Below are 119,738 nucleotides of genomic sequence, written 5' to 3'. Positions count from 1 at the left end.
GCCTCCATCCCCCGGCCCTGCCCTTGTCCCTGGGCCCACAAGGCAGGGGCGAGCAGGTACCTGCCGGGGGTTCACACCAGGCCCTGCCTGCTGCGTGGCGCAAACTTCTTCAGACTGGCCCCGTTAGCGTGACTGAGGCGGGGAGTAAGGCGGGATAGCAGGGGCAGCAGTGCCAGCACCGATAAAAAGTGGGGCCAGCGAGGAGACGTGGAAATGGGTTGCCTTGTCTAAATAAACAGCCACTTGTTTCCTGGGGGGGGGGGGGCGTTAAGTGCTGGCAGTGCTTCAGGAAGGGTTATTGACATTTCCTCTTGAGTTTGAATGGAAAAAAGGGAAAATCAACAAAGCAAGTACAGAAGGAGTTGGTAAAAGAGACTACAATGAAAAACACATCCCCAAATATAGACAGATTTTTTATTACTTCTTTAGTCTTCCCTTTGCCCTATTTTATGTATATGTGCGGCTTCTCTCTTTAACTACTCTAAATTCCTTTTCCACAGTTAAAAACATTCTTTGGGTAGCTCTGCCCTAGTTTTTATTTCATTAGAATCAAACTGTCCTTTACCATATCTGTACCCCTAAATATACAGCTATACTTTACTTTTTCCCTTGAACTTATCTTGCTGCTCTTGGAGTTAGATAAGAAACCACAGCTTGGGAAATCTGAGTTTCCTATTATTCATTACTATCTGCCAGATAATAATTCTATGGTCTTGAGAGAGACATTGCAGTTCCTCTGTGCCTCAGTTTCCCATGTGCAAATGGAGATGTTACTATGCCCCTTTCTTTTTCATTTCATTTTAGACACTAAATTCTTCAGAATAGGGAATTTGACATCTATGCAGCATGTCAGCAGACACCTGTAAAAACATAAAGCCACCTGTAGAAATCTAAATTTATGTGTTTTCATGTCATTCTGGATCCCCTGTAAATTAGCTTTTATCTGTAAATTAACTCTTAGAACCCCTGAACTTTCTTAAGTAGGATCCAGTTTCTGACTACTTCAAACACTAGAATGAATAACTAGAGTAAATGACTGAAGTAATGGCTATCAACTTAAACAATTGTATAAACAATGCTACAATGCCCTGGATTCTAAAATTATACAGGCCAGTCTCCTGTGTGTAGGCTTGTCACAGTAGGCCCCTGTGTATTGCTGAAGAAGCCAAAAACCTATCTATAATAAGCCATTAGATGTGCCCCTTTCTTAGACTGAAATATGTTCAGTCATATATTTTGCTACTTGACTCTTCATTTTGCAAAGACAGCTCTTCCTTTTTGTGGGCACAGTTTCCAGATGAGTTCAAAATAAACACACTGAAATAATCTTTAAAAAGGAGTAGGAGCTGCTAGTTGACTGTTTAATCAGTCCCTACTTTGACTATTCATTTTCAGCCACTGGTTCTGGAAAGTCATCTTAATAGGAGGGAGATAGCACAGCATCTTTCTGCTGTGGACCCCAGTCAGAGGCCTATATCTTCCCCACTGTGTTAGTAGCTACAAAATATGTAAGTGGTCACCCAGAAAGATATTCTTTCTTTAAAAATTCCTGGGTTTGAAATTTTATAGTCTTATAGTGTCTTTTTCATCTGTAAGGTATATGGCAAATGTTTTCTCATCAAAAAGTGTCATCTAAATAAACAACAAATAACTTCACAATTCGAAAGAACATTTAGAGACAGTCCCAGGAATGACATTTTGTCATAGGGAGCTAAAGTTATTCCTACAGACAGTCCACCTGGACGCCCCTCAGTATCTAGTGACGGGGGCTGTTTCTATTGATCAGTCTCCAAGCTGACTGACAGAAGACTAGAAGAGTGGCTCAGGCTGGAGACGACTGACCTCACAACCAGCTCTGCACGGATCTCCTAACTGGGAGGAATATGCACAACTGGGAAAGGATTAGCATCAGCTTCACCATCTTATGGCAAGCATGTGTGACCTCTCACACGTCTCAGAGGCACACTACATGTTACTGCACCTGTCAGTTATAAATTACTAAATGGTATTGCATCTTTGTCAACATGTCTCCAGAAAGTGTTCCCTACAGCGGCACTACTGTGTCACAGGAAAGCACCATTTCCAGAAGGGATGACATTATCTCTAAACAGTAGCAGCTGTTTAAGTTTATTAAGAGCCATATCAAGTATCTACATTTAATTTCTCTGGACAGGGCATGGACAAGTCCTCAGAGAGTATTTTATGCTCCTTGCAAATGATGCTTAAGGATTTAAATAGTGCTGAAAGTTCCTCAAATTCTACATAGGCTTACCTGAAGATCACAAAAAATGAACACAGGTCTGGGAGATGCTGAGTGTCCTTCAATACCCAAACAAAACACTCCCAGCAGGTATTTAACAGCTAGTCTGATAAGGCCTGAAATCAGTGTCTGAAACTTAATTTTACAGAAAATTAAGATATTTGGTTACCATTCAGAGGTTGTGTTATCATGGGAATGTTGATGAAAGAGCTAAACCCAAACTGATTTCTCTTTTCTTAGCAAAGCAATCTAATTTTCTACCAATAAGCCAGAAGTGATACTGATTTAAAACTCTTTACCTTGAAACCTCCATAGCAGTCTTTAGTTTTAGAACAATTTTATGTAATTAATATGGCCTTTAAGTTCAGTGCATGCAGTGAAGCAGATAAAGACATAAATTTGGGGGCTGCATTCAAGAAATGATGCATCTGCAAAGTAAAATCGAAGAGGAGGAAGAGTATTGTATTCTGAAATAAAATCCCATTTATTATCTAACAGTTCTGTAACTGTCAAATCTCTTTCATATGATCTACTGATAGGAATTCCTGTTTAGTCTCTAGCTTGTTGAAACTGCAATTGAAATAAATGTTATGTTTCCTCTGAATTTTATACTCTTCCTTTTCATAATTTATTATGGATCTCAGCATAGCAGTCATTTTTATATGTCTATGGACTGATGTCATATATAGCTATGGTTGATGTTATAGTACTGGGGTAAAGTCAATACAGTTATGTGACACTGCAACTTTGAAAATTTTAAAGTTAAATTTAACTTTTCAGTAGTAAAATTGAGAAAATGTTTTATTTTATTAAAAAGTGAATCGCTAGCTTATTTGAAATGATAGATCAGCTACAGTAAATTATTTTGTTATAATCCAAACATAAATGAAAAAGGTCAGTACAATATCTGTTGTATTAAATAGTCATTATATTCTGTTTTTACAGTGTTGCTCATATACTTCACAAGTATATCTGCTGCCCAGACTACTGACTGTGAGCATTTGAGGGAACAATGTATAAATGCTGCAAATGGATGTGAGGGTGTCTGGAATGTCATGGAAGATGTCTGCAATATTTCAGGTAATTCTTTATGGTGCACATGAAATTATTTTGAGTTGGTTAATGATTGCATATTCATAGAGTATCATAATATTGCTGGGGTGACTGAATGAAGTCGGTGAGATTTCAAAGAGCAAATGGCAGCAGCAGGCAGCCAACTTCTGAAATCCTTGACAGCAGCCAATGCTACCTTCAGTAGCAGTCACAATGTCCAATCTTTAATGCAATAAATTGCATTTCTGGAATGTAACTGAAGTCAAAATCTGAACCAACTCAACAAGTGGAATTCAGTGAAAATTATGCTGTTTTGTGATCCTGTTATGCAAAGCCAGCATTTAGCACTGTATGTTCTGAACAAGGAAATCCTGCCCCCACCCAAAAAACCCCAGAACATCAGAGGAGCTGATTTTGTATCATACCTGAGGCAGTGTAGTAGTTACTTAGAATATTTTTTAAAAATAACATTAGAATAAGAAACAAATCAAATAAAACATGCCTCAAAGAAAGCTGCAGAGAGGCATATTGTATTTGTTCAGTGAGTAGTACATACATGTCAAAGTGATCCACATCCACAGAATGCTGGTACAATAAATTGCAAGTTATGAATATTATTAATCCTCCTTCAGTTGTTAAAAGATTCTCACATAAATGAAAGCAGAAAATCAGTCTCTCCATCTTTTCATTGCTATGTCAGTAAAGTATGATTATATTTTAAGTGGGAGGAGACCAGATACTATTAGTTTGGCCTGAAACTCATCCTAATCCCTACTGTAGTCACATGAAAATGTTCTTTTCTCCAGCAGCCTATTGCCTTCTTGAACCCAGCACATAAAATTCCTTGGGTATTAGTCATCATCTCTCCCTTTCTTTAAATCTCCCCAAGACCTTGCTATTAAATTTTGAGTATTCACTCTCCCAGTACTGTGAATGCGGAAAGGCAAAGAGTGGCTGGGTAGAGCAGGGAGGGTAGAGCTGTGTCATTAGAAGGAGCCTGTAATGACTCCTTTACTGACTGAGAAATGTCAAGGGCTACATCAGTACTAGTAAATAAAAAGAGCTGGAGACTCTTTTCTGGCCCCGGGACAGCACATACACGTACAACTAACCTTTCCTACCTGCAGGACTGCACAAAACTGCTTTCTGGGAATGGTACCAGGCCCAAGCTGTCTTCTCAACCATGACAAAGCAATAACTGGAGAGTGCTAGTTTGCTCAGTCCAGACCAGGTACCACACAAAAATGCAGCAGTATAAACAGTCACTTGCCATTGGCCTAGCCCAGGCTTTATTCGTAAATGTAGCCAAAGGGATTTAGATATATCACTGCCATTTCTAGCAACTTAATTCCAAAATGTAGATTCTCAGCTGCTGAGAATCACTGAGTTATCTACATTTCCTGAACATCTAAACGTCCATGGAAACCTCCCTTCTCCTTATATTGGCACTACCTGAACAAAACCATCCGTGTCCTGATGTCATAATCTGTTCTCAGCTGCAGCAGAGTTCATAAAATGAACTGTCTAGCTTGACTTCTGGGCCCAGTCTCACATTTGGTCTGTGTGGAGAATCCAGGCAGGAGAAGATACTGCTTGACTCCATGCTCAGTAGCCCATCTACAAGAACATGCACCTGCAGTGTGAACTACCTGAACTCCTCTCTGTCACATTTGTTGCAGGGGGTTGAGCCCAGGTCTCTCAGGTCACAAGAGAGCATTCAAAATACAGCAGAAAATTCTCTGCATGTTCTTTCTTAGTTTCTGCTGTTCTGGATACATATATGTTTTTCACAGAATGTCTGAAAACTCTTAAAAGCATTGAGAGTAAATGGAAAAAAAAAACCCTATATTCTAATGATTATGACAGTCCCCAAAGGAACTAGGTTTCAGCACATGTTCTATTGAGTCTTTAAATATTTTATATAAAGTAGACCAGTTTCAAAAGATATGGTTGCTATTGAAAGAAAAGTACTGGAATATCCAGTACTTTCAAGGTCAAGACACTCACCTAAAGATGAAATCTCCAGACACAACCCTCTTCTCCACATCAGAGGAAGAAGTTGAATCTGCATCTCTCACATCCTTCACAAAGGCATTAGTTCCAAGACTGTTTGGCATAATGGGCTGTGACCAGGTGAAGTGATCCAGCATGATGAGTGCTGTGGATTCCCTTCTGGATTTTTTGCATTGTCCCTTTTTATTTGTGTGTGTGGTTAAAACACTCCATTTTCCTTACATGTTGTCCTATGTGCTTGTTCACTGCTATGAATGGTATTTGTAACTGGGTCAGAGAAACTTTCTGAAAATAAATTCTTGTGACTGGTTGGCAGTTTTTTGCATCTGTATATTTCCTTAGGATAACAGCCTTTGGCAAGGATTGTCCAACTTTGCAGGACAGTCAGATATTCTCTTAGGTCTGGAACAAAGTATTACAGATGTAGTTACTATGTGCCATGGCCCCAGAGGGTATGAACCCACAGTCAGACAGCTGATGGTATTTCTCAGCGAACCCACTGGTACAGAAACAGAAAAATATTTTTAAGAACAAAGTTATACCATCAGTCAAGAGTACTCTACATGTACAAGATGAAAAGCTTCATGGATGAGCTGTATGAATGGAAGAAGCCCCCTGAGTGTGCAGCATGAGCTTATAGGTTGGTGGAAAGCAGGGCAAATATTCCTTTTGCTATGTTCTTTACAAAAAACTAAGTATGGATTACAATTATTCTCCTACTCCATGGTACAAGTTTGACAGCTCAGTCCCTCAGATTGTAACCTCAGTGTTGAATGTATGCACCTGTCTTTTATTCTTCAAAGCAGGTCTGGGGACATTCCCTGGAGTACCTCCTAAGTTACTCCTTTCTCAGTCAAACTGGTTACCAATGCTCCCCTAATGCAGCAGCTTTTTCAGAATCTCAATTTATAGTTTTCTAAGACCTTCCTCTACATCCCTTTCTGTTCCATGATATAGTGAAAAAAAGAGGTCAACATGTCTCTGAGTCAACTTCCACATCAGGATTGGAAAAGGCTAAAATATTTAATTTTGACAGAATCAAAATTTTTMATTCTGTAAATGAATTCAGCATTCAAATTTCCAGCATTGCTTAATGAAGGATTTTAGGCTGGATTTGAGGGTTGTTTTTTGCTGGTTTTCTTTTTCTTTTCTTTTCTTTTTTTTTTCACGAGAAGGAGAAAAAACTGAGGCCTGGTGCAACCCCAGTAATACATTTTCTTAATTTTTCAGAACTGGCACATCTTCATCCCCCAAAAAATCTCAGGTTCCTATCAAATATTAAGGAATCACATTGTGAATTATATTTGAAAGTAGAGTTTACTTTTCATAGAATAACAGAATGAGGTTGGAAGGGGCCACTGGAGATTTCTAGTCCAACCTCCCTGCTCACAGCAGGCTCAACTAGAGCAGGTGGTCCAAGACCATGTCCAGTTGGGTTGGAGGCTCCACAACATCTCTGGGAAAAATCTGTTCCAGTGTTCGATCACCCTCACAGTAAAAAAGTCTTTTCTCATGTTTAAACCGAATTTTTGTATTTCAGTTTGTGCCCATTGTCCTGTCACTGGGCAACACTGAGGAGAGTCTGGCTCCACTTTTTTTATCCCCCCCCATCAGGTATTTATACACACTGATAAGACCTCCCTGAACCTTCCCAAGTCTCTCAGCCTCTCCTCGCATGTCAGATGCTCCAGTCCCTTCATCAACTTTTTGGCCCTTTGCTGGACTCGCTCCCATATGTCCATGTCTTTCTTGTACTGGAGAGCCCAGAATTGGATCCAGCACTCCAGATGTGGTCTCACCAGGGCTGGGTGGAGAGAAAAAAACAGTACTTTCATCTGCAGTCTTCAGATGCAATTCCCACTGAGACGATTGAAGAGCTGACTATGCAAGAAGAAAGATTATCACCCTGGAAGTGTCAGCATCTACTCTGTCGTGCATCTGTTTGTGGTCATATGTGCACAAATTATGTACATATAAATAAATCAAATAATGAATAATGGCTGCCAAGCATTAAGTCAGAGGGTATTTTTCATAAATGCCTTGGTAGCATATGTATTAGCTAAAATATATTACCTAGAACTAATCAATGATAAAGCAACAATAATTGAAAACCAGCAATAAAATATTTTCTGCTGTTCATCACAGCTGAATCAACACAATGTACAAACAGACCAATACTGATAATAGGTTATTTCCACACTGCTTTTAAGAGGCCAGGCAAGGGAACTCTATAAGCCTGATGTGCTTCCTGATTCTGTCTATGTCCTTTGAATGTTCATAGCCCCACAACCTTTATGTCTCAACCTCTGCTTGTCGCATGCTGTAATTCAGCGTAGCATGTTCACAATGCGTAAGGGCATTCTGAACACAGACAGTGTAGCTGACTAATGAATGCAAAATATTAGTGCCATAAAGGTGGGTGAGTTAAGTGGGGCTGGWCTGAGTAAAAGATACTAGGATCTCCGTTTCTTTTCCTGCCACCTCTACCAATTTCTACCTTTGAAATGTCCTGAAGCCCATGAGAGAGACACTCATATATTTGGTAAATTAGCTAATCTTTATGCAAGCCCTTTCTGGCTTTTTTGCTCTTTCTACTCCTGAAAGTCCCCCCTCTGAAGTTCTCTCCCCAAATTAATTTGTTATCCCTTACTCATTGGATAAAATATAAGGTAGAATACTCACCCACCTACCTCCATGGACCTCTACAGTTCTCATAGTTGCCATGTCATGACATACTTTCAGTCCTGTTTTTACCATCAAGGAGTCTTCCACATCTGTGATCTTCAGTAGCTCCTATTAGACCTCCTGAGCTTCTTGGCTACTGGAAGGAAAAGAAATGTGAGGGATAAGGTCAGGATCATGATTCTTTTCTACAGATGCAGATGGCAAGTCAGAGATGGAGTTGGAGAGAGACAAGAAAGCCCAGGCATCATGACTTCCTCCTGTTGCTGATATAAGACATGATGTGGGAGCAGACACTGGGAGTTGTAATTCTTGCTGGGCTGGGACACCCCCCTGTAGCAGTTCCCCTTTTTAATACATGCCAAACCCTCCTTAGCTAGCAACAGCAACTGGAGCAAGGGCAATGCAGACACCAGTTGAAAATGGAATTTGGGGTGGTAGAATGGGGACATGCACATTCAAATAGTTAATCTTCATTCCTTCAGGCATAAGTAACATACACTATTTCCTCTTGCAGAGCTTTTCCTAGACTGCCTTCCACTGCTATTCATGTCAATATTGCATAAATGATATTAAAATAATGGCAGGTCACATTAAAGCCTGTCAATGGCAATGATGACACATGGCTGTTGATTTTGAGTTTTACTAGAGCGCACAATCTCTGCTGCTCCACACTGGTCACCTGAGAAGCAGCAAGGTAGGAAGCCAGACATCACCTTTGATGGGGCAGAAAGAATAGCATATGCATTTAGTTGATTAAAACAGATCCTCATGCTGCCTCATGAACAACCTGGATCTTTTGAGCTACATATTCCTATAGCTATGTATTTTAACATAATTAATACTCATGAGGCAAAGAGAGAAATATGCTGATTTGGGGAACTGCACACTTGTTTTGATGAGGTAGACTATGCCTTTCACAAAATAAAAGTTTCTTAAATGGTAATAAACTACTTAAGTAACTTTCTTAACTAACTAGTAAGTTCAAGCAATGGTAGATAGCAAAATACTTCTAAAACTATTTAGTCCATAAAGTGCCAGGTTGATCTATTTATCTGCTTGCACCACAAAGTAGTACATGCTCTTTATTTTTTACTATTCATGACAGTCTGCCTGAGTGTCTCTGTCCCTGATTCCAAGTGCACATGCAAGCAGCTGGCTTGAAGCTGGAGTGGCAAACTAAGGTTCTGCATTTTTTGTGTTAACGTTCTAGGTTAACTTTGCCATTATTTTTATAAAAATATAAAAATTAAAAATCAGAATGTCCACTTCTGGGTCTGCTTCAAATTTGTTATTAGTCAAACTTAGGCAGTGAAGTTGTTCTACAGGAAAAATCATTAGAGCTCTAAGAGCATATCTAAATGACCAGACATTTGTAGGCTTGCACCATCCTCAAATGAGCTAGGAGTCTGAACCAAAGGTGCTTTGTCTTAGCATGGAGTTAGCATTATCGTTATCATGGGACTGCGTGTGCGCTCCTACGTCCCGTCTCTTACCCCATTATGTGGAGGTACCTCATTCAGCATTGTGATTTCCAGCCTCAGAGCCAGGCACCTAATTTCTAGGCCAGCCCGAGATGAGTGTTTCAGTGCCTCAGTCCAGGATATGCCCATAGAATCTGATGCATCATTTTTAGCTTGATCTCTGTGCCTCACCTACCTAGAAAAAAGGTGTGGTTACAGTTCAACACTAGCTGTTCTCTTATATGCTTCACTGCTGTGTAGTGCTGGTTTTATCTGCGCAACCAGAAACCCACTGAGGGGGAATACTGATTTCTCTCATCGCAAGGCTGTCCTGCCTATTTCTGATTGTCCATTTGCAGCAAGCAACTAGTCTCTCACATGTTCAGCTAAAGCAGTCTCAAAATGCAGCTGTATTGCTCCCCGGTCCTCTTTCCCTGGCAGGTATTTCTGTCAGTGAGATTCAGCACAACAGTGTATGCTGGCTTACCTCACTGTAGACCCCAGTGAATACGGCCCCTTAAATGAACTCTCTTATAAGCCAAAAGTACACTAATTCTGTTTAATTCCTGTCAAAAGTAATTATTTTAAGGTTTTATGTACTTTAGAAATGTGAGCTGAGACAGACATCCTGGCAAGGGGTCAGCTTGAATGAAAGAAGGCAATGTTGTACTCAGATCTTTATTATATCACTCTGAATACTATTTTAAAATTGTGAATTATGACACATTTTCAAATAAAACTAAATCCAGACCATGTGCTCTTGGCAAAGCATATTATTTTTGTGCTCAGATTAAATTGTTTTATGTAACCTTATCCCCTAAGCATCCATAAACATTATTATATTCTTAATTGTGAGTTCTAGGTAATAGATGCAAGGCTGAAGATGCCGTTGGCTGTAATAGAATCATCCAGGTCCTGGCTGACGAATATCCAGTATTTAAAAACTGTGTCTGCACTACAGATGGTTTCTGTAGCATCACAACGTTGCTTGAGAAACAATGTAGCATTAATAAAGGTAATTAATTAAATATGATGCTTTAATTATGCAGAACAAAAAAATATATAACTTTTTAACTCTCATTTTAACTGAACTGGTTTCTTTACATATTTCTCAAACCTGATAGTTTCCTGAAAGAATTGCAAAATTCTTTTTCGTCTTTTCTATGACATCCACATTCCAATATACATATGAAAGCAATGCCATATTTGTTTTAAAATAAAATCAAGGGAAAACAGAAGGCGTGTGAGAAATTTAAATCGTTTACAAAGCTCTTGCTCAATTCAATGGAAAGCAAGAGTGAAAATATTATGAGTGTTAAGGGCTACTTGCCCAAGGAAACGTAAGCACCTTTGAGTATATGCTGTGTATAGAGACATGCACAGTCTTCACCTTGTGAATGAGAGTGTGAGTAAATGGGGCTGTACAGCTCTGTAACTGTGTCACACTGTGTTACAGGAGCATATTCGCTATATCTACTAAAGGTTAATGAATGTGGGAAATACTATTACTGCCTTTATACAGCTGTACTTACTACATAAAATACAGTCTTTTTTTTTTTAATTCCATTATAGTCACTGGGCCCAGACCCCTTTCTTATTTAATTATGAGAACTTTTTTCTCTTGAGAAAGCTTATTTCTACAAATAAGTACTACTCAGAAAGGCTTTTAGTTTCTGATCCAGTGTCTCCTTGAGTAATGATTAGAGAATATGACATAAGAGAGGTAAAATCAGCCAGTGAATGAGAGTCTGAAAAGTGAGCACAGAGACTGATTCTCCACTCTGAGCCATCTTTCCACGCAGGCATCAGTCAGTGTATGTCGTCAAGTAGTAAAATATATGGCTTTATTGCAGAGGAAATAATAGCATCCTCTTCTGAAACTCCTTGCCCCAGACAAGAATAATGGGTATCTAAAGCCTGATGTCAATGTCATCAAACCGGTTGCTTTTGCTTCTAGCAAATGGAAGTAATTTTATATTTTTGTTGATTAAGCATGATTGCCTTTCTTGCCAGTATAACAAAAATGTTGAATTAAATTGCACCATTACTGGGTTTGCCTATGAATGAAGAATATTTCATAGCTTGTAGTGTTGGTAGATACTTTCAGGAGTAATTCTCCCTGTCCATATTAAGCATGTATTTTAAGTAATGAACCATCCTCTGGAATTGCYTTTTTCTCCTTGAAGATTATAGATTGAATCTAGAAGATAGTCCATGATACGTCCAATTTGTAGGTGGCTAGAATTATGTGAGATGAATCTCTTTATGCAGTAATTTCAGTAAGGGTTTCTCATTTTATGGTTAGCAGCTGAATTGCTAAGCTAGACGGTATGATGCAGACACTAGGGCACAGTAAGCATGAGAAAGATTCATTACTCTGCAAGAATCTGAAATAATGATGTATGTGCATAACACTGAATTTAGTCATGGCATAGTTATGGCTGTTTAATTAATTTTATTGCATTAAGACAGTTATTCTTTTCCTAAATTTGTTTCGCGGTGACCAGGAGAGAGTGATGACGTTTAGTCTTCCATTTTACTTTTATCTCTGTTTACGCCTATTTGTACAGAATATTTGGATACTTCCTCAAGATCAGATACTGAACTGAGTTTCAGGCAACACAGAACTCCCAAAGACCAAAAACACCCAGATGAATTAGAGACTGACTGCAGTACTGCAAAGCAAAGCTGCCGGGAGGACCCTTACTGTTTTTTAGCGTTTAAGAACTTCCAGCGAGTTTGCCAGGCAGAAGTGGCGAAATGCAGGCTCCAGATGGCCACACAGCAGTGTTTGTCAGCATGGAAAGAGCTGAGGAAAACAGTGCTGGGAAAGTGCAAGTGCTCAGAGCCACTTCAAAAGAGATGTGTTAAAATATGGAAGGGAATATTTAACAACCCTTGTTTACAATACTCTCAAGAGAATCAAGCTTCAGCATCTAGTGAAGAAGAAGAAGATGATGATGATAATGATGATTATGAGGAGGAGGAGGAGGAGGGGGAGGAAAGTCAGGACACTGACACAGGTTAGTGTGATTCCAGGATTCTGAACCCCTTCATACATACAATGCAATCCACATATCTGTGAAAAAGCTTTTTAGATCATTTGCAGTTTGACATTGGAAATAGAATTGTTTTATTTAGATACAAATGAATAATCTGATAGTGAAATGACAACCTGAGTGCAAATAATATTTTCCTTCGAAGTGTTAATTTGAGGCAACCTGGTCCCAATCAGTGCCTCTTAGTATTATGCTATAACTGGAAATAATAATAATAAAAACAATAACAACTATTTGTTAATAATAGTAATTGTCTGCCTGCATTGACTTTAAATCATGACATGTGGTTGAAATTTAAAAACTGGATATATTGATGAACATATTAAGGTCTCTGGCCTTTATTTATTCACAAGAAATCTGATTTTATACTATGCTGAGCATCTCTAGAAACTTCTTGAGATCATAGGATGTATAATTATGTAAAGAATGTTATTAACATCCATTGGGAAATTGTGTGCATTCACCTCAAAATCTATGAATATATGTAACAACACTTTTAGAGTTTATGAACAAGCTGACAGTTTCTACCTGTCAAGCTAATTTGTTTTATTCTTGTTTATTTTTACTACTGACTCTATGCCAGCATCACAGCCAGTACTTTAAAGTTCAGAACTAAGGTAAGACATGATTTATCATTGCTGCTTATGCCTATACCCATATTTTTTTTTTCTAGATAATGTTAGTATGGAAGCAAAATTACAGTGGAATTTATCTGCCCTCTCCAAGCAAGGTAATTCTGAATTTATTTATGAATCCTAATAACTTATTTTAGCTCTGTTTTAAGATAATGAAAAATGTATCTCCATCCAGATTAAAGTGAATAGTTTTAAGTCAAATTACTAAAGAACAGGGAATCAACAGATCCCAAAATATTTTCAGTTAAGCTTCTGCATATATAAGAATCCTAGAACTGATAGGTAACGGTCCTGATCCTGGTAGATTTAGAGAGGCAAAACTTTACCCCAGTTTAAGGTCCAAATTACCTAGGTCTTTCTGGAAGGTTTACAGCATAGAAGTACCTGAACTAGCTTTAAGAACACAGAAATGTCATTTATGTTATCTTCTTTGTTAGTTATTGTGGAGCGTAATTTAAGATTGAATTTTGGAGATTTCAGCAGTTAAAAGTATCCACTAGCCACTAGCATTCCAGAAATCATTACAACAAAGGAACCTTCTCCTTGTCACTTTTCACTTTCTTCTCTCCATTTACCTGTCAAAGACAGAAACCTGCAGGAGGGTTGTTTATGAGGCCCAAGAAGGGAGAATTTTGAAGAATGTGCAGCGGGCTTTAACGGGCAATGTTGGAAAAGGTGGATCAGAGTTTTGGGGAATCAAATTTATCTTTAATGGGAATATTGAAGGCAAAACAACTACCTGTCATCACTTGAGATAGGCTTTCTTACGATTACATTTTAAAAATCATTATTCTTTTTAGAATACAGAGCAAACAGAACCTGTTTGGATGTGAACAAAGAGTGTGTTGAAGACGAAGTATGTAACAAACAGTTGTCCCTATACCTAAAGGTTTGCTCGGTAAATAAAAAATGCAACATAAAAGAATGTCAAGCAGCCATAAGGTTCTTCTATCAAAACATGCCTTCTGAAGTTGCCCAAACCATGACCTTTTGTGATTGTATCCAGCCTGATGAATCTTGCCACAGAGCTAAAGAACTTCTTCATGGCAAGTCCTGTGCAGTGACAGCAGTTCCTACCCCATCATGTCTAAATGTAATTCACATGTGTGAAGAGAACGAATTGTGCAGGTAAGTGGAAGAAAGTTTACTTTTCCTACATTTTGTCCTGTAATGTGCATGAGAAAAAAGATTTGATCAAAGTTATATATGCCGTATATATGCCATATATCTCATCTATAGCAAAATATTTTTCTGTGCTGCATCTATTCTATATTATTACTTGTATCTGACATGTGCAAAAAACATATTTTATGGTTGCAAACAGTGGAAGGTTTGTTATCTTTACACTTCAAACATGATATCCCAGTTAACTGAGAGTCTTGGAGCCCAGTTCTAGGCACATCTTAGCGTTTAGTGTTGCCATTTATTTTTTGGACAAGACCTGATAATCATCTTGTAACAGTGCTCCAAACTATTCAGATTTCCAAGGTATGTTCTAAAATTCTAAAAGTCTTTGTTGTAAATTCCTTTTTCTCTGATAGGGGATAAAGTCAAGAGGAGACAGATCACAACCGATATTTCTAGAACGCCTTCTATTCATTATGCTGTTGTTATTAATAGAATCCAGATGTTATTAACAGCAAAATGCTAATCACACAACACATTCACTTGTTCTCCCACACAGCTTTTTCACACACTGACACATCCCCTCATTACCCATTAAAGCAACAGTTGGGAGGCCAGCTCCAACTGTGAGCTCATAGAAGTAGGGTTGTAGTGGTGGGCCAGTGGCTTCCAGATAGATAAGAAAATATCTCAGAGGGTCCTGTGTTTCCTCAAGTGTGTATATAATCCTGTAGCCACCGGCCACATGCAGCAGCCACAGCCGTTGAGGGTGCGGTCCAAGCTTCACAAGCCTCTGTGGATGCCAGAGTGCACACGTGTTTCTTGCAGGCTCAACAACTCTCCAGCACTTATCCGCCCTTAGGAAACTGTCACATGTTACCCTCCTACTTTTCCTCCCTTTGCCTTGTTGTTTGCTGGTAACGTTTTCTCCATTCAAACCCATAGACACCTACATAACCCATTCACAGACTCACCCAGAAGGAACCTCTGTGGCACCTTGCCCAAGAGACGTAATGACCACACTGAATGCTTACATGAACTTGTTCTCCACCCAAATGTGCTTAGATTTTATTAGGTTAACTTACCTAGTTTTAACAATCAAAAAGCTAGGTTATTTATCACTTGGCACAGACATTAGCAATTCCTTAAACCCTGTTCTCATCTGAAAAGTGACTACAGAATGGCAGTTTCACCTACACATCTATCATAACTGTCTGTATCAACTGTGGTAATTTTCCAAATAAAATAAAAAAGGTTCTTTTTCAACCAAGGTCTGTAATTTAATACGGGCTTTTCTTCTGCCTGTGTTTGATGACTCTTAACACCATTTTTGCTGGACACAGTATGTTGTTAGGTATTTTCATTACCACTTTCTTCAGATAACACCTGCCAGTCTGCACCTTTGCCCTCTAGCAGTTTACACAAATTATGCAGCAGACTGGGCAAAGTTTGTTGGGTTAAAGTAATTACCTGCTCCACCTGACAATCTGACCTTTTGTATCTAAGTGTTGTACATCCAGCTTGGCCTTTTTGTAAAACTTTCTTTTTATTCTTTTCTACTCAGACTGACTGGCATGTCAAAAACTCTCTTGCTAGCCTGAAACATGCATAGACCATCAAAGTCATGTAGAATAACATAGGTTTCAGATTTTATTTTATTTTAGAAAACATGCAATAGGATTGGTCCATACTCATGGTTCTACTTAATTACGGACATTTGAGGATGGTCAGTTGGCCACTTAAGTTTTCAGTGCAGTCATTGGATCCCATGTGGATTAGACCTGAAGTCTACCTCATAACTGTGCTTAAATTAATCTTCAGTAAACAAACCGAGAGGCCAAGAGACACTTTCAGTACTGTGCAAGCTGTTCAGATTGACGTCAGTGGGAATTGCCCCCTTTTATATCAAGAAGATTTGGGCTACAAATGTATGTCTGTGCATGTGTGCACATGTAATATCATAATGGAGACTTGCTGAATTGCCCGTTATTTTGGGAGCATTAATGTTGCCTGGCATTGACAATAAGTGGACGTAATTAGCAAAATTACTCTGTGAATTATGGCTACCTATATCTATAAATTAGGGGGTGAACAAAAATGATTCCATTAACACAGAGGTGGCATCTGCTTTGAACCCTTTGCCTGTGTAATGAAAATACTTATAAATAAGGTCCTAGCTGGTATCGTAACAGTTCACATTTTTCAACATGACTTGCTTTATAACAGCTACACAGCAGCAGCACTAAGTTAACAGACTAATCTTTATGTCCAGAGAAAGAATATTTTAATACATTAATGTCCAATATCCAACAACAATTTATTTCTATTGTCCTTGAATATTTAATGTAAGTGATAAATTAGTTTCTAATCAATATCTTTGGTTTTCTTAGTTAACTTTTAATAGATGTTTTCTATTGTCATACATAGTGTATTAAAGGCTAATTTTGTCCTACCACAAGAGCAAATAAACTGAAACCATTAAGATTATTGAGCTGATAATGAAATTAATCCTTCTTGTAATGCATCTCCATTATCAATTATTTTTTAAAGTCTAGTATGTGTAGCTGAATTCCTTCTAATTTATCCGGAATTTTGGACATTTTGCATTTTGTTAGTATTCTGTTTTTTTAGCACTGGATGTAGATTATTTTATGTCAAATAAATATTCATTCTTCCTGTCACACTACCCAACAAACTTATCCAGTAGAAAGCACCTGTTTTGGTTTCATTGTGATGATCGGTTTTATTCCTTTACTGACATTCCTTCTCTGAGTGTCTGAGATTGCCAGTACTCACACTGATTTTTACTGGACCCTGGGAAAATCTCCATAGGTGCTGATTTGGAGTACAGTTGTTTTTTCTCAAAAACCTTTTGAATAAAACTCTCATTTTCCTCAAACTGTAATTTTGCAGTTTCACTGAAATCAGTCGGGGTAAATCGGAACAGAATTTAGGTCAGCTGCCATTGTATATCATGATTATTAAAGTTTAAATGGCACCTTTGGAGAAATTCTCTTTTTCTGATTATCTCTGAATGTCTTTTTGCAAAATCACAAAGCTTTTAAACTGTCGTTGTATATTTCTTTTTTTTCCCACTAGGAAAAAATACAAAACTTTTCTGTCAAAGTGCTGGAGACATGTGACAAAAAAATGCTATGATGATGAAGCTTGTCTTGAAACTTTAATCAAGGATGACATACCCTGTTCTGCAAATACTGATTGCAAAGCAGCTTACATTAGCACCTGGGGCACGATGCTGCGTGTGGAGTGTACCTGCCATAATTCACCTTCCCTCGAGCAGTCTTTATGCAAGCTCTTCCATCACATGCTTCATAGTAAATCCTGCTTCAGCGAGTTACGTGAGTAACACATAATACTTAAGGAAGAGTTGGTTTAAAGGATTATTAAAATGCTTGTTCGCACCAAATTATCTTAGCAGTAACCCCATTGATTTCAGCAAGGTTTATATCTGGAGTTTTTAATCCAATTTGAAACACAAATTGTACGTGCAGTTTTTTCTCTGGTATTGGGAAATATTTTGTATTAGTAGTAAATCAGTAAAACTGCCTACATGACTCATTACATGTATTTGCTGGAATGACCATAAAAGAATAGTTTCTGGGGCCTATAATATTATGTAGATTAAAAAAGTTCCAAAGCATTTCTGCCTTTGGCTTAATGTTGTACTTTGGTGCAGTATTTTTACAAATAACATGCTAAATGATGTTATTTTTTCTTTCTTTTCTTACTGGAGTCTAAATATTAGTACACCTTATTCTGTAGGTTAGCTAACATATATTTAGGAAATTATTTAATAAATGTTAACCTTAAAAATACCTGGCATTGTATGAACAGTTCAGTTCTGTTGTGAAACATAATAAAAAACAGGAGAATTAATGGTCTTTTGTCTCCAGACAGTTTCTTAACAGAAATGAGGAAGAATACTAAACTGAACCAAGAGTTTTCTAGCTTTAACTTCTGAATACAGATCTTGTTTGCAATAGAAATCAGGGCATACATAACAATGCATTAACTGTCATTTTTTGAAAGTAATTTATTTTTTTTTGTTTGCTTTACATATGGTGGTACAGTATGTTGCAGGCCTACACATTTAATAGCAAATAGTTTAAACTTCTTGTGTTCAGAATATTATCTTTTAGTTTCATTCACGTTGAATTCATATCTATGTATCTACCATCTATCACCAACTGTATTTCTGAGACACCATTCTAATATCACAGAAATGATGCAATTTGCTACCAAAATGCATTAACTCTGTGTTGAATGCAAGACATAAAATAAGGAATGAGAGGGGCAGAAAAGTGCTTTACCAGGACCTGCATTTATATCTGCACTAGTAAATAAAACAGACCAGGGACTTGCTTCCTCCACTGAGGGCCGCTGGCATAGCACAGCTTGCAGTCGTACCACCCAGGTTCCCTCCTGCCTCTTCTTCCTCAACGACCCCCAAACAGAGATGGCTGCATCCAAAATAACTATTGGGAACTGGGAAGGGAGTCAGGGCCGTGCAAACGCCGGAAACATGCCTGGGGTCCAGCTGCCTGGGAAAGCGCTGGCTGTCCCCAGCCATAACCCCAGCCTGCTGGTAGTATAATGGCAAATTTTTAGATAATTTAATAACTATTACTAATTAATAGATAGTTAGCTAATGAAAACTTAATTAATGTGAACTGATGAACTGATAAACTGTTAAAGTTGGACTGGGAAGCCCTACACACATTTAGCGATGGCCTTCATTCTGCTGAAAGTAACTTCAATGATTTAAATAAGGCCTCTGGAAGAAAAAGCTGCTACGCACAATGAATAGAGGCTTCAGGATTTGACCTTCAGTAAAAACCCTGGGATTAACTCAGAGGAGCTATACTTTCTCAGAACCATTCAAGCCTTTTATGTGCTAAACCAGCTATTTATTTTTGTTAAATATAAAAGTCGTTGCCAAATCCTACTTTAACAGGGAATTATTAGTGCAATGAATGGCAATATGGGTGCATTTATTAATGTTTTAGTGTGGATCAGGAATGTGCCTTTGAAGCAAATCCCCTCTTTCTCCCCACTTCCTGCACTGTGGTTCAAACCGCAGGGTGGTTCCCGGGCAGATGATCCCTTTGGAAAAAATTTAGCTGGAAGGTTCATCTGCCGCACCTGCAACCCTCCAGTTACTACCAGTCCCTGGGACCAGATTAAAGACCAAAGTACCCCCTTCTCCCCAAATCCATACAGTGTGGAACTCAGGTCTATACACCAGCTCTTTAGCTGTATAAATCCCTTCAGAGGACACTCTTTGCTAATATACCATACCCGATGTTAGTCATCTTCTATATTCTCAACCTAGCTTGGGAAAAGCAACCTTTCAAAATGATTTCAATGAAAAACAATGTCAGCAATGACTATTTCATAGTTCCAGCTAAAGGACTGCCATTTAAAAATACATCGTAGTTGCATATATGCATTTCATTGAATTAAGTAGCTATTTTTTGACTTTTAGCAGCCAGAATATTGTCACTGATAACTGCTTAACTTTTGCTTGTCACTCATAGAATTCAAAGGCTACCCAGAAATGAAAATTAAGTTGTTGAAACACTGCCCTCAAGCTTATACAGTCAGTACTAAATTTCAGACTCTGGCAAGAGTTTACAAATTAAATATAAACTCCCCTGGAAAAATGATACCATAACACTTTTAGATTTGAGACTGTATTAGCTGTGGTGTTGCTGATGAGCATTATTTATTTGTTATGGCTGCATTTAACGATCCAAATGAGTGATCATATAATGGGGCTAGTTATTCTTTACCTATAAAGCAAAAAGATGACCCACATATCATAATAATCAAATAATTGCTCATCAGCTGTTGCCATTCCCTGAAGCAGTATCAAGATAAAATGTTTTTCATGATGGAACCTTCTCTAACCCAATTGGGAATGAAGAAAAAACACTTTGCTTGCTCCTGTGGTGCAATGAAGTTCCTGCTAGTTAAACAAAAATACTTTGGGGGTCTGAGGCCTTGGCTAAGTATAGGGTTGGCACCTACTTCACTGAACATTTGTGTGGTGTTGTGAATCTTGCTTCTGTTTTTTTTTCTAAATGCCCAGCCATGATACAACTAAACTAAGAGAGATATGATTATGTTGTTCTTCGTAAGGCTGCCATGTTCAGTGCCAGTACCGTAGTTAATTAATGGTAATTATGAGACATGAAGTGAGTGCTCTGCTGTAGAACTCATCCAAGCTCTTCTGAAAACTTGCTTGTGTGGCCTGGGTGTGAACTTTGGAAAACTTCCACTGTCACAGTGATGATGACTTTTTAACATCGAAGTCTCTCTGAATAGGCAAATGCCCAGGACTGGCAAAAGGGATCTTTGTCTCTAGAAGTGGTGAGAACAGAGCTGAACCTAGACAGCTCTACCTTCCTGTAATTGGCATTTACACCATCATGCCTTCCTACTATCACACGGGACTGCCTTGCTGCAAATGTTTGCTCTTGGGGCTCTGCTTACAAGATTAAAGCTTGCAGCATGCTCAGGAAAAGGCAAGAACTGCAGATGGCTGGCTGCTATAGGAGACAGGAGCAGAGTGTAAACTGCTATCAGTGTAGGATCTGTGTCACAAAAGGAATAAAAAATACCAGTGACAGAAAGTAAAAGGTTACTTTTCCAAACTATTTTAACTTTGGGTTGTACTACTGGATCTCACAGAAATAATCTGTTACAAGGAGATTTAGTTCAGGGCTATTTAGATGCTGTTCCAGACTGCACACATGATTCTTTATGTCTTATTGTTTTCATTCCTCAAGGGAATAAAAAATTGTCAGCTTGTTCCTGTTCATGTGAGTGATTGTGCATATTCTTGCATATTTTAGTCTCTTACTCTGTAAACTATTATACTCAGGTAGACCTTTTGTTGGGCCATTTTACTATAAGATACATATTTTCAGATACATTCATGAAATTATTCCCTCTGAGAGGAGTAAGGCTTTGTGAAAGAGTCAAGGTCTAGAAATTCATTTGGAGAATCAGCTTTTTGAAACTACTTCAAACTACTACTCATTCCTCATCATTTCAATATTTGTTTTCCTTTTGATGGACCTATTTCTAAACTTGTTATTTTTGTTTCTGTGAAAAGAGAATTTAATCAGTTCTGAGGCAGAGAATTTTTTCTTTAAAACACACTTCTTTCATAAAACAAACTACAGTGGAGATACAACTGAGATAAAAAAGGAAGAACCTGTATTTACTCATTCATTTGGTTCACTGAGTATCTGTAAACAACACTTTTAAATAGCTGCTTTTGTAAAATTCTGTGACTTCTATCAAAACAACAAAAAATAATATTCACTTAAGTCATCATTTAAAAATTAATTTTTGAATAAGTATTTTCTTTTCAATATTCAGGTCAAATCTCAATTAAGAAAAAAGATTTCCATTGGGTAAATACAGAAATACCAGGAGAAAAGCTTTCCAGAGCACAGCTGCATTTTTCTTCAATTAACGGTGAGTTAGAACGAATCGCTTCACGATTTTAATAGAAGTACTCTTGAAATTTCTCTTGTGTATGACAGGGAAGACTAAAGATTGGGGCCCTTGGATGGGTTCAGGAAAGTGAACTAACTCTATCTGTGACTGCCCCATTCAACATAATGTGGACAAGTCTTTCTAGCCGTTTGTCTTAGCTTATATAACTACAGAATAAAGATAATGAGACTGACCCCGTTTTGCTGATAAGTGGTTTTGAAATAGATGGCTCAAAATCACTATATTGTAATTGGGGAAAATTAAGCTATTAAGCCTGCCAGAGCCTGACTTTCCATACAGTCATTAGAGAGCAGTAGTCATAATGTGTAGTATCAGTGATTAACTTTGATGTCACACCTGCTTGTCTCTTAGTTCTCTTGATGTTTTGTGCCATAGAAGTTGCAACAACTAAATTAGGAAGCACCAGTAAGCGGCCTGAGAAAGGTATTGTGTCACTCTCCATCTGACATTACCTCCTCGCGCAATGGAAGGGCATGACGTTGTGGATCATGATATCCCACAGGTTGAATGGCTGCATCTAGTTTTATTTTCAAGCATTTACAACACACTATTGACATAAAGCTAAAGGATATTGAATTAACATGAAAATTTTCTTATAGTTGGAAGAATATTAATTTTATATTTCCTTTTGAAGGACTCCATTACAGACTGAGAACTCTGGAGAGCTAATGCGTAAATATTGACTGTAATGAGAATGACTTGTTCTCCCTTATGTGGAGCAGATTACAATACTCTAGACATTACTATGAATTAGATCCCAGAAATGTCCATACTGAACATCTTTTACAGTGAAAAAGTAATTCAAGCTCTGTGCACAGTACAAAATAAAGGTTATTCTGTTATCTCTATCCTTCAGCTATCCCTGAAGTGGGCAGCCTGGGAAGTATAAAAATAGATTGTCATGACTGGGATTCCTGAGACCTGCATGTGAATAATTAAGCATTCATTTGTAACTTTGGCATTAATATTGCTTACTCAAGAATCACACATGTCATCTGAGTGTTCTGTGCAGTTAATGAAGAAAGTCAGGGGCTGTCAGAGGAGGCTTGATCCCATTTTAGGCTGTCTTGGCTGTTATCCACGGTGTCCTGGAAGTGTCGCCTGCTCTTTGCTGACTACAGGGGGAGCCTGAATCTCCAGCTGGAACTCGACTCTAATGTTTAAATAATTAAAGTTAAGGGGGAGAAATCCTACTCTTAACTGAGAAAATGTAAGATGTGAGGTATTTCACACCAGTGGCTTCTATTAACTGCATATCCTTTCAGTGGGTAAAATGTATTATGCATTTTCCTCAGAGATCCAGATAAATGTTTGCAACAGGCAGGCTGCACCTAGTTAATTCTGCTCCCACTGAAGTCTGAATACTTTCCAAAAACCCATCCTTGAACTCCAACAGAATTTTGGATGGCCTTAGAAAAATAAAAAGAATGCTGACCAGCCTTAACCGTACAATAAAATATTCCTCCTATTGGAGCTGTCATGTGTGCTAGCTGGGAACTCTCTTAGCTATAAATGTCTGATAGGAAGCCAGGTCAAGGAGAAGAATCTGATTCAGAATATCTACGTGATGATAAAAACCATATTGTAAATTGTTTCATAAATCCCATTGCCAAAAATATAACCTAGTATCCTAGATACATATGCTAGTAAATGTGCATTACTCCAGCAGCAAAGGGGATTACCATCTTTACAAAACACTTATCTGTACTAAAATTAAATCCCAAGCAGAATCCCAGGGTGCAGAGGTAAACAGTTCAGTGGTCAACCATGGCCTTTTGTGTGTGCAAAGATATTTGCCGAACTTGGAAGGCAGGAGATAAAATTTGCAGATATCTTGCCCCTACATCAAAATTTCAGAAGGGTCCTTTATCAGCTTGCCTTTGAAAGACAGAAGGATCTCTTTCGCAAAATCAAATTGATGACCAGCTGCAGATGAACATGCTAGGAAAGAAACTCCATATTTCTTCAACTGTCTTTTAAATTATAAAATTCAAAAAGCATTAAGATTTCTGTCTTCTGTTCAGTGGCACTGGAAACCATGCCATTGGAAAGGATTGTTTCTAAGTAAATAAGTGTTCATACTAAGTAATAAATATATATTTATATATTTACAAATAAATATAACCTTGTTCGGTGGAAAGAATATTATTCCAGTTTTTGATGGAACCAAAGACACTTTGGTGTGAATGTAGTAGCCAAATAGTTTGGGTCAAAAGTATGGGATATTCTGTTTGGATGAACAAATATGTTATCATGATTCAACCAGTTACTGTGGATTGATTGATCCACAGTGACTGTGCAGAGGCACATTCTTAGCCTGTAATAAAACTCAAGTTATTCCATTTCTTGATGAGAAAGGGGAAAGAATAGGCACAAAAAGTTACTGCAGAGAAGCTGATCCCTGGTAACTTTATGCACTCTAGTATGTCATATATCAAGGGCGTTAGTCTCCTAAATATAGTTGTGATGCTTGAAAATGGGATTATTTAAAAAAAGCACTTAGGTGTTTTGGGAAACCTTGGCGCAGTTTGCATAAGCAGCAAGGCCGGACACGGCCTCTGATGTGCCAGTGTGAAACGACTCCCTTTCGCTCAGTGAGACCGATCAAACAGGTACCCGGCTCGTACTCAGAGGCATTGGCGGGAATGTTGAATGCAATACCACAGATTATTCTGAAACAAAGGTGTCGGAGATGGAGTCCTCTGTCTCTGGCCCTCTGGTTTTCCAGGTGATAACAGGATCTTTCAAAAAACATAACTGTATTTACACTCATTTGGATACCCAGGAGGGTACATGGAAACTTAGTCATCTGTGGGTTAATATAACCCAGGTACCGAGATGTGATGTGAGCAGAGTCCTGATCTTACAGAAGTTAATGGAACTTTCGTTGTAGGTTTAGATGGGGCTGGAATTTTATATCATTGTGAAAACAACAACAGAAAATGATAAAGCCAACAAAAACTCTCCAAAATTTAAAAATGTTGTTATTGCATTTTCAGCCTGCTTTTGACTTTATCCTATGCAAATTATACCCCATGATTTTAAAGATTCACATCATTTAAAAGATTACTGCCTACACTTTAATTTGAAAAATGATTCATGTGTGAAGATAAGCATTTACTTTCATCAGTGTAGAGCTTTGGAACTAAAGTATTTTTTGGCTGGAAAAGGAAGTTGAGAATACAGAACTCTTATCTGCTTCTTGTGACATAAAATAAAATTGGGCTTAACCCAAAACTAATGAAATTAATCTTGTTTTCCTCTTAAAGTATAGAGTTATCAGATATTTTCTATTGTGGAGTGTTGCTGTACTGAGAATCTAGATAAACAAGTAATTGGCAGGGTTTATCTATAATTATACCAGCTGCTGTGGGAACTGAGATTAGTTCAGGTCCAGCGACTTTAATTTGTAAAGTATGAAACATTGTCAGTCTCATTGTTTTATAAACGTGGAATAAAAAGCCTGTGACAACCTGCAGGTAGCCTCTGAGCATCCACTGGAATTAATCTGCCCAATGAATATTCACAGTATGTATACATAAACAGGTAGATTTACAGATGAGACTAATCCCAGTAATTTTTCCACCTGCTGAGCCCACAGCTATGCTTTCCCGAACTTTATCATCAGAAATGTCCCTATGTCTACTATAGAGAGTGCCAGCTACTGCCTCAGAGGTACCTACCCCCCCGGCTTCGTGTCCCTGAGTGTTTGCAGCCTGTCCTGGGAAGAGCAAGACATTTGTCACAAGTCGCACTAGCCCGCCCCGGGACCCTATAGAGCTGCCCCTATAGCTGCCCTAGCCTGCGTCACCCAGGGCTGAGGCTGCTCTGGGCCTGGGCAGGTTCATGCTCTGCAGAAAGGAGCAGAAAACATGTCACATTTTACCCACTGTTACCGGGCTTGAGACACCAGGTGTGCATCTCTCATTTTCCTCCGTACCTACAAAATATTTGTACCCCTTTCTTCATAAAGTCCAAGAAGCCAAGCCAGATTTGCAATTTTGCAATTCTATCAGTTGAAGAGAAGCTTAATACATATAAAAACAGAAACAGCTATTTCTCAGGAGAATAATGAAATAAGCATGTGGGTACACTACACTTTTTACCATTTCTGCTAATAATATGAAAGTATTCCAACTTTTAATGGTGTTTTTAATTCTTAATGATGGATTTGTCTGCTTTCTAGTGAGCTGTGAATGAGGACACAGCATGAGCACTAAGGTTGTTTACAGAACCACACCCACAACTGTACTTAATTGCAGTTAGTGTTCTTATTATTTATTTCATGCACTGTTTTTTAAGCCTTATGTCATAGTTATGTTAGTTGTGTGATACACAGTATATAGAGATACAGATGTAGGCAGATATGCATATATACATATATATGTGTGTGTGTGCAGATATGTGTGTATGTATGAATAAATATATATGTATGCATATTTAGATGATCAATATACAGTGATCAAAATGGGATGATGCAAACTGTTATGTCATACTGCAAATGAAATGTGTATTGTGATAGTTTTCATGGAGAGGATTTGGGATGAACAGAGCCAAAATTTCATATCTATATTTCTAAACTTCCATAGCACTATTCTGCATTTCAGCAACTGAATGGATGTAGATGACAAGTGAAAATGAATGCAATTATTCCTCTGAATTTTTAAAAAAGAGGAGAGTGTCTATCAAGAAACACTCACCCCTACCAAGGTTTTCAACAGAAGATGAATAAGCAGATTCACGTAGCTCAGCCACAACAAATATAAAAAATGAAGAATTAGCTCTTCTCCCACAAAAGTGTGCTCTCCTACCTGCTTTACAAACTCCCTCCCTTCTCAGAAGTCAGGAGAAAATACATGGCCTCTAGCATGATCTCATCATTAACATCTTTTCTGTGTTTCCCATAAAACCGATAATATTTATTCAAGTCTCTTTTACCAGAAACTACATCACCAAAAACATAGTATTATATAAAGTTTTGACAGAAAATAGAACATTTTGGTTTCATTTGATCATTTTATTTGAGCATTTCATTTGATCAAAATGCAACAATTTTTCCAACTTTTTAAAGAAAAAAATTACTTCAAAATATTATGATGAAACAATATTTTTGACCATCCATGGCTGCTACTGCTTAAAATTTTTCCTAATCTTTGTGGTGATTAAAGTGATTTTAAAAACTTCCACTTGTCTTAAATATGTGTGAACCTTGCATTCCACTTTAAAAATAATCACAAAATCTTGTAGCCCTTTCAGCAGTAGAAAGTTTTAAAAATTGACCGTGTGTACAGTTAAGATTCAGAAAACACAAAAAAGCTTCAACATTGTTATTTTCCTAAATACCATCATTTTAAATAAATATCATAACTTGAGAGGAGGAGCGATTTCTAATCTGTTTTTAAATGTATGATATTAGCAGTCCTGCCATTGGACAAAAATAGATCCCTCTTCATTCAAAGATTCACTACATTAAATATCTTTCAGTAGCTTGTTGCTTGAAATGCTATGTTCATTCTACATAACTTGTGATAGTTTAATCATTGTTTTCATTTTTTCTTTTATCTGAGACCTTGACTTTTGGCTAACTTCTGGAGAAAAAGTGAGTGCCATCCTGGAATAGAAAACAGGCAGGTCCAACTCCCTGCTCAGCTCTTCTCCCATTGGTTACCTCGTAGTAGAATATATATTCACTCTCTCTTACTGTTTCATTATTAATACTCCCTTATTTGTATTATACAATAGACTATATTCATTGCATGTATGTAGTGTATACAGAAATATCTTATTTAAGGTCTATACAGCCACACAACCCCCCACACACTATAAATATAATAACTGATAACTGATCCATACACCAGAATTTGGCCTTCTCACAGCTTCTTGCAGGCCCAGTGATGGGGCTACAGAGTCAGTCTCTTCATCAGTGATTATTTAATTGTCTGTATAAAGTGGAACAGCTTAGGAATGGCTTAAGTCATATTTTGCCATTCTAAGTTTGGGCTTCGGTATCAATAAATATTTAAATATTTATTTAATTGTGTATACATAATAGAACCAGTGGCATAGGAAAGTAATAGAAGAGTCTCATGTTTTATGATTGTAGATCTGGATTGGAATCCTGTTGTCAGGTAGTCTAACCCCTGCCTTTCTCATTCCCAGATTCTGGGTTATTATTGCATTCTGAACTGAAAATTTTCCTCAGAATATTTTATCAAAACTGATGTATTCCTCCAGGAAAAATCAATTTCCCCTCATTTTCTGGAAGGCAAAAGTTGAAACAATTCCCAGTTTTTCTTCAATAGTTGGATTTTTTAGCGCATAAGGTATGTAAGTGATTTGTTGGTCAGAAGCCCAAAAGAAAGAGGAAATTCTATGGGCACAAGGCCCAGAAACATAATGTTAGGTCCCATTTTACATTAGTTTGATCAGGTATTGCTGCACACTGCAATTATGGTAATATATCAAAAAGAAAAAGAGAGTGTAGAAGATAATTAAGATCCAGATCTCTTGTAATACACAGAATAAAACTAACACCTTAAAGTCAGCCAGGAAAATACTCCAAAATGCAAATCAGAGTAACAAGCTGGTGCAATTCCCCTGGAGCACTAAAAAGTAGTGCCACACATAAAAAGTGCTATTGGAGTGGGTATTTACTAAGAGGAGTCCAAAAATTATTTTGCATCAGCTGGAGAAGGAAGAGTAATTCCTACTGTTGGCATACAGGTCTGTTTTCTCCTTTTAATGATATCAGAATTGGTTGTTAATTTAGCTTGCATTTGTATGTATTCAGATCCCAAACCTGATTCTTATTACTAAAGAAATGAATGTTTCACGTCTGCTTTCTGGTTTTGGCTTATAGGTGAAGCAGTCTACATTATTGCCTATTCCTCCTGCATAGTTCTCATCCTAGGAATAGTCCTGTTGACTCTTCTAAAGATCAGGTAATTTGATAGGAATATTAATCTTTTGTTCTAGGAAACTGGAAGAGCAGAAAATAAACCGTGTCAATGTAGTTAAGAGGTTGGCACTGCAATTGTCTTTAGAAAAAGTCCAGCATGTCCCAGAGATGGAAGGAGCCGACATTGCAGGTGTCAGCAGGAAGAAGTGAAATATGAGGCGTACCTACAGTGCCCTCCATTCATACAGAGATCCCGGGCTTTCGAAGGTTTCATTTCCTGTCCCATGGCAGGGGAAGATAAAATCTGAATTCAAAATTCTGGGAGGCTACCTTCTTAGCCTTGTAGCAGGCAAGGGCAATGCAGAAAGGAAATGAGAATATTCAGCATTATAGCATATTTAGAAATCGAACTGTGAATGCTGCTATTGTAGTTAATACTGTTGCCAAATACTATTATTGCTGATAGGATTCTGTAAACATTCCCACACGCAGTATGAAAAGTTGCACATTCGCCAGTGCTTGGTAAGAAAACAGAAATGTGCATTCACTTAGTCAAATGAACATGGTCTTTTCTTAAATGATACATTTTCTTGGACCAAATTAAATGGCCAGATTTCAAGAAATACACTGTCAGATGATAGGTAACAGAACATGATGTAGCAGGAGCTATATATAGTGGGAGGGATGTTGAGTCAAATTTCACTATTAAATTCAGAGGCAGATCAAAGAGGAATCACACAGAAAAATGCAAAAGAAAAGCCAGGATATATGGGAAAAGAGGCTTTCTCCTTAGGTTAGCAGTTACAGGAATATCAGAATATAAATAAAACTCAGATTTAAAGAATACAGGGGATGGAAGAAAGAACAGCACATTAATAATGGTGCAGGGAATTATTTTATACCACAATGTTTATCATAAATAGAGGGGAATTTTGCCACTGATTTCAATTAAGCCAAAGTTCAACCAAAAACTGTATAGTTTATTGTTAAATATATGCACATTCTTTGTTTTCAGAGCCTGCAGAACAAAATATGAGTCAAGAAGTCCCTCACCAGACCATTCTTCTGAAACATTTATGGTCCATTATAAAAGTCACAGATGAACTACTCTGTTGCCTATGCTTTTTAAGGCTATTCTTGAAAGCCAGCCTGTTGTACATATGTGATAATAAAATATATATTAGAAAACCTACTATAAATTATGGAATTTTGTAGCTGAGCATACAAAAGAGTTTTATATTTATTAACACATATTAAACCTTTCACAAGCTGAAAAAAAAATAGAACTGTATCCTTTTTCATTTGTGTAGATTCACAGATCTGTCCCAGTTTGCACATTTACTTCATCTTTAGATTCACACAACAATGGTATAAATGCTGTATTAGCATGAATCTGGCCTTGCAACACACCTAGGAGTGGCAAAATTTGAAACCCACCCTTCGGATCTGAACTCATCTGGTGGAAAAGAAAAGACTCTGCTCAGAAACAACTTTGGAGAATTTTGAAAAAACACATATTTGGTAGTTTTGTACATTAGGTTTCCTTAACACAGGGAGACCAAATATCTAATGAGATATTTGTGTGGAAGCACTCACAGGTAGGCTGTCTGTAGTTTCATGGTAGAGCACTTTCTGGGATAGGAGAAGATCAGGTTTTAACCCCATTCAGTATGAAGAGGAATTAAACTCTGACTATTGGGGCTAATGCTTTGACCACTATGTTGTTGCTGGAAAGATAAGCCATTATCATCACTGGTTATTCTTTCTCCTCCAATATGTTGCAATAAAGAAAAAGATGAGCATTGCCAATATGAAAATGATAATTTTAGAAAACATTGTAGTGTCTGAATCCCCAGTGGACAGAGCTGCTTGTTTGGGGCCTTAAGTGAAGTGCCTATTTCTCTAGAAAGAGAGAAGTTAAGACCCATTCATCATCTGTGTTTCCTATTCATTGTCTCTAGGCAACACCCAAAGTGCCTAATTGCACATGCCATGAACTGTACTTGGAGTCACGGTCCCTAACACACCATTCTGGATCCCACATTGTGGCTTTGAATTCTGGATTTCACTCTGTAGCGAAGTTATTTTGGGAGGGCTAAACTCTTATTTATTATCAACTGGTTGCCTTTGTTATAGCTTTGTTCTGGTTCTGGCCAGCACAGAATAATGGATTGGCATTCCTTGTGTTACTATGTTACCAGAAGTAGCATATGTATTATCTTGTTATGATAACATGTGATGAATTCATTTGATTTTGAATTTGATAAATTTCAATTTTGTGCAAATCCCCACTAAATGTAACTCACACAACAAATTGTATATCAAGAATGAAATACTGATTCAGTTCCAAGTTTAACCATGATTGACTCAGATCTAAGCCTAGAAATTCAAAATTTCTGACATGATCAAAAGAGCAGGAATCTCTACTCCTTATATTAACTTTTGTTTCTGGCTTTCATAGCTTGTGAAACAATTTACTGTAAGAGCAAAATATTAGGTGTGCAATCCTATGGTGGAAAGTTTTAGAGATTTTAACAATTATTATACCATACCTTTCCTCCTTCTTTGGGACATGCATAAAATCAAAAGTTCCTTCTTGTTTTGCAATCAAATGCTATCTTATTACTAAATCAGCATTTCTACAAAAATGCAACATATATAAACAATGGAATATTGGGTAGTTTGCTAATCAAAAAAATCTCCTACATCAGCCCACCAAGTAGCAACATTTAGTATATCTCACACCACGTAGGTATTCTGGGATTTAACAGAGATTAATACTCTGGGACTTAATAGAGATTAATCTTCAAACCATAAATAGGAAAACTTATGAGAATACTGTTGAGAATACATTCTCAGTGTTGAATAAAAACATTTCTTTATTATAGGAAATACACATATGAAATGAATCTTTGGGTGGTTTTCAGTCTGACTTTAAAAAACAATGATGCAACGCTGAACAATCTGTGTTGTGAAATTTGCAGAAGTCCATTTATATTCAGATTTAAATAGATCTCTTTATTCAACTAAAAGAACCATAAAAACTTTTCTTGTAACTTTTATCTTAAACCTTTCATTTTCTAATAGTTTTATATTTACATGTTAGGAGCTCTCTGCATGTATGCACTTACACACACACATGTATACACATACATAAAATGTATTTGAAACTGCAGCTAGGTATGTGACTTATTAAGAAAAAACAGAAAAGTATTTAGTGAATATTATATTACTTTTGAATTTTATGGGCTCTCTTAATTAGGGTTGACTTTAATGTTTAATGAAGAAGTATATTTTCTCCACAATATATGTAAAATGTATCTATATCACAATTCTTTTGATTTATATTTCAGACCGATACTGTATTTTGTCAATTGCACCTAGGCGCTAATTATTAAATAAAGGAATTTCTGCTGTGATGATCTGTATTCAGGTGACTCAACAATTAGAATCTAAATTCTAACTGCTTCTTGAACAAAGAATAAGGAATGCTACGCAATGTATGCCACTTATATAGCACTAGCTACATAAGTCCAGTTATAATTCAGTCAATAACATTTTCCAAAGAGCAAGATCCTCCAGTTTGGCCATTTTAGTCTGACCTCCTAGACACTTTAGGAAGTACCTAACAATATCATACGCCATGCAAAGCAATTTCAGCCATGAGTGACAGAAGTCATCTTTCTTATAACAGCCTCACAATTAAAATATTTTCCTATGAAGTGAAACATCTGCACCTAATTCCCAGCTGAGGAGAATTAAGGTCACATTGATGTCACTGGGAGAATGACTTGGGATTCCCAGGATATAGGTCATTTTGGGTAGGGATACTGCTTGCCTCTCTTCCATTGGAGCTGGGACACTGCACAGTGAAGAAATGAAGACTGATTGGACTAGAGGGAGAAAATATGAATCTTAATCTTAAAACACTCTCATTTGAAAGGGGGATACTGGGTTCCAGTGTTTGCTTTCAAGATTGTTTATACAGTTTATCTAAGAATTTTTTTTCATATTAAATGAGTAAACAGTTTGGGGGACAAATATACAGGACTATCTGTTCCTTATGCAGTATCCACGATACAAAGCTGTAAAGTCAAGTCTCCACTTCTTCTCTTGTCTTGCCTCAGTGAGTCTTGAATTCTTCGAAAGGAGAATTTTCCTTAGCCATATCACTTGTTTGTGAGGTGAAAGAACACACTTCTTGGAGAGAGACAAAGTCTCAGCCTTTTCAGGCTGTAGAGAGAATTATACCCTGGTATTTGGTACTAGATGTCAGATCAAGCCACTAATACAGAAGATGGATGGAAGCAGGACCACCACCATCCCCATGGCAATGCCCTAAAAGGGGGGACACCATTCAGTTCTTTCAAAAATGACTGTGAGTGTCGCTCCATCAGAGAAAACTTCTAGCCATTGGATTCAAGCTGGTGAAGACAACTGAATGCAGCTCAGCTTGAGGCACTGCAACACTTGCATGGGGTGGGGAATTTTACTACTGACTTTCCCAAGATATTTCCCTGAGTGACATGCTGTTTCAGACCACATGCTAAAGTAATTCAGTCTCCCATGAAGTGTGTAGGGGGTCTTGGACACCACTTACAGGGCACTGAATTCTACTTTGCAGTGGAACATCTAAAGTTAGATAATGCCTCATTGAATTTTCAGACTCTCAACTCCATTATTTGATGTAGTTTTTAACGTCTAGTTAATGGAAGGAAGAAATATGTTTCCCTAGTTACTTAGAAGAGATTTGTCAGCTATAAAAGCACACAGGAACAACTGATAAAAAGGTAATCCTAAGAAAATGCACTCAGAATGGATTACGAGGTAACAAAGTCAACACAGGCGTACATGTCAGAGTGACAGCTTATATTTACTAATGCCATGAATGTGAGCTGGTTAGTCAGAGCTGCTGAATCTGGCATATTACATGAGCATATCAGTTTCAATAAACACTGAAATACATTTTATTTCATCTTTAACATCACACACTGCAAAATCACAAATGTATTTAACCAAGAGGGTAGGTGAGAATTTCTTAACAAATATGTCATTGCTTTGACATCTGATTTGAAGGACTAAGTTGACTTTGGCTTTAGGCCTTCTGCCTGCTGTGATATGGTAGCAATGAAGACCAAAACTGTGTTAGAGGAGAACTGCAGAGAAAAATAATCTTCAAAAATGAAACATGACCAAAAAAAGCATTTATCAGCAAGACAAGAATTGGAAAGCAAGTGTCTTTCATTCAGTTTTCCACACTGATTTTTCTATTTATTCAGGTCTCTAAACATTTCAGGTACCTTCCCTAATACTAACTAATTATCCTGATAATGTTATGTGAACAAGACAAATATTATTCTTTTTTTAAAGAGAACTTAAGGCAGTCTGAGAAATCATACAAAAATAGAGTGACAGAGAATCCTCATTTTCAGATATTTAACATAGAAACTAAACAATATTTCTGCCCCTTAAAAATAACTCTGTGAAAATAATAGGCAGATCTTATACATTCACACTCACTCTTTGGACAAGTATTACTCCATTTCAACAGCATTGATCCCAAACATAGGAATTTACCTCACAGTCTTGCAGTCTTCATTCAGTGACTCCTTATTACAATAATAAAATTTTTATGAACTCAAATGATGCTATTAAGAAAGGAAAATTAGCCAAAGTCTCTCTGGACTTATTCACAAGACCAGAATATTCACTTCTTATTCCCATAAACCCTGGTTATACATGAAAATGAAACATTAAAGTGCTGGTCCAGAGCCAAGTTGCCCTAATATAAAAGTTTAAACTACAAAGCAAGCTGCTGCTGGAAGACATTAGCGCTATCCATGTAAAGGATCTGTGTCACTGCTGTCCTGTGAAAGGCACTGAAGAACAATTATGCCCATTGCTAATGGAACTAATCAACTTCTCCTCCAAAAAAGCCTTTTGAAAACTATAATATCTTGCCCAGCCAAAGCAGCCAGTATTTGAGCTTCTAACTATTGCCAACAGCATGGGAAAAAACTATTGTGAAAGTATTAGAGAAAGTTCCAGTAATACATGACATTGGCCAGTTGTTGTGGATGCTTCACAGGTTCAGACCAGGGCACAGACCAAAGTCTGCTCTGGCAAGTCCAGTTTACTTTCCCACGGCCATGGCACAAGTAAGATGATCTCCATGCTGTTCTGTTAGACCTCTGCAGTGACTTCGATACAGTGAACTACAGAAAAAAACAGTCTTCAAAGCACTGAAGTAAATATCTTCTTGCATCTAATAATTTCTCACCAATAAGACTCACAGAAGGCAATCTCTCTTCTCTGCAGGCTCTTAGAGTCTATGCTATCCCCTTTTCAGCATTTATATAGGACCAACAGTAAAATAAACAGGGAGGCATCATGTCCCCCCATTTCCATAGTGTGATCATGACATTCAGCTCTCTATTAATTTTTCTTGACACCTTTCAACATATATATGTAATTTTTATAATGACATAGTAATAAGAACACCCGCTTATGGAAGTGAAACACCTAGATGCAAGTCTTCTGCTTCCAGAGGAAATTAAAGCTCGCCTTCAGGGTGAAGTAACAACAATGTACTCACTGGGGGACACTGAGAGGGACTAAGAGAACAGGAACCATTGACTGTGGTTCATGCTGAAGATAAACATAAAGATTTAAAAGGTCAGAAGCACTGGAGAGCAGTGGCACCATCACATCACTTATTGTTCTGGCCACGCTTTTGAACAGATGCAGTCTCAACTGCTTTACCATGTGCTTAGCTCACTGCTGCCTATGTGTATAATGCATGCTTATGGCATAACTACTGGATTAGGCCCTGAGCTAAAGGGCAATATATGTCTATTTTGTGAAGCCAAAAATTAGGCGTTAAAATGCTTAGTATAGACAAAACAACATCGCCCCAGGAAGGCAGAGCAGTATAACTTTATGTGCCTAACAAACTTTAGTAGTGAGAACATGAGACATCTAACGATTCTTAGCCACATTACAAGTAAAGAAGGCTTTTGTGGAGATTGCTCATCTGGACCCGCAGACCTAAATTCATCCCAGGTGGCACTTCAGGCACATAAATGTTTTTTTGAATCTGGATCTATGTTTCATCTTCCTTTATAATGATCCTGACAAACTATCTGTGACCTCCACCCTGGATTACTGTAGCTCACTATGTGGCTGAAGCTGAATGTGAGCGTAAAGTACGGGATCCAGATGTGGCTGCTCATCTTTTCCACTGCTCACATCGTTATAGAATAACAGACTTGAACCTAAGTCTCTCCACAAGCTCCCAAGTAGTTTTTAGAATAGACTCAATAAAGAACTGAGGCATTTTAAGTTGTTCATCTCAGTGATGAAGCAGGCATCCGGTTTCAGAGCATATGGAGAGTCAAGACCCTTAGAATCGTAAACTGGACAGCCCAGACATTGAGAAGCCTATGATATGGTATTCACAGAGATACATCTGAAAGCTTCTCTAGAGTTTAAGGGTCCCCTAGAGCCAAAGTCAGGAATCCTTCGTGGTACATTAGGACACAGATATCTAAAACTCCTCTCTCAAAGAACTGAGCAGAGTTAATTCTCTCATTTCAAAGCAAAAGTTGGGTGGTAGTGCAACATTCACTTTTACTAAAAATATTGCAGTTAGAATACTTACTAAAAAAAGCAGACAATATAAGTTCAGTTCACCACCATCTTCCAGGACAAAACCTTTATCTGTTACAGAGATGCTTTTTCTCATGATCTTTCTGGTCTCAGGAATTTTTAATTCTGTCCTACACAGGGGCACAACTTCATCCAGATTTACTAGAACGTGGTTTTTGTTTTTGTTTTTTTCAGTTCTGTATATAACTTAGTGGTTAGATCCATTAATTAACAATATCAAAAAAATGTGTGTTTAAACCCCTTCTGGCTGAGTAGCAAGCTGATCTCAGATCTTCAATTGTTTAGTCCAACAGTCAGGCTAATATTTACAAAGTGGGTTGCACCACAACTACTTTTTTCTAAGAAAAACTTACATTGTTTGAGAAGCTCAATCCTGCTCATGTGGGTTAAACATGCTCACAAGATCTTGGATGGAAGAACACTCCTTAGGCCTTACCTGTGCAATGGATACTTCAGCTCAGTATAAACTAATTTTTGCATGTGCAGAAGCAAACTGAAGAGGAAATTGTATGATAAACAGCAGTGTTATAGTGTGGTTAGGCACTTTCAAGGGAAAATGGCATCTGAATTAGAGTGTCTTTAGATGTCAATTCTGGCATCTCAGTTAGGCTTAACTACTAATTACTGGAATAAGTACAGCCTAAGTACTGCTGTGGGTTCCTCACTTTATCAAATTTAATCCATTACAGAATTTTCAAACCTATGGATGGTTCAAGACCCAGTTACATTAAAGTTTACATTTGATATAAGGGCTATAGTGACTGTTAAATCACAAAGCCCCAGTTAAATCTTGGGAAAACAAGGGTGGAGCATTTTCTGTGGGGAACCAGCTATGCATCCAGAGCAGATCAAGCAAATCAGGGTCTCCATGTTTTTAAGAGACCTTGTAAGTCTTCTTACTAGATGCCACAAGAAGGGGTGCAATTTAGTAATTTGGATTGATAGACAAGATATTTCCTGTCTCACCTAAGCAGGATTTCTTTGCTTATTCTTTAACTCTTACCCTGAGAAGAGTGAAATAATGTAGTTTATATTGGTTTTCACCATTATCACAGCATAAACAGGGAATGTATGAAATTTCTAGCTTTAAGTTATGTGGCATGCCAAGTTTGACTTTCTTAAGCTGTGCTAATTCTAAACTACAATACTGGCTAAAAGATCTCAGGAAAGGTTCACTTGTGAATTTCAAAGGCAAGCTAAGACTCAGCTGTAACTTGGCAGAGCTGAGTTCCAGGCAACTATGATTCAGCCTTTTCCTTCTTTACATGTTATCTTTCACTTTCTTTCATCTTACCTTTTCCAGCCTTTCATATTTCAGAGGAAAATGGAGTTATATAGAAAAAGATCATAGTCCAGGGTTTTGGACTTCTATGTTAACAGATTATTTTCAGAAGAACTACAGATTAAGGTTAAGCACACAGAGAATTACTGAAGGATACTGCACAATCAATAACAGTAGCCACACTTCAGGCTGAAAAATGAAAGTATTTTCATGGAGCATTCGAACAGTTTATAGAGATAATAAGACTCTTCTTTGAATTTGTCCATTATTGATCTACAAATGACAATGCAGTTCACCACCATCCAGCCAAACTAAGACATTTAAAAGTACAGTATCTCTACCACAAGACCACAGAGAAAAATTGTAGGTGGTTCTCTCTGTGTCAGCTAGTCCAGCAGAGTATTATCATCCTCAAAAATTCACAATTTATGATGTGAGAATGTCAATTCATAGATTATAAAATGAAAAATCAAAATGTTTGATAAGATTTTGGACAAAAATCTAGCCCATTCTACACTACTACTACGCTGAATAATGGCTGAAAGCCTTGCCATTTTTTAGTTGCTTCATATAATTAGGTTTTAACACAGTTGATGAAAAAGGCAACTACAACAAATTTAACATATGTAATAAATAAGGAAATTTGCATTGGATTTGGAGGATCTGGCAGGCTGCCATTCACCACAAAGTCCTGGAACAAGATAAAGTCATCCATATATTTAACAGATGTTAAACAAAATAAAAATATAAAAGTGTTATGGCTAAAAATTTCTTATGGTGAATTCAGATGTGGCTCCATGTTCATAACATGACTGACTTGACAAACAAAAAGTATAGGGCGTGACAGTCCAGATAAATAAAACACGTAATAGAAAGGCCACACACAATGTGGGATCTCATAAACTACTGCAAATATTTGTACTGTTCTAAAGTCATCTTGATAAAAATTAACTATGTATTCTCTGCTTCTAACCAATTTTTCTGAAAAGAATTTACATTTAATTTAAATACACGGTTAAATGTCCTGGTGTGTATACATTTTCTCCTCTGTAGAAGTACCAAGCTTATGGTTCTGTAGTGCAGTCATTTATTTCTTACTTGCAAATCAGACCATGCTTGACAAGACATTAGAGTACAGCAACCCTTCCCATAATAAGAAATTACATCTGGCTTCTATTTTGGTTCTCTACTGAAATGGTTTCCTTGAATTTGTTTTCTTGATATAAATGTCCTTGGTCAAGGTATATGACAAATGAAATTAATTTGCAAAAATATTTCATTTAATTGCTTGTTCCAATATTGAAGGAAGCTTGTGCAACCTTTGAGTTTGTTTTCTTATTCAAAGCTGTACAGATGAAATTCCCAGCTTCCATCACTGTGTAAAGATTTACTCCCTAAAAAACAGAGGTAAAAAATGTTAAGAATAATAAATACACACACTGAAAATGCTTAAACTGCATGTTGTCTGGGTCTAGATTCTAATTTTTGCAAACAATGGGTACGATATATAGCACAGGGAAATTATGGAGATGAGTAGAGTTCTACTGGCTTACACAATAACCAGTTTCTTAATGTTTGAAGAGTTCTGCCATTCTGAGGGTGATTCCTTGTCCTAACAGCAGTGTGTGGAATACTCTAGTAATATTTTTCAAAGGCAGAAGAAACTGGAATAGACACCTGGAATAACAACTAGAAGAAACTAGAAGAAAAGTGCAGTATCAAAATACGTACTGTACTTATTTATCACTGAAAACTATGAAACTTCATGTTTATAAGTAAAGTATCCCATTCACAGCTCAAGAAAACGGAGGAGACTTACACTTGAATTGGCAACTGACACCAGTGAGAAATGGGATCCTGCATTCTCTTAAATAAATATAATCTTCTTCTTGAAGAAGTTCTCTTCAATTTAAAATTACAATTTACATTACTAACACAAGTGAGCAAAAAAATGTGCAGATGATTGATCGGTCCTGGCTAAAAAAATGTTCCTTGAGCAATCAACTGTTTTTTTTAAATAACATAAGACATTGGTACCTCTTGATTGCTGAAGTGCAATCAGATCACTGATCAAGGCAGAAAAAATACTTTGTTATTAGTCTCCTGAACTACTCATGTAGAGTTAAAGTTTTAGAGTTAGATCACAAAAATGATATAAGTACTTGTTCCAAAGACTGGGATTTAGAAGCCAGTAAAGTTTCTGCAGAAGGGATGCAAAAAAAGGGATTTTGAATTGTCAATACACTGAGCAGACAGTTACATAAAACTGGGGGAAGTGTGTCACTGGCATTAAAGAGTACAAGATGTATTGCATTGGAAATACACTTTCATAACACTTATGGATTTATGCACTACAGTCTAGTAGTGCATAGACCTGATTCAGTTGCTTAAACCCTTTATTGGATCTAGCACTTATTTCCATGTTCTACAATAATCTTTGTCTTTTCCACCCTTGTGGTCAGCTAGAAATGTTAATGAGAATAGAAATTATTTCATGGAAATAGAATCAAAAGCATTTTTAATTCAAAACAAATGTTTCAAAGTTTCTGATCATCTCTAGTACTTAGCACCATTTAAAACATATTGTTCAAATACATCCTTTTATAACTCTGACATCATTACAGAGTTACAACAGGGGTGATTTCAGCTCATTCTGTTTATCCTTTATTGGTCATTACTTAGCTTTAGTTTGTAAAGCACTATTGTTCATAATGTAATCTAAAAAATTCTTAGAGCATCTGTGCTTTTTTACCAGGAAGGAATGAGAAACATGCCACCATAGACATACCTGGTAGTTAGGTAATGGAAGATGCCAAAATAAAAAAAAAAAAACAGCTATAGAAAATTCACATTTTCAGCACTTTAACACTGCATAATGTGATATGTGCTGATAAGAAACATATGTTCACAGTTCACATTCATTAAATGGAATACAAGCATCTCTGCCATTTAAATTTTCTTAAGTGTCATGAACCAAAGAGGATTACCATGAGGGCCCAAAACCCAGCATTTACAAGCATGATTCACAAACGGGGGTGAGAAAAGAGTAGTGACAAAGGTTTGTAAGGTTCTTGTGTCAAAATAACATGTCTTCAGTTAGATGTTCAGAAATGCGCTTGAATGTGTTTGGTAACCACTCCACATACTCAGAATTATTCTCTGATACCATGAAACACAAGCAAACACATACATCTCCAATAGTGTCTCTGATCTTGGACAAGCAACCTAAGTTGGAACCCTGTAAGAAACAGGCAAAATCCTTTAACTCCCATTGACTTCAGTTAATCAGTTCTCATTCAGCATTCATAAATACCAAGTCTATTATCTCTCTGGACTTTGGGTTTGCTGCCTGTAATGTGAGGCTAATAGTTGCTTCTCAGAAAGGCTTATTGTTTGCTAAGCACTTTGAAGGCATCATAACCACAAGTACTATTACTGTAATTACATAGGAACCATATAGAAACTGTCTTCATATAAAGTACATCTCTCTACAAATTTTCAGAAGCATTAATGATCTATTACATAATTGTCTATTCATTTACCATGGTACAACAAATCAGTCTCTTTGTAGATGGACTCTTCTAGAAATTTACTTCACCTTTACCCTGCTAGAGATTAATTTCACATGCTACTTTTTGGTTATACCTTCCAAAGAACGCTATAAAACAAACATTAATTATTATTTTGATGCATCCAGTCAATCTGAACATAATAATGAACACTTAAATATTGTCTATCCTTTTGCTGACACTTGAAGTGACTTTAGTCTTCAGCTGTAAAAAGACCTCAGCTTCTCACCAAATGAGAGCTTTAGTGCATAGCCGAAAGGAACAAGAGAACGAGCTCCTTGGAAATGGACGCCATTAGTAATTATAATTTCAGTATGTGCCATTATACAAAAAGGGACATATAAACAGACTGTTTTGATAATGATTACCAAATTGACCATAGTACCAAGAATCAACACGACAAGACCAAACTTCATATATTAATATAATAATTTTGAGGCTCCACATCTATGTTTGGGAATTTGTCTCTTCTTAATGGGACACAAAAGGGTCAAGAAGCAAAGTCTTGTGTTTTACTATTGCATAATCTAAAAATAAAAAAGGGGGAGAACTAAATATGTTTGACAGTGGGGAAAAGGACACTTATCTTCACAAGATTTTATATCAGCCTTTAGGACCAGTTAGATTCCTGCCTGGAGACCAGTTTGTTCACAATTTAGTAAATCTTATCAACCAACCCGGAACCAGGTACATTGATTTAATCAGGACCATTTTATCTAATTGATTCCTTTTGCTAACAATCAGTTAGAAAAGTCAATGGGTATTTTGTCTAAGAAAAGAGTATACTAAAAGCCTAAGTTTGAAGGGTGCACAGCAACATAAACAGTGTGAAGTGAAATGCATGATTTCTCCTCCTCACTCCAAAGAACTGTGTTATTTTAAAAGAACAAACACATTCTTTGTGAAAAAAGCAACCCCACAGCACCTCCAAACAGTTCAAAACAGAGTCCACTTATATAATGGGCACTTGTGATTAAATTTTTCCTATACAGTTATCTGACATCTAATCAGAACTCCCTAAGAAGCACATGAAAGCAGATAAGCATTACATTGCACTCTGTAAGGTACTGAATATGATTTAAGAGTTCACAGGGGATGTACGATTTGGAGACAAGTTCCATGATCCTTTTATGCTGAGGAAGATTGTTAGCATGCCTGCCACATTGAACTACAAAAACTACAGCTCCGCAATAACTTAGATTTTTGTATGCCAGAAATCGGGCTTTTTAAATTTCTTCCTACAATAATTTAAATACAAACCACACAAGTTCCATTTTTGGCAGCTCTTTACATGTTCTCCTTTGAACTTGACTCTTTCAAAGTCAATGTCTAAGTTAAATGTAAAGTCATTGTATTGCTTGAGTTAGTAAAAACTCATTACGCCGCATTTCTAGAATAATGATGACCAACAGGAAGACCAGAGACCACATCCATTGGAGGAGGCAGTATTACCAGATTCCCAGGAATACTGAATAATTAATGTGCCAGCCCAAGTGGGGATACTAGATGTGTGCTGCTGAAAGGAGGAGGCTTACTGGTAAGGTTCATTAAGTGCAGCTCATGCAGATGAGTTGCCTTGGCCTCTYCTCTAAGAACAGGGCTGGAAATAAAAATGATTTGGAAGCTTGCAGAAGTCAGCCACCACTGTTCGAGGCAATAACAGATTTTGCACAATGGCAAAAAGCACTGTCCTGTGCTTTGGCTCCAAATACCACTATTCTTTTTCTACTTTGAAGACAGAAAATTTTGACAAAATATTAATAAGCACTATGAACCAAATCCAAAGCTCTGTGATCCCCTTTGTCCAAAGCAGAGATCTCCTTTGTCTTTCCACTGAAGAGACGATTAGCCTTCTGGGGCAATGTCTACACTAGTGAATTTTTTGTGGTGATTGAGGCAGAGCATTGACTCAAAGCAATTGCTACTGAATTCATCATATCTCTACCTATGGAGAGAGAGGGTTAATTCAAATTCCTGTCAAATAGTCAAATTAGTTTTGACTATTGCTAGTGTAGAAAACATTAGTCATGTTATATGTCAAGCAATGTTAAAACACTGAGCTGGCAAAACTACCATTTTCTCTCAACATCTTCTTGTATATCATAAGCAATTGTCAGGCATGAATCTTATGTTTGGTAGAAAAATATTTTTTTCTCTTAAAGTTTCAAAAACTAAAAAGTGAGGTTATCTTACTGTATTGATCCCCAAACCATTAAGCATGTATATCACATCCTCTGTGGCCACATTTCCAGTAGCACCTTTTGCATAGGGACAACCGCCCAATCCAGCAACAGATGAATCCACAACAGCAACTCCCATCTGGAAAATAATAGCACAATAATGCAACATCAGCAGAGATTATTATTTATAATTATTCATAAACATTAGACTATGCTAGTTACCATAGATAAAATGGATATTTCTCCATAAATGGACGTCTTCCTCAGTGGAAATTCACTATAATGGCCTCAGTCCTGACATCTTTATAAGGCAAGAGTCTTCAAACACAGGATATGGAACAAAGAACCAACGGCCCATTTCATGTGATTTTTGGCAGATAAGACAATGCTGTTTTAGAGCCAAACACAGTTTCACATTTTCTCTCCACATCTCTACATGTAGTTTTTAAGTAGCCTGCATCTAATCCTGCAAAGGCTTACACACAACCAAACACAATCAATATGTTTATTCAAATGTGTAATTTTAAGCATATATACAAGCATTTGTAAGCTGGAAGTCTTAATATGAGCATCTGACTGTGTCTTCCAAAAGATTTTGGGACATCTATCCTCTAAAATGTATTTTATATTAATGGCTATCCTTCCTTCCATGAAAAATGTCCCTCTTAGCATTTTCTCTTCTGATTTTCTTTGTCTTTCCTCTTTATCAGAGGTCATGAAACCAGTATGTAAATAATTTTGTGGAAGTTTTTTTGTTCTAGTTTTAGGGGAAGACTACAAGGTATTTTCACCCATGTTAAACACTACAGTTTAAGGAAAAATTATATTTTGGCACATCTGTTAAAGAGTTTATGAGTTCAAATTAATTGGAAAAGAATGTTTAAAGAACTTTAATCTGGTGAGTCTGACCCTTTGTTTTTAGTAGCCACCAATCTAGAGGAAACACAGTCCCCCAGAAATAAACTTCCCTCTGCTTTGTCTTGGAGAAGCAGACAAAGGCTCCAATTTTGAAGGTGCTTGGAATAATTGAATAGCTTGGATATCACGGAAGTTCTCCATGGACATAGATTCTAATCTTCACTTTGAATATTTTTTAAGGGAATTCTTCATGTACAGTGTTAAGCTTGCTCATTTAAATTAAGGCTTGGAAAAATAACCGATCAATAAATCAGAGACCTCACTGTACAGCAAGCTGATTTCTGTTGCTCTCATTCTGAGGAACTTAACTGTTCCTGTAAGTTCAACTAGGAGTCTGAGTTTCTTGCTCACAGCCATGAATACGACTAGCTGGCAAGGTAACCAAAAGATTATGCACTACATGTTGCAGTTGATAAGTTCCCTTTCCAAATATACCCGTCAGCCTCACTTTATATTTGGGAGGTTTTTTTTAGTTCTGAAATAATCTTCCCTTAGGCTTTGTTGTATTTGCTTCTTGTTTTAACAGTGCTTTCCATAGTCTTATCATTGGTCTCATAAGGTGTTTAAAGTTCCAGCAGTTCTGGGGGGTGATAGTAAGAGTAACACAAAGGAGCGTTGTCCCAGGTCCTACTCTAGAACAGGGAAAATTACCTTGAGGTAGGTAGCTGCTCACAGCCTCTAATAAAGACCTCAAAGGACACAAAGTGCATAACCGTGACAGGTAAGACAGTATTGTTTCATATTGTTCACACAATGGGGCTCTTTAAGCAGGGATATTGTACTTAAAAGTACACTAATCTGTAAATTATGGAGTGAATCACCAAAGTACATGTTTCACATTTCAGTCACTTGTCACACACTTTGTTTGTATAACTCACTGGTCAGAAAATGTGTTCTACAACACATCTGCATCCAATACACAGAGGATATGAGTTTATGACAGCTTTCAACTAGAAATTCTGTCTCTTTTGCACTAGTTGCTAAGATTCATGCATTTATTCTGTAAGTTATTGCTTTGAGCTCAAAATGGCAGCTGTCAGTCTTGCAAGTGTCTCTGCAGAATCACACCTAAGGCCTCTTACTGAAAAGACTCCAGCTACAGAAAAAGATCCGGCGAAGAAGTAAGGGAAAGTAACACGTAGATGCACCGGTATGAAATGAGCATGCATCCCACTATCAAGTCTTCTCTCTCAATGTGATTTTCAGACTTCCATCAGAAATGACAATTTCCATCAGATATGAGTGTTTCAAAGAGGAAAACGTAGAAGGATTCCATGTCCCCCATGTTCCCTCCAGCTGGCAGATTATGACATAACTGCTAAACAGGGAGCATTCTCCTTGCTGTACTCATTTTCAGTAACTTTTACATGGAGATAAAAGTTATAGATAAATAATGTGCTGAGGTACATCACAGCTGTCAAGCTCCCAAGGCTTATCAACAGACTAAGGAACAGCTTCAGTATCACACAAGCAGTCACTTTCTAATGCTAGTGAATCATCTTGTGAAACACTTGCCTTTGTGCAAAAATGGGGAAAATATCAGCTAAAAGCTGTATTTGGTGACAATTAAACTGGCTTCTGAAAACAGGCAGTAAAGAATGCCAGCTGAAAGCTGGGGAGAATTTGGAATGGAAATCTCATAATATGGAAGTACGTAATGCTTATTAGTATCTACTGAAAGTGTTCATTTATCTGGTGTGGTACTAGGTCTCACAGCAATGTAGGCAACATAAAAGTAACATGAAGTACATGCCTTTGTTGAAGCAAACCTTAATATTCTCAGGCAGCCTCATCTGAGTTAATTCAAACTACCTTCACTGGAAGCTGGCACAAGCTCAGACAATTTTCCCTATGTGGATGCAAGAGCATTAAAGTGATGCCTTCTGCTGGCTAAGCAGTGGGAGCAGTAACCTTCAGATGACAGGCAATGGTTGGTCTGTGGTCAATMAACCATCAACTGTTCTGGCTAAACAAAGAAGAGAAAGCCTGTTCACAGCTTTACATCAGTAACATCTCTGTACAGCTGCTTTCATGTTAGTATGAGACACTTCAAACCATTACTTCCCAGAAGTAGGGTATAAATGTGTTATGCCTCTGTAATTGTATCTACATTAGGATGGATTTATCATTTTAACATTCAGCCAGTTGCAGACAAGGTCTTAATATTCCTGGTGCTATAGACAGCAGCTCAGACTAACTTCCAAGTCTAACACGTCTTCAAATCAGTGCTCTTAATATGTAATGAGTGGATGGCTCTTTACTTTTAAGATATTGTGCTTAGAAGTTCTCTTTAAAACACTTTTGATAAAATGCCTATTCCAATATATGGCTATTTCAGCAGCAGGCTCAGGTGCTTCTTGCGTGAGGTACTTCTTTCAGTGACAAGTGAATACAGTACATTTTCTGATTCATGTGCGGAATCACTGCAGTTCACCTCCAGCACGGCCCCATTCAAAAAGTCCTTAAATAATCCATGCTCCAAGCTTCACTCTTACAGCGCTAAAAACAGATGTTTGAAAACATCCTTCAGCAGCACTACTAACTAATTTTGGGGTTAATATTACAGCCTAGCCTGTCCTAGCACAGAGTCTGAAATCGCACCTAATAAATAACTTCTTTGCAAGTTTGAGCAGCTATGAAGCTGTTTGCTTTTACAGCCCTTGAAAAGCATAATGTGTTCTAAAGGAAGAGCTAAAAATCAAGGTAGAGTGTAAAACAAGGCCTCATACTCCATCACATGTACAATACTTGTCAGGCTTTTAGAGGAGATAATGAGTGGCAAGCCTTTCAGCAGTCTGAGCTCGCAAAACATTCACTGTCAATATGATATCCTTAAAAAGCCCACAGTCTCATTGTCACTTTCTGACAGGCACTAAATTGTACTGCGATTCATGAGAATTTGCACTGCAGCTGTTTCATAGGATATGTTCAAGATGAGCACTCACTGAGCTGCTTATGTATGGAGATGTGTGTGGGTGAACAATGGCTTGGCGTCCTGGACAACTTAAGTGCTCCAGTCTCTTCTGACACTTGTGGAGGTTTGATAATCACTAAATCCCTAATAGTGACTCCTGAACTCCTTCCAAACTTTAGCTTTGGCTGGCTTTAGCTTACTCTCTGRAGAAGGCAGAAGACTTTTTGCTGCTGTCCCATGTTAACTTCCTAGCTCCCCAATGGAAGAGCAAGGAATTAAATTCATCATTTTTGTCAAATGGCCAATTTTAACAGGAAACCCTTATTGCCAGTGAATAATAAATGCTTCATGTTTCTCAGTTTGCTTTACTGCCTCCCTCCCCTTAACTTCTTGTTGGGACAGTCAGACTGCTGCTTTACTCATCTTAAGCCTGTTTTCATCTGATAGAAATGTAACTTTGTCTCTCTCTCAAAAGTGGCCAGTTCAGCATCACTAACTACAGACATGCTTAGCCTATAAATTAGAAACTATAAACCTATAAATCAGAAACTATAAACCAGGTTTCATATAAATTAGGATTTTTTTTTAATTATGAGGTTTTGAAACCTATATTCTGGATTCTTTTTGTCTTTTTCATTTTTTATCATTTGCACTTATGAAGTATCTAGGAGGTCTAGGCAGGAAGCAATATCCCAGGTATGCTACTGTATATGCACAAAATAGGAACAGATCCCAGAAACTTTAGGGACCACAGCATTGTGAAGATCAGTACCACAGTGCCTTGAAGTCAGGTGCATTTAGATACAACAACATACCACTATATTAGTTCAGCATTTGCACAAGAAAGAAAGAGAGGAAGAAGTGCAAGGAAGAGCAGCACACATTAAGTCAAAGATTGTCCACACAGAAGCTGCCACAAGACTAAAAATTCAAATTGCCCAATCTTGCAGCCCTGTCAGTGCCTAACTGGCACTCTTGACATGCTGTGACACTGTCATATATTGTGTCTCAATAGCTTCGGTCTGTTACCCGTCACTACTCAGTATAACTTCAGGGAAAAAATCTCTCTCCTGGCATCTTTCCTGTAGAGGTATAGATTACCATAATATAAATAACTATGCTAGCAAACACTTTGTAAGGTGGCTGTGCCCACAGAGACCCTTCCACGAGTTATATCACCAAGTTATCTAAAATCAAGGTTTGCCATTCCCTTTTATTTCAATAAGACAAAAGCATACAAACAAGTACTATTTTAGTAACTGAGCTGTATTAGTAACTGAATCGAGTATATATTTTTACATGTAAAGCAGGAAAATGGGATAACATCTCTTTTTGTGGAAATACTGCAAGCCAATTACATTTCCTTTTTGCTTCTTTTTCTCTCCGTTCTTGCTAAATGGTATCACAGAAGAAAACAATACTTTTCAAAGACAACTCCATCACTACTGACCACAGGGTGTCACTGTTACATTAAAGTCTATAATTTTCTGTTTCATTTATTTACAAAATTAATTCAGAAAAAAAAAAAAAAAAGCTTTTCTCCTGAAATGTATTGAGATGCAATTTATGGCCAAACATACTGCATATTAATACAGCATTCCTTTAACTTATTGCAGACATCTTTTCACATTGCTACTGACACATTTATTATAAGCAAAGCTGCAAATGACACCTAGAGTTAAAGGTCCCTAACAATTTCCATCATAAGTCCCTACTTTCAGTTGTTCATTATTTTGTCAACCTTTAACTGCTGGATCTTATATTTTCCATGCCTTGTCCAGGCCTCAGGCTGGATTGTTCTGGAAAGTTTCAGCAAAAATGGGTTTGGCCACTTCCAAGAACAAGTTTTGAGGAAGAAAATGCTATCTTATGCTAATATTCAACAATTCTAACAACAACTTCATGGAGACATTCTTGTAGCTTTACACTCTCAAAGTTGGCACAGGAATAGCTTTGTTTTTAAGAGATCACACAGTCTGCGCTAAGTTATAAGCTTATGAAAGTTCCACCTCCCAAGTTAGAAACTGGTCAGTCAGGGAGCTAAAATGCCTGAGGATCCACCTAGAGCAGTGCTGCCCAGCCCAAGACCCAGCTGACCATGCTCTTTCCCTCAACCTCAACAGAGAACTATGGAGCAAATTCTTTGAAATTATCAATTAGGAAATTCTTTGAAATTATTAATTAGGAAAGTCTGCGTCTATGGCCTACACTGCATCACCTGCATAGGAAGTAACAACCTCTCACCAGTTGGATCTAGCGCTTCAGACCTGTGTTGTGGATCCTGTTTTTTCAGAGAGCTCTCGCGGATGTTTTGGGGAAATCAATATCATTAAACATAAGAGTGACTTTGGTTTTGATTTTGAGGTTTTAAAAAACTTAGAAAGTCATAATCAAAATCCTACACCATAACAAAATCAAAATTTGGAAGCAGATGTTTATAAATCACTACTAGCATCACCTGTGCAGGCTTATTTTGCTCCCTTTTGGATTATGTACACTTATTTTTGTCTAAAAGACATCATGGTTTGCTAATCCAGCAGCATACACAATTAAAGCTGCTTCCCTGCTAAAGTTCACGGAACCTGCAGGGGGAGCAGGAGACACATTTCAATGCTGCGAAGATGAGATGACCATCAGAGTACAGAATGACTTTCCATTCTCCCTTTCTCCCTCCTCCCCCCTCAAAAGCAACACAGGGCATTGCCAGACTTCCTAGCTCAGCTGCCGCTGATCTGAAGTAAGTAGTTACTGCCCCAGATGCTCCTCAGCAGAAGTTGCTTCTCTGCATAAACCTCTGGTGGTTTTTAATTGTCTGTTTGCTGGGTATGTATTGTGAAATAATTCAGTTTAAAAATTTGTGGTATCCATTTTATAGATTCAGGCTAGGACACAGTCAGAAGATGAGTTAAACAAGTACAGCAGAGAAGGCAATAATCTTGGGATCGGGGAGAAAAGAGACCTAGAGAGGAAAAGAGATGGGCAGCTGCAGGGAGAAAACCACTTAATCCAGAGACCCAACAATTGCATTAGGTTGTCTGTGCCCTACATGCAGCTATCCTCACATGCTACACTCCAGCATATTCGATTAAGAATAAACCTGAGAATAAACTGAGGGCTTGGAATGGACAAGGAGGACGAAAAGATTACTTAAGTTGATGGTAAAGTTACTGATGGTTTTCCAGGAGAGGAAAATTTTGCTGAGATTGAAGAATGTTGGGAATTGATGGCACTGAAGAAGAAACAAAATCCGCTCATGTTGCAGGGGATGTCTCACAGAGGAGAAGCTGAGGAGAGAGGTACCCATTAAAAGAAAATGATAATGTAGATCATAACAGTTGAATTACAGAACATCAGCTGAAAATGGGTTGAATGAAGGTTGGAACCACAGATAATAAAAAACTTCTGAGACAGGTTGCAGGCAAAACACTTCACCGTGGGTTACGATACTGAAAAAGGACAGAGTGCAGTTACAGGGCACTGATGGAAAGGCACCGATCTAGCATTTGAAGTGCATGTATCAAATACGGAGCATGTGAATCCACGAGTGAAAATGGCATATCTGATCTGAGCATCACAAACTCAGCTGAGCCAGTAAGTTTCTGGAAAAGTTACTTTTTCCTAGGATCAGGGATCATACAACCTAGATCATCTATCTTAGGTACCAGCTTTATCGAGATCTATACCTTAGAAAGAAACTACAAATTCTTTTAATATTGTCTTTTGGCCCTGGTTAGCTTCTGCCAACTCCTAACTCTTCTAGTTGCTGAAAGACCAATTCTTGTTGATTCACCCAGTGGCTCATGCTGGGTGGCCCATCTAAACTATTCCTGGAGGTCTATTTTCCCTTATTTTGCACAAAAAGAATACTTCTTTTCTGCATGATGCACCAAGTGGCAGAGGACACTAGCTTGTAACAATGTAGGTGGGTGGCAGAAAAATTGTTATAAAGTAAATGTGTAGCAATGATGGTGTTTATAAGAAAGCTGGGAAAGCACAGCAGAACTATTTCTTTCCATGTTAGTTTAATGGTATGTCAGCATCAGGGTATCTAAAGGAATGAAATGGTAGCACAGCATTTAAAAATCCATCCGATTTTAATTCAGCCAGAGCCCTCACACAGCAGCACCTGACTCCCCTATAGCCAGGAACATCACCCACCCACAAAAAACACTTTGTTTTGACTTTCATTCCCCATGTTATCTCTGAAATCACACCCACCTGCCACCCAGTCAGTGAAAAGGGGGACCTCCCCCATGTCCCCAGGGCTCATCTCCAGATGTGCTGTGGAGTTTTCCTGCAGAGGTATCACCAGCCCATGTCTAAGGGCTGATCACCCATACAGCATGTGTGGTCTTCTTAGTCCAAAAACTATCACTGGCTCATTGGTGTGGCAGCTAGGGATCCCTGAAAGGATCAACATGGGTGGAGACAACGCACAGCAAGACATCAGGAATTCTAATGGGATCTCTGGAGGTCTGAAAATGTATCCTAATGCCAGCCTCCTCTTCCTCTGCATGGCTTTCTCCAAGGGATGCTAAGGCAGATTAAATATGAGGCCCCAATTTACACTGTCAGATACTAACCCTGATGCATGTCAGTCCTAGTACAAGGCCATTTTCTTGCACAAATAGTTYAGCTTCATCCAACATTTCCAATGCTACTGCATAGCGGGCTTCTGCATATAGAGTGAAAAGACCTTTTCAGATATTAGTGAGTTTTAGTCATGTTCCCACTCAGCTCTGGGCAACTAGACCCACACTTGTTTCTCCTGGATGTGATGATAAACAAAAGAGCAGTTGGTAAACATACTTCAGTCTAAGCCTCCCTTGTCTCTGCCATATGTCAGAAGGTCTATCTGAGGTTTTTGGCTGGTACTCCAAACGTGAGGGCAGTAGTGATGTATTAAAGGATCCGCTGCTCATCAGAATCTAAAGTAGCTTAATATTCTCCCTCCATTTTAATACGGATGATACCATCCATCACAAGAGCACCTTGTTTCAGTTCTTTTCCTTTAGCTTTGGCTAAGAAATCTCTGTGCAATAAAGTATGTGCAGAAAATAGACCACTGCAAAATATTGTTGGCATTTCTTTTCTAAGAAAAGACAAACCTGCATTATTTTAGACATGTAAGAATCTACTAAGAAAATAAGCAAATGTTTAATCATGTTCAGTGACTATAGCTGAAAAATTTGGTTCTAGAGACTCGTTAGCTATCAACAAATTAATTTTTAGAATGACGATAGTTTTAATATTACATCATACTTTCACTCAGAATTTTCTTTTTCACAGTTGTTGTTTTAAGGCGACCAACAAACAGCTTCCTGTCTAAGGGTGCATTTGCAGAGTGAGTGGCTTATTGTTGCAGCAATAAAATAGTGGCTGCTGAGACAGCTCTGTCTTGGGAATGGCTGCTCTTACGTATGTTTTCGTGCAATTTCATGTTTCCAAGGCTTTTCCTTGGATGTCAGTACCTATGTCTTCCAGAAAGTTGCTCAGGTCACTGTTGTAACCATTATAACCTCTTCCCTCCCATTTCACCTATTTAAAAGGAATCAAGCTAGGCCAGAGTCAGTGGACTGGACTGATTCTTACTTGGCTAAAATTATTATTTATTGGGAGCTTGCTTGAGTGAGGGCATGGTCTTCAAGATTATATCATTATTATTATGAGTGTTTAAACAGATCTTAATATCAATCAATGAAGTATCAGGATTCACTATAAGTGGGCAGAAAGAAAATGACCTGATTGTATCAAAGACCAGAAGTCTGAACTTTTTAAATGGTTGGGGGTTTTTTCATCTTTTGGAAGAAAAAAAMCCCCAACAGTTCTGTTAACTCCTGGGGCTACTTATTTTGCAACAGAAGATACTAAAGAAACTAAAGATACAAAAGATTCTAAAGAAACTCATGCATTTCCAACAGGGTACATGTGTTATATCGATACAATTTATTACTTAGAACTAGGAAACCACTTTAACTTTCATCAAATGTAAAAATGTATTATTTTTATATATTGCATATTTGTTTAGATGAATTCAAAATGTACAACATGAATCTGCAAGATTTTGAATTCTAGTTTAGTAGTTTTCCCATAATCCATAGCATTTTCTGCATTTTATATTAATATATACACTATATGCTTCATATTCACAATATATATAGTATATGTTTATAGCATTTATCTTCCAATGTGACAGATTCCTCTTCCTTCTCATTTTATCTAAAGCTTAATAGATACATATCTGCACCATTCACTATCATTATTTACTGTATTTAAAGTCCAGGCCAAAAATAATACGTACTGTTAACAGTGTTCAATAAAAAGCAACACCTTTGAGATTTTTTCAGGTGTAACTATAGTTTTGAATCTCTTTTAATTCTATTTTCAAAAACCCTTGAGTGAAACAACACTTTATTCTATTTTAGTACGCAGGATGTAAGAAAGAGTTCAGAGATATTGCTCCCTAATATTCATTGACAAAACATACTCACCATTAAGAAAAGTAAATTGCCAAGAAGTATGGTAAACTACCCTTAGAAAAAAAATCCTGGCATTTATTACATCATCTGGATAATGCAGGTGCATATCCATCTTCTGCCATATTTGGAAAATAAGAACTGTGTTCTCCATTTAAATGCTTTTAACTTATTTACAGCTAGATCTGGAGACTTAATATTTATCATCACAAAGTATAAAGCCAAATGTCCTTTTTCTTCAGGAGCACCAAAGATTAACAGATTAGAATGTTTTCCACATGTCCATTTTACTGTCAAGAGAATATTAAAGAAGTTTTCCAGCTTCCGCAGCTCAGCCAGACGTCAATGGATCCCACAGTGAAGCAAAATTGGCAGAGTAGCCTTCTCATGACCCCAGCATTGTTTTATCAAGGATCAGTTTAAAAGTATAAAGGGCTGTTTCTTGCTGAGATCTGTAATGTTTTTCAGCCCTTTTCCCCTGCAATTACACAAAAGTGCTGACTTTGTTGAACTACTGATATGCAGTAGTATTTCTTATGACTTCTCTCACACTGTGCTGTAATTGCTGTTTGTGTTGGCACAAGAAAAGTACCAGGTCTTGTTTCCACTGTACATTTCCGGACTTTGGTTTCAGCAACATCAGTGTAGGATATTGTACTGGGCATATGTTTTGTTGTGTAAACATTTGCTGGTAATTTACCCTGTCAATCTCCACAGTATGGCCTCTTAATTACCAGAGGTTGAGGGACTTCAGATGGCCAATTTCTAACATATTTATAGTAGTTATACTGCTTCTTTTTTTCTTCACTGGTATCTCTGTTCTGAAAATCACTGCAAAGGAAAAAACCCAACAACATAAAAACAAATGTATTTCAGCTTGTACACCTCATTCTCTAGACAGAGTAAAGACTTGGTTCCCATTTTGTTAAGCAAAAATTATGGCAATATTATAATAAACATTATGGGATAATAAAGTATTAGATATTTCTGGGGGGGGTTGTGTTTATTCTCTTCTACACCTTTTGTAACAAAAAACAGCAATTTTTTTCTACATCTGCACTTTTTTTTTTTTTTTTTTAATTCCATACATTCCCACTAAATAGGCCCTGAACTTGCAAACCACTATGCACAGGCTTAATCTGATTCAGGACTCAGCAAAATATATTTAGCAAATGGGAGTAGTAAGGTCTTGTTGGAAAATATAGCTTCTACTGCAAAGATTCAGAAGCAAGGAGCAACCCCCACCTATTTTAAGAGCTGTGGAATGTATGTTTTATTCATTCATCTATATAATTTCAAGGAAGTAGAACTTTCCATTTTGTGCTAAAATATAATGCCCTGAGTAGAATTCCAGGATGGCATTGAACAGCTAATAATTACAACAAAGTGACCAAAGGAAATGTGATCAAATAGGGCATCTTTTTGAAAACCATAGCTAGAGTGAATCTTTATTTAAAATGAAGTTTTTACCACAGTTTTCATCATAATGCAGTAAACTTCTACAGTAAGTGACAGTTTCTCAACTCCTCCTACTATTCCATCATAATTGGATCAGTTTTATCATTTTCATCACTTTTATTACAATACCTCCAAAGGAACCTTGCCTTTCAATACACTGACTAATTAAAAGCTAGCATTGAAGTGGGCAGCGCCAAAATATCTTGCAAATTTCTTTTCCTTCTTTTCTGAATAAAGTTCCTTTTCTTAAAAAAAAACAATTTCAATTGCTTAGCCAAAACATCTTTCAACAGTAAAGCCAGAACACTGCTTTTATTTAAAAAAAAAAAAAAAAGCTGCTTACCACCTCATCTTTTGCTAAAAATGAACATTGTATTGCCTTGATATATCTACTTCTATTCTGTTCACTTGGTTTATTCTTAAGACGAAGAGATACATTAAATTAAAAATTGTTACCATTTGTTACAACTGCTAGTGCAAGTAAAATCTAACTCTGATTAACTTAATTAGAGAAGAATGTTTCTTTCATTCTGTAATTGCTAACTCTGTGCATTTGAGAGGTCTTTGTGTGTCTGTCATTTGCCTCTGTCTATCACTGTATAGCACTTGCACTAAGCAATAAAGCAGAAAAAATTAAATAAACAGGAAAATATGAAAGTTGGCAAAAATCACAGAGTGCATAAAACTATCATTCATTTATCTTGAAAAATGATCAAAATCTTTTAACTTCTGAAAGCCTAGCTGTTTCAATCTGCACCATAATATTTCAAAAGAAAAAGAAAAAAAATACATAAATGACATTAACTGATCAGAAGACTGGTTCAGYGTTGCTTCTGCACAGTGCAGAAAGCAAATATGATTGTCATACTTCAAGTACTGCATCAGCTTTGGTTTCTGTCTTGACCAAGTCATCTTTGACTTACTGCACTTATGCAAAATAGTCATTTGCTCTCACATGGCTACAAAGATCTATCTAATATACTATTTAGAGTGAATTTGGGAACCTGAATCTGCTTAATCACAGGATCTCTGAACTTTCTGCCCTTTAATTTAGGAAACACCCTGACAGTTTGTTTAAAGCCACCTATGTATCTCAACAACACAAAGCAAATCCTCCTCCTTCATTGCTTGCTGGATCATAACAGAATTGGTTCCGTGGAGCCATAAATATACAAGAATGGCCAGAGGTTTAGGTCCACCCCCTCAGCACAGCTGTCTGTAGAGCTGCCCAAAAAGGAAGTAAGAGTCATCCTGTAAACACTGCTCTTCCCTACTGGAGACACTGGGATTTCTGATCCAGTTGCAGCTATTTCCCAGGACTGTTCCTGCCATGGCAAACTAGCCTCACTCTTACATGGCTCTAAATGTCAGCTTGCAAGGCAAGACCTTTTTTTCCAGGCATAAACTAGAATAAGCACACTCACAAATAACAAAAGGTAAGGAAAAGAAACACCATTTCTAGCTGGGAAGTGTTGTAGCAATGTTGTCCTTGTTTTACACTTACCATTAAATTAAAAAAAAAAAAAAAGAAAAAAACTCTTCAGGGGAAAAAGGGAGGGGAAGTCATTTTGCCAGAGCAGAAAAATACACATCTAAAAGCCATTTATCTTCTTCTAGCTGATGTGTACAGAGTTACAGCCTGATCAAAGTGCAATATGACTTTTAGAGGATTAAAAAAAAATAAGTCAAGAAACTTTTATAGAAATAATTTCTTTTGAAAATACAATTAAAATGATTTTCAATCTGAGCCAAGAAACTGATTAAGGAATCAACTCCTGAAGAATAAGAAACTAACGGTACTGTAAATAATTGTATCCTTACCAAACTCTTGAGAATTTTCTTTCACAATCATGTAGAATATTATGTTATTTTTGTCACTACTCTGCGTATCTTTTTAGTGTGCAGCATGTCAGCTCAAAACCAAAAGAAAGTGAAAGGAATAAGACTATACCACAGTCAATCAAGAAAGACACTAGATGAAAACATAAAGCTAGGTACACAAGTATTAGCATACTCATGTTCTAGATTACAATTACAAAAAATATATGTTCTAGAATCATCGTAAGTACATCTTTATCACAGAAACAAATCAGAGGTCTGTTAACACAAACCTAGTATGAATCTAGAATATATTTTAGATGACTATTTTTGAAATACAGACATCAATCTTGTGGTTATTTAAATCAGAAATTTAATTTAAATCAGCATGTTAGCCATGCCAACTACAGTGGCCAACATTTTCCATATTCAGATCCTATGGTAAGCTGCTTACAGCTTTGCCACTTTTTTTTACCAATCAAACTGAAATTCTGTGCAATGGATATCTGCCTTGAACTAAATTGCTTTGGAAAAATTTAGCCAAAATAGTTCAGCTTTTAAAAACAACATAAAAACACTGCTTTCCTCATATTAGTAAATTATGATATACTCTCTTTTTAAGTGCTCATGTCCCTGTGGCTTGGATCAAAGTCTTGTAATTTGGGGAGCTCCATCTTAGCCATATACATGGATACACTGTAGAGATGCTTAGTGAAAACTTGTTGCAGCTCTGCAGTGAAAATCTCCAAAGACTCCGGCAGCACAGAATATGCTCAGAGCAGACAAGAACCTCCAAAATCTCATTTCTGGGGACACTGCAAAACAGCCACTGAGAACAAAAGCAAAACACTCTCTTTTGTGCTCTTAATGTACAGGAACTTGTGCTCTCTTGTGGCTATCTATATTACTGGTAAACTAAAGAGCACCAGGGAATGCTCCCAAGAACTGGAACTCAATTGTCAACTGCCTGTAATTGCTACCAGTTTGCTAACAAATTTGGTAGCGATCTGTTTTTGGTAGCAATGTGGTTTTTGTGACTCATTCAATAATACACAGGCACTCTTTGGTCCACAGAAGCACAGTCTAGTTCTTCAGAGCTCCGCAGCTCTCCAGCTGGTATCCAAACCAAATTGTTACATGGCACAGTTTTGGCCTGGGCCACACAGCACTCTCCCAAGCAATTTCTGGCACATTTTGGGAACTAGCACAGGTTAGGGAGCATTCATAGTTGGCAGTTTGGAAGTGGTGACCCTGTTTTGGAGGGTGAGAATTTGATATTATAGATGCAGGCTTTTCATATTACTTGGTATCAGTGCCAGAGAAGCCCAGGTATATTTAATTTACTAGTACAGATGTAGCCAATTAATACTTTGCTGGATCTAGGCAGCACAAAGGAGAAAGGTGACTGGTTAAGGTGGAGATATAACAAGAGTAAGTGAGGTCTGGGGAGCAGTGTGAAAAAAAAGGGAAAAAATATAACTAGAATAGGATGATGAGGAGGTATTGAGGCTGGAAACATGTTAAAGGAGCAGTATAGTGTCTATTCATCTAGTCTGATATCCAAAATTATTGTGATGGCTTAAGAGATGGAAATGGATGAAGAAATGTGGGTGGGGGTGGAGGACTGAAAGGGAGAAGGGGACAGGCTTGCAAGGATAGGGCAGTTCTGGGACGAGACAGTTGTGTAGGAAACTGTTTGCAGAAATCTCATTTCATTTTGTGTAAATTGGATAGTGTGTGAAAAACAAGCAAGACCTTACAAAAACAAAAGGGGCAAGTAAAATAGATGTGGAGACCTAGACTGTCTTTCTGTGAACTAAAGAGTGCCTATGCGATGTTGAATGTGTCACAAAAAACAAACTTTACATCAACAAAAATTCCTCATTTTCCAGTCATCTTGATAATCTAGACTCTGATTTTCAAAAAGTGTATTGAAAACTGTCACAAAATAACAGTTATCAGTCTCATTTCTGATTGCTACAAGCAAGCATCTCATCAAACCTACCACAAGCCACGTAGTCTCCTGGAAAAAAAAAAAAAAAAGACAAAGTACTACCTTTTTATGCATGCAATCCAGCTGAGGCACAATAGAAAAATGCAAGGGGAATTTGACACAAGTGTGCCCTCATTATTTTTTTTATGCATGCAACAGATCAGTGACTTCAGTTTTCCAGTGCTAGATTTTGACAACTCCTAAAAGTACTAAATATTTATTTTAAATTGGGCTTAGCATTTTGAAAACTATTTTATACTAATTTGTTCTATAAACACCTGAAAACATTTTTTGAAAAGCCTTCTTACATTTCCAGCATTTGGAAGTAATTTGTCTCTAGTCCAAAAAAATGAATGTCTGTCTCTAACAGAAAGAGCTGGATTACTGCCCAGTCCACTTCAGAACTGGATGATGCTGACTCTTAGCCATTTAAATAGTCAAGTTAAACAAGAGACAGTTGGGCTGATAAAAGGAAGTCTGTAAAAAGGCTATTGCTCTGGCCATGTGGACTTACAACTACCAAACAATGACTAGGAAAATAGTGAAAGAGAGAAAATTGCCAAGTGCCAGAGAAAATTTTAGGGATTAGGTGAATGCAGGGGCACAGTATTTGTTTCTATCATTCTCCCTTCTTGTCAGTGAGCTGCCAGCACTGTATTCACTCCACTTATGCACTGAAGGAGGCAAAGAATGGCAAAAAAAGAGTTTGCAAAGGAGAACAAAGAAGAGGGGAAGTAGACAATAACAGTCTATACAGAGTATTACCTTTGGATGGGCCTACAATCTGCTGGCTAAGTATATCTAAATTATTTTCTGAACCTAATTATTTCTGTGCAAGGACAAATTTGCGAGCCTGTTATTAACTGTCAAATGGGGGAAAAAAGACCATTGTCTTCTCATATTCCTTGAAATCTAATTTTATTTCGTTTTACAAATGTAGTTCCAAATGTGAAACTTAAAGAATAATGCAGCAGAGTAAAATCTGATGAATAATAATTACTTAAAGCAAACAGTCTGAATCTGTGTATTTTTTTACACAGAATTGTACCTGCAACAGGAGAAAGATGCACAGAAATGGAAGTAATACCAGAATACTTTTTAGGTGTCAGTCCACTGAATTAGAATGGCCTTAATGCTTCTAGATTTAATGAAACAGAAAATTATCAATGAAGCTGAAATTAGAACATACTACTGACATTGAAGAAAGTGAAATATGCAACTGAATGTTACTTACAGCATGGGAAACTCAAAAAAGAAAGCAAGCATCTAAGATGAGATTAGAAAAGCTACAATAAAACAGAATTCCAAGAAAAAAGTGTAACTAGGCAAGGAGATACAAGCACAGAAAAAGAGAAAAAGGCATAAAATATCTGGGCCAAATCCATTCCTTCTATAAATCCACAGCTTCAGTGCCATTAGTATAGAGAATATATTTGGCTTTAAGATGGAAAACTGCTACAAAAACACTTTAGGTTTTATTTCTCTGGTTGTTGCAGTGATTTCTCCATTCATATTCCATTTAGACCTAGAGTGATAAATCTATATGTAGCTGCAGAGAAATATATAGAGATAAGTGGATTTGCATGAGAAATTCTAGGTTTAAAAATGTTTAAAAAGACAGCTGAGGTTTGAGTTTAAGCCAAAGGGAAGTTGTGTCTATTGCTCCAAGTCAGCTCTAGTGGGAGAACCTGGAGATGAGAATAATCTATAACTGATGCAGAATTTCTTTGTCTGATTAGTATCCTGAAACAGACTTAGACCTGAGGTTTGCTGGTTCAGTAACAAGGATCGAAAGCTTCTGAAATTCAATCATCGCATTCGAGATAGCCAGAACAATGAAGATTTCTATTATTTGTTAATCACTTAGGATATACTAAGATTCATTTAAAAATAAGGCTACATATCAGTATATTCATGTAATACATCCTTGTCTTTGGATCTCTAGCTACTAATTCAGTGTATACTAACAAACACAGTCCCTCTCCTATCCTAAGAAGTTCAAAATTTAAACATTCTGAAACAAGTCAGAAACTTTATTTAAGCTTGAACTTAAATAACTTGTTTAAACTTTATTCCAGTAATGGAGTAACAGTTGTAATAATATCAGTGAGGAATTTATTTGTGAACTACCAGGCTATCAAGTTTTTCTGAAGAATATGAAGAAAGGTCAGATAAATTCAGCTCTTCAGAAATTGCATACTATGTGCATCCTGCAAAAAACAGGAGATAGTAATAAAAATAGGGCTGCTCCTTCTTTTGTACTGATTTGAGAAAAGAGCATGGGTGGTACTGTTTGTTCATTTGCTTTCTTGTTTTTTTTTTCTTTTTGAAGTTATAGGCAATAGTGCAAAATCAGTAAGCACCCCCCAAATAAAACAGATAAAATACTTCAAAAGATCTCTCAGATTTTCAGAATGAATGCCTATGCTTTGATTTTCTTCCCATATGTAGGTCTGATTGATTTATTTCTGCAGTATGTTTTTTCATTTATAAAAGTAACTAGCTGACTGTTCATAGTAGCAGTACTATTTGATATTACAATGCAAGTGTTTTTATACTTTCCTAAGGTACACAGCCTCTTTTTAAGTTTTCTTCACAGAAACTTTGCAATCTGGAACCTTTTCACAATTCACCTGCCATTTTCCTCCTGATTTGTCTGCTTTCAGATACACAGAGATTTATTCTTGTTTTGTTACCTATCAATCTTACACAATTTTAATCACTCTTTTCTTTCTTAATATCATGTATTTCTTCAGCTCAGATGTATAAACTTTTTAATTCCTAGCATTACCTATGTGTTATGTGTTTCTGTATGGAAAAGGGACAAAAGGAAACAGACACAAAAAAGCAAACCGATGTTTTCTAAAAGTAGAAAGCTGTAGGAAGATCTTTTTTAAAAAAGATAGGCATGTTGTACCAAATAATCTTTTACCTTACCTAAAATTATGCATATTCCTACTCTTCTGCTTTTATCCCCAAACATTTTTCTTTTGCTTGTGTTAGAGTATTAGCCAGATTTAGTTAGAACAATTGCCCTGAACATGAGCATTATGGTACTGCAAATTATTCATTTAAGCAGAAAAACCTGGGACCCACAGACCAATCCTTCCACTACCCTGCTGGTGGGCGCTTTCCAGCTTGAAGAAATTCCATTTTATAACTCCCATTTGTTTCCTGCCATTTAGCCAACTTTCCACTTATTACATGTCTCCACGCCTTAATATTAACTTCCAGTACAGAACACTTTAAATTGTTTTCTGAAAAATCAAAGCACATGATGGCCACTGTATATCCTTTGTCTTCTTTGGCAGTGACTGCCTCAAAGAATTCCAGCGAAATACTGAAGCATGACCAGCCCTTCCTGAATCCTATACTAGCTATTCTCAGTCAAGCTGTGTTTTTTCTAATGTTTCCCCATCTGAATTTTGAAATCCAGAGCTCTCAGTTAAGTGCTTTGCAGTTTCCTAGCATATCTTTCTTCTTTTGTAAACAGCATTTTACAGAAGAAAGTAAACTTGTGAGGTCTACTGAAACCTCTCCACCTCTGTGTCTTTCTCAAAACAGGAATGCAAAAATACCAATATTTTGCAAGATCCCAAAATATATGAATGTTTCATAAGGCAAGCCTTTTCCACTCCCATGATGTATAGTATAAACTCTACAGAATGCCAGGCCACAGAGGGGAAAGGAAATGGAGTGTTACAAAACTCCGCTAATTTGAATGGACATGTATGCATTTTGATCATTTGCCCACTCATATACCTTAGCTTTTTAAATCTCAATATTACCCTCTAAACAAAAATTAAAATCTATTCAGTTTTCAAACTGCAATTTCAAAAATAACTTTTAAATCTGGACTACATAAAAATAATTTGTATTTTTCCAATGCTCTTCTATAGATTTTTTTTATCATTTCACAAAAAAAGAGATGAGCCTCATTTCTGTTTTACAAATGAAAAATTGAAGAAAAGTGATGTGCACAGAGACATGGCAAATTCGGAGAAGACAAACCAAGATTTTATGGTCCCTGCCTCCTGTACCTCATTCATTCTGTATAATACCTCCCTATTGGCTTTAGAAACAGTCTTTAGTATAGTGTTGAAATTTTAACTAAACCTATCATAACTATTTTTGCTCTGTTAAAAATGAGTTTAGATGTAAATCATTTCACTAATAGGCTCTGGGTACCCCAGCACACAGCTGATAATAAAAAAAAAAATCCGAGTGATATTTAATGTATTGTTCAGGCAAGAACTTTGGCAGCCCATGACATACAAATTCATCTCCTGAATTACTGTACAAAGCCCCAAAAGAAGTATGTTTTACATGTGCAGAAGCAGACAAATATGGCTAAACTGCCTTTCCCACTACTCAGTTCATATTGTGCTGTTCCATGAGAAATTCCTAGACCAGCTCTAGCACAGTGACTATATGGAGGCTTCACACTTCTTCATGGTTGCTGATCTATCCTCCCTACCCTGTAACAGAAGTGTCATTTGTTTTTCTACCATGCTATAGCTCTGAATGACTGTACTTAGTAGGAAATTAAAAAGAGAGCATTTCTTACCAAAAGAATGATCTGAGATGAATCTAAAATTCTACCACAACTTTCAGCTTATGGTCATTAGGAAGAGGTAGATTACCAGTGATGAACATAAGGTCTAGGAGTCAATGGTACATACAGCTGGGATACAGGAAAGAAAATTATTAATCTTTATTGAAGACTCATGTATACGCTTTGGTCTCTGTTTTGCAGAGAGAAAGTGAAGGAATTCAGATGTTGGTTAAATCTAGACTGTAGGCAGATAAAAAAGCAGTCCTGAATTTTGATCGTCCAACATGGTGACCACTTATATCAGCATATAAATAAAAGTGCATACATGAATTAAATGACACTTGGAGTTAATCCTGCCTCCTTTGTTCTCTTTTAAAGTCCCTGTTTTGTTATCCAGCATGCTGTGGATTTTTTGATTGCTGTTTGATACATACATGAGCAAGGAACAAAGTTTTTAGTTTTATTGCTTAATTCTTACTTATACTACATACTCATAATTCTCCCCTAATATAGCATTTTGCAACAAAGCTCATCTAGTTTTAAAAATCTCCCTTAATGTTGTGGCCCTGTCCAAGCAACTGTACACAAAGTTTAAAAAGATCAACCCAGTTATTGTTTTGCATTAAAATCATGAAAAAGTGGCAATTTCAACATGAATCCAGGACAAACTTGCTGGTTTTAACTTTGTGTCTGTTTGGAAATGAAACCCAAAGAAGAAATTAAAAAAGCATAAAATTCTTGAAAACTAAACCCAGGGAAAACATGTTTATGAGCTTCTGTAACATAAAGTTTCATAAAGTTTTGCTTTAAAAAATTATACTGTTGATTCTTTTTAAATCAAAAGATTAAATTGTGGCTGCATGTACAGTATGCTTATATGCATAACTCAGTAAAAACACAAGATAACAATCACCAACAGAAACTCTAGAATGGTTGAGTATTTAATTGTGTCTAGTATACAAACATATTTGCCTTCTTCCTGTTTGGCCTCCCACCATTGCTAGCCATACCTTCATGCTATTCTACCATTATTACTTCTCTGTTTTATTCAACGACTCTAACTTGTATGGCTTCCAGCTGTACATACTAGTCATTCACTGGGATACACTAACACATCCCCTGCATCCTTATACACACCTACTAAACTAAATTGGACAAATCAATTATGCAGGGATTGACTGCAGGATAAAAATGCAAAGGGGATTTTCTAGCACAGAAATAGTCTTACTGATGTTATATTTGTTTGGAAATTCATCCTTACATCTATACTCTTTTAGGTGAATTAGTCGCAGAAATACAGGTCTAAAAACTTAGGAGGACTATGGCAGCTAAAGAAGATCTGGCACCTAAAAGAGATGTTAAAGTTCATAGAACTTAACAGCATAGAACATGATTCACAAGCCATACCACTCAGACACTAATTCCTCAGGCTGCTTTTCTGAATTCTTTTTTCCCCAGCAAAGTTTCCAGTGCAGATCTGTTAGGGCTTTGTGTACACTCAGACCCAGGCAAGATATTGCCATATCTTGCCTCTTCGCCTCTTGACAGCAGAGCTTCTCAGTGAGCTAGCTTTGGACAACCATCTAAAAGAGGAAGAGTGAGCCCCAGGCCCTAACAGTCTGTACTGTGGGCAAGCTGAACAGCCACAAACAGCAAATCTTGTATTTGAAAAAGGGACAAGTCAAGTACTTAAATCTAGGAGATGTTTTTTGGTAGAAAATTCATCTCACTTAAGGCTTCAAGTGTAGGCCCATAAGCATCATGGAAAAGGAGAATTTCACACACAATCCTTTTTTCAGTGCTTAACTCAGGCCATACCATTGCTGGCTGTTGTGAATTCTAGTCTTGTAGCATATCAATCCTTACGAATTAATACAGTGGGAGCTTAGGTATCTCTGTTCTGATTCCTCCTTAGTTCTGGCACTTCAAACATAGGCATATCAACACTAACTGCCTTTGTGTGAATCTAGACCTATTCCATATGCCAACCGGTGCCAAAAAATAACCTACATACAAACTGGTTAGTGGCACCAGTGTGAACCAAAGCGGCTAGAACCTGTTTAGATAAGTGATAGATGGATGAGTTTAGCAGCCAGCCATTTCTATTTGGATTAAAAAAAAAAAAGTTTATTTAATCTTTAAAGTTCAAGGACCTTAAAGACATTAATAAAACTTTATTAAATATTTTCAGCTATCTGTGAGAGGATATTTTCTATTCTAATGTTGATAATGAAAACCTCTATATTCATAAGTTTGGATTTTGCAGTCTGAGACACCTCAAAAGTTTAATTATAGGTTTGCTGAATTCCATTTCTGGTACTAAAGTGTGGATTTGGGATTGTTTTTAATTTTCCCTGAAGTTTCTATTTTCTGGAAAAATAAAGCACTAATGAAAAAATATTTTCATTTGGCAAGTCATCAAACTCATTCATCTCATACTGTCCAATAAGGTGGAAATGATCACACAAAGGTTAAAAATCCTTGTTTCTGGTAAGTCGTTAGCATTTTACACTTCCTTTCTGTAAGTTAGGACCTGATTCCGGTAGTGTAAGTAAGGATCAATTTATATTAATGAATTAAGATTAGTGATTCAAATTTGATACGTTTCTATGAGATTACCATGCAATTGTTTCATTCATGGAGCTATCAATGCAGGCCAAATCTCCTTTTTGTCTCTTGGCATATTCTTTCTCATGTTCAGATATGTGCTATGAAAACAGACTCACTCAGCTATTTCTGGCAACTACACAAGCTATGCAAGAAAATAGTTCTTCCATTAAAAGACTTCCCGCTTCTTACCCATTCTGTAAATGCTATGGGGGTTAATTGTCAAGGTAACTCAAATCTCCTGAGATCAGTGGTCTACCTTACTGGGGCCTCTCCAAGCAGAGAAGTTTCCTGATCCATCTTTTTACTCTTCCTTGGAGGTCTGTAACAATTTCCTATATATGTTTTACTATTTGTTTTAGCTACATTTTGTTTTTGCCACATTAGCTAACCTATATATGAATTTTACTCAAAATATCACAACCCCTAATTAGATCACCACATACTTCCCATCTTCTGATTTTGGCTCTTGAATAAATTGCATACTCTGAATTTTAATATTTTACTTTCCTGATTCAGCCAAGTTTATGCCAGTTAATCAAGAGCCAGACAAGTTTCTGCTAAAATGTTTAATATTTTGTTCTGAAACACCACTTCATGTTCTTCACAACTTTACACAGATTCTCTTCAAAATAGAAAGTGTATCTCCTTTCTCTAGGCAATGCTTTCTATCTSTGTTATTCACTTCAACAACTTAAAAAATTACTTATCCCTTAAAAGTTGGCTTATCTCTCCTCCATCTATCACTACCTATCCTTTTGCTAAAACAACACACATAAAAATGAAGACTAAAATTACAAGGCTACTTCCCTGCTAATTTCTTATACAGATACAGCCTGTCAGTTCTAGATGACTTTGGATCAGGCCCAAACAAAAGAAAATATTCTGGGTAGTATAATCCTACATGAAACAATGTGATCTGTATAAAAAGTCACTTACTGAATCACCAGCACCTCTTTCCACTCCTAGGAGATCTCCCATCCAAGCACTGCCTGAATTAGTGTAGAGTGATTTGTGGCTTTCCAGCTGTCATTCATTATTTCTTAGAAAATACAATATACAATAGTATTCAGCCTGAGGTTGGAGTCTACAATGTCTTAAAAAGAAGGTAATTTGCTTGCTGAATATTCTTTATAATTGTTTTCATACAATAATTGTAGCCTGTTATTTCTATAACCCCTCAATCACATTTTACTCCTCATGAAATACTGTATCTGTCATACAGGCCCATAGAGAAAAAAGGGTTAGAAATTCCATCTGTGGAGAATCTGGACCATGAAAAAAATTACTGAGTTTAAGGCAAGAGATTTTGCTCCAGCACCTTAAACTACCCTGCATTTTTCTTTGGGAGACAGGAAAATACAAACAAGCCTGACAGCAGGGGCTAGAAGTGACTTGGTTGTTCTGATCCAATGGCTTTGGCACTCTATAATCAAGATGACCAGTAGAAGCTGCCCTGTTTTAGAAATAATATTGATTAGTTGTAACTCAGTGCTAGTTGCCAAGTTTCTTTGAACAAAGTCATTATTTAGAATCAGTGGTAGGCTACAGAGACAGGAAAGGATGTTGTGACGTAGAGGCCCAGTTTGAGGATCCAAGAGTCGGGGTCTTACCTTCAGACTAAGCCAAGGAGCAGCCTGCATAAAACCAGTCAGAGCGCCTATGTAATGCCTACTTCATCAAGGACTTTTGGCTAAATCTATGACAAGTTCAGTTCAGCCCAAAATACAGCACCTTTAGACATGCACTGTAGCAGAATTTTAGCACATAAGGAAGTTTTCTGCTGGAATTTCAGGCATCTCTGGCTTCTCAGCAATCTGAAAAGGCTGGGGGAAACTATTTTTTAGATCTATTGCTTTCTTGAATTTACATCGTAATTAGCCTAAATTGCACATTAGGTACCTAGGAGCTTTCTTCTCCTTTAGCTCTTACAAAGTTAATTTAAGAAGTAAATAAAAAGACAGGAGCATGAGGTAAATGTGAAATATAACACTCATAACAGATACTGGGGTTAACAAAGCATAGCCATTGTTTCAGTGTTTAGTAGGTACCATGACAGCAATTATTTTAAGGAAGTATTTGAAAAACAATGCTTCAAATATTTTTATGAAGAACCCCTCCCATGCTCAAGGGTTTTCATGCTTTTAGCTATTACATCTGCAACTGAAGCTAACTGTGAAATTAGCAATTTATTTATCCCATGATACATATGTACACATTTGCAACACTAAAAGCAAGTAAGGCTCAGTAGTGAACACCACAAGTAAAAGTTAGAACCGTTTTTACTGGATTTTGACATTCAATATCTAATCAAATACCTGCAGAGATTCCCATATTGAAACATTTCCCTGTTCCTTCTTCTTGCTGATACCATTAAAACTGTTAATATACTGCTGTTCTTTCTAAACAACATATGCAGCATGCCAAACTATCAAGTCAAGAAAGAGAAAGATGATTTTGTTGTATGAATTGCAAGGAAGCGGAAATAAGAGACACTGCAAAGTATAAAGTAGAACTTACAGACCTACAACTTGTGAACAGCTTTTGTTTCTGTAACTTTTAGTAAAGAAACCTCTCCTTTGGAATGCATATATATTTGAAAATGTTTTTCATCAACATAATATCCTTACATAATGTACATTAGAATTAGTAATCTGTTTCCTATAGTAAGTATCTATATTATTAAGAAATATAAACTCAAAGGAAAAGATATCTTCTACGGAAATTAACTATTGCTGCCTATTTAGCAACAGATTTGAAAGAAGATTAAACAAGATATAAAGTTATCATTCATCTTATTTGGAAGGCATAATTGCTAAACATGAAATAATACTGAAGGCATGTTAACAGTGGCAGTACTAAAACACTCATTCTTTCTAACACATTCCCAAGAATTTAGATTTATCAGTGTGAAAACAAATCCAATGCATGTAATTATGCATTGTTCTATTTTATATTTAGACATCTCTTTAAACTAGAAATTTTAATTTAGTAATCTACGAATGTGCACATGTTCCTAACAAAAGAGGARTCTGAGACATCAGAAGAAAATATATTTTGTCTCTCTCATTCTTCCAAATTCAATGGCATTTAATCACCATCACTGTCTCTTAGTGTTTTTGTATGGAATTCAAGGTAATAAGAAGATAAGAATTCAGAACTGACAATTTCCAGTTTCATGCAGGGTTGCAGAAAGTGTTTTGACATTTTCTTGGCATAAGCAAAAGCAGTAATACCTGTAGACAATCTGAAGCACGAGCAATACTTTCTGAAAGTCTGGTGAGTGCCTGTTTCCTATTCTGTTGATTTCCTTAAGGACGAGATTTTTTAAATTGTGCATTTGAATTGAACTAAGACTATTACTATCATATCTATAAAAGGAGGACCTGAGTTACCTGTATGGCTGTGAGGATATTGGCTAATGCCTGGCCATACGTGTCATGACAGTGAACAGCAAGAGCATTCAGAGGAATTTCTTTCATAACAGCTTCCAACATCCTTTTCATACTTCCGGGAGTCCCCACACCAATTGTGTCTCCCAGAGATATTTCATAACAGCCCATACTGTACAGCCGTTTAGACACCTGATTAGAAGCAGAGAAACACAAAGAGGTCAAGATGAAAGAGTGAAAAATAGGGTTCAGAACATGCAGTAAAAAGGACACACTTATGTATAGCTGTTAGCGTATTATAGGGTTTTGTTCCACTGAGGTGAACCTAGTATCAGAAATCCTCTATTTATTCTTGAAAATTGTCACCCACAACAAAATCCCATAGACTCTCTTCTTGAAGTTTTTAGTTTTGCTTCCATACGTGGAATAACCAACTAAGCCAAATCCATCAACAACTTGCTTTTCGACTCTCCCACAGAATTCAAAGAAGCAAGATTTTACACTATGAATTAAGTTTCTGTCAAGCCCTTTCCCAACATTTTCCTTTCTCTGGGGATTTTCCAGCTGTTTGGTTTTCTCCATGTACTTTTCAGTTTACAAGTTGTACAGGGTAAAGACCTGCCCTTTTGTTTGCTTATTACATGGAGCCAAGCACTTGGCTGAACTAAGACAATAAATAATTAACTAGAAGCCTGATTTTGCTTTCTCTTGGCACTGAAAGCATCAATGAAAACCGAAGTTTTAACATGCTCTAGCTAGTATCAATTTTTCTTGCCTTTCATAAATCCAAATGTTAAAATACAAAAGAGCAAAACTGAAAAACAATTAACACAGTCCTTATGTCTTAAGATTTTTGTTAATACCAAAGAAAATCCTACACAAGTGTTTCCTACTTCTATAAGTACAGCCCTAAATGTTTCCGGAATTATGCCTTTGAGGAGTTCTTTGTATGAATAAGGGATTTGAGGTCTGGCCCCATAATGACTGTGTGGAGAGAGACATACACTAGGAAGCACAAAATTATGTTTGCACTGAAAATACTGCTTTAGAAATTGAATATAGGAACTTTCTATCTTAGCTTGTTGAATTTATTTGGAAAGGGTTTCAATTTATTTTCAGTTCCTGAGTATGTTTGTCCCCTTTAGCATCCCCCACTGTGTATCAACACTCCCAAAAGGAAACTCCACTGGCATGGAATCCCAGTCTAGAAATCAACTGTTTAGAAATGAAAAAATATACTCTTTTTCCAGAACAACTTCAGTTGCCCTGCACTTTGCTGTTAAAGCAATTCTAAGACTTCATCAGTGGTATTGCTGTGAATATGTCTGAGGAAGCTGACAAAGCACTGCACCAGCAGTCCCGGAAGTACTGGATTAATATTGCTGTTCAYTTAATTCAAAGAACAGCTGAAAAAGAACTTCAAGCAGTCTGAATTGCTCTGCTCAAAGCTTGCAAGTTCTATGACTCTTGCAAATGTAGTAAAACTCTTTGTGCTTTAAAGTCAAAGAATCCTGGGTTCATACCACCATAAATTTGATATATGCTTAAGAAAAGGACATTCACCAGGATTCCATCTTGCAGCATATATCATCAGCACATGGCAGGTGTTTAAATTGGACTACAGCTATAAGAAAAAAATGGATCATCATGCAGTTAGTGGTGGACTACCTCTAGATAACCCCCAAACTTTTGCTTAATATCAGGGTGAAAGCAGCAGACTGTATTTTTTTTCTAGATGTTCTTTTTTATCCTTGATTCAAAGTATTTCTAGCTGAGTATCTTAGTGATGACTAGGAGGCTACGTAAACAGCTAGAAATCATATCAGATTCACTTCTTTTGAGTGCTCAGTCTGTGGGTCTTTCAGCTTTTGTAAAATCAAGCCCTGAAAGGTCTTGATAGAGAGTACTAACAAGCCAAGCATCATCACTGACTTTTCATGATCTAAATTTAAATCAATCCTTAAAAAGCAAAGGAGTATATATTTAATTCCAAGAAAAATGTGCATGTTTGAAAGCTGAATGGTAGTTTTTTGTATTGGATTTTCTATCCTACTATCCTTCTATCCTTTCTATCTTATCTTAGGAGAAGTCTCATTATTTATAGTTTTGTAAGTTTTCAATATGAATTTTCAGGAGGAAGGTGGGGGAGAAGAGAACACATTGTTTTGTCAGTTTAATCAGAACATGATGATGAGGCTGAAGCTTTGTTAATAGAAAAGCGTTGTGCTCTGCACTCACTGTTCAACAGTTTTACTACGCATGAGTCTTGTGCTGCTCCTCGTGGGAGTACTGCCCTGATGCCAGGCATTGACCAAAATGCGAGCTGCTGACCCAGTACTGCAACCCCTTAAGCATGTGAACAATCCTATTGCTGGAAAGAAAATCTAAAACTACACTCTTAAATTGAATATAAACAGGTCGCATTCCAGTTACAGATGTTTTTTAAGTGAATAACAGCATAAATACACACTGCAATCCTTGTGATGTAAGGGAAACTTTGTAATAATCTAAATAATATTGAAACAAGAATACATACATTTTCTGTGGCCTGATCAGCAAGGGAAAATTACTGAATGCTGGAAAATATTTATATGAATTCACTGATCTAGGTTAAAAGGGAGCTAAGGAAAGAAAGAAGCAGGCAGAGAGACAAAAGCTCCAGATAAAAACAGCCAAGTATCTGGCTGGAAGATAATGGGCAACACACTGGTTTCAAGGATGTTACCTTGTGTTTCCAACAACTTTCAAGCCTTATTTGTCTAAGGTTAAAAATAACAAATCGGAGGATTATAAGTGGTTAAAAAGTGACTCCATTTTAGGAAGCAGGGTAATAAAACAGGGCTATGCAGTGGTTTATTTTACAGGATGAGAGAAGAACCAGATGGATGTGCTAGATGGATTCTACAAGTCTGAAGGCATCTGAAGTTTAGACCCATTAGATCTTTATCCATAAAATGGTTACATATCTAGTAAGCCAGAAATGCATTGGTTTGTGATCCATTTCTCTTAATTACTTTTGCTCCAGGTAAAAAAGCTTTTGCTTAAAAAAAATCTGGTCACTGTCGCTGATCCTGGAAGAAACAGTACCAACCAAAGTCATAGCTGCTGATGGCAATGCACAGTCAAGGGAGTGATATGCTCCCATTCTGAGAAAGATGATGACCAGCAAGGCAGCTCTCTGACAGGGTTTAGCAGCACAGCCAGTAATTTTGATAATCCTGATTCAGCAAAGAATGAGTGCATGTGTTTATGTAAAACCCATTAACAGCTAATCAGATGCTTCTAGATAACCATCAATGCTTGCTGAATCAGGGCCTGAATTAATAACATAACAAGGTACCTTTTATTTTTTAAGCACATACAGAATGGTGTACACGTATAAAAGAAAAAACTTACTGGGATGAACACAGAAAATAAAACAGCTGTGTGAGTAAAAGTTTGAAGGTTTGGAACACTAAATAGCTCTCCCGCTGTCAAAATGAAAGGGAGCTCTTCTGTGCAAGGAGAGTAGTTAGTTTTAAAAAATGAGCAACACATGGAAAGAAGCCTATTGGGGAACATGATATTGCAGTAAGCAATTTACCAACAGCACAGCTGAATCTGTCATCACTGCTTAACTAAAGCTGTGTCACTTCTAACTTTCATTTCATATTAAAACCAATTAATTTAGAAATACTGAATACCTTCCAATTTAGCTATTTTTTCAAAGAGTGAGAGTATATGTGGCTGCCGTGGGAGCAGCACTATCGCAAGTTCCATCTGGAATGTAAACTAGAAGAAGATGCAGGAGGACAGGACCTGAAAGCCACACACACAGAATACAAGATATAAGACAAATACTGACTAGCTGCTACAGAACAAAAAAAAATGGTTTGGAGATTCTGCTAGGTTGCCAAAAATAGGTAATTAAGTGTAACATGCACAGTGGAAGAGAAGGCAAATCCTTCTCCAGGAGGAAAGTCAGCATGTCTTGCATTGTGCCTCTGGAATTATCTCCTCACTTTCATGTCCACTGCCCATTTTGCCCTCTTTGACTTCCTGCAAAATATGACAGCTGTGTTTCACTCTCCTGCCTTTTTAGGCCCTCAACTCTTTTTCTGCTGGAGAGAAAGGCTGGACAAAACATCTCCTTCCTTCTCCTTTATCTTACTTGGAGAAAAGTGCTGGGAGGGAAGGTGCACCTTATTCCATCATAGGAGTATAGTAAGGTAAGTAGCAGGAAATTATGTTGTGGAAGAGTTTTGGTTCATGCCTTAATCACATGATGCTAGTACATCATGTGCCAGAAACACAATGTTTTGGTAGTGGCACTGAGGATGGACAGTGAGCAGTATGCTCATGCCAGCACAGAACAGATTTAACAGCACGTTCCATTTGCAAGAAGTTGTGCTGGAAATCATCTCATGCAACATGGTCCACTGACATATGTGCTTGATTCTATTTCCTTAAGCATTTCCCTGCCATCTTGTTGAAGGAAATAGCATCTTTTTTTTTTTCCTCAAGGTTAATTATAATAAAAACACATTATTTTCCTTAAACTTGGCTGGATATGGTTGAAAAAAATAGTGAGGTTATGCAACCAGCTATAGAGTAAACTATGTTTTCTGTTTGTTTTCCTTGAATTTTATTCATTAAAGATCTTTTTAGGATTAAGTAGAGAAAATAACTTAGGCACATTTTAAAAGGTATGTTTTTATCATTAAAAAGACAAGCCAGAAGTGCATTCTTACTTCTGCCACTTTAGCTGGTGTGATGTTTCCTTCATACGGGCATCCCAGTGCACATGACACATACCTACAATAAAAAGAACAACACACAAAGATACTTTTGTTTTATATAGGCTTATCTATATTGGTCCACATGTTACATTCAAAAAAAAGGTTACCTTAAATATAACTTTGAATATTTAAGTGGGTCAATGTAGAATAAAGATTTGAATGAAAAGTTAAAATCGCATCAGATGAAAATAGAAAATTTCTCTTCTTTTTTTTAAATCACAGATCACATTTTATAGCTTTATTTATGATCAATGTATGTCACAAATTGTAAAGGATCAACAATGCAGCCAAATTAATGCTGCTGCAGGAAAATTCAAATTGTCCTGGTATTTCCTTTTTAAATTTTAAGAGCCAGCTCAAGGTTTTTCTTGCCTGGCCCACACAAGGTATCCAGAGGAAGTAAGATATCATTTGCTTCCTTGTGCCAGCTACCTATTCTATAGATAGCAACACAAAGATACAAGCACCTTATAACAACCCTGCTATCGCATGAGTAGAATTCTGGTGAATGGGGTAGCTCTAATCCCACCCCATTCAATTTCTCTAGTGGTATTTCTATCCCAGCGCCCCAGAAAAATGATAATTCCATTGCTAGCTGTAGCTTAGGTATGGCTTCGAACAAAAGGAAACTGAGAAACCAGACCATCTCTCAGCAACTATCTGCTCCACAAAGCACAAAAAAGGCCACAACTGAGCCTTCATTCTTCAGTCTTAATACTGTGTTAATGTAGAATTTGGTTTAAATTTCCTGTTTTAATGATAATTAAAAGCCATGAAATTCCAATTAAACTTTTAATTGTTTATCTTAAATTGATTAGAAATAGGATTAAACTAACCAGAAACAGGCCTTCAAAATCAAAATAAGTGTGGCCATAGAGGGATTTACAACAAATTCAGAGGCAGGCAGAGCCCCAGTCCCAATGGGAGGTTGCTCAACTGCTTAACAGGAGAACAAGAGCCTTCATCGATTCCCCGTCACTCTCTTTCTATCAACATGGAAGGATAAAATGTAAAATTATACACTATATAATGCAAACTGGATTGAATGGAAGCCAGTTTGTATGTAGTCAAGATCCATAGGGTAAGGGAGGTATTGTTTATTTGCAGTTGAAGGAGAAATTGATTGATAGAATGTGAAATCAGGATGAGCAACAGGCAAAAACAAATTGTGAATTTGTTATTATCAGCATTTTACCATGGAGAACATATTCCATTCCAATATTTGAAGGTAGGGTGTTGCACAGTGGAACTAGCAGCAAGAAAGAAGCAGCCCGTGAACACAAAAAGAATCTGATTAGCTCTGACAAAGAAATGGAAATGAATTTTTTTTCCACAGAAGTGGTTGGGTCCATTACATCCTGCTCATAATTCTAGTCCAGATGCCTAGTAGGCATGATTTCAATTATTTGTATGTTATTATGAAAACCAGGTTTTCAAAACTTGGCCATAGACTTCATCGAATACCATCCCACCCAATTTAGATGTCACCATTTAAGTTTCAAAATTCTGAATTTACTTATCTACACTAAAAATAAAAAAGTAGCTACTTTGAACAGTAAAAACACTGCCTTGCTTTTCAGTGACATGTACTCAAAAACAGTTCAAGATAATTTCCTTATATTTTCCACATATACACACAGATTTTGAAATGAAACTGAGCATGAAAAATCTCAGACCCAAAGGATTATTTTTTCATAATACTATGGTACCTAGAGTTAGAGAACACACAGACTTTTATTGCAACTATTTTGCAACATAAGCCACAACACTCATTATGAAGTGAGCAACAGTGCTAAACACAAAGAAAGTAAATGCAAAACATAAATGTTTATACATGTCTCTCTAATTAGCTATACCTTATATGTTCCTAACAGCTATATACATTATTATCAAGAAGACCTGCATTTGGTAGTGATAATGTGGCATGAATGACATCTGGAATGGAGTAGAGCAAACAAAACTAAAAGCAGGCCAAAAGGTATCTAGAGAACAAGGAAATACTCCCTGTAGTTCACACTAGCTAGCAGAAATCTGCCTGAGCTCACATAATTCAGGTGGGCCTGCTGGGGTATGAAAGTATGTGATGACCTGAGGAATCTGTCTACTACAGTGTACAAATCCGTTTGAGATTATGAGCTCTCTGCATGCTTACACCATTGTGTTTAGGCTAAAATTTTAAACAAGGAAAATATGGTAGATATAATCTATCTGGACACTGATATTCAATATCAAACTGGAGAAAATAGGTTTACTAAAAGAATTAGACAGGTAAGGAACTTCCTAACAGAGAGAAAATGAAGTCCTGTGGAGAATGAAAAAAGAAACTCTTTATAGTAGAGTTCATTGAGGATGAGTTTGGCACAATTTTTATTTAATTTTTTCATGCAATGAATTGGCATAAAAAGTAGAAGCATGATGATAACATTAAATTTAGTGGCATTGTACAAAAAAGTATTGTGATTCCATGAGAAAGGACAGGAGCAATAGAAATGGAACTCAGTTGATGGCAATGACAAAGAAAGTGAAATGCCTAAAATGAGGCTGTAAAAGTATCAAATACACTCCAAACATACATCAGGAGAAGCATTTTCAGTAGACATCATAAAATATGAATTCTATTTGACAAGGTCTTGTTATGTTCTCCTTTGAACATAACACTTGAACACTGAAATAAGAGATGCAATTTGAGTAATTCATAGAAAAAGTAATACAAGCTGGAACAGATGCAGAGAAGGGCTGGTACAGCTAGCAGGGGTACAGAGAGCCTATCACACAAAAGCAGAAAATATGCATGTCTACACGAATGAGGGAAGATAATCAACTATCTGCTCTGAGCATTTGCCAAGACATCTAGACTCAAGGCAGCTCTGGGTGGAATGCTTTGTAATTGCATTTGTGCAGTTCCAAATTAAGTTTCAGTGAGAGGAGATAGGTTTCGATAGAAAGGTAGATCTGTTATCTACAGGTACATTTGGCAGTTACACTTTCTCTTTAGTGTTTGAAATAAGCCGTAAGGCATAAAAAGAGAAAAGAAACCAGCCAAAGCAGAGCCCCAAGACCGCCACCTACACCCCTCCAAATTGCGAGACAATTCCAAAGAACATGCTGAAGGAATGCTTAGAAAGAAAAAATCAAGAAGACAGAGCCACATAAGGCAACAGAGGACAAAATTTTAAAGAAGATCCTGGTCAACCGCAGCAAACACTACTGACAAGTCAAAAAGAATGAGGATAGACTACTGTTTCTGAGATCTTGTCATCGGGGAGTTTGGTGAGAGCTGTTGCAGTTGCAAGCAAGGAACAGAAGCCAAAGTGTAGGAGTTATAGGAGGGAATCACAGAAGAGGGTCTCCAGACAGTAATTATAAACAGCGCCTTCAATGAGCTTAGGAATGAAGAAGAGATAGACGATGAGATATGAGATGAAGAACTGAGTGGGGTCAACGGTGAAATTTTTAAGACACAAATGCTTGCTTATATTGCAATGGAAAAGAGCCAGAGGACAGTGAGAGGTTAAGAAAGAGAATAAGGGAGGGAAGAAATAAGAGGGAGAGCAGAACGTGGGGTCACTGGGGCAAGTGGAAGGGGTACAGATGGAAAGTAGACAAGAAACTTCTGCTGCTCTGACAGTGGAGGAGAAGAAGGAGGAAGGATTACAGAGGGAGGGAGAACAGAATGACAGAAGGAAGATCATATTATATCTATTTTTCCTTAGGAGAAAGGAGCAAGATCCTGCGTGAAGAAAAGAAGCAGAGGGAAAGAAAGAGTTTGAGCAATGAGTTACAGAGGCAACTGGGATTCAATTTTGGGATTCAATTAAGTTGAGAATACAGCTGTTTTCTAAAAAGATGGCAGGACTGAAAGAAAAAAGAATTTGTAATGAAAAAGGCTGTCCTGGTCTCAAGATATTCACCAGAGACACTCCACAGTATGAGAGCAGAAGCAAATTTCTGAAAGTTCACAAAGCAGACTTTGCAATGGAAGTGCTTAATTCTAAGTATGTGCTTAAATCTTTGCTGAATCAAGGCCAGAGTTTTTAGTAGCTTAACCACGTCTTTAGAGTACAATTGAAAAAAGAGTCCACGCAAGCAGAGGTGAAAAGAAGTACCTGCAATATGTGAAGGCTGCACTATAAAGCTGCTCTAGGAAAACACAGGTAGATGCTGTTTTTCTCAATCAGGTTCTGTGAGATCAGAATTACTCCCTGTAGTAAAAAACTGATAAAAAGAAGTTCTCTGCTTGTTTCACCAGGCAGAGTGAACTCTTGCTTGTTCTCCAGATTTCACTGCAGGTGAGTATCTTTCAGTCGTCTCATAAGTTGTTTTTTTATGCATATAGCAACAGTAAAAAATAAAAAAATAAAGCCCAACAACTTTACTGTATAATATTTTGGACAAAAATGCTGAACAGTCTCTGGGGATGGCGAGGAGAAGGAATAGGAAAGGAAGAGAGTTTTCAATTTCTTCCAATAAGCCCAAACCAAACTGCAATGTTCCACAAATGGTATAGACAGTATATGGTCCCCATGATCAAGGTCAGTAGGAATGGTGATAATCACCACACCAGCCCAATGACTGTGAAGTGCAGGATAAAAAACCACAAACYGGGTAAATGAGCAAACTTTTCATAACCGAAGTGTGTTAAAAGCAAAATGAATCCAAGCAGAAACTGAACTCCATGTTGTAATCAGCCCTTTGTCAGCTTGTTTCAGCAAGACTTCCAGAGCCAGATCCACAGCTGCTACCACAGCTGGAAGCATGGAGCCTCCTGAGAAGCCAGTTGCAGACTCAGATGCTGCTGTTTCCTGTTTATTATTATAGTGTAAGTTCGCATATAATTTACCATGTTCACTGCAGATGTATTTATTTTTATTGGATGTTCGTGCTAAAATGCATATGCCGATCATTTGGTGAATTCGTAATATTAAGGTTGATATATTCTGTCTCTTTGCAGAGGAAGCCGTTTGTTAGAAACAGGCAATCTTTACTGTAAGGAGAGGGAAAACAGAAAGAAGAGGGGAGGGAAAGGAGATTCTTCCAGAAACAGAATCTCCAAGCCAAGTCCAAAATGTGTAAATAAGGCCAGGATTTTTTTCCGCATTTGATTTTTTATTGAAAAAAACCTCCTTTTATTTAGTACTTATTTATAAACAATATACATGCTATTCCAAGTGAAAACCTATGATAAATAATATTCTTTATTATTTTTTGAGTGCCCAGAAATTCTGCTACAGTTTGTGTAAAGTGATGCAAAATGTAACTTTCTGCTTAAAAAATAGAACAAAACTATTACTGTAATCAAGGGCCACTTAACCACTTCAGATTTAATGTATTTGATTATCTGTACACCAATCAATAACATACCAGCAGACATACTGTATTGTTATCTTATAATTTGATACTAATATTTAGAGTCTAATTTTACATTATCCTTTTGAAGAAACAGAAATCATTTTGAATTTCCTCAGGTGTCACTTATTAAAAAACAAAACCCACTATCTCCTTTGGCCCACCAGTATCACTTTCTACCTTTCTGCAGGCACAAAAAAATGTGTGAAAGGTGGTATAAAGTGATTCCTAAGGAAAAGCTCTCCTCCTACATAGTGTAATCATGCAGTAAGATAGAGCTAGTATAATGGCTCCTACATCTTTTTCTTAACCTGTCTCCAGTACAGAGAAATACACCAAATCCCCACATCCTAGCAATCTCTGGATTCTCAAGCTGTGCCAGGGGACTGAGAGCAGCTGGCTTAATACAGTGTAAGCACAAAGACTTGTTTACCACTTACACACTAAAATGTGTTGCTTCTAATTCTATTAAAGGCTCGTCTACATTGTGCTGTTTGCACAGTCTCAAGTTTAGGCTGACTTATAGACCCTGCTATCAATATAACTGACTATGCTAAAGAACTACACAAGGTAGTTAAAAAAGGGGAATTTAAAGCAATACCCCCCCMAAAAAAAAGTGTACTCCAGCCCTAAGTATTCCAAAATGCCAGAAAATAATTGAGTTCAAAGTTTCTGTCTGTATTTATAAAATACATGCAGCTTTGAACTGTATTGATTTGTGCAAGACTGCATTGTTGGAGTTTATCTCATGGTACTTCTAATTAGATATATAAAATACAGTGTTATAAGGCCAGCCAAATGTCTTATATTAAAGAAGTTAATATGAAATGTAATAAAAGGAAAAGGGGCATTATTAAACTGAATCATAAAGATCAGATTATCTTGATAGTCAGAATTTTCTAACAATATTCAAATTAAATAGCTGATAATTAATTTCTGGAATTATTTGTTATAAAGTATATTAAAATCAATGTGTTCTCAAAAATGCATTTTTTTCAAAATAAATCAAAATATCACTAGCGGATTCAAGACAACCAAATTGATTTTTTAGATAATTTCTATTATTTTGCATCTTACCTTGTCCATTATCACAGAAATAAAATAATAATTCTTTCCTATAATCAACAAGAAAATGTATCTGTAGTAACCTGTAACCTTTATTATAGCATAATATAAAAAGAATCAGTTGTGGTATTTAAAGATACTAAATAAAACAATAATCAGTGTGGTACCTATCTGTCATAGCAAATATTATTCCTGTATTTCAAGGATATCAACCAATATTTGCATTTTATACAAAGACAAATATAAGCTAAATATTGATATATTTCAATATTCTTTTATGTATTGCGAACTTCATCATACTGTTCATTCTTAAAAGTTATAGGTCTGCAAAATATATTTTAAAGGAATTACATACATCAATTTAGAATTAACGTATGATTACATGTGCTCTATTTTATGAAGCAGCAGCTTCTTAAAAAAAGGCTTTTAGAGTTAAAATAGTTATTTTACAGCAAACATTGCCATCTGTTTTTCTAACACCGAACCTCTAAACATTTGCATGCACATTCACATTTGCACATGCAAATAGTCCAGCTGGCCTCAGAAGGGCTATTCACACAAAACTTTTTCAGGATTGGGACGTAAGCATGCAAGATGGTTTTTAAATGATGGTCACGAGGAGGTGCTTTTTTGGTACAGAAAAAATACAACTTTCGGCTTTTATATTCCCAGTAAATTTGCATTTGAACTACAACAGTCACATACAGAACTGACTGTTTCAACAGAAGTTATTCTGAAGCTATTTCACTGTTACAGGACACAAGGCATGTGCTGAAGTTCCATTTGTGGGAAAACGGGGACAGAGGACTCCTTACTTCATTCCACCCAGGGAACTTGTTCTTCCATGTAGTAATTGCAATTTATTTTTGTGTCTTTTTAAATTTTGGATTACATTCACTTGGAGGAATCTAGCTTAACTAGAATGTATTTGTCTAACAATTTCTCTGTATACTACATTTAAATTTACATTATATTTAAATTAAAACACAATCCAAGTGACTACTTGCAATCAGCACATGCCACAGCTTTCCACCAATCCTGACTGTTTGGCTTCATCTTTAAGCACTGGAAAAGTAGTAATATTTTTTAATAGTACCTGAATTATGCATTAAAAGATGCAGTCCTAAAAGTAACAGTATTTTGTGCCATTTCACATGCAAAATATGCATAGTAGTCATTAGCTGACCACAGTTTAGAACACTGATTTGGCACAGTGTCTCCACAGAATGTGTCCCAGATGTTATTATAAAGTTTTAATGCATGTACAAAAAAATAAAAATAAAAAACCCTTTATGACACTAATAAATGGTCTAACTTCTAAGACCATATGCAAGATTTCAGTTCTTCATAAACATTTAAACTAATTTAGTAAACATTTAGAAAACTGTGTACTGTGCTACAGATTTTAAATGTGACAGCTGACAACATAAATTTTCTGGATGATGATCGAGTCAATGCTAGTGCAGCTGTAGCAACAGTAAGACATGCAAAAGCTTAAAGTTTAGTTTCAACTGTTTGAGTGCATTTTTCATAAGATTCAAGGATTGTCAATGATTTACACTCACTACATAAATTCTAAATAGCCAGTAAAAATAGGAAATAAAATTTGAACCCCTTAAAATTATTTTTGGAAGTATTTTTCAACTGCACAAGTAAGGAGTTAGGGCAAAGCACTAAATTATCCATTTCCTGAAAATAAGTAACACTTTAAACAACAGTAGTGCTTTAGAAAGGAAACAATCTCTGTTTTGAAAATAATATAAATACAATTTATGCATATTAATATTTTTACTACCTAAGTAATTCAAACAAAATATTTAGCCTACAAAATTTACATTAGAAGCCAAACTGTGTAGCTGTGGGAGTTTTCTTGAGCAAAGGCTGCAGGTTTTTGCTTTGGTTCTCCAATAGGGTGATAAAAATTCTCAGTGCACAGAGTGCATATCATTGTCCACCGCTTTATTCCGTGTTATCTTGTACCACTAAGCCTACTAACGCGTTTATTATATCTATTGTAATTTACATAAATTACAAGGTGCTAATCCTTGGTCTATGCACAGGTAGGATCAGGTTCATCTGTTCTAACTTCAGATATCAAAGAAAATCATCTACATCTCATGTCTTAGATAGGCCATCCACAGGATTACTAACAGAGGATAGGATCCAAGCTCCTTTAGAGCCCAAAGGAAGGATCACCCTGAGGGTGAATCATCTTATCCAAAGGTAGGGACTTAAAGCATGTATGATAAATAGCCTGAAGGCTGCCTATCCAGTAACTAAAAGCAAATTTAGGATGACAAGCTCAGACTTAAATGCCTCATGTTACAATGATAGTTGTAAACAATATATAATTATCATAATTAAATAAAGCCACTAAACGAAATAAAACCTGAATCTCCTCAAAATTAAAAAACAATCAGTAAAATAATGAGTACCAATTCAAAATACTGAATGTAAACTGAAGTATTTAACATACCATCCTTTTATTTCTAAAACGGTGGCTTTGACAGTATTCAACAAAAACTCCCAAATTCCAGTTTTTGGAACTCTAAGTTTCTGCCCCTCTTTCTATGGCTGCTTGACTTGCCTATGTGACACTCACAACACAGATCTGGAAAGAACATGACATAAAGAAAGATTTGCCAGAAAGCCCTGACTGTTTCAGCATTTAGAAAATTTTGCAGGGGATGCACAAATGTTTTAGGAAAATGCCACTTCTCAAATCTGTCACTCAAAACAGCCTTTTCAGTAGCAGCTAAATAAGGGAGAAGATCATAAATCAAAGGCTTTGATAGCAGATTTTTTTTGATTGTTACCTCTCCAGGAAAAACTAACCCCTTGATTGCAATGAATATTTCTACCAAAGCTGTTCCTAAGTTTCACTTTCTGATTATCTTTCCTACACCTCATTTTCACTTGGGAGGGGAAGCCCTGTGTTTTATATAATAGATGCTTGTGGAGTTTTACACTGTATTTAAGCAGATTAATCATTTAGAAAGTCTCCTAAACATATTGCAATATTTGGGAACTAATGAACTAATTCCACTCAAATCCTAATGAATTCCCTACAGCAGTGCAGACTTTTGTTGGGTGGTACAAGAGAAATTATGTTTCGATCTTCTAGAATTAAGTTGGCATTGATGATCTACTTCCATAATGTTCCCCCTCACAAATATCTGAAGTGCTGTAAATAGATTTATTTACTTTCTCAACTTGGAACCAAAACTGATGCTTCTTCTTTATGGGTATTTCTTTGATTTTTAACTAATTAGAAGTTTTAAGTCTACCTCCAGAGTTTTGTTAAAGTACTATGATATCACCATTAAAATAAAAGTCCTTTTAGAATTCTGTATTTGTATGTTCTTGCTACTTGCTCATATTTTCCTGGTGTTCAGAATTCTACTCTACCAAAGACAGTACACTGGATTTTAACAGAAAGTACTGAGGTAGAAGGACACAAAACAATCCTTTTGATTTTTTATTTCTGAGCAATCATTAAGTCTCAGTGCTTCTTACAGATTCCCACATTTCTGCAACTCTTGAGGAGTGCACCTCAGTCAGTATGAATAGGGAGGAACAAGACTCAATGTATCACAATACTTGGTAATTATTCTCTTGAAAACATATTTATCCAGATTCTAATGCATAGCAACAATTTACTTCTCATTAATAACTATTTTATCTCCTTTAAAGATCTCTAGGAAGGATTTTTTAAAAGGCACTCAAAGTTCAAACAGTTTGTGTTAACCAGTTCTCTTTTATCTTCTAACTTACTAACATGCTCAAAACTTTCTTTTCAGCATATTCATTATACTGAAATCCATGTTTGGTCAACGTTTTAGATGCTGAGAATTATTACATCAGTTAGTTTTCTTTGTTATGAAATAAGGATACATATTCTCCAATTTAGATTCTTAACATATTCATAGCAGATTAGCTATTTCATTATTCAATTATTTTAGACTCCCCCAGACAAATACCAGATAGTCTTCTCCTGGTAGCTTACTGATTTTTAAAGTATAACTTTAAACCAGCATCTTATTTCTTGATGCTTCAAAGTCTAATTTTAGCTAGAACAAACTAGTTCCAAAGCTAACATCCTGTGGTGAAAATAGCTGTAATATAAATTTAGTTTCTCCTCAATATTATTATTCTCTCTAATTGGATTTTTGACTCAGTTATAATCTCACAAATCCAATGATTCTTTTGATGGCTTACTCATTCTGAATGATTCACTTTTCTTAGACCTGTAAGCATGAAGAAGAAAGCTACAGATCGAGTGAAATTAAATCAGTTTCATTCATGGCTTTGAATATATGTGCTTTGTAATATATCTGATATTAAGCAGTCCAGTGTTGAAGCATTGTGTAACGTATTGCATGTGGCATGACACACTTACTGAAAACATCCTGTACGTACTATGTGAAGGTTGCCTAAGTTTGCATACTGGTGTGAAATTACAGATTTTGGTATTAGATGCACAAAATACACACTTTTAAAAAATAATCTGACTATATTTTCCCTGAGGTCAATTTTCTCATTTCTCCTCATCTCTGGATTACTGTTTTTTCTCTTTGCTTCATTACCTGGTACCTTATACCCCTCTCTTTGTGCCCCCTTATCTTGTTTTCCTTCTTTTTATTCTTCATTATTATAATATTATTTTCTCTTTTTCTGCTCTTTCTAGCTGACAATTTTCTGCCTCTTATTTCTTCCTCTCTGCCACATAGAGTTGATCAGGCAGTAGACAATAAATGTATGGAAACACTGTAGAATTCTATCATGGGAACAGTCATTTCCATCATGTCAGTGCATAACAGCCAGAATAACTGCTACTGGCATGCTACAAATGCCTTAGACATACATTATGTGGAAAAAAAGCAGCAGGTTGCCACTTTATTAAACATGTACAAACTAAGGCAGAGAAGACAAGTTACCATTTCATGCTTCAACATCAATCTGGAGTTCACAACAGGGAGCTTCCTCAGCATCACGACTTTACATCTTCTGCTGCAAAGTCCATTTGTTGACACTCATAGCTATCCAAACATACAGACAGTCTACAAGCCTTGAGGATTCCCTTGATGGTAGCCTGGCTCTGTTGTACGATTTGGCTGAATTTTGGTAGTGAAATACAGGAATATGAAACAGAAATTATTGCCTGATATGCTGAGACATTTGAGAAAACCAGGAAACAAAAGTTTTTACTTAAAACTTTCACCAGTACCTAAGGTTATGTCTTCTCTGAATTGACTGCCTGTCTCCTACACTTATTTGGGAACTAAAATTTAGGTATCCCTGAGCTTAATCCTCCTGAAGAACCCAATTTGCTAGTTATGTTCTCAGCACAGAATTTAATTTCAGAGAAACATGGCAAAGAGTAGTGCTAAAGATCTTTTAAACAACAGACCTTTTGTAAGAGGTCAGGAGGACAGAGCTTGATTCTACCTGAGAGATTAGTAGGTAGGTAGAGTATTTAAATTCTGGTACAAGTTTTTATTTCTTAATCCAGTGAAAATTCTTATTTGTTTATCCAGTAACTGTTAACCTAAAACACTTAACTAGACCAGGGAAAAAGGCCCCAAGCATGTATGAGATATGTGTTAAAAATCCCTGAGGCTGAGGCAGAACTAGAAGTCAGATCTCCCTTTTTCAAGGCAAATGCTCTAACTACCACTGTATTATGCAAAAAGTGAGCAGTAGCATGACCTCATCACTATTTCTGGAGGAAAGAGAGATCCCAGTATTATTCCCAGACAGGTTTTCAGGCACTGAGTCTCTGAGGTACCTACCTCTATCTGCTTTCAGCTACAGGTACTTCCTGAGCCTGATGTAGTTTCTCTTAGTAACAGACAGTGGATCTGACTGTTGAGTTTCCCCTTAAATCTATGTGAGCTTTTTTGCATTCACAAGGATTTTCACAAATAACCTTAGATACACAGTTTTGTGTAATGCAATGGAAAACGCAACTGAAAAGGAGAGACTGCTCAAGGGCCAGTATCATTCAGGAGTAATTCAAGTTTAAAAGAAAATACTCAGAGAAAGATAAATACTAGAAGAATTAAGAGTTTTATGCACTATAGACTCCACATACTGCAGCACTTGGAGTTTCCAGAATAACTTTTGTCAAGAATTTTTTTTTTTTGTAGGAATAAATTTGTTCCATCATTTTTATACCTTGATTCTATAATGTATGAATTGATATATAACCAACACTACATAAAATAAAAATACGCAGAATATGTTTCAAGGTTCAGCAGTGTTATGAGTTCTTAGCAGCACAAAAAAAAAATTCTGTCATCTGTGGAAATAAAATTGACTAAATTTCTATAAGAAAATAGATAATTATATACAAAACAATTTATTTCTTGAAACTTCCAAACAAAATTAAAGTTACCAATAGTAGTTACAAAATATAGAGCAAAATGCTAAATATATTCAATTTTTTATAAATCATTTTCATAACAAAGACTATTATTTCAATTGGAGTGTAAAAATTTGATAGCATACTTTTCTACTGGTACAGAAAAAGAAATCGTAACAACTCCAGTAACTATGAATTACTTAAGAATCTTTATATTTACCCACGCACTGCAATATTCATATTTCTTGCTGCTTTAGCAACTTCTTCAAATTTGTCTATGCTTTCTTCAATTGAACAATTAATATTCATTTTGCTAAAAGATTCAGATGCTGCACCAAATACTGAGACTTCTGTAGCCCCTGCTGCAATCTGAAAGATATATTTCAATAAAACAGAAGAGTAACAACATATTAAAAGATTAAATTAAGTGTTTAATTCTGTAAAATATTCTAGAGTTTTAGTTTTAAGTACATTAGAAGTCTCACCCATAACTAAAGTATAAATGCAATTTTAATTCCAAATGTTCTTTAATCTATTTGCATGTTAAGAGATTGAAACTAATTTTATGAATTCACATCACTATGGCATATTTCCTTCTTCGTCTTGTCAACTGCATAAGCATACATTTTTTAAATGATAAATGTAGGTATTAAGATGTAGGAAATTATATAAAATCCAACCATGAAAATAACAGTGATGGATATTTATATTTCATTTTTCAAAAAAGAAGGAGATCTCATAAACTCTGTCCATCCTCTTTATGAATGGCAGGAAGTCACTCTCATGCTTAGGACAAGCTCTGTGACCTGCACATGTTCAGGGTGGCAACAATATCTGCTTCTGCAGAATAACATTTAAGCTTCAGCAACCCTGACAAGAACAAAAATCTTTTCCAATGGAAGGGAGAAAATAAATATCAACGAAAGAGAATTCAGGACTCACAACTGTTTTACTTTCACTGTATCACCAAATAGGGTATAGAGATATAGCAGATATAATTCAACTCATACGGCTACCATTGCGGACTAAGTGTAGTATTATAAATCTGACTACATTGCTATAGCTAAATCTCCTGTGTACACAGGTCACACATGCAGTATAAAAACTGAATCAGACTAAGCCATAAACATCCAACAAGGAGTATGCATTCCAAATATGGCTTGTCCTAGATCCAAACAAAGTATAGAAAGCATGAAAACTCTTCAGAAAACAAAAAACACCTGTAAATATTTGACTATCAAAATGTATTGCTTTAAGAAGACTGAAATGCTCTGTTTTTGTAAGTTCTAACACTTCATTCCGAGTTTATTATTTTGAATATGTCTTGTATGAACTGAAACATTTAACAGTTTTTGAATTCTACTGAAATGGGTTCAAAATTTAAAAAAATCTAATATAGTCCTACAAAACATTTTCATTTAATTGTCTCACTACTTTCCAATAAAATCCCATTTTTCAGAAACTCTTCTAGGACTAACAAGTCAAAGAAAGAAAAGGAATTTTCTTTCTCTGTTTATGGAAGCATCATTCATAGCAACTTGCAAAGACTGATTGGTACCGCTATTACAATATGAACATATAGTATTTAATGTCATTCTGTAAATTTGGTCATTTTTCACCACAGAAACTGACAGGTTTTTATTAAAATATAGCTTAGTACTAACAGAACAGGGTATATGATATTAAATAAGTAGTTTTTGGTACTAAACTGAAAGTATCTGAAATATGAAAGCACCAATTATAGACATCTTCTAGAAATGCACTTACAGCAGAATGAAAACCTTGAAGATTAGGTGTGAGAACAGGATATTGGACTCCAGGATGCCGCTCAATGCCTCTCATTACTTCTTTGTGATCTGCCATCTAAAAGAGATAAATATTTTATTATCAGTTATTTTCTGATTTTATATAGTAAAGCAGAAATTATCTTACATTGTATTTTTGTCTTCATTAGGTATACAGTTCGTAAAAAAGTATAACAGCAAAGTGGTTAAATAGAGATTGTACAACAACCCATTTTTTACATTTCTTAACTTTTGAATACTTGAGGCGTATGCTTTCAAATTCTATATTATTATAGAACTGGAGATAAAATTTCCAGAGTGTTTCTTTTGTATCTGTAAAAAACGTGTATTGATAAAATTGTGATCATGTGGATTACTGCAATTTTAAACCTACTTCAACAGACTCAACCAGTAGAACTAACAGAATAATGAAAATTTCAAAACCAACAAAACCTTTAAAATTTTCCACAAAATTCAGCATGACTGAAAATGGCTAAAAAAGACTTTAGTCTTAAATGTAATTGAACTTGAATTCTACTCAAAATGACAATTGGCATATCTGAAAAGACTAATCRCAACAAAACTATTCTTAAAATATATAGCAAAATCCAGTTCTTTGTATAGTGTAACTTCTTAATATACTTAGAATTTTCTTTTAAATAGAAAAAAATTCTGTTTTATTATAGCAAACAACATGTTATGAACAGGTCAAAGAAAACTACCTTATTTAAGCAATTGTTTTCATTCACAGTACCTAACTGCGCAAGCTGCATCCCTCTGAAGAGAAACTATGTCTTTTTAAGATATACTTATGCTTTTCTCATTCATGATTAAATATAGCTCCATGTACTAATCAAGAAGATTAATCAGAGACTTATTCATGTAATAAACTGTAGATTATTTAGACCAGCACATTTTCTTGAAAAAAGTGTAGGAAAAATGAGTTTATGTTTTAACAGTGCCCATGTCTGGAAACAATAAAATTAATAAAGCATATCCCTCATACTTCATGTCTTTAAAACTTTGAGTTTTAAAAAGATAAATCTGAATAGTGTGCTTTCAGTGCTGTTTAAATCAGCTCTCACATGATCATATCTTCCAAGCAAACAATACTTGCTCTGATATTAAATTGCCTTTCTGATTAATTCTTTTCAAACTGATGAAAAGTCAATTTAGGACTACCTTAATAAAAGATATATGAACAACAAAGCTTTTGTTACACCTTATTTACAATGGGTAATATACATTGACAGCTTTGCAGTATCACAGTTCTAAATATATGAGATATTAAATTATACCATATCAATAAGTGCCAACACTACTGGCATCCTGGAATATTCACGTCACTGGTTTCCTATTATGAAAATAAATGTATTAAAAATATCAGAAAAATGCATGCATGCCCAACATATGTCTGTAAAGAAGTGGATACATGGTATGGAAAGCGCCTCATAGCTATACACAACTAATTTCTCATCAAGAATCAGGCAGTGGCACAAAGCAACTTTTTGTAATTGCTTCTATGTAAAGTAAATCAGTGCGACCACCTAACATATGTGATAATCTCACAAAAATACATTCTATCATGCCTTATTTTTAAAAAACAATTTTTCATTCCTTAATAGAAACAGTATCTACATTTCTCAGGAATAGGAAAAATATTTGAAAACAAGTGATTAATTAAATGGCAAATGTTGGAACTAATTCCATACTTTAAAATTATAGCCTGACTTAGAATATACTAGAAAACCAAAACGACAGCGTTTCAAACAGCATAAAGCTGCCAGGTCCAAGTAATATTTTATGTATTACATTTGTCCCATTGCTATTTTTCCTGTAAGAAAAAACTATTTTAACACATATTGCATGTTATAAGTTTTTAAATTGTAGTAAAATATTTCTTTTCCAAATTTCTTTAAAAATAAGCTTTTAATGGTAGGTATTTATAATTTTGGGCCATTTAGGTTATAGGTGTGGGATCCTGTTTTATATGGCACCTTGCTACTGCGGAACTTTTTCTTTTAGCTTTTTTCAGCAATAAAATCTTTGCCAAAAAAAACACTGGGTGGGAAACCATAAAAGAGCTTTAAAATACTAAAAAAAGAAATAAGTGAATGAGTGATCTAAACATAACCAGGAATTCTATTCCCATGACCTACGAAAAGAAAAAAGAAAGGAGCACAGAAAAGACAAAGTCAAGACTGCACTCCCTATCAAAGCAACACAATCTTATTATTTAAATTAAAAACATTTTAAACACAAATTAAGCCATTAAAATAAAGTACTCAGACTTGAATTTAAGATAAGAAGGGATTGTTCTTTTTTTTCCAAAACTGACAAAACCAAAGCTAAACTTGGTACTCCTAAGGGCTCACAGGAAAAGCAAATAATTAAACAAGAAAGGAAGAAATCTACCTTTGCTTTAGACTTTTCATTCGCATATTTAAAATCCCTACACTATTCTCTGTTGCTGTAACTGCCAAAGTGTGATGGTCCTTGGAAAAACCTAGCCTAAGCACTTCTAATGGAAACAATCTCAAAATACATTGTTGTGGTGTTGACAACTAAGAAATTCTGCGTTGTCACTGTTCTCTTCCCCTTTCATTTTATCCTTCCTTTGGGCCCTTCCCTGGTGGTTCCGGGAATACTGAAATAAATTGAGAGCCCATTAGAGAGTGCTGTACAGCCAGTCTGCTCTGTAAGCTATTGAGCAAGGTAAGTTATGAGCCTACCACGTTTTTCTCAGAGGAAAGTCTGGAACACAGTCCAGTCCCAGGGCTCATTCTCAGTTTAAAATGGATAAACCTTTTATACATTTTGACAGAAGACAACAAAAAACATTAAAAAATTTTTTTTGTATCAATTAATTTCAAGTTTTACTTCTCAAATAATGTGTGTAGTCCTTACTAAACATCAAATGTTTCTGCGGCTGCAAGTGTGTAACTTCTTGAAAATGAGTTTATATGATATAAACAAGGATTGACTTATTTCTTTACCTGCAGGCAATAATTAAGTTTGCACAAACAGGAGCTACATAGTATATTTCAGAACTAGGCCTGCATTTGCAGCATTAAATCTCAAATGAAAACCTGGCACCTCTACTGGCAATATAGTTTTGCTGCTGACTTCAGAAAGGCTGAGATTTCTGTTGAACTGTAGCAAAAATAGAAATTAATTCTGGAAAAGCAATGAGCAAATTATTACAATACATCAAAACTCAGTATGGCCACTGATAGAGCGCTAGATCTGTAAAATAACTAAGGTGCCTAACAGCTACTACATATGCCAAAGTCCCAAATTTAGATCTTCCAAACACATTCCCCAATGTGGAAAATTAAATTTTATTTAGGGGAAAGAAAAGAAGTATGTAACTTTTCTGTTTTACATCAATGTTTATTAGTTCTCAGAAGAGTAGGAAATAGGTAGGAGCAACTTTAAATTATATTAATGACCTATCACCTCAGTTCTTTAGTCTTTTAGCTCTTTACTTCTTACTTACAGCTGATCGAATATTTAAATAAAGTACAAAATAAAACACAAGAGTACTTCCCTTGTCTCTATTCTACAAGTACAACATAGCACTGAGCATAAAGAATGTTCTGTATATTAGTGATTATTGTGAAAAGTCTCTGCCTCTTTCAGGGCACATTCAAAATTTGTGTAAAATCTGCAACGCTGCTCCCTCAATCGGAATCCTTCAACATGCAAGTGCATGTGTGTCTGTTCGTATGTGAATGTTTATAATGTTAGTGTTTGGGCAAGGACAACTGTATGGTAGATATATACATGAGAATCACAGAATCACAGACGGTTGAGGTTGGAAGGGACCTCTGGAGATCATCTGGTCCTACCCTCCTGCTCAAACAGGGTCAGCTCAAGCAGGCTGCCCAAAACCGTGTCCAGTCGGGTTTTGAACGCCTCCAAGGATGGAGACTCCACAACCTCTCTGGGCAACATGTTTCAGTGCTCAATATACCAAACACAGCAGATACTCAAGGAAATTATGTTTGGGTTCAGGAGAGTGTCAAGTTTCCATGACATTCCACATAACCCCTAGGCCTGGGAAGTCTATCCCCTTGGCTGGTGCCAGGGAGCATTGCTACGAAGTTTCCCCTATTTGCACAAACCCCACACACCTAGCTTTCCCTTCTTTGATTGTAGGCTCTGTATTAGTGTTGCTTCCACAGGAGGTCCCCTCCACCATGAATGTTCCACAGAACATGCTCTCTCCCTGCCTGAGAAATACTGCGGTTGCATCGCAGCCAAGCTCACGCTTGGCTCTGTATCCTGTTGATTGTACCTCTGTTCATTGACTCTGACTCAGAGACTTGACTTCCTGGCTTGACCTTGTATCTGCCTCGTCACTATGGACTTGCCTGCAGATCTGTATGCTTGACTTCCCTGGTTACCTTCACCAGACCTGCTCTGCTCTTGGGTGGGACTGCCCCTTTGTCAGTGAGGCCACAATCTCTGCTCACCTTGTTATCATTGGCTCCCAGTTCCCCATCTTTTGTGAAGCCACCTGTCCTTGCTGCTCCCTAACTCTGTTGACTAGATTTAACCAGCTTCCTGCCTAGCTTGCTGGCTTTTCTTAAAACTAATTTTTTTGACACTGACTGTGTCTGCATGTACTGCAGATGACCCACAGGTATGTAAATCAGGTAAAACATTAGATGGCAGAACACCTTATAATTGGAAAGCCCTCATGTTCCAACAAATCTTTCAATGGACAGATGAAGATATCAGAAGTTCTTTCAGTTTTAAAACTTTATCAATATTCAAAAGAACCTGGTGAAGTGTCCAAGAAAAAGGAAATATCTGTGCTGCAGTATCTTGATATTTTTCACTAGAATATAACTTGTGGGACAAAGAGATAGATAGATAAAGATATGTATATGCTTTGACACCTTACTACTTTTCAATAATTTGCCCAACTTCAGTGGACCTGGATAAAACTGTAAAACTTTTAAACTGTGTAAATGGTGTAAATTTTACAAAAAACAACAGATTACTTCTGTCCTATTTTCTTGTATAGTGAAACAGGCTAAGGCATTAGAAAACTACATTGCATGGAATAGCATTTAAATTTAAATAGTTCTAATGGTGATGATTTTACATACCTGAGGCACCCATTTGGATGAAACAAAACTGGTCACTTCTATTGCAGGCAGGCCTGTTTTGGAAAGCTGGTCGATTAACTCAATTTTGATATCAGTTGGGACTATGACCTATGAACACAGAGACATACTATAGTAAAGTATTCCATGCAGTAAGAATCTTTTGGAAGAGAAATGTTCTTAGCACATAACCAATACTTTGTTTAAAGTAATGAACTATGCTTATAACTTATACCATATCTATACCCTTTACTGACAGTAGGAAACTACCGCACAAGAAAAGCACTAAGCAGTGTACATGATCCTATTCCATTTTTTGTCCATCACAAAAGAATGTGAAAGCACTTCCATGTAATTGCATATAGATCTGGCCTCACTGATTATTAGTAACCAAATACCAGCATACCAAAGAAGTGACAAAGGAAATAATAACACAGAATAATCCAGCCAAAGGAAAAAGAAAAAAAAAAAGCCCCACAGTTGCGGCAGAGTAATTCTCCTATTCCGTTAATACTATTAACACTGTTAACACCTTTGTCATCAGTAAGAACAGCATATGTAAGCTTAATCTATTTGCTGAAAGAGGTGACTGCTTTGATACGTGCACCCTATTTACATAGTCTCTTTTACTTTTCTTCCATGCTTCCCTACCACCCTTTGGGCAAATAATATCACAAAAAGAGTACTTTTCTTTCTTACACACCAATTCAACAGGAAGCATGATAATATCTATTGTATTATTACTACTATAGTAGGACATGCAGCATGAACATGTTATGAAGAGAGCTAGTGTTTCAAGATGTTTATCAATTATGTTATGACAGAATGTAATTGGTTGACAAGACAAATTCCAGAGAAAAAATGCAGGATGAGTAACAATAAAACTAGTTAACCAAGTATAGCAAGAAATAAGTATGATGTAGTATCTGATAAACAGTAATATACTTTTATACTAATATACAAGGCATTAATATATAAATAAATATACAAATATATTTATAGTGCATAATGAAAAACAAATGATTAAATGATATTTCTACTTTTCTAATGGCAATAATGCTTATATCCATGTGAAAAAAAAAAAGAGAAAAAGATTACTTTTTCATTTTGTAAACCATCCCTTGGCCCAACTTCTACTATCTTCACATACTCAGGCAGTCCAGATGTTTTAGATTCCTGAAACAAAAATCACACAATGAACACAAAACAGTGAAGATCACTAGGATCAAAGATACAGCTTGCACATGTCTTCTTACATGATTCTGGGTATGAAGTCATTTTATCAACAGTAAGTTTGCTCACTACCCTTAAAAATTTGTGAGAACATGTTCCGCACCTTGAATTAGGGAATAAAAGTTAAAAACAGAAGTTATCTCCATGCATGCTCCATTGCTCCTCTGAGGCCACAAATGTTTATTACAAGAACGTAAATAAAACCATAAATGACCATTGTGTTTTACAAAGTGAGAAATAGTCCCATTTCAAAAAGCTTCCAAACAAACGATCCAATCCTCCAAACTTTAACTGAATGTTCTCAATTTGCAGAACAATTACTTCTGTGTAAATGTTTGCAAGACAAGGCTATAAATCTGAGCAGAGCAGAGAAATCAAGAAATCTTGAAGAGATTATTAATGAAAGATGAAAGTAATCCTTCTGTTTGAAGATGAAGGCTTTAAATAAGGATTTAAAGGAGACCAGGGAAGGCCCCTGGTAGACAACAAGAAGAATTTTCCAGGTGTAAGTGCAGATTTGAAAAGGTAGGAGGCTGAGGGTGAAAGGAGGAAAGGAAGGCAGCAGTAAGGTCAAAGGGCTAAGGAGAGCATGGGGAGCTGGAGGTGGGGGAAGGAGAAACAAGAGCAGAAAAGCAGGTGAAGGGAAATGAATTTTATTATTTAGCTGGTCTGTTATTGAATCAAGTTGACAGGTGTGGCAGTTAAAGTAACCTGGGCTTTTAAGTCCTGAAACAGTTCAGAGCAGTTGCTCATACTGACCCAAAAAAGCTGTGTGCCTTTAAAAACAAACGGAATGGCTAACTTTGGGCATTCTGCCAGGGCCTATATGAGTAGAGGGGACATACACATGCAGCCCCATCTGGAGCTCGGGGAGACACTCCGCTTTCTCTTATTGCGCTGAATACAGAAGCCAATCCAGTGTCTTCATTCCAATATTTCAAGCCCTTGATGGGATTAGCGCTAGCTACTTGAGAGACTGCTGCTCCCTCTACAACCATGACCTCCCCTGACAGTTAAATTCCACTGGCACAATGAAACTGTCAACTGGGAGGGAAAGGCGCCCGGATGCAGAAGTCGGAGCTTTCACAGAAACCAGACGCAGACTCAAGAAGTCATTTGTGCAGTGCGTAAATAGGACCACTAATCTCACAACATTCACAACTAGATGAAAAACTCATTTTTCATCCCTTCCTCATTAGCATCATCAGTGTAGCTTCAACCAAACGGCTGATGGTTTCTCCTCACAGTAATGGAAAATGAGCCATCTGCACCATACTTTTACAGCACCTTTGGTCCCCCCCCACACACACACACCAATTTCAGTGCCCATGGATTAAAGTAAGTTTTCTACAGTAACAGTCACAATACCAGCTAAAATACAATAAACATTTTTCAGAGCATTTACTGTATATTTATCTAGGCACAGTAAAAAGAATGGGAAACAGCTGTATAGTATCTATTGGATCACGGGGAACATCTGGTAAGTTAAAACTTTGTCAGGCTGTGCTAAGCCCACACTCACCGACAGCATAAACTTACTTAAACGTGAAGGTAAAACTTTCACATCTGCTGCATATTGTTTCTTTTTTTTTTAAGTTATTTTCATGAATATGGCACAGCTTCAGCACTAAGGGCATAAATCTGGGTTATTTCATGATTATCAGATCCTTCTTGTTACAAGACAAATGCCACAGCTGTACTATGAATAAAGCTGTGACTGAAAATAAAGGGAGCTAAAATAGATTATGTAAACCAAAACTTAATTTAGAGCATGAAAAATGTCCATAAAACTTTGGTGGCAAAAATGTTCAATTTCTAGGCCAAATCATGTAAATCCTATTCAGTGTCTACTGTGGTAAAACTTCTGCTGAAATCAAGGGCTATATCTGTCTTTACAGAACAGTTTATACAGCTATATCATTTGCCATTTCAGTAGCCATTCACATAATCATTTAAGAGGATGGCTGGAGTCACTGGATTTCACAAAGAACCGAAATTTGGAATGGACGTTGCAGAAAGGCAATGAGTATTGACTTTTATTCAAAAGTATTGATTTTTATTTTCCATCTGTGATAATACAGGTGTATAACCTCAGTCAGACATAGTCCTAGTCCCTCATAAGACAGGGTCTTCATGCTGGTTTTCCTTGTAGCCCTTCTGCCCTCCAGTCCCACCTTGAATTCACCATTCTCGAACGTGACACTGAGAAGTGTGTACAGGTTGATTCTCACAAGAGCCACCTAGCAGAAATGCAAAGCCTTATTACAGACAAATCCTTACTTTTTCCCAGCTCATGAACTAACTGCTTAGAGTAGACTTCTTGGCTCTTAGTCTGCAAGTGCCTTGCTTTGCACTGAATTTAATCTACTTTCTATTGCTCCTGCCTTCATGGTCACTTAGTTCCTCCTGTATGGTATCCAGCATGCTACTGACAATGTCTCTTGTCTTTCTGTCATCAGCAAATTTTACTACCTTAATATTCTACAGGGAACATATTTGGACTAACGTGATTACTTTATTTTAGCACAAACATATATTATTCCATAAATTTGGTCTAGTAATATTGAGAAAGATGTTAAATAAAAAGATCTGAGGAACTCCACCAGTAAAGTCCCTTCAGTGTAATAAATCTGCTTTTAACATTATCTCGTTTCCAGATTTTTACTCACCTCACAATTCCTGTTCTCATCCTCCTCTCCAGTTTAACTAATAACTTGTTATGTTGTATTGCTGAAGCTTAGATAAAAAGCAAGAAAAAGGGATGCAGAATACTTAGATTCAGTCCCATGTTGCATATTTATGCATTTTACAGTACATAATCATTGGAAAAAAAGCAGAAATAAATCAGAGACTATATCACTACACACTCTGTTTTCTGCTAAAATGACTAGCATTTTTCTCATTTGGTGGCCCAAGTTCAGTAAGAGGAGGAAAGAAGTACCTTTTCACCCTAATCTCACCTGTTCCATGACTATTTAGTAAGGTAGTGGTTAGGACATCCTTCCAGGAAGTTGGAAACCTGACAATGTTTTCTGGAAGGAAATGAAAACAGACTTCCTGATCTCTTGGAAAGTCTTCTGATCATAGTGCCACACTTGCAGAATATTTGAATACCACTTAAAAACACAGCTTAAGAAGTGACCAGTCCATTTTTGTGCTGGACCCAATGCTACCCATAGTCGTTAGGCAAACTCCAAATGCACAGAACAGACTGAAGTCTTTATGAACTTATGCAAAGTTTAAGCACTTTTCTGCTCTCTGGATGGCATTAGACCTTAATCAGGACTCAGACATCCAGGATCAAGGCTTCTAGTCCCTCTAACTGTAGCATTCCAAAGGTACAACCATTTGGGGTAAAAAAGAAGAATTTTCAGAACCAGCAATGAGACATACTTAGAGAATTTTAGGTACCTTCAATTATAGTATTAAACAGTCCACAGAAAATAAATAGAAAAATGAAAAATAGTTTGTATATTTTAAGAGAATCCAAAAAGGGTGAATGTTACAGAAATGCACAAGTATTCATTACACAAGTATTTATTTCACTAAACATGTCATGAAAATCTTTCCTGTTTCAGGAAAAATATTGAATAAAATTACTTTATAAAAAGTATTTTCATGTAAAAAAGTATAAAAAGTAGTTTTTGTAGATATTTAGAGGTGACTGTTTATTGAATTATATACTGGCTCTGTTAAAAAGTAATGACTACCAAAGTACAATGTTTGGAATATCAAAAAGGAAATACTTGACATAAAAGACTAAGGGCCTGGAATTTGTTTTTTCCATGTATCAAGCCTTGCCAAGGGAGAACAAAAAGCATATAAAACCACAAAAAACTGCCTTCCTCAAAACAGAATACAGCCAAAGATTCTTTTTAAAAAAATTGAAAAACGAAAGCCATACTATTCAGCTTCAGACATTGTATGCCAAATTTCTCTATGGAAACATTTTCCCTGAGTTACAAATAGCTGAAAATAGGAGTTTATTACAGAAAACCCTATTAACCCTTAATTAGAGCAGCATAATCTTCTTAATATAACCATAAATGTAATCAAATTGAATAAACACACTTTCTTAAGCTTTGTCACTGCTTCAGAACTTCTTGTAAAGCTGCTGACGTTCCGTCAGCTTTCTGACTTTCATTCCATGCAGCTTGTCCATACGGGCACTAATGGCACTGACAAATACTCCCAGAATTTTTCAAAAGTAACTAATGGCACCCAGAAGTAAGGGAGAAAAATTGTCAATCTTTCTAGCCAAGCAAAGATGAAGCTCTGCTTTCCGTTTCCACAAGGTGGTGTTCTGGCACAGAAGACAGCTGTGCAAAGGTAGACAGATCCATCTTGCAAAAGGAAGAAATGTTCCTGAGGTTTTTAAACTAGGATCAACAGGGAGGTGGCATTGTAACTCCATATGTACATGTGCAGTGACATGGACAAATGCCTGAAAATTGGGAGAAGGCTCTAAGATAAATAATACAGTTGCTGGAAGGAGAACAAAGAAAACAATGGTCAATCTTCTGAACACATAAATGCCTCTAAACTTTACAAGACATAGAGGAAAAAAACAAGAAGAAATTAAAATGTTATTACATAAATAATAATTGAAGTGGCATTGCAGAGACCTGTTTATACAGTTCACACTACTGGAAGACAGATATAAAAGATACTCATTTCTAAGTTAACTAGGGAAAAAAGAAGGAGATTCACCAGTGAGATGTAAGAAAGATATACTGATATTCAGAAAATAGTGGGACACAGACCTGATGATTGTTCCTAGATGGGACAGTATCAGTCTTCCTCCCCTAGATGGGAGGAAGACTGATATTCTATTGATAGTTTACTATACCAAATCAGGATAAGCAGATGTATGCAAGCATTTAAGGGTGATACATCCTCCTAGACTGGAGAAGCAAGAATCTTCTATTTTGTACTGTACTTTAGATTGGAAGAGAAAGAGAGAGGATACAAACTGTGCAAAAATTTGCTGGACACAACTTTTTAACACAGTAGATAAAGCAATTTCTGGAGTCTCGTGAGACAGCAAAAGCCAGCTTCTGCCCATCCTGTATCATACATGCAATGAGTACCCATCACAGAACTTCTGTCACATGATGCTGACATGACTGTTGGAGAAGAGTAGCCAGGCACAGGCTGCTACCAGCAAAAAAATTCATCAGCCTTTGAAAGGCTTTCAGTAAGTAAATTATTCTTATGATATTATTGAGTTAGAATAGAAATACCACAATCAAAGCAGCTGCAAGTGCATTGGACAACAGGATTAGAATTCAAAATTCCCTTAACGCACTTAAAAAAAAAAGGTATTTRGCTAACAGAAAATGGTGAGTACCTGATTGAATAGTTCTATAGAAAAGGACTGGAACATTAAAAGGGCTAACAAACTGAATGAGACATTAACATCATGCTCTCAAGGAAAAAAAAAAGAAAATGAAATGGCAAACCTAATTCTGGGATATAAACAGGGATGTCATAGGTAAGACACTAGCCTGACGCTTGATGAGTAGAAATACTGTGTCTAGTTCTGGGCTCCCTACATCAAGAAAGAATCGAATCAACAGGAAAGCATCCGTAAGAGCGCAAAATAGCTCTCCACAAAGGACAATGTGAAGCCACACCTATCCATAGGCATTCTGCAGGCAAACAGTGCAATTCTACCTGGCCCTTAAGCAGGTTATAGGAAAGGTGTAGAAAGCTCTTAACACTCCAGTAACCCCCCAGTAAAACAATACAAAATCTTGACATAAAATGGCTTTAAATTATTTAATCAAGATGCAAAGTTATCATCCGCATCACAAATACCTCCAATACTTAATCCTTACATAATTGTTCATCTTTTACATTTCTCTATTAAAGGAGCTTGTTTTCTCAATATGCCATGAACAATCCCAACAAAACCAATAAACAACTACTGACAAAAATTCATTAATATTAGCCAAAAGATAAAATGCAAGTAAATCACTATGGAATGAAAATAGTTAAATGCAGAGATAAAATATCTGAAACAAATTACAGAATTGTTGATGTTGGAAGAGACCTCTGGATATTGGCTAGTCCAACCCTCCTGCTCAGATCAGGGTCAGCTAAAGCAGGTTGCTCAGGATAATATCCACTCAGGTTTTGAATGTCTCCAAGGATGGAGACTCCACAATCTCTCAGAGCAAACTGTTCTAGTATTTGACCACCCTCACAGTAAAAAAATTTTTTCTTACATTTAAATGGAATTTTCTGTACTTCAGTTTGGGCCCACTGCCTCTTCTGTCACTGGGCACCACTGAGAACTGTTTGGCTTCGTCTTTTTACTCCCCTCATCAGGTGTTTATAAACATTGTTATGATCCTCCCAATTCTCTTCTTCAGGCTAAACAGTCCCAGCTCTCTCAGCCTTTCCTCATATGACAGGTGCTCAATCCACAAACCTTTGTGGCCCTTTGCTGGACCCACTGCAGTATGTCCATGTCTTTCTTGTTCTAGGGAGTATACTCAAAACTACAACTTTAGTCCACCTCTTCAAATTTAATTTGAATGTGCTTAGAAGTTTGCCAATATTTTTTATTAGAGGGCTTGTGTGACCTCATGAAAGAGTAGTTGTTCAGATAGATCAGGAAATTATCTGAACTGACTAGGAATTCACTGTAGAGATTTGCATTGTAAAGTAACAACTCTAACATTTCTACTGTCATTTCCATTAACTATGAAATTCTAATATAATCTACCAGCACACTTAGGAAATTGTTGCAACGTTGTTTATAAGGAGATATAAGTCATTCATATGAAAACAGAAGAAACAATTATAAACACAGGAAATTCAGCTGAACTGCAAATGTTTAAGTTGCTAGAGTGGCCAGTTGTTCAATTTAACCCTGCTCATAAAGAGGACTTTAATGGTGAAGAAAAAGGTCATAATAATGCAAATGATATTAACTAATAATGAGAAAAATCTACAGCTTTTATTTAGAAATTACAAATGAATATTTTGGAAAAAAAATCTATCAGGTGGGTGGAAGTTTAATGAACTGACAGTTCAAAAGGTAAAAAATGACATGAGCAGGGAATGCTCTTGAGCTTGTAAAAATCTTGCAGATTTTTATTCTTTTTATTTTTTTATTTCTTTTTATTTTTCTTTTTATTTATATAAGAATATTTTATTCTTAACACAAAACTACAAAATTCAAGTCACACTCCAATCTACACTACTCACGGACATATGGCTATAGATAAAAAAGCAAAATACCATCTATATATTACTATGCCTTTTGGTAAATGCTTTAGAATTGGACTTCCAAAGCTACAGAAGAAAAGATTTAGAGTGATATTCAGCTCAAGGTTAAGCTACCTCAGCCCATTTCTGTTGCCAAAACATATGTACCTAGAGTCATTCTGGACGACTTTAGAGTGATGGCCTCCAAGTGTTGTTCAGGAAGGGCCCAGGTCCCATTTCACCCATTTGCTGTAGGCCCCATTTCAACTCTGTCATGATGTCCAGACACTGTAGGGCATCTTAAATGGCACTAGACACACCTGTTTAGGCAAGTGAATTGAGCTTCTAAATTGTTCTCTACATGTAGATATCTAAAGACATGCTAGATTTCTAAACTACCATTACAGCTGTATAATTTAATACAGCTGATGGAGCATAAAAAGTCCCGTTCATCCTGAAATTGACACCTAGTGGCTGATGATCTGCAATGCCAGGTTCATTTAACTGTGCTTGACTAGGGGACTGAATACTATTCCAGAAAAAAAGGGGCTCCTTTACATGTTGTATCAGATGTGCCTGCCCCATATGAATGTCTCATATACCCTAGGTGTTTCAAACGGCACTAGGCATCTATGTTTAGGCAACTGAGTCCTGCCCTAGATCTCTTCTGCCTATCAGAGGAACTCACAGCTGCTATAGACACCTATATGCCTTCACCTACGTGTCTTAATCTCAAGTAGAAATCTGCTTCAGATGAACTGTATATCACCTAATGAGGAACAGAGCAAACTCCTTTTGAGTTCCTCCTAGAGCTCAGCTAGTGATGTCTTCTTTTTCTCATTCTAAATGAAGTTTTCAGCCTTCTTTGCCGATAAGGTTCCCAGTCTATCCTGCTGCTGCATTTCATCTTTGCCTCAAAGCCCTTCCTCACAGGATATTCATCTACAACCCTGAGAATCTGGAAGACAGGTAAATACATAGGACAGAGGAAGTAACACTCCCTCTTGCAGCAGATTGTTTCAATCAAAAACACATCCTCATCAACTGCTATCTTACAGCCTTATACAACAGCAGCTTTCCAGGTATAAGAAAGGCAACATGAAGCACATATATCAGTCCAATGAAGAGGATTCTAAATCCTGTTTCAGGGCACCTCTGTGGAGCAATTGACATGGTTTCTGTCCTTCTGCCCAAGCTACTAATTCAGAAGCAATTTAGATCAGCTGAATTCTTGCCTCTTGTTTCCAAGTAACTCCTCTGTAAACATACCATTCACACGTCAGTTTGTGAAGTGGGAGTATAGTAAGAAAAATCCTCAGATAACAGATGTTACTTCTTGTCCTCCCACCAGCTTTACTCATGGTTCCATTACGGTAATGTAGTCTTCTCCATGTGAGGGCCCTGAAGGCACTACTAGGTCTTAACGTCCCTGACCACCCTCACCCTGGGACCTCTCCCCACACTTCTGCCCATTGACACAGGGTTCCCCAACTGACTTCCAGCTTTACCTCCCTCAACACTATGGACCTGTCTGGGGGTCACTAGGCTGTGGCTGACCCTGATTACCATCAGTGGGCCTAATCCTGATCTTGACTGACTGACCCACACTCCCAGCTCAACCTTGGACCTGCCTTATCACCACAAATTTGCCTGATGATCTGGACTCTTGGTTGAACCTGGCTACCATCTCCAGTCCCGCCCTGCTCAGCTCACTTGGGTACTGCAGGACCAGGCCCTGGTTGATGAGACCCCTGCCCTGCCCCCCCTGTTCACCCTTGGCTCCCCTCCCTTAGGGAGCAGCTGGCCCTTGCTGCTCCCTGGTAATCAAACTGAGAGAAATCTCTTATTCTAGAGTTTTTCACAATATCTGAACCTTGCTCCCTGACATCCAGCTCAGATATACATGCCTCAAGCATTTCTTTACCCCAAGTGGTTATATATACTGGGAGTAGAATGGAGTCTACTTCTCCCTCTCTTTGCTCCTTTCGGTCAATAGTACCTAAAGAGAAAGTTTAAAGTGACAGTTTCTAATGGCTGTCACTTAAGTATAAGCTTTTTTGATGGAGACCATTAATGTCATATGCTCCAGATTAGGGCAGTAGCAGTTGTAAACTCCTGAAAGTTATTGTTTTGTACATTAACTCTCTCTGATCCTGCTGCATCATTTCCTTACATGGTGGAGGATAGTGATCAGTGGCTATGAGAATAATCCCAACGGATAATGTGTTGTCCAAGCAACAGACAAGGGTCTTTTTACAATCACAGGCCTCTGACAAGAAAAAAAAACATACCAAACTTCCATCTAATAGTAAAAGAGTTCTATCTGTTAAACAAATACAAGTCCACTCATAAAAGAGCAAATTGAGGCACAATACACATTTGTATTAAATCACTTCCTGCTAAGAGAATCACTTACTAAGTGTGCAAACTGATTTCCCAGCATGATACCTCCCAGGTCTTAGTAATATGCAACAAGAGACCTCACGTATTAACAAATCAAATAAGCAACTCCATTCTATATGGAAGTATATTTCTGTCAGGCCAAACACAAAATAACACACTTTCCAAAAGCACTACAGAGTTAATAAATCAATATAATCTCTGTCTGCAGGAGTCAAACAGAGGGAATAGGAGAAGGAACTCCTCATTTCTTGGGATATTTTTCTTTGTACTAGATCAGAAGAGGTCAACTCTCACATTTCACTTTGTGTGAAACACCTGCTGAATATTGTTTTCTTTGAGTTGGAGTTTACCCCTTCACTTACAGTGCGTGTGCTTAGCCCCTCAGAGATGCAAACAAAACCTGCAGGTGCCTCCAACATATAATTTGCCTCACATAACCAATTCAAGTGAACTCAGCTTGAACTGTGAATACACATAAACTGAAATCCTGACTCCTTCCTTTTTGTTTAATTGAAAAGATATTCATATATTTGAATGCTGTCTGGAGGTGTCTACTTTCACTTTTATTTTAAAAGCATAATAATAAGTTCTAATATCTTATTTATCCACATGAAAGTTTGAAAGTTATTTCTGTTTTTCTTCTTCCATCACATCAAAGACTAAACTGACATTCATTGTTATCCTATTCCTCATATTCCTTTTTCTTTAGGAAGTGGCAAGTTCGGAAATAATAAACACGGTTAAAGTTTCCTTATTGTTTTTTTATCATGTTGTGGTTTTGGAATACATTCTGAAACTACTTCTCTTAGTTAAACAAATTACATGGGCTGCCATACTGATCTTGCAACAATATTATCATGCATTTTTTTATAACTATCTCAGTTTCTTTATAAACTGGACTTTTTTTCTGATTTCTCCATTATTTGAAGTGAGCACAGAAGGTAACAATATACCTTTCTGGATTAAAGAGCAACACTGAACTACTACACCAAGCATGTGTTTTTCCCAGTAACAGCATATAAAACAATGAATTGCTAGCCTATAATTGCTAGCTTTTTAAAGACTTTTGAATTGTATCTGAACAGACTAGTTAATTCCATCGTGGCCCACACCCTCTTGGTTATCTGCTCTGCGATACCATGGCCATTTTCAAAGAATATAATCTCACAGTTTAGTTTGAAAGAAGGCTGAATATCTACTACAGCTGCACTGAAGATAAAGCTGCAGTGGGTACCTACCTCCTCCCATCCTTCACTGTTTTAAAAGTCAAAAACTAATACTAAAGTACCATCATTCCAGGGTTTGGTTCTGATGATGTCCTTGCTTTATAACTTTTCATATACTACCTCCAACCCCACAGACTGTGCAAAGAACAGGTACAGTGAAATGACAGAACAGAATTTAACTGACGGTTATACCTCAGATACACAGTAATGGTTATGCTGGATAGAAAGCTAACAAAAGCTGTTTCCCAGCCTACATAATGGCAAACAGCAGCACCTACTAAATCCACCTAATCAAAACATAAATATTTATGGTAAAACATACCCGATTATTACATAAAATATAATTATTAGTATTGCTTCAAATGTTAGATATACATATATTCAGGAAAAAATATATATAAAACATAAAAAAAATTCTAGATTTATTATTAATTTACACATTTTAATGTTTTAGAATCTTATTCTTCTTCAGATATGCTAATACTTTTGATAATTTAAATAAAGTCTGTGAAACTATATTGGTAAATGTGTAAAATGAATATGATGTTAAGATAGTTACACATTCCTAGACATCTTTCCCTTTAGTAAACAAAGGTGAGAAATGTGCACACTGTGAAGTACATACAGTTATGCATTTTAAATTGTAATCATCAAAATCATGATAGTTCATGCTCTATTATAACTATACTGCCAAGGACAATGACCTATTAAGTGTCAGTAGAGAGTCACACAAACATTTCTGGTGGTCATGGCTTAAAATTTGCAAAATGTAAGCAAGTGGATCAGGAAATTCCACAGGCTGATGCAGGCCATTGAAACTGCTGCTTTGACAGACAGCCGTGAAAAAATGAAATCTCAGGAACTGTGCTCTGAATGGAGAGTGTAACAGAGCAGATTTCCACTGAAGCTAGTTCTAGGAGCAACTGCAAACCATGTCCAATTCCCTGCCATTGCTGTTGGATGCTCTGAAAAAAAAAGTAGTAGCATTACAGCACAAAAACTCAGAAGGATAAAACCAAGCCCAAAGACTGTTCACAATCTTTGAAAACAAAGAAACTCCCTCTCTGATATTCATGTATGTATCTTACTTAACATTCGTCATAACCTCAAGTCTATCAATAACAGCCTCCTGGATGATTCTGAACTGTCTGAATTATCACTGACAACTTGGCTTGCCATTTTCTACAAAATATTTGTTCCTATTTTCTACAAATGGAGAGCATGTGCAATTGCAGAGGTTTGAATACAAGTGTCAATCATAGCTAACAGTTCACACAACCAAAAAGCAGATAGGCGTGTGCTGTAGTCACAGATGATTTTAATAACTTACAAAATAATGATTAAGAGAATGTATTACTAGAGTCAGGTGGTAGCAGAGGCATGGACAATCACAGTTAAACCTGTGTTACAATGGAATCATTGATAATAAAATGTACTAGAAGCCTCTGTTGTTAGTAAGATCCCAACACAGCTAGCCACTCTAGCAAAGATTAAAAATGTATTTTCAGGACACGGTGTATACATTATCTTTTTCTATTTCCCTAAATGCTTCTCTTGGCTAACAAGCAACATTTCTCCATTAACCAAGTTGATTTGCAGCCAACTCACTTTCATCCATATCCCTATCTTGGTCAAAGTCTGGAAAAGCAATTATACTCTGCCATCTGGGTTGGATGAAAAGGATACAGAGAACTGAGATCAACAGCATACTGATGACACTGGAGCCAAAACCTCCCACACTTTCCTTTACTATTATTTATGGTAATAGTATTATGGTGTGTATGGTGTATGGCGTTTTACAGGCAAGACTAAAGACAGAATTCTAGAAGGCAGAAAGAATAGTGTTTTTCCATACACATTGAAAAACCAGAGGCATGATCATCCTTACCAGACCAACATGTGAAAGTAATCTGCCCTTTACAATGCTTTGGAATATCAGTGGGGAAAAAATGAATACACTGAAGAACCAGCCCATCCATCCTATTAGATATGCCTTGGTAAATACTTCATTGTCAATGGAAGTGAATATTATAAATAGATCTTTTATGAACTCAAGTTAAAACCTGAAAGGACTCTCAATTATTTCTGTCATCAAAATCACCTTCTCTGTCAGAAACCAGAGCCTAAAAGACCAAGGAAATCTTTAATTCAAGTACAACTGGCCCACCACTACATTTTCCATAGCTTTCTCTCCAAAAGACACTGATAAAAAAGACAGTAGTTTAATGGCTATTTATTTAGCCATAGTTGGCAATTTGTCCTTCAGGAGAATTTGAAATTTATAAAGCTCCTTTTTAGAAAAATAACATCTGCAAAGTGTTAACATAATAATTTCCCAGTAGTAGGGAGGATATTATGGTATCTTGAATGCTACACCTTGCCTAATGTTATAAAACATGTTCCATTTTCACAATGGAATCAGTCAAATATGAGTATATTTAGAAAGTAACGTTTTCTTCCATTGAACTGATAACAATTAAAGCTACTGAAAATTTTCCTTATTTAAAATCTAGAAATAAAGACAAACAGGAGGTCTTATTTTAATTTTTTTTAATTATTTTTTATCAGCTTTCATGAGTTTATTAAAAAGTACACAGATTATAACGATATACCCTAGTAAAGATATCCATACTGTATTTGAGGCTTCTGATGAACTGGCTGAATTTCCAATTTATTTTATTAAATAGTGATATAATAAGATTTTAAGTAGAACAAAATAGACCAGCACTGGAGAAGCTATGACAAAGGGAAAAATAGAATGGGATCCTATCATTTAAGAATGAGAGGAATAGAGGTCACGGCAAAATGAATCATGAGACTTCCTAATTGTTTACTGCTACCATTTCTTGACTTTGCAAATTTAATCAGGTTGGGTTTTTTTTTCAGGTCTGATATTCTGGGTAATAAGCTCTGCAATAGATGAGAAAAAAAATGTGCATTTTTGTAAAACTGATAATAAGATCTGTGGGTCAGTGTTAATCAAGTGTGAAATTTGTCAAATATATCTAACTGTATTACCATTAGTTACACTTGCCTCTTACTATAACAAATAATTACTACAATCTTGGCCATCGGATTGTTCTAAACTCTGCTGATTGATAATAATAATTAGGGACTAAATGGCAATCCAGCCATACCACCCACTAAGTTCAAAATGTTCTGAAATGTCCTTAATGGCAAGATTCAATTGGAGTTTAAGATACTTGACCTTATGTATATACATATAGGTGTCTGCAGGTATGCTAGGTGTCTCATTACAGACAGTTTATATATTGGTATATTCTTAAGGTTTCCAAAACACAGCACATAGGGTCGTGCCTTTTTGGCAGCTGGAAGCCAAGATATACCAGGGCATCTTAAACAGCATTGGCAATGAAGCGTGGGCAGCTGAATCAAGCCATTTCTCAGCACTGTCAGCATTGGACCAAGAGTCTCAGAAACAACTACACTGAGTAGTAAGGGCACAATTCAGTTGGCTAATTAYAGGCATCTAGTGCTTTTGAGATGCATCCCACTTGACCTCCAGCTACCAGTCCAGAGGATGCAGATCTCTCACAGATCCTGTGTGGTATTTGCAAGCCCTGTGATCAGTTACCCCAGGGCATCTCAAATGGCACCAGACAACTACGCTTAGGCAACTGAATCAAGTCCCAAATATCAGAAAACGACAGAGAAACAAGAGACAATTCCCAATTACCTGTAGATTCTTCTCTGTACAGGCAAAAGCCAGCTGGCTTAGTAGCTTAACTTTCCATCGTCTTCATACCACTCAAGCAGAAATGAGACACAGCAGGGCCAAGGAACTTGCCCATCCTCTCTCTTCTTTTTTCCAATAAATTCTTCATGTAAGCTGTTTTGCTTTGCATGACGCCAACATATAGTTCAATTCATATTATGTTTCCAGGCTTTTAAAAATTCAGGTGTGATTAGCCATGGATTCTGTTAAATCTTCTTCCTAATCCTAGCATTCCACATGATATACCTTCATCATTTAGCTCTCTCCCCCATTTCTCACATACTAACACCTATATTTAATCTCATCTTAACTACTTACATTAAAAGCAAACCCTAAAGCCACATACAGTTCCTTTCCAGATGCTGCTGTTGAATTATTTCCCTATGGGTTTCACCTAACATTCCACCAACGTCCTCTGGCGCTTCAGTCCACATCTCATGGATTCAAAGCTTTTAATTTTTTTTTTCCAAGAAACTCATAAACTAACACCTTTATTCCCATACAAAACACCTAACATCTGTGGACAAAAAAACAGGCAAACAAAGAAGAAATGTCTACCCAGCTCAGTTTTCTTACCAATACACCTTTTAGCAGTTTTTGCATTCAATAAATCTATCTTTTCATAGTAAGAACTGTCGAGAAGCGTTCTCTCATAAGGATATTTAATCCAAATAATAAATTCACATGCAATATAACAATTAGAGTAAATTACATTCATTTACACTAAACCGTAAAATAAATCTCTATTTAACACAGGAATTATCTAAAAATGTATCAGCTAAAACAATGTTCCAACAGAAAGCATAATTTTCTTCACATCACCTGCAGCTTCTTTTTCACATTTCGCAACATCAGAATTTTGTCCCAAAATATGATCAAAATCTTCACTGTCAATTACTACATCCAGCCCTGTAGAAGTCTGAAAAATCATGAGCTGATCATTTCCAACTGTAATACCTTCTGATTAAAAAACAAACCTTAAAACTATCCCTGAAAGCATTTTACTGAAATGTAAATCACGCATTCATCAGTTTTCTGACATAAGGTTTATACTCCTTCAGAGCGAGAGATTGATGAAAAGACTGAGAAAGTTTGAAAACAAAAGTCTGTATGTGATTCATAATCTCATATTTAATAAACTCTTGACTCTCCATTACAATCTATGTTACTAGCAACACATTACAAGATAGAAAAGACTTTTATCTCCACTGCATTGCTTAGTTTCAAGGTTCGTACACTGTTTTGACATTTCTGCCCCAAAAGGGCTATACAAATGTGAACCACTAATAAAGCAGTAATAAAATATTTCCCTTTAGCTGAAGAGCCAAAACGCTAAATTAGTTTTACTGGTATTTAAAATAGCACAGTATGAAAGCCTGATTTTGATCATGGAGCTATAGGCCTTATACTACATGCGCTTACCTCAAAAATTCCAAATAAAACAATAAAACTTTTCTCAGAGTTTCAACATTCTGTTGAGTTTTTCTGTGTGATAGAAGACAGATGGACTAGATAGCCAAAGGGAAGCTTTCCATATAAATTTGCTTCTAATAGTTTTTCTTTCTCCAGTCTTAAAATCAGTATTTTTCTGTGCCATTATTTTCTCAAGATCACTTAATTAATGAGCTTTATTTTTCACAAACAGCTGAGTGCTTGGTTTTTCATTACATTGCAAGTACGTCAAGGTCCACATATGCATTATGATGTGCACTGGTACACAGTGTAAGGTGGTACACATGGTAAGGTGAACAAGTTCACAATAGCACACAACATCTTTAGTACACTTTTTCTCTTTTGTACTTCATATATCTTTTAAAATATACATTTGGGGAAAAAGAAGAATGTTTAAGAAAAGAGTAGATCTTTGTTAAATGAATGAAGGAGCTAAATGATAGAAGAGAATTCAACACAGCCTGAAGTACTAAATAACTACTTTCCTGAAGTCCCCCACCGTTTCTTTAAACATAACTCCTTCCACACTTGACACATCAAAGGCTCTCAATAATTTTCAATTTCTAAAATTTCAGAGAATTGGCACCTTGGTTAAATGCCTAAAATATTTATGTCATGAAAGAGCAGAGGTGACAAACTCATATCAGCTTTATCTCCAGACTGTATTTATACTGCACAAATTTCTCATTGCATGATATTTGCAGAGAAACTGAAATTCAACCACACTTTCACAACCAAGTGAATCTTTCAACCCATATGCTGCAAGAACTGGAGTCACCATTTTCCTCTGAAAGATGAAAAAACTCCCAGCGTTAAAACTTAGAGGAAATGAGTGTAACCTCATTCTAGGTACCCAGGATTTTACCCTCTTTCAGACAAATCTATCTGAGAAACCATGAACTGCTGATCCAAGCCACCATAGAGACTACTGTTATTACTATTTCTTAGTCTCCTAATCGGTCATTTCATAACCACAAAATTTGATTAAATAGCATGTAGTTAATATTGCATAAACAAGTAGCAATAAGTATTTTGCTTTATGAAAACTTCTGTGTCTGACCAACTGGCAAGTCTAACAGTAGATAAAACAGCTTGTGAGATTACTTTAACCAAACTAGGGCAACTAAGATGCTAGAAGGTCCAGAAATTGTAAGTGAAATCTTTATTAAGAATGAAATCTGAGGCAATGAATATATTCCCATTTATTTTGGTAGGAACTAAATTTGGATATAGTTGATCTTAGGCATGTCGCTTATCTTCATCCTCAGCCAAGGCAATGAGAAAATGTAGTAGGAAGAATGATCTCAAGACACATGACTTTCAGTACAATGATCTGAAACATGGGGTGTCTGAAATTAATCTTTTTCTTTGAGCTGGCAAGTGAGGAAATGAACATCACTGTGCCCATGTGTAGTCTTTGAAGGAGGGAAGGTGGGACAAGTCAAAAACAGTGTCTCACCAAAAAACAGATGTTGGGTCTGAGCAGAAATTTCCTGTGTATTTTTTTTTAATTCCCAAATTTTCAGAGCAAGATCTGTAAAATCCTTTACATTTCCAGCTGTAATATAAAGTACTAAACCCACATAATAATCCAAATATAACATAAATCTGTATCTGCTAAGAATTTTCAATGACCTTTCCACTATTTACAATCCAATGGCATAAAAGAACTAAAAGTCAATGACTCCAGGTCAAACTTTCACTTTATTATCAGCCTTTTAACTTCCAACACCCTGTCTGGCAACTTTAGCATGCTTACTGCTTACCCTTTTGTTTCTTTCCCTCTTCAACACTCCACCCTCCAATGTTCTTGAGCTCTTATTCCATAGCATGAAGACTATCTGGCTAAAAAAATCAAGATGAGTCTACTGACTTGATCTTCTACAGGGAAAACTCTTCTTGACTTCAAAAAAGATTTTTAAAAGAGCTCAGCAGTGAACTCCTATTAAATTCAGTGGGAACATCATTTACCATCTCCTTTTGTGATAACCAGAGTCATCACAAAACACCACAGCATGCTGATATGAACTTAAATAGCTTATAATTTAATTTCTAAATTGTTCTTAACTTTCTAGTGATCCTTTTTACTTTATTCACCTATCTTTTTTTACTGTTTGAGTACCATTGTATGCTCTATAGCTTATGAGTGTTAAGAAAATAAATATTGCTGGGGAATGCTTGGGAATCTGCAATAACAAAGAAGTTCCATTCTTGTGACATGTACTTTGAGAAAAAGACCTATCCACAGAGACATTTACTAACAAGGCCTATATGTGTAGAAGAATATAAAGGGTGGAACACAGGGACTTCAGAGTGGTCAGTCATTTAGTCTTAAATTACATGGAAGACAACATAAATTCTGAATATCTGGGAGGTTCAGGATTAAAACATAGACCATAAGAATGGTGGGTAAAGGAGAGGCAGAAAGAGAGAGAAATGGATACAAGCTCTTTGCCCTATGTTAACTAATATTATTTCTCCGATTTCATTAAGTATCTTTAAATAACATCATCCTTTTAAAAAGTTAAGAAACAAGAATTCTGCAATATAAAGTTCAGGAAATCTGGCTTCTTTTCTCTTTCTTGAAAATACACTTTATTACACAAGTTTCAGCAGATAAACTGAATGTAAATTATGATGTATTTATTATGTATTGTAATTGCTGTAATAATACGTTTGCAATATCTTTGACAGCAGATTGCTATAGTACTTCTTAAACTAAATAAACTCAACAAAAAAAACACAACAAGAACCTACATGCTTACTTAACAGGCTGCTGGTGTGATCTTACATACCACTTCTCATACATTCCTAGGAAATTTTTTTTTGGGGGGGGGGGGAGCGAAGACAGTTGGGTTTTGATTTTTTAAGAAAACATGGTACAATTTTTGGAAATGATAGTAAAAAAGAAATAAGCACATAAACCACTTGTCTATGTTAAAGCAAATGTGAATTTGTTCCTAGAATATATAATTCCACGGAGATAAAAGAATATGAACTGCAGTATGTCTCAAATCAGTCACTCTGAGCTGTAGCTGAAAGATTCAAATAAAAGACACGCCTTCTCATCCTGGGTAGCATGATACCATATGCCTCATTTTTATGTTGTAATTTGAATCAAGCACCAACCTTTGAACACAAGAAGTGGCTAACACAAATATACATAAGCTTGTCAAATGGACTTTGTTTTTATTACATTATTTTTGATTTACTTTAAAAATAAATTTGAGAAATTGCTAACATATGGTTACAAATATGATAGTATATTACAAAATCTAAATGACCAATTTAGAACTGCAGAAGTAAGCCAATGCTATCTATCTCTTACTCTAAGTGTGGCAGCTAGTGAGGAGATCAGGGAATCTTAGGCTGTGGTTAAGAGGCTATATTATTCTGTGCATGTTAGGTTCAAATTCTTAAAAACATTTAGGCATGCAGCATATAAACCAGTGAGACCTAGTCACTGAAACAGAAGTTAGCTGTCTAAATTGGAGGACTTGAGTTTTTGTTCAATTAATATAAAAGCTACATATTTAGCGTGAAGATTGTGCCCCTCTGTAGTTACAGAACTGACAATGATGCACACTGTGCTTTCCAATGGTCACATACTGAACAACTGTTAATAATTCTGGGTACTGCATTTTACAGGATAACCTAAATCTGTGACAGCAAGCCTACGAGTCAACATCACTCACATCAGCATTATTTAGATTTACTCCTCCAAGAGTCAGAGCCACATCCAAAAGAGCAAGAGACTAGAGTTTTGACTCATATTTGCTTTGCTTGTACTAAGCGTAGGCAGCCCTCACCAAACCAGATAAGCCTTAATATAACCATTTTATTACATGTTGCTGGTGGTACATTTGAACACAGCTGTCCAAGAGAAAGATGATCATTGCTTAGTTCTCTTTAGCCACTATCCTCTTGCAGAGTAGAGTAGGATGCACTGATTTAAAGTGGCATTGAAGTTGACACTCTGTCCTTAACTAAATCCATTTTTTCCAACATACTGTAAGCCATGTGATGTAATCAAAAACTGGATTTGGAATTGCCTCTATTTTAAATCATTTACGCGTCTATTCCTACATTTCTTATTACATAAACTTTCAATTCTCTTAAGAACCCACCCATTCTCGCTACTACGAACACCACATCATAATCCTATTTCTAAACCTAAACTACACAAATTATTTATCCTCATTATTTTTATTAGAAAGCTATTTAAGAATCTCATCACTTGATATTTAGATTTTTTTTTTAGTTTCTACTCTATATTTAATATGTAGACAGATTATATTTTTTGTGTGTTTGTGTGCTAATTTTATACAGCTCTTTCTTCTTCTCTCCTCCCTCCACACCCTTCCCCCAGGTCTCACCACTAGATATTGAACAAATGAAAGTCAGCTTACATTTCATCTTCATTTTCCTCATCATTCTAGTGGTGCAAGACCTGAACTGTTCCAGCTGGAATTCAATTTTCTTGAACACAACTAACCAAAACTGTACATGCCCCAGATAAGGTCTTTTGCAATGGCACTAATATTTCATTGTCTGAATGCAAATACCTTATCTGATATATCCTGGGATTTCATTTTATTTTTTAACAGCTGTACTGTATTGGCAACTCACAGTTCTGCTATGATTTGTTAGTATTCCAAGGTTCCTCTCTTCTTCAATCACTTCTAACTGATAATCTCACAGTTTATAGTTTATAGCAGAAGTTTAGGTTATTAGTCTCCAAGTACCTAATCATTTTGTATTCTTGAATTTCATCCCAGTCTTTTACACCACTTCGTTAGCCATCCGGTTCTTCCTTGCTGGGTCCTCAGCATATTCCTAACCCATTAAAATTCCATTTTAATCTATGTGAAAATATAACATTAAATGTGTAGGATGGGACCAATGTCAGTTGTTCTCAGAGCATGTCACCTTCCTGCCAAAAGGCTGCCCCTAAGCCAGAGCACAACAGCCAGCAGCTGATACGCAGCCTTCCTCCCTGCTGCTCAGCCCAACCTTTCTTCAGAGCAGAACACAGTGTACACAACAAATTGCAAGCAAGTGCCATGAGTAACAATCAGGAGCAATCTTGATCACTGAGGAAATATGCCTAATACTGCAACAATGTCCACTGCCATCTCCTGTTTAGGTAGATCCTAGCCCATTTTACAGTTCTTATATAAACCCATGTCTTTAACAAATTCTAAAGTAGCACCATATCAAAAGTACTCCTGAAGTCTACGTATATGTGAACTAAGGCATGTTAATTGCTTAAAAGTGTTTCGCCAAATTAATCAGACTTATTAATTAAAACTGTGTACACTGGGGTAACACTACAGGGATGAATCTGAACTAGGATCCCATTATATAAAAGGTAAAAATAAGAAATGAAGAAAATGGAGTAAGAAGATGAAGGTACTGCAACAGGAACAGGGTGTCCTATCGACTAGTCAAGTGTGCAATAGTTTAACTGTGTAATACAGAATTAATATACTAAATATGAATGAAATTGAGAAACTAGTAAATTTTACTTATTTTCTGTCTAGCTGTCAGCCCAACAACCTTTTGCTTTTCACTTCTCCTTTTCAATAATTTCACTCCTCAAGAAGCCCTGTGTTTTAAAGTTAAATACAGCTGTAATAATCCCCAAAATTACTGGCTACAGGAAGCATGAAAATTAAGAGAAAACAAAGATCTAAGACCTTTAGCTACTCACCTTAGGTCCTATTGTTTTGCCTCAGGAACAGCTCCAGGTGATTTAACCTGGACCTTTACAAATTGCTAGGTACAGTATATAAACAAATTTATACAAACTTATTTTTTCAAAGAAAATTGAATGATTTTACTTTTACAAGAGCACTGGTAGTAACACTCTAATAACACCTACATTTTACTTCGTGTTTAAAGAAAACTGAAAAATTTTAGCAACGAAACTAACTCCCTGTTTTCATTATACGTGAAAGCACTAAATTATTTCTGGGAAACTGTTTTCATACCCTTTTCCCCTATTTTATTTCTTTGTGTACCTGCAAAATTGTGGTTATAATGTCCCCCCAACTGTCTTGCATGCACTAATCAAAACAAAAAATTCACTTTTTACTACTACCAATTGAGCTACTACGGATTCTGTATCATATAAAGAGGAATACTTTTTTTCCTAAACAGGATTGCTACAGAACACACTCAAGCATAAGGGAAATGTAACCGTTTAATTGCTTTACAGGCTGTTTTAGTGTCCATGTGAGAAAAATGGAACCTGGAACAGATTCTTGTAAAGTAGAAAAATTATTGAAATTATCTAATAAAAAATCACAGGGAGGTAATGCAGAAGTTGATGTTAGAACACAAACAGTGCCCAACTCTGGACTTAATATGATTAATATGATTAGGGTCAGCGGTCTGAGCAGGCTATGCAGCTTACAGTCACATCAATATGCACAGAGAGGATAAGCAGCAAATTTTCATGTTTGCTACTGTTACTGAGGAAGACATTTTTCTGTGTCTTTGCAGGAAGAAAAAATGGTGATGAGAACGAAAGAAAATATAGTCACTGAAGAGCACTGCAAAAATGAAGCAAAAGTTACAAGCATCCATTAAAACATGCTCTAGGTGACCCTGTTTGAGCAGGGGGGTTGGACTAGATGATCTCCAGAGGTCCCTTCCAACCTCAGCGATTCTGTGATTCTGTAAAATAAAGAATTCCATCATTTTTTCTTGACCTGTGAATTTCTGGGAAGATATCACTGCTTGTCTTTGACTTCAAACCCTCTCGTTGTTGCGATAGCCCTTGAACCTTTCAGATCCTCTGTCTGATAGAGGGCAGAGACTGATGCAACTGAAGTGGCAAATCAAGATATTTTGAAGGAATTTTTTAAAAAGCATTCACATCTTTTGAAAGAAAATGATGCACCAAAATGTAGCAAGGGCACATAATGTCACTGAAAAGGATTGTGCTTTGCTTCATGCCTAATACATAAAAAGTCCTTTCATTCTATTTATTTATTTTTACAGTACGAAAAGGCTTTTCTACATTTACAGAATCAGCCAAGGGAACTGCATTTGAATTTTTCCCCAAAATTCACTGCTGGACAGACACCATGCTCAGGAAATTATAATAGCTGGAAATTGTAGTGTAGCTTACCTACACAAAGTTCTGCGCTCAAAACGATATTTTTTAAGGCTTGGCAAATTTTATAACTCCAACAAGAATTCCTCTGGCTATTCCATATGTGTAGCTTTTGAGATGTCAAGCTCAGATCATCTGAAGCAAAATTACAATGAAATATTGCCAGCTTTCATGAGACTCAAAACATTACCTTTTCATAATCTCTCCACCTCTGAAGGTACACTGCTACCCAATAGCAGCAGCATTTCAGTTGCTTATGGTGGAGAAAAAAATGGAAGATGTAGCCTAGGTATATCCAGAAGGTGTAGAAACCAGAAGACAGATACAATGAACGGCAAACGCATTTTTTTAAGCCATGATTTTTAAACCAATTCTGTTCTAGACCTAGCTCATGGTTTTTGATAGTTGAGGTGTCTATTGATTACTGGAGTCTAACTCCGGTAAGAATGATAATTCAGGCACAATATGCCTTAACAATATATGGGCTATTACAGTAAAGCCAATCCCATGCTCCAAATGATTTCCTTCTTTGAAGTAGTTCATATTCCATATTGTCATCTTTCTGAGATGTCCTTCCAGACTTATCCAGCCTCTCTCCAAAAGCCACTGGCAGCTTTCTCTTTCCACCACCTGCTTCCATGTGCTACGGTCCTCGCCTGCCTGCCCATGTGCCTTCTCATCTAACCTCCTCTCCCACCCCCAGTATCTCCAGCTGCTTCCCACATCTGTTCACAGCTGACAGGCAAGCAGCTACCTTCGCTCTTCCCTCCGTGGCAATCCCGTCGGTGCTAAGGGCACAGCAGGCCAGGAGGGAGGGTGAAACCACCCCCAGGAGCAGGGGCTCGGCCCCTGCCCTCCCGCAGCCGTCGAGGCTCTCCAGCCGATGTGCAGGCCGGTGGACACGTCTGCCCTCGCGGCTCCCGCCACTGCCGCATTCCGGCCATGCCGGCGCAGGCCAGACACCGGGAGCAGCAGCGGCGGGAGAACTCGGGCTGCCTCTGTGCGAGGATTAACACTGGAGTGTGAGAAACAGCACCTGCAGGGAGCAAGCAGGGTGCCGTGGCCTCGCCAGCAGTTCTGCCACTCTGCGATTTCAGAACTTTCCCACTCCTAACACTGGATTATACTGGAAGCGGAGGGCGTACATGAGGGGATTTTTTTTTTTTTTAACTCTGCCTCATCCTTGCCCCAGCTCCACCGGGGAGGAGCCCACGTGTGCGTACTACTAGTTAGGTGTTTGCCGATCAGCTGCGCTTTAAAATATTGGATGAGAAAGGGGCAAAACCGTGCCGGGGAGGGCAGAGCCTCGCTCCTCCGACGCCGC

The 119,738-nt window shown here is 36.7% G+C and overlaps 2 protein-coding genes across 2 annotated transcripts; one reads left to right on the top strand and one right to left on the bottom strand.

The window, feature by feature from the left end:
- The first annotated feature begins 2,176 nt into the window (after positions 1-2,176).
- GFRAL (GDNF family receptor alpha like) lies at positions 2,177-29,842 on the top strand. The gene is made up of 10 exons (XM_026074261.1): positions 2,177-2,195; positions 3,206-3,340; positions 10,334-10,486; positions 12,042-12,494; positions 13,204-13,260; positions 13,966-14,293; positions 17,390-17,649; positions 21,701-21,799; positions 28,701-28,782; positions 29,755-29,842. The coding sequence occupies exons 1-10, from the start codon at positions 2,177-2,179 to the stop codon at positions 29,840-29,842; spliced, it is 1,674 nt and encodes a 557-aa protein (XP_025930046.1).
- Positions 29,843-38,760: 8,918 nt separating this feature from the next.
- On the bottom strand, positions 38,761-95,193 carry HMGCLL1 (3-hydroxymethyl-3-methylglutaryl-CoA lyase like 1). Its single transcript, XM_026074266.1, has 8 exons — positions 95,122-95,193; positions 94,027-94,134; positions 88,890-88,985; positions 87,343-87,491; positions 74,300-74,363; positions 69,573-69,761; positions 43,452-43,577; positions 38,761-39,083 (listed from the first exon to the last, which is right to left on the bottom strand). Exons 3-8 carry the CDS (start codon positions 88,983-88,985, stop codon positions 38,970-38,972), a joined length of 738 nt encoding a protein of 245 aa, XP_025930051.1. The 5' UTR covers positions 94,027-94,134; positions 95,122-95,193; the 3' UTR covers positions 38,761-38,969.
- Between the last annotated feature and the right edge of the window lie 24,545 nt (positions 95,194-119,738).

This window comes from Apteryx rowi, unplaced genomic scaffold (assembly GCF_003343035.1).
Source record: "Apteryx rowi isolate R43461 unplaced genomic scaffold, aptRow1 scaffold_383, whole genome shotgun sequence".
NCBI lineage: Eukaryota > Metazoa > Chordata > Aves > Apterygiformes > Apterygidae > Apteryx > Apteryx rowi.
The sequence above is the reverse complement of the archived record's forward strand: the minus strand, read 5'-3'. Positions and strand labels throughout refer to the sequence as shown.

Bases quoted from the DNA above. Each gene is read 5' to 3' on its own strand.
- GFRAL (XM_026074261.1), top strand. The intron at 12,495-13,203 runs GTTAGTGTGATT...TTTTTTTTCTAG, and splicing joins AAGTCAGGACACTGACACAG to ATAATGTTAGTATGGAAGCA. The intron at 28,783-29,754 runs GTAATTTGATAG...CTTTGTTTTCAG, and splicing joins TTGACTCTTCTAAAGATCAG to AGCCTGCAGAACAAAATATG.
- HMGCLL1 (XM_026074266.1), bottom strand. From the start codon at position 88,985: ATGGCAGATCACAAAGAAGTAATGAGAGGCATTGAGCGGCATCCTGGA. The intron at 87,492-88,889 runs GTAAGTGCATTT...TATATCTTTCAG, and splicing joins TTCAAGGTTTTCATTCTGCT to ATTGCAGCAGGGGCTACAGA. The intron at 69,762-74,299 runs GTAAGAATGCAC...GCTTCTAATCAG, and splicing joins CACCAGCTAAAGTGGCAGAA to GTGTCTAAACGGCTGTACAG.